Source organism: Struthio camelus, chromosome 22 (assembly GCF_040807025.1).
Source record: "Struthio camelus isolate bStrCam1 chromosome 22, bStrCam1.hap1, whole genome shotgun sequence".
In the NCBI taxonomy this organism is placed as follows: domain Eukaryota; kingdom Metazoa; phylum Chordata; class Aves; order Struthioniformes; family Struthionidae; genus Struthio; species Struthio camelus.
This window is the reverse complement of record NC_090963.1, coordinates 4,452,872-4,597,050: the sequence shown is the minus strand read 5'-3', so window position 1 is coordinate 4,597,050 and position 144,179 is coordinate 4,452,872. Positions and strand designations below refer to the sequence as shown.

General features: G+C 43.0%; 1 protein-coding gene across 1 annotated transcript; it reads left to right on the top strand.

Annotated features, from left to right (window-relative positions):
• The first annotated feature begins 45,923 nt into the window (after positions 1-45,923).
• LOC104143511 (uncharacterized) lies at positions 45,924-126,273 on the top strand. Its single transcript, XM_009674052.2, has 9 exons — positions 45,924-46,005; positions 48,159-48,203; positions 53,772-53,905; positions 54,792-54,943; positions 55,132-55,293; positions 78,051-78,114; positions 94,153-94,232; positions 122,048-122,125; positions 122,882-126,273. The coding sequence occupies exons 5-9, from the start codon at positions 55,151-55,153 to the stop codon at positions 123,147-123,149; spliced, it is 633 nt and encodes a 210-aa protein (XP_009672347.2). The 5' UTR covers positions 45,924-46,005; positions 48,159-48,203; positions 53,772-53,905; positions 54,792-54,943; positions 55,132-55,150; the 3' UTR covers positions 123,150-126,273.
• Positions 126,274-144,179: the final 17,906 nt, after the last annotated feature.

Sequence of the window (144,179 nt, the reverse complement as noted above, 5' to 3'; positions counted from 1 at the left end):
TCATTGTCAGAAGTTTCCACTTCTGAGATATGGGAATAATGCACGAGTGAGATAAGCTTGTCTATCCAAAAGTCATGGTGGACAGTTCGGATAACGGTCATGGACTTTGTGATACATTATTTTCAAATGATTTAGGATTGTCAAGAGTTTTATCAATTTTAGACTGCTACATCTTTGTTGGAAATCCCAGCCTTAGATACACAAGAGGTAGACAATTTGAAGGGAATTAATCTTGTTTAACTTTTAGATATTTAAAGTTAGTGGTTTAAGACTACACTAGTCATTCAGGCTCTGTTTCTAGCCAGTGGAGAGAAGGAGACAGATCCAGAAAGTGAATGATAGCTGTTTTAGATTTAGAACTGCCTATTGGAGGCATTGCTCTTTCTATTCTTTGTAGAGAGAGCCTGGATGAGTAGTCTAGGCAACAGATTTTTTGATGTGTAAAGTTACATGAGTATAGTGTCAACTCTAAATGCCTAAAGCTGACATTTTAAAAATTTGATTTTTGAAAGTTGCAGATAAAGGCCTGGTGGTTTTTTTTTTTTTTTTTTTTCCTTAATGGAGCCCATTTATTGGATGTTTCTGAAAATCCTTACATCTATAGCATCTGTAGGCATCTACACAATTTTTTTTTTAAGGGGGTGGTGGTGATGATGTCCTTTAAAAAACATTACTGAACATCTTGATTTGGCCCTACTGAAATACTGGTGTTAAGTAAATGACTGACAAAGCAGAATAAGAGCTAATTGCCTCTGTCTGGGTGATGGTGGACTATGGTCTGTTCCTTTCTGAGCTGGATGGGACTGAAGCGTGCGTAGGGTGGTTCTTGTTGTTTCTGCTGTGGAGCAGCCTCAAATTTTCGCTGCCTTCAGGAGCAGCCTGGAGTCCTGATGTGGTTTAGTCTTGCACAGCTTCCCTTCTTGCAGCTTCTCCATTATATGTCCAGTGTTATACCTCCAGGAGGTGCAGTGGAAAAAATCATGAGTTGGAGCTGTTCCTGCCAGGCCTGATGGCTTTGAGTCGAGATCCCAGCAGGGAGATCGAGAGGCCAATTAATAAACTCCTTTCTGTGCCTGCTCCCTCTGTGTGTGGTGGTCTCCTGTTTCAGCTGGGCCTGAGGACTGGAGCTTGTCCTTAGAACATCATGCATACTAGAAGCTGCATTTTTGTATAAATTGGGAACAGACCTGGCCACCAGAGATTGAAAATCTGGCAGGCAGAGCTGATTAGACATGCTCAGAAGAGCTTGCAGTCTCACTACTGCGTGCCCTTTGGGCTTTCTGTGAAAAATAAGGCTGAGCACTGCCAGTATTTGTATATGTGATTCTATTGTTTTTTTCTGAAAATGGGATCAGTTAGGGAGGAGAGCCCAGGACAAAACTGAAGTGCTCTTTTTTTTATTCCGTGGCATCATTAGCAAGGTGAAGTTGTGATTGCCTCCCCCCGTCCCACACCACAGTGATCTTCATGACTTATAAGCCGATGCTCCTCAACCTTTTCTATGCCAGCAACAACATGCTCCTCTTTCAAAAGGACCCTGCGCCTCTCTGGCTCGTTTAGACATTCAGGAAAGGAAGAATGATGGCAATATCCCAATGCGCATCTCTGCCTGTTTTGGAAATCCCTACCTTTACTTGAGAACTCTGGTCAAGTCTGATCTCCTCCAGCCTTTTAACCCCGTACACATCCTCGTAATAGTTCAGCACCTTCCAGGCTTATGGGAATGTGGGTTCTTTTTCTGCTCCTTTCCGAGGAGGTAGGAGCGCAGGGAGCAGATGTAGCTTGCAGCGGTGCAACTTGGTTGTCCTGGCCGCTGGAGCAAGGAAGGAAGCAAGTTCCCCGGCCAGCTCCCTGCTGGCACTTACCTTGCTTTCTCTCAGCCTTACAGTAGTTTGCTGCCCAGGCTTCTCCTGTGGATACCTTTGAGGGCAGTTACTTTATGTCCCTGCTGGTGTTGCATGCGTGCAACCTTTATGTATAAAAAGATGCTCAGCAATAGGGTGAGTGTTAGGGTAGCTGCCTGACTTAGTCTGCACCGTATATCTCGAGGAGCTTTGCCAAAGCTAGGCTGATGGGAGCACAGTTTGTGTTAGGACTGCGTGAGATCCTGATTAGAGACGTCTTATGTCTGCCTGCTCTCGTTTGCTTGATCTTGCTGTTTACCTTAATCCAACTCTCCCTGCAGCCAGACAATCCTTGGAGCTAATTTTAAATGGTGAGGGAGAGAGCTGGCTTTTCTGGCAGCTTCTGCTTGTCCTAATGAGCCTCGCTCAGGTTGTAATGAGCTGCGGTCCTCCTTTGCCCCTGGCAGTTCCTGTGTGTTACAGGTGGGGAAGGGAAGGATGGATGCCCTGTGGTATCCTGGATCAATACTTCCTGAAAGGAAAGCAGGAAACTGGGAATCAGTTCTGGCTCTATTCCAGATCTGATGGATGACTCACCTGGACACGAGATCGAACTGCTCTGCTCTGCTCTTTTTCCCAAGAGTATAACAAAGAAAAATGCATCTGTAAAGGAGTGAGAAGGGCTGGGAGGTGCCATGTCAGGTATCCAAGAAGGTGAATAGGGAAAAGGTTATCTGGGGTTTAGGAGAGAGATGACTTTGATATTGCTAAACAGAGCTGTTGGACATCAGCTGTGATTTGAGCATAGTTTGAATAATATTTTCTTATTCTGTGCACCTGGATATATCCCAGAACCTGATCTTATTATATTGCAGCATTGCCTAAAAATAATATTTCTGTTACTGGCACTAGCATTCCTTATACTTACACATTCATCCTGACAGACTGGTGGTTGGATACAGCAATAACAGGACTGGCATAGTAACAGATGACTACACTGATGTTTGCATTATTCTTGTACTGTAATATACAATCAGGCTGTGGATTTGGGACAAACTTGCCATTTCAGCATGGCTTCTCTTTCCAAAAAAGTTGTTTGAGTCCCCAGAAAACACTGGGGATCCTTTATATTACTCATATTTTCCAGTAAAATATCAACCCATGCACATGTGCTGCTTAGTCCCAGTTCCTTTTGACTACTGCTCTCCGAGCGTCAGTTCCTCCAATAACGGTTTTTCCTGGACGGTGTGGTTGGCTTTATAATGAGAATAAGAATGATGTTTTAGCAGAGTAGTCATTGGTATCATTCGAAGGCTAGTTATGTGTATTAAAAGTGAATCTATTTAAGTAGGTATTGTACCTATCATTGAACTTTCTTTGTTTTATCATGTACAGCTATTATTTGTCAGTTGGTAGAAGGAGCTGGTCTGGGATTTTAAGGCTTGAGGGGGAATTTCAGCGAGGCTTCATACGTGTGCGACCATAATGCTGCTTAGGAAATGGCGATGTTCTGCATCTTACAGAGGTAAGGCTCTTAGCATCTCTTGCAATTAATTTGGTCTCTGTTAGCTACTAAGGCCACCTAAAACTCCCAAAATAAAACAACGCTTTCCCTCCTTTGACAGAGGTGACCGAGGGTGAAGTAAGCCTCAGGGTCAGCAACCTTGCAAAGTTTGGTATTTTTCTCTTCGCAATGAAAGTTAAAGCGTGCTGGGAGAAGTCTTCTCAGGTGCTGCCTTGCATGGCTAGTTGGTCACAAGCCTGAGACCTTGCATTTGTGCAAAGGATGAAATCCTCCTGAGTTTGGGGATTCCTGTTCTCTTGCAGGCGCCTTTCTCCAGATGATGCAGCTCTTGGCCCTGTGCCACCATGCATGGGTGGATGTTCCTGGCTCTACGCTTTGCCCTGCTTTTGAAAAGAAGGGCAGTCCAATATTTACTGTTGACCCGGAGAGATGGAGAGCCCTAGATTTGCCCTGGACGTGGGTTTTGGTTTGTAATGCTGTGCCAGTGGACAGGGTTGGAACCCTTTTTTCTTGTCCCTGGCACTGACCATGAGTATTTTGATCTTACTGAGGACGCCTTTTTTCCCCTCTATAGTGGAAGAAGCCATGATGCTTCCTTTCATTGCTTGTAAATGCAGGGGTTTTCAAATGTTGACTGGTTTGTTTCTGCTTAGTTCTCATGCAAGGGCAGCCATCAGAGTACTTTCCAGGAATCAAGGTGTGACTAACAAAGGGTATCTCAAGCCTAACATACATGCACACTTTTTCTTCCTATGTTTTAGTGGAGAGCTCTGCTGAAATAAAGTGGTGGTTTACAGATCTATCTTTGACTTTGAGTCAAAGAATAATAGAGTTCTAGTACTGAAGAGCTAATATCTAATTTGTTTCTACTAGATACTTGGAAATTGCTGGTCTTTATCAGCCCTCTCTGTTTGGCCTGGTAGCTGACTCTGAACAAAGAACATTAGTCTCAAAAGTGGATTTAGATCTCCCAAGTGGACAACTATAGGAAAGCCAGAAAGCTTGTTCCTTTCTCTTTGCAAGCTGCTGTTTGCTGAAGTCCAAAAACCTGAAGTTTCTTACAAAGACTGCTGCTTATTCTTTTGATGTCAGATTCTTATTTGTGTTTTACTGTCTTAAGATTGTTCTTTGAATTTATTTTTGCACCCTTTAATAATACAGTGTTGCCCAGGTAATTGTGAAATGCAGTTACTAAAGCATACTTGCCTTTATTTCCGCTGCAAGGAGCAATGGCAGTGCTACAGTTTGGGGGATTTGGAGAAAACTAAGGATTCCTAGAGAAGGAGGAGACACAAGGGAGTTTTTATAGGTGGTGACTGACTAGCTGTGTCCTTGTTGAATTAATTGTTTTAATGCTGAAATTTAATTGTAGTATTAATCATGTACTGGAGTACCAGGAGCATTGTGAAGGTGTCTTTTTAGTTACCATTTGAACAGAAAGAAGGAAATTGAATAATGGCATTATTTAAATGTTGTGATCAGTAGGGATTGCACCCAGGACCTTGCTAGCTGAAGCTCTGTTAGTCACTGAATTTCAAGAAACGCATCCCACCACATGGGGGAAAGTGGTCAGTCCGGGTGGATATTTCGTATACCTGTCTCCTACAACCAGACAGGTAACTGGCTTTTTCTATTGACAGGGGCTAACAAAGGCTCAACAGCTTTTGCAGACAGACGCGTTACCACAAGGCCAGATGCTGCCTTTGGCCCCAGCCGTAGAACAAGACAAACAATTATAGAAGCCTTCTCTTTATCAAATTCATTTGTAGTGGTAGCTCTCTAAGCTCCTTTGAGAGACATGAGGAAAAGAACCTGAAAAATCCTTACTGAGAGCTTGTCCAAACTCATTTGAAGAGGAGAAATAAAATATCAGTGTGGAAGTCTGTCTGCAGCTCCAGCAGAAGGAAGCAGATGTAAGCGAGCCTGTCCGTTCCTTCAGAAGCCCCGTGAGCTCCTGGAAGGGAGCCAGCGCTGAAATCATGGCTCGAGAGATCAAGGCCACCCCTTTCTCCCCTCTCCCTGATGTGCTAGCAGACCAGACGTTTGTCCATTATTAAGCTGTGGAAAACTTACTGTGCTTTGAAACTGGATGGTCCAGGATAGTGTACAGAGCTGTAAATCTCCAGTCCTGTATGTGCTGTGAGAAGCCTGTATAATGTCAGAAATATCCCCCCCCCCCAACCCCTCCTCATCCTGCCTGGACTTAGACATCTCCTTCTGTATAGGTTCTGATACACACTCACACACAAAAACTAGTTGGGGCTGTTGTCAATAGCAAGTGTCCTGTAAGTCAGTCAAAGTGATCGAGGCCGATTCTAGGCTGAGTGACTGGTTGTACCTTAGGGGTCATTGAGGTAGGTATACGTGCTGCCACTGCTTTGTGAAATCTGCTCTTCTGAAATGTGCCGAGGTCCTGAGACAGCTATAGTTGCGTACGTTGGCATGCTCTCTATAGAGAGAGGAGAAGGTATAATAGCATGCGATATAAATATTTTACAGTTGGCTTCTTATTCCAAGTTTCCTTTTAATTTCACAGGTTTCTCTTCCTAGATTTCTTTTTTCCTACCTCTTCAGCTGGCATTCGGCTCTCATGTTTTATTTGTAAATGAATTGTCTTTGCTTCTACATGATTTATTTATTTATTGTTCTCTTTGTCTGCCAGTGAACGGGCATCTCTCACTGTGCTTTAGCTGCAATTATTTTGCAAGTCAGCTCACGGGCGTTGTCCTATTTCACTTATTGCCATGGTGTTTTTAGTTTTCCTCTTGGGCCTGCTAGCTTACAGACTGTATCTAACCCCATGTGTAGCATGGATGGATACATTCAGATACAGCATTAAAAAGGCTTATTTTGGAGATGCTGCTGAAGTTTGAAATTTCTGGAAGTTGACCATAAAAACATGCTAAGAGGTAAAGCCAGAAAAAAAAGTGTGCTTTGATATTTGGAAAGACTGGTGAAATGAACCTTAAAATCCTCACTTGTTTTCTGTTGTTCCATTTGTTATTTTTCCACATAAAGGTTTCCTTTCCATTTCTTAAGACTTCCAAAATACAGACTCTCATTCAAAGTCTATTGCTCCCAAAAGAAGGTCTTTTTGTAGGCTTTGACCTGGGTCCATCTCCTGTCACAGCTGCAGCTTCTTTCCTTTGAGGTAAAGCCAAAGTCGTTGAAATAAACGTCAGCACTGGGGAGTGAAGGCTTCATCTTATCCACAGGAAGGGGTTAACACTGGCAGGGGCAGTTCACATCTAGCTTCCTGTCCAAGGCAAGACAACAGGGTGGTTTCGGCAGGCAAGATGCATCTCTCATCTCCTCCGACCGAGTCTGGCTTCTCTTTTGAGATTGCTAGGAAGCTGTGAAAGGGAGGATTGGCATAGTGGGCCGCTCGTCTCCGGGGAGATCCTCCAACTTGTTCCTTCCTTTTACGCTGCGCATCAGCCGCAAGATGTTACAGCCTTTTGGTTTGAACTCTTACTTCCCCGAATGACCCAGATAGGACAGACTAAGTAGCTTTTTAGGAAACAGCTGCGTAATATTCATGGAGAGGGTGTTTTTCAAGTCAGGCGTTTTAAGGCAGAAAAGCTACCTTTAAAAAAAAAAAAAAAAAAAAAGACAAATCCAAATTTAATTCCTTCAGTAAACACAGTGTTCTGATTAATTGCAATTTTCTCTCTCCTGTGGCGTTCAACTTCTCCAAACAACATCCACAACATTTGCTGTAAGGGCACTGAAACGTGTTTGGCAGTTCCGTTCTGCAAAGCCTTGATAATTTTTGTCACTGACCCAAAATCTTATGCCAGTTCCCTGACGTGAGGTCCCTCCAATTTCATTCCATGGTTGCTGGTAGACTTTTTTGTCCCGTCTGCCCTCACCCCCTGCCCAGCTCTCTCCCTCACCTCGTTTTGTTGGAGGTTAATCACTGCGTGAGGTAACTCCAACCTTGGCGTGTTCTGTGATCTGGAAATTTTGTCGCTAATTACTGCCTTCGCACCAGAGAAAGAGTCTGCAGCAGAGCCCTGCCCTGTAAGTGACTGCGCTCCTCCGTGGCTGGACTCGTGTGGAGGACGTTTCTGGCTAGCCATGAGTCTAATGGGGGTTGGCCAGTCTGAGGCTGGAAGAAAAATGGACTCCTCTTTATAATCTAGAGTGTCTACCTAGAAAACACTTAGTGCTCCATTGTGCTTAGCAGCAGAAGAGAAAATACCTGTCTGGAAGGGAGACTGTCCTGCTTTTAAGAAAAGGCCAGGCAATTTTTCGTTTGAGCGCTCAGGACTTGGGGGGAGACGGGAATGTCGAATTGAGACTTGCACAGAGTGGCTTAAACAGCCCCCAAAATCTTGCTGGGAGGATGAAATTTTCTTTTCTTTTCTCTTTCTGGTCACGTTTTACCACTGGAGTTACTCAGCGAATTAATAGGTATAGAAATGCAAAGCTCTTTTCTTATTACACGCCATCGATCTGATTGCAGTGTCATTAATTGAAAGACTCGGGAAATGTGATGGATGGTTCAGTTCAGGATTCCACATTCGTTTTGGCATAGCCCTGCAGGAGAAAAGCTGCATGAAGCTGATTGAAGGGCTCTTTTTGTCTGACATGAATTATTCTTTCATTGTCAAACCTTGTAACAGCATTCAGACATAGGGAGATTTACAATGTGAAATCCTAAATGGGGTCTATTCTTAAAATAAAATTAGAAAAAGAAGAGAGCTTTATCTTGCAATGTTGAAAATAGCCACTTTAAAAAAAAAAAAAAAAGACCAACAAACCCCCCCCCCCCATTTCTACAAATAAAATCTCTTCTGCAAAACCCAAGGGACTGGTGTTTCTCAAATAATTTTAAATTATTCCAATAGTAAGGCCTTAAATGAAAAAAACCAATTGCTTTAATCACATAACTGTTGTCAACATTTTTACTACATTCAAATATGTTTGTATGGGAAGGTAGGTTTGTTTTTTTCCAGCTGCTGTCGTTTGCCTAGCAGACTGATTTGTCTGTTAATCTATGAATCCCACTTGTCCTATAAAATTAGGTGAGAGATTCTTTTTGTTTAGGGAAGACCTAAGTGGATGTTATTAAATGCTTGGCTTCAAGGAAATGATTCTGCATTTTAGAAAATAGAAAAATACGTCGGTAGAGTTGCGTGCCGAAAAGATTTCATCTCTTTCCAATTTGTTTCTGAAGGCAAATCTTATTGAATAGCGTGGATTTCATCTTTCGTTGCTGATCTTGGACGGTTCTGTTGCTATATTCCTGTTGCTCTTTTGTCTGTTTAAAAATCTGTGCCGTGCGGCTGGGAATTGCCTACGATATTATGAAATGTAACAATTAAAACGTAGCACAAAGGTGCAGTTCAGCGTTGCTTTACACATGATATCGTTTACGAAGTCGATGAAGAGTTTTGAATGCAAAATAGCCACCCAACTTGTAGTCTCCTGTGAGAGTAAAATACTGAAATAATATTATACAAGATTTGAATCAGTGTCATGGCTATTACAAATGCTGGAGAGGGTGGAATAGCTAGGTTAGGCAGAGTAGACAGATCAGATGAAGAGCGGCATTCGATTACATTACGTATGATTAGTGGTGTCTGTTTATCTGTGGGTTTTTTTTGTTTTTGTTTGTTTATTTGTTTTTTTCAAGAGAGCTGCCTTATTTTATCGGTATGTGGTATGTTTGAAGGAGTGAAGGCGTTAGGAATCAGACTGGGAGCTTGGGAGCATTTGACATAAAATACAGTAATGAAAATACCTAGTTTCTCTGGTTTAACTACCTTACTGTCTTACTGATCTATCTACGTAAGTGTTGTTAGTAGATAGATGGCCACCGTAATGATTACAGTCTTTACTATTCTATTTAACTATTTTTTCAGCCACAGATAAGTATTGAGTGATTAGTTTGTGTTTGAACTCCTAAACAAACGCTCCTTTTCATCAGAGATGTACGTTTGCAGGCGACAGACTGGCCCGATAAGAGATGAGTAATTCACATTAAAGTGGGAAACAGCCTTTTCAGACGCTAAGAAATAAACCGCTTCGATGGGAAATGTTGTCCTCATCTCCCCCGCCCCTCCTCCTCCCTATTCTGCATGTAATACCCTCATGCACGTATATTTTAAGGTCTCATTGTTCGGTGAAGGGCGAGATTATTTTGTAGTTTTTGTTATGCTTTTGTCTGCCTGATAGGACCTTTGGCAAAGGGACCGGGAGCAGGGCTGCTTCTAGCGGAGTTGCAAACCCCGCCACTGCTCTCTCCCTGTTGTGTTAGCCCTATACGCGGTGTCTGTCTTTCAGCGAGCAAAGAGCCTACGATAAACTCTGCGCTCGGCATATTGGAAATCTTCTGTCTCCGTAGCGCCTGCAATTCCCAACAGCGAAGTTTTGAAATGAGCTACATGGCGGGTCAGCAGAACACCCATTTAGCACCATTTCTTTTAAAGCCCGTTGTTGCTTTATTTTGCGCTATACAGTCAGCTCTGGGATGCTTGCGCTCAGGGCTTCTCGGGGTAAAAGACATTGTTTTACTGCAGCTTCTTTTTAATCTTGCTTCATTGTGGCCACCTGCTCTGTGCTTAGCAGTGGCTAGCTGTAATCTTCTAGCCACTAGCCTGCTCTTAAACGGTGAGGGAGTTGAGGAGGTATTTCTTTAAAGATGTATTTCTGTTGTTTTATTTTCAAGGACTTTTTTTTTTTTTTTTCTTCTTTAAGCCATGTAAATCTAAATAAATAGACAGTTTTTCAGAGTCCAAAATTGGGAAGGATGTTTTTCCTTTGATATCATTAATTAGTCTCCCAAGGAATCTGATATAAGTAGAAAGAGAGCTAATGATAAAGGGTTAGGCAGCATATGTCCTTGCAGGACTTTGGGAATATTATGCATGAGGAAAAAATGCCTTCTTCTCAGCAACAAACTATTTATGTCAAACTGCTTAATTTTTAAACTTTTAGGCACTTCAAAATGTGGGGTATTATTTCTGCAAATTAAATTGCAGTTTGGATCTGTAGTCGCACTTATCAGATCGCTGTAAATAGCGTTCAGAGAATATGTTGTCACCTTTGAAATGTTCTCTGCTCATGGATAGTAACCTAGCTCTGTCTCATCTTCAGGTGGAGTCAGGGTGGAGGTGGATTTTGGAGCTTTATTTTATTGTTTTGTATTTCATTCAGGGCTTTTTAAAGTCCATTTTGACTCCGTCAGTTTTTTTAAAGGTAAAGCTCATTTGTTGAGGTTAAGAAGAAGGAGAGAGTAAAAGGTACTGTATCTTTCCTCTTAATTGTTTGGCTTAGGTCTGAAACATTTGAAAAATAAACCTTTAAAATGTTCTTAAAAATAACAGTGTCTTAATTAAAAAAAAGTAACAAATTTTTTCCCTTTTTATGGACTTCAGCTCAGCAGATGAGGCATCCTCTCTTAGTCTCTTCTGGAATAATCAGTTTCTTATCTAATATATATGATATGAGCAAATACATCTTCATTTGCATCTTTACGCAAGAACAATTGATCAAAAAATGGAAGCAGTGCTACAGATCAGAAAATCTTTTCATTTAAAGCCTTTAAGTCACCATTTATTTCCATCTAGTTAAGCTTAATTTCCTTTTATTGTGATGTTCAAATGAAAATATACAATGCCACGTCTAATTGTGTTAGCATTTACATTAATAACCTGTAACTTTACATAACAAAGAGCAAGAAGCATCAAAAAGGCAGAAACAGATGCAATTATTTGTTGCCAGCTAAGTTACTGTACGTGACCCAGGTGCTGTAGTACTATTTGCATGTGTTTCTCACCTTTGTTCACCCAGACACATGGGGATCTCAAGCTATTGCTGACTAATTGATAGTTGTAGTAACTGCTATAGGCTCCTTAGATTAGAAATGCATGCAGACGTGTGTCTTGATCCAAACATTAAGGAACACACACTCTCACTTACTTACATGGGCAGAAAGTCTTCATACTATTAGAGGTGTGTGATGGAGATAGCAGGACATAAAACAGAAGAGAGAGAGAGACGCACACACACACACAGACAGAGACAGAGAGATGGCATGCAGCATATATACCCCTACAAATAGTTCTAAAATGCGTTTGCAAATGCAGAAGTCTTCAGAACCATCCAACAGTTCAGCACACCCTTTTTATCTCTTCTCTGCGGGACGTCTCCATCCAGATTACTCGAAAAAAGCGGAAAAGGTGAGAGCTCTGCCATCTTAGCTCTGAATTCATCTGATTTCCTTTTTTTTTCCCCCCTCTCCCTTGTATTCCTCATGCCATTGTCCATTCTTATGATGGCAGCCGCCCTTGCTCTTGAATGCAAGTGTCACAGCGGGAGCAAAAAGGGTTCAGGGCTGCATTGTCAAAGCCATGGTTGCCTATTGTTTCTTAGCCTTTCACTGCTCTGCTTTTCCGAGCCTCTTTCCCTATCAGTGGCCCCTGTCAAGGGGAGGAGTAGGGAGAAAATTGCAAGAGTTAGTCGTCCTTTTTATTGCACACTGTTATGATAAACAGCCCAGCAATACATCCCACAAAATTAGGAATTATAACGACGGGACGGGGGAAAAATTCTTTGTAGGTTTGCGTTTGTCGCTGCCCTTATGTCAAAAGCTTGGTTTCTTAGGAAAGACTTTTGTATTGGTGTTTTACCCAGCAAAAAATAGAGGCAGCTGCAAAGTGAACAGTGAGCTATTTAGCCACAAGGTAAAAATTTCCTGTTGCTATTTGGATACTGATGCTTTTCAATTTTGGAGGTGGGGAGGGGGAGCATGACTGAAGGCATTTCTCTAGCTGTCCATCCATTCATCCATCCATCTATATTTTCTGTTTTAAAGGCACTGAAAATGATTTTTAGAAAGGCCAGAAAGACTCTGTTTGCAGCTTGGTATTTTTGGAAAATGTCTCAGTGTAGAGTGAAGTTTTACGTTTCAGGTGATTGAATCTTATGCTGGAAAACGAAGGGGAAATAACTGTCCTTCTCGTGCCAGAAAGTGCTGGTTTGTCAGGGCATGTAAAAGTAAAATCTTGTGACAATTTTTTCCTTTCACGGGGGGGAAAAATGTATACAGGACTTTACCTGACATTTATATATGTTTGATTGTCTTGCGTGAACAGGCCAGCTTTTCCGGTGTTCAGAACTTTAGGGAGGTTACAAAGTCATGGCCTCAGAAGTTTTTTGTTTTACTTTATCTGATATTAAGCTGTTTTTAAAAAAGAGATTAGTTCTAAAACATGCCTTCCAGGAGGAAGAGTACAAGTATATTTAAATAATCAGATTGTAAATAGTTTAGTAATTTTACTTTCGTTTTTTTTTTTTCGTCTTAAAAAAAAACAAAGTAGAAGAGAAGCCATTGGAATTTGGTTTATGCTTTTAAACTTTTTGTAAATATGACCATCTTTTCATCCCGTGTATTTATAGTTAACTAACTGTAGAGTAGATTCATCAGTCTTGGGATTTCATTTTTTGAGGTCTGTTATTACATTATTTTGCCAGAGCTATTACCAGAAATTATAGCAGAAAACACTTCAGAGCATTCAAGTATGTGTTTCTTGAGTCTGAATATCTGACGCGTTGCAAACGTCTAGTAGTATTTTACCATGCCTCATAATAACAGGCAGAGTGCCTACACTGATGTATATAAACTTTTAGCCTTAAAGAAGTTTGGAGAGACATAGTCTTTAAACTGAATAGCTAGGCTCCTGTTTTGTGCTTAAGAATATCTAGTTGTTTGAGTGTCCCAAATGATGAACGTTTTGTTGAGTTTTTACTTTGAAAGAAATGAACAAAGATATTTCGCCTGAATTCGCTTTTCAGTACAGACCTCTGGGATGTAAGTGATTTGATGAACTCTCGTAGTCCGCAGACAACTTGCCTTGCCCTTTATTCTCAATATGACTCTTTTTACACATTCATTTTCTCGCATTGCCAAGTTTTAGGTCAAGTACGTGTCTATTTGGAATATCTTTAGAATTGAAACTTTCTGAAGAAATGATGAAAGAACTCTGGCCTTGTTTTAAATCAAACTCTGAATGCAGCCGAGGCCACCCTGAGAGCACAATGTTTAATTTCCATTCGACATCTGCCTTATATTTAGCACTGCAGACCAGTGTCTGTGTGGAGGAAGCACTTATTGATAAAAGTTTGGTATCTCTATTGTCAGAGGTTGTCATTTCTGTTCTCTCAGTCTGGACTGTCATTTTGTAAAACCTTTTGTCGCTAGAGCTGAATGGAAAACCTGGAATGTGTAAGACATTAAAGAAATGGGGAAGAGGATTCCAATGTGTAGAGCAATTCTGGTCGCTTAACTCTTTGAGACAGATGGTGCCTAATCCTGATTTTCCTTACTGTAGTGTAAATAAGGAGCTGTCCCACTGAAACCGTTGCTGAATACTGATGCGGCATCAGGATCGGGCCTGATTCACTTCTTTGCTTTCTGAGACTGGACTTTTTCTTGCAGGGTTTATGCATGCAAAGCTCTCATTTTACACTTTTAATGGTAGATGCCGACTGTCTGACTTCGTTCTGATTCCAAATACAAGGGTGTAAATCTTGAACTTCAGTCATTACTCCAGACTCATGCTTGTTAAAGTGAGATCAGGGTCTGACCTTCTGAAATCTAGCAGCACATATTTGAATAAGTTGATGTACTTTCTTCACATAGGTCTAGGTAGGAAAATATTATCTTCTCCAAAGAACTGGGGTGGAATTCTGTGTGTGGACTTCTCCTCAACATCAGTGGGAACATTAATATTAATGATTTAGATGTTAGAGCTGCCTGGGAGAAAAAAGTTAATTTAGAGCAAAGGCAACAACATTTGGCCCCACAGAGGTATTTTGTTTCAGAAAACGGTGATTCAGGGGAGTGACTAGAGAACTGTTACAGCCTTGGGATTAAGACTGAGAACTGTTTTGGAGAGAAGAGGGAAAACTTTGTTCTGTGCTTAATTTTTTAAATGAATTTTATCTCCTTATTTGTCAAGGAGATACTAAAAGTAACACGAACAGAAGTCATGAGTAATTCTTTTTTTTCCAGACCCCTGTAATCTGAGGTTTATGCGCTCTGTACCCAGAGAAATAGCTCTAGACTTGGGCACCTCTAACTTTTCCCTGTGGGATTTCAGTGAAGCACAGCCCTTTATAGCCGTGCTCTACATAGGAATAAATTTCTCTCTCTATTTTTTTTTTTTTTCTTTTTCTCCCCGTAGGAGTAACTTGATGACTTCAGTGGTATAAATGCTCATAAACAAGAAGAAGAAAGGGTCATCTGCATTGTGTTCTTCTGGAGACAGGAGTCAGGGCCAGAAATCCTACTGAAAGACCTACCCACAACGCAGGAAGAATCTCGCCTAACTGCTTCTCTTCTCGAGACTTCATCCTGCATTGAGGCTGAGGTATGTTTTGTTTTTCCCTGACTGGAACTTCACTGGTGAGTCTTTAGAAGCCCTTGTTCTTCTCACTCATGTAAATTTTCAGTGAAGTTTGGTGGTGAGTCTGAAGACCAGTTCTTGTACTCCCTAATGTATGTACACTGCCACAGGCACACATGGCATTACATGCTCATAAAGTTTGTGGGTTTAGATAGTCCAGAATACAAGAAAAGCTACCGTTGGGATATTAACCTTTTACTAATTCCAAATCCATATCTCATTACCACTTGAACCACACATAGAACAGTATCACTGTAAGTCACTGGTTAGGCATCTCTGTCTGTCTGTCTGTCTCTCTCTCTCTCTCTCTATGTATATGTATATATGTGTGTGTGTGTATATATATATATATATAAAAATACTAGCGTTTTGGGTTTCAGCAGCCACCATAATTGAGCCATTGCAGTGAATTTTGTGTCCAGGTAGACTTTGTATGTCATGGGCAGCATCTTCCAGAAAGAGCCTCACTGGTTTCCATATGATCACTTGTAGAATTAGATGTTACTCAATAGGACCGAAGTGATTCTGGCTTTGTAGGTAGAAATAGGATGGCTACAGCCCTATTAAGAGGGGAAGCATGTGAAATAGGATATGGATGAACACACTATCTTCCACTGGGAAAAGACTGTTTGGAGGAACTCATTTAGCCATGGGAAGTTGGGAAAGAAACGTGGAGTGCAAGACTAGCTGTGCAATTGTTCTACTAATGGATAAGATTATGTTGATTTTTCAGTAAATCAGTGCAAATCTGTGCTTAACTAGGTCTGTTGATAAGGTTCTGAATACAGAGGGAGAAAGGGGACAGATGCTTATCTGATGAAAACTGCTACGATGTTCAACAGCAAATGGAGATCTGCTTCAAGTGCAGGTTTGAGGCAGATTGAAGCTTCTGTCTGACACTGTCAGGGACTTTGTATTGCTTGATTGAGTCTTCCCTGATTTTGGGAGCGTTTCGGGCTGGCAGATTTCACTCTTTATTCAAAGCATGTGACAGGGATTAACAAAAACAGAACTTGGAAAGCCATTAGTCTACATTCATCTTGTTTCTCTACATTGACTGTGATTATGATGACAAGATGTTGACAAACTTAACCTAGGTGTGAGCTTTTGGTTTGAAAATTGAGGTACATTGATTGTGTTTCTACTTGCCACTTGCTCTTTTGATTTTTTTTTCCAAGCTTTTTCCTCTTGATTTGAGAAGGAACTGAAGGCTAATGGAAGATGCTTGTCATCTGCTAGGACCTATATGTTTTTTCGGTTGCTGCAGAGTGTACAGTTATATCTGTAAGAATCAGAGGCCTGTTCACGCTTTTATTGCAGTGGAAGTCTACCTCTGCACTATTAAAAAGTTTGCTTGTCCTTCCCAGGTTTTCAGTGTCAAGTCCAACTTCATCCTACTGTATTACTTTGCCAAATGATAAGGGAATGGAATTAAGAGACTACGTAACGTGACAGGGAGAAGCTAGAAGCAGCCAGAAGGGCATTGAACACGCATTGAATCTGGCCCCAAGTGTCTAATGACTGTGTCAGTGTTAAATGTTGAGAGAGCAATAAACCAGCTGCAAGTCATGGTCTTAACTACAGAATTTGCCTCAGACTTTGTTAGGACATCATATCAAGTGATTTCATTTGCCCTCGTTATAAACACTTTGGATTCTGTATAAATGTTAAGTGGTTTAAAAAAAAATCAATTCAGGTAGAAACAGCAGCTCAGAAAAGTACCCAGTTGGCATTAAGATCAGGAACACGGTTTGCTAAGTATCCAAGCCATGGAAATCGAACAGTGATTGTGATGGCTGGTGGAAGATTATGTCTTCCTGAAAACAACGTGATGCATGAGAGACTGGATAAAGCTCTGAGTAGTTTGGTGTGACCTTAAAGCTGACCCTGTATTGAGTGCGAGGTTGGACTAGAGACTTCCTGAGATCCCTTCCAACCTGAATTATCCTTTGCTCCCGGTGGATCAAGGTGCCCTGATGATGGGAAATGATGAGCATCCAAAATGTAACTCAGACCAGTGGAAGCAGCAAGTCTTTGAAATGTGCCTTGTTAAAGAAGCTGATGCTTGTGAGCACTGAACTTGTATGTAATACCACCTCTTCTATCGGCAGCTTGTTATTGCAGTGCATGATATTGGGGGAAGTCATGAGAATCGGCTTCGTGTCTGGTATGAGAAAGCAGTCAGACTAATACAGCTGCCATTGCATGTTGGTGTTGGATCTGGATAGAAGGTGCTCTTCAGCTGTACCAGCTGAGGTGAGGTTTAAATTGGTGCGGAGGCCCATTGTCCGTCAGGCTGCAGGTTGGTGGACGAGGTAGGCAGGTGATAAGGTGATGCTATTGTGGGCTCTGCTGTGGGGGGCTGGCTGAGACAAGGCTGCTTCCTCTCCCCGATTGTCTGCAGTTCGGCGAGAACAGGGCCAAGGTAACTCTTTGATGCTGTGATGTCTGTGGCTTATCTTGCCTGGGAACTTGCAAACCTCATTGGCAGGTGTTAATGGAAGAATGTGAGGCTTTTAATTTCTTGTTGTATCTATGTATTTTACTACCTAGGATCTTATTAACAGAAGGAATTATAGGTACTATGTGACATGTGCGTGAAATTCAGACGACGTCACATTTCTACAAGCTGAATGTTGATACACCTGAGGTATCAGAGTAAACAGTACTTCAGTTCTTGAACAGTAAAGGTACCATGGAGGCATAGTTTGAGGCGAAGCCAGGAGAGGGTCAGAATGCTGGGAGGTGTAATCTGTCCGATGAATTTGATTTCTCTTTTCCTTTTGGACAATATTTTCATATCTATTAAGACTAAAGGTTGTGAAATCTGCCTTGCACATGTATGTCATATTTTCCCTATTTGCATATCTGATGAATATACAGTGTTCTCTTTGCATCTTTGTCTTTTTATTGGTTTTTTTCTTTGTAGTTTCTATACTGGTTTTCTCTTTAAATTATCAGGCAACAGATAGTATCTGATGAAATAAATAATTTAACAAACATTTAAATATCTCGCAGCACCCCTTTTACAGACGCTACAGGACAAGCTGGAGGTTCATGCCTTCTCCAGGAGACTTGCCCTTTTTTTCTCTGACATGATCTTATTTTAGCCATAGCTATTAAATTCCCAACAGCTGGAGCTGCAGAAGCTGCCTTTTGCCTGTACTCTTATTTCTGGTGGTGCTATTGATTCTTTTCCTCACAACATAGTGGCAGCCCCATGGTGACAGTCCCTGCGGTGCCTAAGCAGACTGGGAGGCACTTTGCCCACATGATTTTACAGACTTGGCACTTGAGCTTAGGCAGGAAGGCTGCATCTTTGGGATGGTGCTAAAGTAGGAGCTGAAACGCTTTACTAGGCAATGATTGAAGTTCCCTCAGCTCAGCTAGGTTGCTCCAGTTATGGACTGGAGCTTCATGCTTGTGAATGGAGCAATTCAGAGTGGAGCATAAGGGCTAGGAGTCTGTATGGGCGCACTCAAGTCTCACCAGTATCTCCTGTTCGCCTGAGAGACCCAAGACATGATGGGGGAGGAAGTTTCATGAAACTGCATGTGTCAAGTTGTCTTTTCTTGCGTTGCGACTGGTGGTGTAAGCCACTTGACTCGGTCTCTCTTTCGTGATTCGTCAGTGCTCAGGAAGCAAAGCTCGGGATTTGGCTTTGTGGGAGAATCCAGCTGGGTAAATCTGACATATCTGAAGTAAAGACTGGCTTTAGGTAATAGGTCTAGATCATGAAACGTGTCTTTGTTGTAGCAGCTGCCCTTATGACAATAGCATTATTGTAGCCAATTTTTCCTGAAAAAGCTATGCGAAAGGAGAAATGATTTTCTGGAATCTGGAAGTGGGTTCAGTACTTGATGAGCTGAACTTAACTATTTTAGGTAAAGTGGTTAAAGTTTTGTAAAAGGAAAACGTGAACAAGGAAGAAAGAATTGAAGAAATGCAAACATGAGTTGAAGGCAGTAATGAATTCAGTATATAGCTTAATTCAGTAGCTAATAATATCATGTTGTGAGTATTCAGCAATGGAATATACATAGAAAGATAGCACACCACATAGGATATACTTTCTGCCTTCAGTGTTGCACAAATGGGTGTTCTTCAGTGTTTACGTTCCATACATTGGCCTGATAGTTTCAGTCATACATCTGTTTCCAAGGACACAGATGCCTGTTTTGGAAGCTTCCTTCCAGAAGGTGATAGAGAAATCTAAACCCTGGTAAATGATCTTTTGGGCCATCTGGTTCTTACTGGTTTAAAAAGCTGCGTTTAGAAGAGTAGATTAGACAAGGGAGTCGGTGACAAACCTTCATTGTTCTGAGGTTTAAAATAAACTTGTTGCGGCTAAAGATGACAGTGTTAGTTTCCCAGAATGCATGTTGTCATTTCAGTGCAGTATGCTTTATCAACCAAGCTGTGATTAATTGCAGCAGGGCTGCTTACAATTTGAAACAGACTGAAATGTTAATCTTTCCCTTAATATACAGATCATATGGGGGCAGGCCATGCATACAGTTAGTCCATAATCCTGCAAAGACTTCTGCACACGTGTGACTGTGCTCATATGAACGGTCTAATTGAAGTCATTGAAACTACACATGTGAGTTAAGTTCTGTAAACACGTTTGTGTAACCCACTGGTAGGCGTGTAATACATGTCCCATTTGACTGGCAACTTAATAAGTGCTGCTGACCTGTGTCTGTGCCCTTTCATGCACTTAAATAGGCGCACAGAAATACCAGTTTGGTGGCCTGTTGCTCAGCCAGCATCCCTGGGGACCAGATTTTCTGCCTTGTGACCTGGATCTGGCCCCTGAACCTACCAGCTGGCTATTCCACTCGGGAGGTGTCTGTAATGTACAGAGAACAAACTGCAGACAGGTTAGTTCAGATGCTAGAGTCAGGACCAGCCCAGCCGATGCAGAAGCTGATTATACCAGGTTAATGTGGCCTTATATTTTGAGGACCTGAGCTGATCTCTTGCCCTGGAGCATTGTTGTGATCTAAAGGCGTAATAGGTCTTCTGGAGTTAGCTCAGGTAAGTGGCATGGCATTGCCTAATGGAGACTTACCCTAACTTCCCCATCTCTAGGTCAAGCTAATTACCTGTATGTTCTGGCCAGCATTATAGTCAGCATAATTACTGGAGGCTCAGCTGAGATGTGAAGTGCTGAGAGCATTGGATACTCTCGGCCAGCCTCCTCTGTTCAGAGAAGGGCACAGTCTGGTCAGTGTGCATTGTGCATCCTTTCAGTGACCAAATTTCAGAGGAACTTGAGTCTCTCTTGGCTCTTAGATGTTGACTCTGCAGCTCAGGCTGTAAAGAATTTTTGGTTTAGCTTTGGAGATCCTGTGTGCCATCCCAGGATAGCTGGACAAGGTAGCTGTGACGAACTAGCAAGCTAAAAGGCCTTAGACTGCACGTTTGTAGATAAAAGGCTTATGAGCTATTAATGTAACTTCACTTCTACAGAATTACAGGGTGACTATAAGAAGAGAAGAGGTGATTTTAGATGTCTTCCTGAACTAATCCACCAGAGATGGACGTTGACTATGATGCTAACTGATTTTATTACAAGGGAAATAAAGACAGTAAACCTAATTCTCATCTCCCACTGCTTTGTTTTCCATTGCAGCATAATTTCAATTCAGTGGGATTCTCCATTACAAACTATAAAACAAGAATATTAGAGTGGTTGCGAAGGTATGTGTGATAATATGAAAACTGATTCACAATGAAAGTTTTGAGAAAGTTGTAGGTAACTAGAGAATAAAAAGAAAATCAAAAACTGCCGGGATAATTGTTCAAACTGATACTTGGAGGTATCAGTAAGACAGGAGGTTTAAAATTTCTACTCTTTCAACAAGCAGAAGTTTTATAAATGCATTTTTCATTTTGCTATTACTGAATATCTCGGCTAAAATGCAGTTCAGATTTGCTAACCAAAATCACTTCGGGTTACATGGCTGTGCTTGCCCCATGAACAAAATATAAGATGCTCAAGTTAGGAAATTACTCCTAAGTTATGGTGTGTTCTTGATGTCTCCTGGATGAATTTCAGTGAAGTCCAAAGCTTAGTGTTTGTGGGAACTGATTTTGACTTTATTAGAAGATGGACTGACACTGGCAAGAAGTGCCAAATGCAAGAAATAGGGAATTTTTGCCATGACTTGCGTAAGATGCAGTTTATTAAGCCACAGCGTTTCAATAGGATTGCATAGTTCATAGCAAAAATTCAGTTACGCTGTAAGCATACTGGACTTGGATCCTCACCTGGCATTGTTTGATTGAAATAGTTGAAGAACAGTAACTGACGATGTGTCTTACAGGGTGATTGAAGGCAATGACCCCACTCAGCAAACGTGTCACTGCTGATAAACTGTTCTGGATAAAACAACAACTTAGGTGAGCTTTAACATGTTTTAAACTAGTCAAATCTTGGTCCAAATTCAGGTATGTTTAGTAAGAGTCAGTCTTTACTCCAAAAAAAAAAAAAAAAAAAAAGTCCCTCTGAAGCGTCTTAACTGAGATGGATTTAGCTTCATGGAAGCTGATTCAGCAACCAGGAAGCTGGTAGGAGCTTGCATCAAGCTCTTCCTTATGTGTGGGTTATCCCATATTATCTTATTTACAGTGAGATTTTGCCCCCTGAACCAGATCTTGCTGGACAAAATCAGATCAGCCACCAAATACCACAGCGATAGATAAAAGTGAACTCGCTACGACAATCTCATCATTTTAAGACCCACTGAACTCTATGGAAATTGATGCTGCATTTTGCATCGCTGCTATTCAGTGAGCCTATCCCAGCTATGTCAGGAAACTCATTGTCAGGTCAGCAGTGTTCATTTCCTATTGAATTTTCCTAGAGTGGTGAATGTCGAGCCACGTTTTGGTCTAGTCCCCATTACCGTTCACAGGAGGAAGCGTGGGAAAACCTGAGCATGTTCCCTGATTCGGTCTGGTCCAGACAGATGGTGGCTTAATTCACTTAGCGCTTAAATGATGAAGGACTTTATTATTATTTTATTTAGTTTCGAGAATAATCTCAGTTCAGATAATCCTCTGAGCTCAGGGAGGGTACTGATTTGAGCACAAGTCCTTGAGCGCCACAACTACCCTTCTTTCTCCTTTACAGTTTCTTTTAATGTTCTTCTGGTCCTCTTTGACTCCGTGGCTTCCATATGCTTCAGGATTTCTTCAGCCTCACTGCTTTATTTTCCCCATTTTAGTGGCACTGGAGCCAGAGCAACCTGTTTTAAAAATCAGAAAAGGAACCCAAAAGTAGAATTTGCGCTTTATCAACTTGCTTATCTATTCTTCTTTTCTTCTGATAAGCAGGACTTTAACTATAACCATAACAGAAGATATGGATGCAACATAATATTTGTAGTATAATTTATGTTCTCATTATTTTCCATATTAAAAAATGAAGACGGTGACAAAAGGCCTTAACCAATTGACGATTATGCTATTTTGCCATTATTTTATAATTTTAAATAGAATAAAAATATGCTCATTACATATTTTCCATCATGCCAGTCTTGGTGCAGGACCTCTGCTCTTGTTGCGAAGGCTTGGAATCGAAAGATGAGAGCTCGGTATGGTGGCGCTGCAGTGGCTTTCCTCTGTGACCGTAGGCACATCCCTGAAAGCAGCATTTTGCAAAAGAGACTCGGGAACCTACTCTGTTCTTCAAAATAGCTTAGGCTCCTGCTCATGAGATGATTTTAATTTGTGGCAATTAATTCCCATTACTTTTGAAGAGTTTTACTCTTTGTTGGTACTGAGCTAAGGAAATTAGCCCCTAGTCTTACTGGAATGAAAAAAATAGTAAAAATACATATATTTATGGAATAGGCCACAGGGACTGTGAGGGCCACACTGACTGTTTTGCAGGTCATCCTCATTGCCTGCATTGTATTTTGCTCAGGCAGAGACAGAAGATTACAGTCTTCTCTGCTGTCATTAGATCTTGTGTCTATGCTCCCTTTTCCTGCCCTGATCCACATGGTACCTGGACTCACCAGGCTACAACCCTTGCTGGCTTTTTCTTGTTTTTGTTGTTGTAGCTGCTGCTTCCAGGTGTTCAAAGTACATCAGGAAGTTACTTTTTTTGTTCTACCTGGCCTGTTTTCAAGCAGACACCAGCTTGGGCTTGGAAATGGTATTTCTATTTTAGTGCAGAGCTGTGTCTGATTTGTTAAACCTCTTTTCATGGCTTTTTAGTCTGGCTTGGAGCAACTCGTAGGCAGCTGTTCTCCTCCAGCATCCACAGTGGGCTGGGCAGGCAGATGGCTGAAATTTAGCCTGTCCTCAGCTGCTCGAGGTACGTGGGCTCAAAACCCTTGTGGACACTGGCCCAAAATGGCAGAACAAACTCCAGCTAGATGCAGTGACCGTTGCAGCGTGTCTCTTGGGATCGCTTCTTTGACTTCGTTCCAACAATAAAAATATCTGTGGAGACTGTAAAGGACAAAAGGTCGCACAGGAACTTCCTAGCCTAAGGCGTATGGGAGACGTGAAAGACCCGTGTATCGCTGGCACTGACGACGTCCCGTCGTACTGGGCAGTGCTCAGATACCCTAGCTGCAGAATGTGGAAGGAGCCAACGGAACAAAAGGACTGAACTAGTGTTTCTCTCTGTGGGCGGAGAGAGAGGTTATTCATTGTGATCTGCATCCAAGATGTCTCTCTTTGCACATATTAACTGACTGCATTTGCTATGGTTGTTATTTTAGGTTGGCGCTGCCTTATATATAAAATGGTAATTTATATATAAAGGGAAGGCATAACAGTAGGCTGTGGGAATGAGCAGATCCTGGTTCCTGCTGAGTGATAGCAGTCTAAGCATTTGTAACCCTGACTCCTGCCACATGAAGTGCTCTTACCAGCACTCCTGTGTGTCTCACTCTTATTATATGGTGTATTAGTGATGGGAGAATTGGGCCCACAATATTATGTCACGAAATAGAAGACACACGACCCTACACCAGCTATAATAGCATAATAGGATAAGTGCGAGAGAGAAACAGCAGGGTATAATAGGTACTCAGCTGCTTCAGATGGGGCCCATATATTTACCTGGATAGAAGAAAGCTGGAAAACTAGGGCAACATAAGAACAGAGTGACAGTGTAAGTGCTTCAGGAGGTGGTTGTGGGTGAATTGAAAATGCAGGAGTATGGGTTGTTATATAATAAATAATAACAATAATATCTGTGCTTAGTCCTGTTCATCTTGAAATACTTCACCCAGACTGCTTTGCAGAGCTCAAAGTAGTGGTGGGACCTCTTTGGTATTAGCTTGCCTAATTCCTTCCCTCCCCCTGCTATATAAAAGCTTCTGTGCAGGGTTTTGTGCTCTATATCTGGAGTGTAAAGAAGCATTCATCTGCCATTCATCATGCACGTCCAAGGCCTGAATTTCAGTTGCTCCTGGGATAGAGGAGTGTGTATGAATGACCAAGGCCAGCAAGGCTCTGTGATATTTGACAGTGGAACTGATGGGGGAGAAAAGATGAATGACGTTGCTGAGAAAGCTACAAAGGATACGATGCACGTACAGGGGAAGGTGTGTGCATTTTGTTCATACTGGCAGTAGCTGAGCCACTTGAAAAATGTCCCTCAGAATGGCACTGTCTGTGAGCAATGTGAAGGGTCCTTGGTCTGGCTCTTTTTCCCGGATCTATAGCCATGCTTACAGGGGAAACATCACACAGGAACTGATCTTTATGGGGCTGGGTTCCTGGCTGTGAAAGAAGGTGGAACTGGGGGTGGTGATACCATCCCCACAAAGCCACATTGGTGAGACCTTCTCTAAGCTTGGACGTGGAGCTGCTCCTCCACAGAGTCGGAAGAGAAGAGACAAAGGGTCAGGACTTTCTCTCCTGGGCTTTATGCTCAGGGGCCATATCTGTTCCACGGATTACTGCCGTCCCTGCCAAATGGACTATTCTGGAGGAAATGCCACAGGGAAATCTCAGCAGTTCCTGCCTTTTCCTCTTGACAGCAGTACTTCATCATATGCATGCTATCTCCTTCAGGAGGTTTTCTGCTGGAGGCTGCAGAAATCTGTTTCTATGTATTTGGCTGCTGTGATGGTAGCAGGCCTGTGCATTGAATTGTATACTGTTTCAGGCCAAGTCATGACTTTCTGGCAGCCGTTAATATATTTAAGATATATTTTCTATGCCACTCTTTGTGTAATCATCTTTGCTCATGGCTTTGCTGCTTATCTAAGTTAGCAGTTTTACTTTTAACTCGTTTGCTGACTCGGGTTGAGATCTTCCTGCTTAAGTAATGAGTCACGCCTTCATTTTCACTTGCTTGAAAACTTGCGTTTTGTTCCTCAGGGCTGCTTAGGAACAGGTTAAATGAACTATTTAGGTGACTGTGAGAGAAGCCAGTGAAAGTGGCAACATGTACTCTGATGCTATTTCATGACTGTTTGATTCACACTACTTCTGTTCAGTAACTTTCTTAGATGTGCATTACGGAGGGGTGCCACCCCCTATATTGCCTTCCTTTCCTGTATTTCTTGATTTGAATTGGTTAAATTTGTTCATGTGTGTTGGACTTCAGTTTTCCCTATCCTGTTTTTCCGTATAACCTCCTTCCCTCTTACTGTGCTGGAGCCCACGATGTTTCTCAGACTGGTACTTGACCCAAGTGCTCCTAATCATATTGTATTATCTAAATTTATGAAGAAAATAGATAATAAAATTGACATTATGGTTCCAGGAACTGCCAAGGTGAAGAGAACTGCTGAACATGTACAGAAGGATGCATGTTCTGGTCTTTAGTAATAGAAGAAGAGATTTAAAAAAAAGTAGAGACTGAGACTTGTGAAGAGTGTTGTTTGCAAACTTTCTCTAACTGGAGCAAGCGTGTTTAAAAAGGAAAAGCTAATTAAAAAGAAATCCTGAAGTATGAAGCGTAGCAAACTTCAGAACTTTTACAACGTTTCTAATGGGGAGACAGCCCTTCCCCAGCCTTACCACATTTTTTAGGGGAAAAATCAATGTTCATTTTCTTTCAATCTACAGAGATGGAATCATTGTGCTGAATTACAGGCGGTCAAAGAAGTTGCTAAGTGAGGAGCTGAGCTTGCTTCTCTGAGGAATATAATCCAAGTTTGAATCCAAAATAAGGAGGGGAAATTTCTTCTTCTTAGCTTTGAGGGCAGTGGTTAAGTTGTCTCTTGCCAATTCAGAATGAGAGGTAGAAATAAACGAGTCATCTTGCCTGATGGTATGGACTCGTTTGGGTGCCAACTCCTTGTCTCCCATGGAGACAGAGAAAAACCTGTTGAGATACTAGTGGTCTGATACTTTCTTGAGTTTTAGTTAACCTTGAGTAAATGATTTGTTAATAATTTGGTCAGACCGCATAATAATTCTGCTGACGTGAATGTGGGTTCTTGTTTGGCCTATGTTACTATAATACCTGGGTGTGTCCTTTTTCTTTGGCACTATTCTCCTAGCATCCCAAAGGCAGAGTACAGTGGTAGTGCCTTGTTTTACAAGTGAGAAACTGAGGTACAGAAGGACTAAGTGACCTGACCCGAAGTTAAATGGAGCATGATGGCATTTCAGGGACTTGAATGAAGGCCCTCCCAACTTTCAGGCTGAGTCCTCCTTCCTGGCAGTTATTTCTGTTTAGCATCTGTATCGTTGGCTAGTTATCGGCAGATGATTTGGCTAGGTGCATTTTTTTTTTTTTCTATGCGTGTATGTGAATATACACTTATGAACGCACCGACAGCATTTAGCAGCTGGAGTATGCTTTAATGGTGAGGGGGTGGTATTTGGAAGTGGGGCTTGTTATTAAACAGCCTCGTTGCGTGGGTAATATGTATGTGTTTCTAAACCTCCAGTGCCTCCCTGCTCTCCTCCTGTTTTAGGTCTCAAGGTCTCAATAAAAAAAAAAGAAAAAAAAGCAAACATCCATATTGAAACCTGCCTTGTGTATGTATCAAGCTTGAAAAGACGTTTCACCACAGCTGTGGGAACCTCGGCCTGCCCATGTCGATGTGTCACATGACGGACTTCAATCAGATTTCGGTCTGCAGCGTGCGGAGCGCAGAGCCTGTTTTAACTGCATTTGCACTGATTTGCTTCATCTAGAAGACACTGAGTTATTTAGCATTATTGATTCCTCTTGACTTATTGGGTGCATTAGTTGCCGTTGACCCTGGCATCTTGCTGGAGCAGACTGGCGCGTCATGTGATACTGTCTGGCTTTGTCCTTGTGCGGAGTCAATTCCTGTTTTACTCAGCAGATGTCTTTTGTTCCTGACAAAGATTGCTCATCCGATTGTCCAGGGGTTAGCGGGTGTGCCCTGTTCAGCCTGGTGTCCTGGGTCTCATCGCCTCCCTGGGTCTGACCTGCCTCCCTGCCCCCGTCTGTATCACGGTGGCTGTGAGCACCAGAAAGAGCCTGGCTTGCTTTTGCTTTTTTCCTCTTCTCCCTAGGAGTCTGGCTGGCTTATTTCTGAAACTGACTTCTGTCTTCTCTGAAAGTAAGCCTGTGAAAATAGATTTGTGGGTTTTTTTTTTTTTTTGGTTGATTTTTTTGGGAAGCACCTAGGCTTCACCTTGAATAAATCAGTGTTAATCCCTCCTTGGTTTTGATTTGAATCAATAGAAAATCTGGCCCGTGATGTCTAAAGAGAATTTTTTTTTTTTTCATTTGCTGCATGATAATGCATTGCACTGACCAGCTAGAAGAGATGGGGAAGGAGTTACAGGCTACGACAGGGATTTGCACAGCAGCCTACAGGGTTTGGGTGCCTGATTCAGTGGACGCTGGTGTAAGAGCGAAGTGAAGTAGGCATTTGTGCTCTGGGAGTTGGAATGGATATAGCCCTGTAAACCAAAGCGAGAGCCCTCTCTGTCAGTAGGACTGCAATTGCTGGGCTGTCTTTAGGACATTGCAGTACCTTGTGGGTTCCCTGCTGTAGCGAGCATTTTAGGATATTTTTGGAGAAGCAGAGATCTGCTTGCTGCACAGCTTCCTGTCTTGTCTAAGGTCGGAAAAGGAGAATACGGTCAGGTGGTAGACAGTAGAAAGGGAGGGAGAACTAATTTCAGCCTACCTAAAGAACACTACCTGTGGAGCAGCTCGCCAAACCTGGGGAGTGAAAAGCTGATAAATTCATCGTTGATTACTAATGGCTTTGCACATAAGAATTCAGCGTTTTTCCTTAGGTTGTAGGGTTTCTCTTCTGCTCCAAAAGCATAGTGCAAGAGTTGCGCTGCTTCTGGGGTACTTGAGGCCTGGGCCAATCCAGGAATATGATGCTCTCCCGCTTAAGGTAGTACTAGTAAAGATTTTGCTCAGTGTCTTTCATGTGCTTGATTTCTTTGCTCCTCAAAGCATGGAAAAAAGGAAGGAAAAGATCAGTTTGTCTGATTCTGCTCCAGATTATCCTAGCCAGACTCTGTCCTCATTATGCATACTACTTGCAGCCTTATGCGTGAAACCTGAATCGGGTCCATAAATGCTAGTCAAAGGCTCATTCCTTCTCGTTATTAATCCTTTTTGCTCCAATATTACTTTGTCTCAGGAATTAAATATTTTTAATTCAATTTTGTTTAGCGTGGTTTAATTGAAAACCACGCTATTCCTACTAAAACTAAATAAATTACTGCTATCACCTTACCCCACTGACTGCAACTTTGTTCATGTGGCACAGGAAGTCTTGGAAAAGAGAGTTTTTTTATTACCTTTTTTCTGTTGCCAGTGGGAATTGGAGGGGGGAAAGGGCAAAATTAATCTAATAACAAAATCTGTTCAAGGAAAACTGATTCTGGTGGTAAACTCACCTTTTGGTCAGTATTGTATGTGATCCCCCTCTTCTGGTAGTCTGTGGAATTGGCCACGGAGGAAAGCGTTGCAGACTAGCACAAACAATAGGACTTTGGCAAATCGGATTGCAATAGTATCGTTTTCATTTTCCTCGTGAAAGGCCTTTTTGGAATTACATAGCAGAGTGTAATTTTGCTCTATATCAAATTCACCCCAGTGTAACTCATTTGCCTGCAGTGAAGCTGGTGTTAATTTGCCCGCCGTGGAAAGGAGCAGAGTTGGATAGGCGTGCAGCTTAACGCAACTCGGCTATATTTGGTGTGGTTCTATTTTTAGCCTGTCTTGCAGCAGTGACAATGGGTGAGACTGGCTCTCCGCTGTCTGGCACCTGGCGTCGGCATTTATGCCTAGGAGAAGTCAAAGTGCAAAATGCTGCCATTGGTAATATTTTAAATTTTCTTTGTCTAGATAAAAATCATGATGGGTAGAAGGCAGTTTAGAGCCAGTCCCAGAGCATCCTCAGAAGGGGTCCTGTGAGGCATGGCTGGACCACAGGCAACACCGCAACAGACGTTTCCACCGGTTGCCTAATTCACTTGCCGTGTGCTGTCTTGTAAGTTAAGAGCAAATCTACCACAGTAGGTGGGAGTGAGGGGAAAAAAGGGGGAGATCAGGGTTGAAACCTCTGCATTGGGAGAATTGCTGTGTTTTTCTGGGTCTGGGCACCAAGATTTTGTTTGGCTCGAAACAGAGGTAGGGGCCAGCAGCCAATTTTATATTCAAATCCAAACTTCATCTTCCAGAAATTGAATCTAATCATAAAGGTCATTGAGCTAAAGACATGTTCCTGACTAATTGTCTAACATCTGCTATGTTGCTCCATCATATTCTTCTTTCTTGTGCAGCCGTAATCACATTGAAGTTCATAACCTCTACCCAGACATTTTAAAGAACAATATTCTGGTGTAGGCATTGAATTGCAAAGCAGATTTAAATGGAAGGAGAACTAAAAGCAAAGAGAGAGCTCATAATGCCCCCGCCCAGCTTAAGGAAGTAGCATTCCCTTATTTGTGTCCATCCTTTTCGGGGTGAGTGATGGGATGAACCTGCCTCTCTCATTTCTTCCCTCTTGGGCTCAATTTACTTGAGTTTACTTTTTTTTAGTGGAGTGGGAGAGCATTTCTGGGAGATGTAAATGCCAAGGCACCTGGAGTGTGGCAAAGTACTTTGTCTCCTGAACCCAAGAAAACCGTCCTCCTGTCCTTGGGCAGGAGGAGGTGGTTATGGGCTACTGATTGATGAATGATTCAGGCTCACTGTCAGAGTTTTGCTGCTGCTGTTAGTGTGTTTTAAGTTACCTCATCTCAGCATTTCTCCGTTTCCCTTCTTTCTTGCTTTGTCTTGCCATCTGAATAGTTAAGTTCTGTAACCCAGGGCTCGCTCCTGGTACGTGTGGCATAACGGGGCCTCCGTGCCATTTAGTGCCCCAGGGAAATACCGTAAGGCCAGCAGGGGGGCCCTTACTGTTTTGCCTGTTGGTCTTGTATCAGGTGCCCTCTTACCTTGGGGGAAGCATGATGGAAAGGGACAACAGGCTAAAAATGTGGGGGGACTACAGGAGATGGCTGACTGAAACCCAGGGCTTTGTCCTAATGGATCCATCTCCCTTTCCGCCAGAAAGTTTCTGAAGAGTAATAAATTCACTCTAGGTCTGCGCGGAACGCAGAATTGATCAGACTGCAGGAGCCACAGGGAATCAATGTGGCGCGTGTGCGTGCCTGCGCGTGCGCCGGCGCGTGCGCTGCATACACGTTTGTTCCCTTTCTCTGCTTCCTCTTGCGCTGGCCTGCGGATGCCACAGAAAATTGATTTTTTATGAAATCAAAAAGGTGAACCGTGGCATTAGGCAGTTCTGAGCCATCTGTCTTGTCGGGGCTCTTGGAGGGAAGTCACACACGGTGGTTGTTAAGAATCATTCATTAATAAGAGCCATGAATATTGCAGCCAAAGATCTACACTTCTCTGTGAGGGAGAAAAATTTGGCTTTTCCTACCAAGCCCATCAGTTAGCGCGGGTTCTCTCTCTTATACAGAAAAGTCAAGTCAGCGCCCCTAACGCAGCTGATAGCATGGGTGTTTTGTCGTCTTGTCACCAAAGAGCCTGATCCTGCCGAGGTGCTGAGTCACTCCTGAAGAAGCCGCGCACCTGCCGTGTCCCCCGAGTACAGGGAGAATTGCAGCTTCCCAGAACGGCTGAGATGAAATTAGATACCTCTTTTAAGGTTAACCAATACAATAATCTGCTGAAACAAAGCGGCAGATGCTGACTCATGAGCCGGCACCTTTGACCACTCACTTCCTCCGAAGAAGTTGCAAATCCGTCGGCTTTCCCTTGCTGGGGAAGGAAGAGAAGACAGGAGGTTACCCCAAAAAGCGGAGGGTAGAGCTGAGGTGCTTTTGGTAAACCTGGATGGTATTTGTATGTTCTTCAGCACCTTGGCCTTCCTTTAAGCATTGATTTCCTCTTGTCTTTTTCTTTTTGATTTTAAACTCACTCTGGTTTTGTTTCTCTTTTTACATTATACTGCAGTCTACAGCCAGGTTCTCAGCTGCCACTGAGGTATAGCACATGTCAGGATCATACCTTGCAAATAATTTGTTTTAAAGGTAAAAGAAAGAGATTGCATTCTACTCCTCTTTTGTTTCATTAATATTCACTATACTTTGACATCGCAAGGTTTTTGGAAGGAGTTTGACTTCTAGCCTGTTAACTGTGCTGTTTGGCTTTTCAAAGGGCAAGCTGCATCTTCCTTTTATTATTTCGATATTGTATCATGTTGAGGAGCCTCTGTTTTGAGATCATGTCAGAGGTTGCAAAGCCCCAGAGCCCTCCTTTCCCTGAAGAATCAATCACCCTAAATTAATACTTTAACGACTCCTTTTCCTACCAAGGAAACACGTTTCAGGCACATACACATGCATACACGCACACACACGCACACGAACAAAAAAAAAATTTTTTTTAAAGAAGCCAGGGGCTGAGGAGGACCTCGTCTGGTCAATGAAAGAAAGAGACGGATGTCTGGTGCCATGGCAATGGAGCAGGGATTACTTTGCACTGGAAAATAGGTTCCTTTTTTTTTTCTTTTTTCTTTTTTTTCTTTTCTTTTTTTTTTTTTATTCCAGTGTTTTTTCTCAGGCAGCTAAGAGTTGTCACTGAGTCTGAGAGGCCCATTTAGAGGAAAACGAGCCTCTGAGTGGGACTGAATGCTTGCTTTCACTGACTGCTGCTTGAACAGTCTGCTTTGCTTTTCGGCAAGCCAGGATGCAAACACCCATATTTGTTTAGAGCACTTTCACAACCACAGTGTGTGTGCCTATCTGTGTGTACTTATCTGTATAAAATATGAGGGACTCGATACAGGCTTCAGCTATGAGAAACAGACTATTAAGCTGTTTTAACATTTGAGTCTTACAAATATTTATTGTGGCCAGGTATATTATGTATAATTTGGTGAGTATCTAGCATTATACCACCATTAGACTAGATTAATTAATTCACTTTAATGCTGGTCAAGACTCTTCCTGACCAAAGGTGTTTTGGTACAAAATGCTGGTTTATGAAGACTTTTCCTAAAAAGCAGTTGGTTCTTTGCTGCTGCCTCCTTACCTCCCCCCATTCTAAACCTTTTTTTTTTTTTTTTTTTTTTAAGAACGAAGTTAAAACAAAAATATTCTGAAGCATTTCAGACTGAAAAAAAGTAATGGTCAAGACTGCAATTTTGAAAATTTATCTTACTACTGTAAACATTTTACAAAGAAACGGGCCAGGGGAAACATAACTGAAGTGACACCATTTCCAAGATATATTTGTTTTAATTGCATTTTGAATACTTGAACTTTTTGAGGTTTTGGCTTTTTTTGTCACTCCTTGGGGTCAAGGAAACACTGATTTACAGCTTTCTTTTTGTGTGTGTGTTGTTTTTGGTTTTGTTTTTGTTTGTTTATCAGTCAAGAAGGCGATGGTTTTCTGAGCTGACTGTTCTGGTGAATCCCCCTACCGGCCTCTAGACAGGGAGGTGCTGTGAGGCCGCTTCCCGAAGGTAAGATGAAATACAAGGGCTTAAAGTGCCTTTTCTCGGCCAGATGAGGAATTCCCGCATGGTATGGGCTTATTACTCTGGGGCACCTGAGCTCCCTTTGGTGGCTCTCACCTCTCCTCTGCTGAGTTTCTTTACTCCTCACCCCAGAGGACAAGAGTGTTTCTTCCCGTAACACATGGCAGATAGAGACCAAGAGTTAATTCCACTTGCGATGACTGGCATTGGCTCTCGCTGCCTTGGGCCTTCTGTAGCCGTGGATTTTAGCGAAGGGCCTTAATGCTCTGACTTTCAGGAAACTGGTTTGGTGTCTGCCGTTTGGGGAAAATACAGCGGTGTGTTATTAGTGCGGTCTTGATTCCTGGCTCCTTTATGCACACATTTCACTAGTGTGAATAACAGTATGAGTTGCAAAATATTTGCTTCCTGTTTATGTTCTGAGATGTTGTTGCTTTTTACCTAAGTAAAATTGCCCTCTTACAGGAGCCAAAATATGGTTTTAAATTATGTTAATCTTACTCTATACATCCCCTGCATTTAGCATAACAGGGCCACATTAAAGCCTTTGATTGCTACAGGAAAATTTCACGTCCTCTGTCCTTTCTGGGCTGAGTAGATGTTACAAGCTATGTTGTAAATGGTGTGTGTATGTAGTCTCTCCTGTCTGGAATGAAAAATAGCTCCTCTCTTTGATCTTCCTGCATTTGCTAAAAAGTAACCAAAAATAATCTCTTTTATTATGTTGGGGGTGGGTGGTGAGATGTGCCAGAATTAAAAAAAAAAAAAAAAAAAAAAAAAAAAAAGACCCTCCTTTTCAGTGATTACTAACTGTGAAACATAAAATCTCTGTCCAGGTAAAAAATTTGAGTTGTCATAGCAACAGCAGGATGGCTATTTATTTTTGGATTTCCATTTTCACTGATTTATTTAACACATTGACAATCCATTTATAATGAAGAAGAATTCAAGAGGGTTTTTGTTTCTGGCTTAGTTTATGCTAAATGAAGGTTGGATTACTTTTCTTTGTAGAAAATAAGGAAAGATAAAAGAGGGAAATAAATAAATACAAACCCCCCCCCACCACCACCACCCTTTTGGCTTTCAGGGGTTTTTCCTGTGGACAAATATATGCAGCGAGTGGAGCAGGGGAGAGGGAAAGCATGACTGATTTGTGTATTCTATGTCATCTAGAAGAACCTTAGTATCATAAAATGGAGCTGAGGCTTAAGTCCCGTGGAGTTGTGAGCTGCAAGAGCCATAGATGCTCCTGCCGCCTGCCTCTGGTCATATGCACACACCTGCTGCAAGCAGAGGCCCACGGAGCCCTGGCTGCTACATCTCTTCTGTTGGAGTGGAGGAATGCCCCGAGGCCACAAGCAAAAGCTGTCATTCTCTTTTTGGTTGTGACCTCTGCAGCTATGTCAGCCCTGCCGATTCAGCGTGCTCCCAGGCTCAGCTTCTCAGGATCAAACTTGCCAACTCACCGCAGTGCTTATGTGCAAGCAGGCACTCGGTCTTGGGCTTGGAAGGAGCTGCAGGGCTGACTGGAGCTTGTGGAGCCCAAACGCACTCTGTGCTTCAGCATGAGTTAGGTCCAAAAATGGTAAAAGGGCCATGTCTCCTTTTGGGGTGTTTATGTTAAAACAGGCTGGGCTCTGTTTTCCAAAGACCTAAGCGTTTGCGAGTCCTGGGCAAGTTAGTAGCCCTTTGGATACAAAACATGTTTGAAAGGCTTCATGTCTGGTGACTTGAGCCATCCATGCACAGAGTCAGCTTTGGATCCAAGCAGAGACGCACCACAAAATCAGTGGTACCTGGCAATTTTCATGACCTTTCATTAGAGTTAGTCCAAGCATGTTGACAACAGTGAAATGTAACAAAAAGCCCAAGAAATTCCTGTCAAATCTATCTGCTTCCCTGCAGATTTCATTTCAGTGCATGCCTTTGAATACTGTCAATTTTAACTGCCACACAAGCCAAATCAAGCTTTAATGTTGGGTAGCTTTTGAAAGCATTGGAAAGTTGGGAAGCCTGAGGCAGGCCTTGCAGAAGCGAGCAGTGAAATCGGGGTGGAATATCAGAGCAAAAGCAGACCCAGCCGTTACCTACCTGCAGACTGTGTCTGCGAGTGCATAGACTAAGCGCATTTCTGCATGGGTTTTCCTACAGCTTGTCTTTCTGCAATTGCCCTGCAGATTGGTTCCTCTCTGGGGTTTGTTCCTGTGATGGATTTGGGTGACTAAGGTGGGCAATAAAAGAACTAGTATTGATGACACATTTGTAAGGCTCAATAAAAATTGTGAGCCTGGCAGGTGCTGGGGGAAGTCTTCAGTCATTTTTTTATTATTGCTATTTGTGTCCTGGGCCTGGACTGCTTTCAAGAGAAGTGCAACAGGAGGCCAGCAGCTGACTGGAATAAGTGTTTCCTTTTGGGTCCAGACTTGTTTGTTTGTGAAGCATGGGCTTGTTTTGGACCAGTCGCTTCAGGGAAAGGTGAGCTTTGACCTGTGTGACAAAGAAAATCAGACGTGTTTCTGGGTCTAATCCTGAGTTTATATATAGAGAGCAGATTTCTGTCCATCCCACTAGAGCTTTCCCAATGTATCCTGGTTGAAGATTCAGCTTGCAAATTATCTTTGGGGCTGGGGACGGGGGAAGGGTGGGAAAACCTAAGAAAAATCAACTTCCAGACATAAATACAATATGGACAAGTCATAAACATTATTAAAGCAGGTCTATCCCTGCAGGGCAGGTTTTTCTTCATAATGCTTTCCTGATTATGCTTCCGCAAAACTGAGGAAGTGAATAGTGGGCTGATTATCCATGGACCATGATCTACATCAGCGTAAAACTGTTTCCATTGTATTTGAGAAGAGAACTTTGCATATTTACTGGAAGGGAATAGCCGTGCTACTACTTTATTCTGTTTTCATATTCACAGTGGGCCTGATCCAAAACAGAGCTGTGTCAATGGTATTCTTTGTTTGAGCTCTTATGTTCCTCATTACCATTGTAAAACCTGCCCTGTTGATCGTCTTAAATATACATGCCATAAATAGATTCCCCTAGTACGCGATCAAACCCCAAACTGATTCATCCACTACGTTGGGAAATAACCAGATCAATGGATAGGCAACTAGAAACTATTTCCATGAAAAGGTCCAGTATAAGAGAGGAGAAGGAGGGGGAGGGGAATCTATGACAATATTTACAGAATTATCACTAACTGTTTTAACAACAACAACAACAAAAAAAATACCTTGAGAGAAATCCAAGTCCTTTTACATAATGCTGTCTTGGAGCCAGACTCCAGTTGTCTCACTCATATTAAGTTCCATTGACTTTATTAAGATTTCATATACGGTAGGGCACTGCTTGCTGTGAGAACCCGCGTCTGGTCCTTGGTTGACAGTCAGAAAGAATCAGACTTTGAATGAAGATTTGTGTTGGCAAGTGTATCGCCTAAAAGGCCATTTATACTTGATATAGTCAGAGCAGCAAATACTTTTTCAACAAAAGCACAAGGTGCATTAGTTTCATTATTCAATTATGCTAGAATTTTTCCCAGTGTCTTAATTAGCATTCATTTACTAAGTATTAAACTGTTTTTTCTATTAAACATAAAGATCAGTGCTAGGAGCTATATACGTTCTGAAAGGTAATTGCACTGTGTAATTCTGGTGCTTCAGTTTATACTGAAATATTGATGAATATGTTCCACCATTCTTTTTTTTTTCTCCAGCATGTTTCATAATCTTTTAACTATCTCTCTCCCATAAACTTCAGTAGAAAGTACAAATCTTATGCAATAGAAGTTTAATGCATCTGGATACTGCTCATCAAACAAAAGCATTTCGGACAGACTTCTGCTTTCAGAAATGAGAGAAGTTAACGTAAAGTAGTGTAAATGTGAATTTCAGGAATATGCAGTAGCATGAGGACATGACTAAGGAATCTCGAAAAGTTAAGGGCTACACTTTAATTTTAGAAATCCAGAGTATCTTTCCTGATTTTCATTAGCATAACTAAGAATAAAAACTTCCGTTTTCAAATAGAAATTTAATGCTAAGTGACATTTTGCATAATCTCCTCAAGAGAGTCACTCCTCAGTCTGACTGCCTGTGCTGTGGTTCAGTCATTGGCCAAAGAATTATAAGAGAGAGAGAAATACAGTTAAGTTATTTAGAATAAGGAAGGCGCGTCCCAGAGAAGGACGCCTCATCTCAAAACAGTGGTTGGAAAAAATAGTTAGATTAATTGTTTTCTGTGTTTGTCGTAGAAAGAAAGCTTTGATAAAGCCAATAATAGTCAGAAGTAAGTGGTGAAGATAAAACATTTGTGAATTTGTACAAACTACATAGAAAGGTCTTAGGTTTAGTAGAGGAGGAAGCTGTGTTGGAAGACTCCAAACTCTTGAGGGCTTAGCCTCTGACTGTTAACTGACACAGAAAGGCTGGTGGTTTACCTGTGACGCTGCTATTGGTTCCTAGTGTATGAACAAAATGTGAACTACAGAGAAAGACCAGTGAAATCTAGTAAACATTCATTTAATTTGGTAGTGCCCTGTTCAGTTATATATTTGCAATGCTATTTCTGTTTCTGATGACCTGGGTATTATTCCATGCTCCATTTAGCATGCCATTGCATGACATTTTTCTCCTTCTCTGCAGAGTTATCTTTCCTCTCTTTGTCAGACAGCCGCCTCCTCTTGCCTACATTCTCTCTCCCCTTTTTACACTCTGTCCCATCTGCTAAAAAATTAGAAAGGGCTTATAAAAGCAGCAATTCTGAACCCTACTAGTTCACCCCAGCTCTGTCCTGGAAAGTCCCCTCAGCTGACAATGAGACACAGATCAGCCCTTCTTCCCATGCAATCCTTGGCTGCTTTGGTAAGGCCACTAAGATGGATGCTTTCTGTGATAATGGTGCTGACATTTGCTCGCTAGGAATTGGAGTGAGACCATCATTTCATGTCTTATAGGTCTCCAGTAACAATCAAATGATAATGACTGCCAGGCCATTAGAGGCCTGGCTTGCATTCAAGCTGGTGTCCTAAACTGAGCGTCCTTATCCCATTTTCCATTGTGCGTGCTAGGTATTGCTACAGTTTGCCCCATCAGCAAAGATGTTGCACAACCGGCTAGTGACCACCCAGGGCTGTTCTGTTTAGGCTGGTTGCCATCTTTTCTGGGCAAGTGTACAGATCATGTCTTGAACGGTGCCAGATGCACTGTCTGTGGTTCATTTTCTGCTTATGAGTGTGGCTGAACAAAAAAGGCTATATATATATATGTGTATATATATGTACTAGTAGTGTTCATGTTACATACAATCTGACACCCGGTAGATGGTCTTTGGGGATAAATGAGGCACCCACTGCTCTACAGCATGTTTTGGCAGCCAGGAGGGCTGGCAAATCCCATGCCTGTCTTTCGTTTGCAAGTCTTTGAGTTTCTTTTTGGCGTGTGCATGCAGTGAAGCACAAGATGCAAATGCTGCCAAAGCTTCTTGTAGAATAGATGACATTTATATTGTTATGTATTTTGCTGATCTAAACATACCATTGCCTTGCCTTGATAGCCCAGGGCAAGTGCTAATCAGCTTGTTTTGCGGGCACCATGCCATCTGAAAGGGTGAACACAAATAGAGACAGTATGTGCATCATCTAGGAGTGCTGCAAGAACATGATTCCCAGCTGAGAGCATCCAAATGTGTCTGTCTCCTGAGCTTGCATGTTGGCATGTAAAAGATAAGTGACAGTGTTAAGTATCATTTGTTTGGAATAAATCAGGGTTATATTCCTTAGCTGCTTCAAGCTCATTTTCGTAATATAGGTCACATCATCAACTGATGTACACTGGCATGGTACTTTGTTGAAGGCAGTGGATTTTCACTGATGCTGATCTGCTGAGCATCTGGCCCTGTGTGGTTGGAATTCATTCCCAGTGGAGCTCTGCATATATATAGAAAGAAGCAGCCTAAATAGGGTCATCCATCTCATTTTCCTCTCTGGGGCATCTTCAGAGACTGGTTAGTCTAAAAGTTAACACAGAAGATCAGGAGGTACCGAGGTACCAATTACCTTAATACTAAGGGCTTTAAACAGGCTTTGCTGGAGTTAGACATGATGGGGCAGACTGTGTGTAGCCTCTTGTTCTAGCTTTCAGGCACACTGAAAATACTGTCATCTGCTGCCTTCACTGGACTGTCTCAGGTACTGTCCCTTCTCTGTTTTCATGCTTTTCTCTGCACCTATTTCCTATTTGCTTGTTCGTGTCTTCCTCAGATTGAATTTTTCTAGCCGTGTTTTCAAGAAGATAGTCTGTGGGCACCACATGTAAACAATTACATCTACAACCCCCTGCCATTGCACTGAAAGCGGATAACACGTGCACGAATTAACTGGGGTCTTTGGATGTACGAGTAGAACTCTAATAGCCGTCTTAATTTCATCTTAATAATTTGGCCCTTATCGCAACTTTTTTGAAAGATAATCATTGTTCAAAGGTTTTCATTCACTGTAGAATGCACTTTACATTTCAGTATCTGATGTAACCTTCCACACATGCAAGGAAAACAATTTACACAGCTAATTGCTGGACTCTGCAGCTGTAATACTTTAAATGGGGTGAGCTAGATAAGAGTTTTTGTTACACAAAGAAGAAATGTTCTACAGGCGAATTATTGTTTAGGGAATATTGATTTGCATGAATTAATGTTTTCACTTCAGTTGATAGCTAAAAACTGATACTTAAGCTAAGCCATGTTTTTAAGGGTAACGTGTTTCATTAGCTATGATCCTGGGGTGGTAGCTGAAGTCCATGGATGACTCCCCCCCCGCTCGGTTGGCTTTGGGTCAAACTATGCCAACAGCTTTTTAAAACTGAAAATAAACCCAATATGGACTAAGGGATGGGAGGATGCTTTGGAATTCTCACTGTTGCTTACTCATTCTTTCTGGACGGTTCTCTCCGCCCTTCTGCCTCAGCCTACTTATCTGTAAAATTAGGGGTGGTTAGTGATCCACATACCTGACACAGTTATTGTAGAAATTGAGTGATGAATATTTGTACAGTATTTTGTGCAGTATTTATACAAAGGTGCTATAAGATACTTGTACTGCAGGAGTTGTCACATGCTGGCAGTTTGTCACGCATTGGCAATTCTCTCTCTCTCTTTCGCAACAAATATTTTTGATTCGGGCAGTTAAGTAACTTTTGCAGAATTCTGATGTTTTCTTTGTTGCTATTTTATTACTTACTTATTTTACTATAATTCCAAATATATATGCTAGCTCTGTAACCGGTGTCAGTTGCTGCAGCTCTACTGACCATACCTGATTTTGACGCTTATGCCCTAGTTGGAGTTATAGCACCAAGTATCTATATAGGAGTTTCAGCACTGATTAGGAGGAGCTAGGCATAATGTTTGAGTTTAAGTTTTATTAATTTTCTTCCATGTAGCTGAATGTTCCATGACAGAGAGCGGGAGAAGTGTTGAAATGGAGCATTGTGTTTTAAAGCAGTCCAGTGGAATAAAGTGTAAGTATTTTTATTTTCCATAACTTTATTCAATTATCTTGTACTTTCTATTATGCTCACCCTAATCATGTTTGCAGATTCATGTTTCTAGAATATAACAGACAGGAAGATATTCATGTGGGTCTGATCTTAGGCAATGAAAGTAGAAGTATAAATGTGGTGCTATCCTTAGCGGAGCCTGAAGAGAAGGAATCAGTGCTGAAGGTAGGAGTCTGGCTCCCTGGAGATTCAAGCGGAGGATATAGGTGATGGCTCGCAGCTGCTGCATTAGAAACCTCTGTTTTCTCTACACTGGCTACTAAAGGAACTAAGGCTTCCAGCTTATGCACTGAAGGTAAATGCCTAAAGCAGGACACACACCTTCAGCTACCTACCTTCTGATGTAACTTTAGAGACTTCAGTAGGCAAACACTGGAGAAGAAGGCCCAGTCTCCTGTGACCTCAGGCTGTTAATTCAGCAAGATACTCTAGCTCGTGATTAACTTCATACTAACAAGCACGATGACTGCTCTTATCTGGACTTGCGTGCTCTTGCCATGAATTATCCATGCCTGGACTCAGTGGTCTATTAAAGCATATGGCAAACTTTCAGCTTGTGAACAGTCCAGTGACTAGAATGGAAGTATACATGGGTTTAAAATTAACCACATGCCCAAATTTTTCACTGCAGTGGAGACCTTGAATGAGAATGTACTGACAACTGACAAGAAATTGCCAAGGACCTGCAACCTTCATTGATACCAGAAGCTTTATAGGAAAAGTTAACATGAGCTATCCCCCCCATCAGAAACCAATTACAAAGAAGAGATTTTGTTCCCTCCCCCCGCTCTTGCCCAACAGATTGTTTAGTGTAAAGAAATTATTTAAAAAAAAAAAAAGCAAAATTTAAGCCACATGTAAGTATATAATATGTTGGTTATTCCAGATAACTGACTCATCGTTCAACAGTAGAGCAAGGTGAATGTGGTGTGTCAAGGTTTGATATCGCCACTTTGATAGTTTTCCCCTTCATTCTCCTGGAACTCTTTCACCAGAACAGGAACTGATTCCCAGATGATGTTTGCATACTGTAAAAGAGGTCTCTAGAAGAAAAATCTCTCTAGAAGAAAAATCTAAAAAACCAGATATAGAAAGTTCAGTTACCTAGAAAATAGGTATTTGGCACATTTTTTCGTTATACAGGGACATCTGGGAAAGCAAAACCTGAGTCACGTTTTGACAGCATTCTCAGTTTTGGCTCTCCAGCGGTTGATAGCTCAGTAAAATGTGGAGTTTACATCTAGTTGCAGTACTGAGTTTGAGTTCCCTTCTCTTTCAGGATCTACCAGTGCTGGTGAAGTCCCTTCTCTGAGCTACAGACAGCAGAAGCCGTTGTCCCACTTCATGGTTGCTCTTTCCCACTGGCATGCAGCCTAAGAGGGGATTGTTTTTAGGTGGGTTGTTCAGCTTTCAGTCAACTGAATTGTTTGGCTTTTTGTTTCTTTCTGTTAAAGAGTCCTTTCCAATTGTGCATTGAATTGATAATTGAGAGCTTAGAAGCTCTGTAGCCTGTTGCTAGGCTCACAAGTCCATTGCTTCTGTGTAGTTGTCTCTTTTCTGTTTCTCTTTGTATTCTTTCAATTAGATTTATCTTCTGCTACATATTGTGGTTTGTTGCAGCTAAAATTGATCTCACCTGTGAATTTCACACTCATGTTAAAGGCCCTCCTGTGTCTCTAAGTGAGCACAGAGTACAAGCACTTGTGGGGGTCATGTAAAGAGAGCGAGGAGCGGCAAGGTGGACTCAGTATTGAATAATCACATAACGTGGAGGTAAATAAAGAACTAAACAGAAGCATAAAAAGAAGTTATCTTCTGAAATGGAGAAAGTCAGGTAGAATTAAAGACAACCCTGAAAACAGTGAGTCTGTTTTAAATCAATGAAGGTAGAGGAGTCCCTCCTGGGATTTGTTCGGCCATCATCAGTGCTTGGTGCTGCAGGCGACAACAGCTCCATAGCGACAAATTTTTAACTTGAAATTCCTGGGTGCAAGGGTACATATTAACTAGAAAATAGACTTATCTTTCACTGAAGTCATTAAAAACTAGCTTTATTTTATTTTACACCCACTGTCCTGCTCAAAAAATGGACTTGTTTCTGCAGTTCTTAATTAAGGGTGAAAATTTAGTGTTAGGCAGGTGCTGTCATTTTCTTCATACCCTTTCAGTAAAAACCCACATGTGACATGCTGCATTGGGCTCTGAGGTTGCAGGATGGATGCTCAGTGATGAGCATCTGCAAACTCTGTAGCACATGCCCAGGGACTTGTAGTGAGATGAGTCATGTGTTGCACAGGCCAAGTTTAATCCCAAAGAGAATGTTACAACACAGGAAGAAACCCCTGAAAATAACAGGAATTGGTACAGTATTTGGACTGTAAACAGAGGTTAGAACAGTCTGAGTATTTGCTTTAATCCTCTCTGATTCTATTTTGATTTGAAATGTTCTTACTGGCTAAACCACTTTCCATTTTTGCTCTCTTTTACCGTGACATAAGGAGGAGGGATATTTTGGAAACTGGAAAGCTGCCATTTGCACCAGAATGGCATGTCACTAATTTTTGCAGTTTTTTTGAACTGAGAGCTCTGAAAAGCTTGAAAAGTCTTTCTGAAAGCTCTGTCAGCCTCTTCTTCTAGGATTCCCCACAGAGATCCCTACCCTCCTACCAGACAGGACAAGCCCCAGGTTGCAGGAGTTTTGCCTCTTTCCCTGCAGGCTGAGCTGTGTCTCCTGCCTCAAAATCAGGCACTTTGGAGTGGTACTCATTCAGTATTGGAGAGGATGAGGCATTTCAGATTTATGGGCTGCTCTTCCCTTAACCTCAACAACCCAAGTGGTTTGACTCACTTTCAATGGTCCTAAGCGTCAGTGAAAGAGCGGGACTGCATCCCTAGCGTAGACAGGATCAAGAGTTCCTTGATATGAAATATGTACTGATGTAGTTTAGCAGCATTTCAAGGAAAGGTCAAGCGAACCAAGTCCAATTTGCCACAAGGCTAGCCTCCGTGAAGGGTTTGCGTTTGTGGCTGTGAAGTGGCTATGGACCATCTCTGTAGCCTGTGGGGGGGCTGGGAGAGAGGTGGTTGTAACAGTTCCTGCCAGGAAATGCCTGATGAGGGACGTTTCAATGGCTGATGTTGCACAGTAGCTCATGGTGAAGCAATCTGAATGGTATGTAAGAGCTGGAGATGAGGCTTGATATTTTTTTTCCACAGTACAATGAAATATTACAGGGGTCTTGCTATGTATCTCTGCTTGCTTGCGCTCTGCCATATGTTTGGATGTGGTTTAGTGGGCATGACACGTAGCCAGGTTGAGGGAGATTCTCAAAATATGTGCAGTGACATAGTGAAGGCTCTTTTATAGAGGGGTAAACAAATCTCACTTCTACTTCTTTTTTTTCCTTTTCCCTTGAGCAGAAATTTTGGAAAGCTATTTAATGTCAGCTAGTGAGTTTTAACGGAGGCCTGGAAGAAGAAGAAGGAAAAAAACCTCCTGTGTCCGCTTGTTTCTTAGGTACACCACATTACCCGCAGCTAGTCTCACCACTCCCAGAGAAAGTTTGTGTAAGTCCTAAAATAATTTCATTCCACTGGCCCACAAATATGCCCATTTGGTAAGCCTTATATAGAGTAATTATTGTTTAACATGGCACTGCAGCTGGGTCGGGGCTTATTTTGGGTTGTGAGTTATAAAAAGCTGTTTGTGGAGAAAAAAAAAATCACTGAGTTTGTTGATCTGTCGCTCTAAACAAATGAGTCTAGAAACTTGTTAGTCTACTTACTTTTTTGTTTGTTTTGCTTTAAGAGTCAGCATTCATAAGAGGACTGGCATTGGTACCAAAGGCATCCGGCCGTTGCATCCTGGCTTATTTATAATTGAATCTAAAAATGTAATTGTTAGGTAGCCATGTGTTGTGGTGGTTCTGAGTTAATATTGTGGGGTGGCACGTGCTCAGCCAAAGGGGTTGAGCTTGAACTAGCGGAGGTGTAGGAAGCTCCGCTTTGTCGGCAGGTGATAGATGTGATCGCTGAGGAGGAAGTATCTTGAGGGAGGTGTCTTGGCTTTGTGTCCTCATCCAAATAGGTCTTTGCACTTCACGTGCCTGCAGTGCTGTACGCAAAATAGGCAGCTGATTCTCACAGCTGCTCTGTGGTGTAAATAGCTCCATTGTCCAGATGGGGAAACCAAGGCAGCGAGAAGCACTGAGTTGTTCCTGACGACCTGGTGAGTCATGTCTTGGGTTAGAACTGAAGATTGTCTGGCTCTTGTCCTTATGTGCATTTCTTTTTTTCAGACCATGCTGAGTCAGACATCAAAGTTTAGTCTAATTTTAATAACTGTTTTATATGATATATACATATGTATGCATGTATTTTGTGTGCGCGTCTATATGCATATGTGTGTGTACAGTTAGAAATGAAAATATAACTGTATATATATGTGTCACATCTTACCTGTTACTAAAATACAGGTGTCTTTGGGAAACAAGTTGTTTAGCTGTTTATTGTACAGTGCTCCAGGAAGCTGAGGATGATATGTTCAATTATATAATTTCCCATGCTTGGCTGGTCGTTTCACCACCAGAATTGGCAGCCTGCTCTCTTTTTGCAGAGGACCCCAATATTTTCAGTAAAGGTGGAAAAAAAATGTTGTCCACGGGGACAGAGCAAGAGGCTGTGGGTCAGCACTCAGGAGTTGATTCTCCTTTTCTACTTATTTTATAGTTTGGGACAATTAATCACTCTTCTGTGCCTCTATTTAATAGTAAAATCGAACTGGTAACATGCAGTTACCTTGCGTGGAAGCATTTCAATACAAAATTAAAGTTTGGAGACCTTTTAGTAGTGTTTAGCATCAGAGAAATACACCAATTCTAAGAAGTATTCCTGCAGCCTGGCTTTATTAATGCTATGAAGTCCTTGAGAAGTTGTACTAATGAAATGAAGCTGAGAAACAAACCAGAAGCAGATAAAGACAGAGCTCAGCTCCCTTCACGGACAGTTATGCAATGCCCTAAGAAAGGGTGGTTGTATTATTGGATTAGTTTTTTTCATGAAAATTCTGAAATGCATAGGGAAAATAGTTTCCTCTCTGTAACAAGAGCAACAACAAGACTGACGTTTCTGTAATTCTTCAGGTGAGAGCAATCTGAAAATAAATGCTTTGGGAATTATGAAATTCCCCCAAAATTGGAAATTTGAAAGCAAAATCTGGGAGCACAGGCTCTTGACTCAGAAATGGCTCTCCAATTTTTTGCCTCTGTGTTCTCTGTCAGCTGCGCCAGACTGGTGGGGAATGGCAGCCTGAGGTCAAAGTCTTGAGCTGGGGGTGGATGCATCACAATAACAGAGTCACGGGGTGGAAGATACAGCCATGACCATAAGCTTGACTTCCAGCTTTGTTTCTTTGGTCAGCGCCACTGTGTACAGCCCATAGGGCCATCTAGTGGGTCAGCGAGGCCCCGGGATAAGCAGGTAGCAGAAACTGCCTGAGCACACTGATTCCCGGGAAAAGGCACTGAGATTTTATTTCTTCCCCTGTGTTTCCTGTCAGATCATCCAGCATATTATTCCTCACATTCTTACATTTCTCATTCCTTTTCCCCTAGATGGTTTCTGCTGAGAGCTGGAGGTGAAGTGGTGCATGCCTGTCCTCTTTCCATTTATTGCTGAGGAAAGGTACAACGTGGTCATTTAGGACTGGTAGTCGAAACGTATTTCCAGGTAAGGAAGCCAACGTTCCTGCCTGGGTGGTGAAGCAAGAAGTTGAAAGTTAACTGTCCCTCATGATAGTCAGAGTAGCATAAGCTATAACGCACCATCTCCACTGTTGTTTTTGTTATGCGCTTCTGGTAAGAATCTAATTGTTTTTCCATCTACAGCAAATCTAATAGGTCCAGATAAGTGGTGGTGTGTAGGCACTAGCAGCAAGTAGAAAACAAGTTTGATCCCAGGCTGTCAAAGACAATCTCTTCCACTGCAGTTTGCTTCTTGAATTAGTCTAAAAAAGGTTTCATTTTATTTAAAAGGCTTTTATTGATCTACAAAGCATCGTGCCTAGGCTCTACAACCTGAGTCGCTGGAGTAGGCTTAGCTCTTGGTAGGAGTTCTTATTTGAGCTAATTTTTATCAGTTTTGTTGTTGCTAAATTGCATGCTTTTCGTTTCCGTAAAGGTAACTGGAAAGGAGGCTCGTGCTTTAGATCTATCTATCTATCTATCTGTCTACATAAAATTAAAAAAAAAAAGTTCAGGTTTCCTTTCAGGCCATTAATTTTCCTTCCTGGAGTTCTATACCAGTTTCAGGACACAGTTGGGAGAAAACAAAACACAAACTTCTAGACTATTACATAAGATCAAAAGGGGAACGCACTTCTTTTTAAAGCTGGGTGTAATGTATTTGTCTGAAGTCATGAACATTTCTGAGAGCTCAGAACGTTCTTCCTCTTCGGCCTCGGAATGAAACTTAATCATTGAAAGTGGAGAGAGATCCCAAAATACTTTAAGCCAATTAAGCAACAGCAGACCAAACTCAAGGCCCTTGTCTAGGCGGATGAAGCAGGGATTTGAACCTGAACTTTATGCACCTCTTTTCCTCTTTGTCCTTCTAACTTGAAGTTGCATCTTACACTGAAGAAACTCCTCTTGGATGTCATTAGAAAATGATGTATTCAGGTCAGACACCTAGGATTTTTTTTGACTGACCCAGTGTTTTGTGTCCAACCGCTTTTTCCCCCCTCTTCTCCCCCCCCCCCCCCCCAAATAAATAGATTGGCTGTGGAAATTTCCATAAAAAATTTTCCTATCGTAATTGCATTATTTTACAACAGTCTAAATTGTTAACTCGTCCTAACCAAACCTCTGTATAATGTAAAGGATGGAGAGCAAGTAGTCTATCTAGGGTAGGAAGAGCTAGTATTAGGGGGTCAGAAGAGAACTCAGTATCCATATACATCCAGCTGCAGGTTTTTTTTTTTACTAGGTTCATTGACCTTTTTTCGCCTGTATACGTGTCAGCTAGGAACAGGCTGCAAACTGGACAGAGCTGCTTCTGCTGCTAGTCACTTGCAGTTCTGAACAGAAAAGGAAACATCAGGTTTTTTTTCCGTCACCCGGATACTGACTCACCTGTGTGGTAAAAGAAAATAGCCAAAGGGTTGCTATTTCACCAGTGTCCCAGCATGCCTAGGGCTATCATCAGCTTCTTTACTTGGAGAAATTAAAGCAAAACTTTAAGGTCTGAGGCCAGTTCAGTAGTTATACACGTTTAAACTGGTAGTGCACTTGATCCCCTAGTGTCTGAGGTCCTCATCTCTCATAACTAAGTTTTATTTCACAGTTGGTCTTAAAGCCATGTGCAACATGTAATTGTTTTGCATTGGTGTTTTGTACAGCTTTTATAGCTAGACCACACGTGCTGTCAGTTCAAGCCAGTTCTGCTTATAGTTGGAAACCTGTTCCAGCTCATCTCCATCTCCTCTGTCTTGTTCCTGGTCTTGACCTAGTCTGCAGTGGGACCAGGGAGCCATCCCATCATCGCTGTGTTTCTCTGCCCGATAAGTCTTTTGGTGGGTTAGGGAGAACCAACCTGGCAGAAACGCTGCAAAACAAAGGAACCGCAGTTCCCAAATCTCTGAAGGATAGTAGTGATGAAGCAGCACCATTGTTGGTAGCTGACTAGTCAGCAGTCATCTCAGTTGAAGCTGCGGAAGTTTTCACGGGCCTTGCAGAGAGTTTTCAAGCTGTCTGCCTGTCCTAGAAGGCCTCCAGAAGCCTTCATACTGAGCAACTTGCTGAAAGCTTTCTGCATAGGGCATCTCTTATGCCACTGAAGGAAAGAAAATTCTCCCCTGTCAGATAACTTTTCCTTATTTTCAGAGCCTGCTTGCCTGTGGAATACGAAAGTTGAGGACACGAATAAAGGTGGGCTATCAGAAGTTTGTTCTGTGCAGCTGGATTGGTGCTCAGTCAGTATGCTGACGGTCCTTGATTTCTGTCGGCCTGTCTGTAACGGAGGGATCTAAGCACCTTAATCGAGTAGAGCCTGGCTTGAAGTTCAGGGCTAGAGTGCGCAGCGGCTGCCTTTCACTGACAGCTTACTGCAGTGCTGCCTTTCTATCAGTCTGCCATCTATGCTCACCTCACCTCTGCGAGCATGGCCAATACGGCTAATCTGTGCTTATCTGAATGCAGAGGCATAGGCGGCGAGAGATTTAATGCAAATGTAGCGTCTCACAGCCCTGTTCCTTCTTGCAAGCTATTGATTAGGTGTCTGATTTGCTCTCCCCTGATAATAGGCCATAGACAAAAGCCAATAGGGCAAGGAAGAAGAAAACCTGTCATGATCGTTCGATGCAGCTGGCGAGCCAATGAAATGAGAAAGCCTGTGGATTGGGCTGGGGAAAGCAAGGGTGGTGGAACTGTCTTAGCAACAGCAGCAAACAACTCTTCCCCCTCCCACTGTGCAACCACCCTGGAACTGGAAAGTTCCTGATGATGTTCCTTAATGTATTTGTCTCTCACGCCAAGCGTGTATATGATTTGTTTGACTTTGTGATGTGTGCCAGTTTGCCTCTTTTCTCCATAATCGGTTAGAAAGGGCAGAAAGGCCTCTTTTCTTCATCTATCTTATTAAAACCAGCTAGCGAGCTCCAGGTAAAATGATCTATTGCTTGATTCGTTGCCTGTGTGAGCACTGAGAACGAAAGTGAGTTTTGTATGGTCTTTTTGTGGTTGGTATCTTCCTCTTGACATCTTTCCAAGACAGATGAAGCATTGCAAAACTGATACCTCCAGCCTAGCTCAAGCATTCAGGCAGGCAGTTTGTTCTAACAGTAGGCGCTGGGCATCTTGACTGTATTCTCCACTTTGCTAAAGATTCCTTGTAGAAACCTAGGTGAATCCCTAGCCTACAAAATCCAGATCACCCCTGCACCTCATTAAGCAGTTAAAAGTGCTGGTTTTGAAGTCTAGTGGTAGTAAAAGTTTCAGGATAAAAGATGCACCCCCTCTAGGCAAAATCCACTGAATTGGATGAAGGCCACTCCTATGCACAGTGGATGAAACCATGCGTTGGGCCAGCTGGTCAGCTTGTCAGGCTCTCTGACCTGGGAATTAGGAAAAAAGCGTTCTAAGCCAAGGCATCTCTGTGACCTTTGGGCTGGGATAAGTCAATCCAAGGCCCCGTGCCACTTTACCTCTTATCTTTTATCCGCCTTACCATAGGAACTGTTCTTTCTGTCTTTCTGCCTCTCTCATGGTGAATCTCTCGTTGGTTTAACCAACTGAAAGTGAAAGTGGCAGTTAAATTTGTCCAAACCTTTTGAATGTTTATCGGAAGCCAAACATTGGCACTTTCAGTAGTCCCTGGAAAATGACCTTCGTTGTCTTCCTCTCACCTGCTGCCTCTCTCCAGCTCATAAGCATTCACACGTTTATCTCACTATTTGCATGCTGATAATAGACATAGATTTTGTTAGTCCTGCATCTGTCGAGACGGCGGGGACAATAATAGAAGCACCGTCGGGACCAATATATATTGGTCTTAGGAGTGTGTCCAATCATGTCTGGGTCAGGGAGCCTTTAACTGCAGTGTCAGGGAATTTAGTCAGCTGTCATCGCTTCTTAATTAAAAATAGCTGAGACTCACTTGCATTCCGTTGCTATGTGTTAGCTCATTTGTCATCTTGTCCTCTGCTCTCCAGCAACCCCCCTGAACACCCTCAAAAAGGGGCAGCGGATGGAAATGCAGCAGGTAAGGAGGCAAGGGAGCAGGGTTAAAAGATGGCTGCCTCCCTCTCTCTCCCTCCCCACCGAAAAAAAAAAAGAAAAAGCTCCGAGGTAGAGATAGATAACCTGTGCCATGAGCTGCTATTTCAGTAAAGAGCTGGCGAGAGTTTAGCAGGATTCAAAGGGGACTGGGATACATAATACGATAGTATGAAATGTAGCGTATGTGTTTTATATACATAAAATTAGCCCCTGTACATGCATGTCTCAGGGAATAAATCAAACGCTAACTGTCCTGGGATTACAAAGAAACTTTCCTTGTGGACAAACCAACTCGTAATTTTTCATCTTGAGCTTCCAGCACCTTCCTCTGGTCCAGTGCTCGCAGGGACAGAATGTGTTTTCAATATGATCCAGTCAGACCTTTCCTATGTACTTTAGTGGTTGGATTCCTAGTTCCTTGCTAAATGGAATTTGGCAGTATCTGTGATTGTTATCACCTTCTAGTGGGTTTCACTAATTTATCGGTGATATTCCTAAGGGGGCAGGGAGAGGGGAGTTTACACAGAGGTTCGGAAGTTGCAGAGGGAGAAAATAGCATGCTGTAATATCATTACTGAAAGAAAATGTAACCCCCTCCCCCTGCCAAAAAAGAATGTATTGTGATTCTAGTTAATGCTTGGAGCCAAGGGATAATTTTGGCATAGGGAGAACTTTTTTGGCTTTCTTTTGCAAGTAAATCAGAGGTGGAAGGGCATTAGACTGACTAACTTCCTGAACTGGAAGTTGCATCCGGACTGCCATACTTAATTGTCTGTGATTGACCTATCTTCCATGAATTTCACTGATCCATGTTTGAACCTGTTTATATTTTTTGGCCTCCACAGCACTGGGTGGTGATGAATCCCACCATTAAATCATGTATTGTTTGAAAAAGTTCATCCAGGATGTCCTGTACAATGCTGTCAATCTGTCTGATGAGTAAATGGATGGCTGCTGCCAGGGATCCAGATTCCCTCAGCCCGTGTCTGTGGTAACTGCCCTCGAGGCCACACCGAGCAGTCGGGAGGGGAAGCGGCACCAGATCTCCTGTGCTTCACCTTCCATTTTGAGCTGCAAGGGATCAACGTTAGCTCTGACATGGGGCACGTTCTGTGGTTTGACTACTACATGGTGATTTTGCTGGCTGTGCGTAGTTAATGCTACGTGAAGGCTTCTTTAGAACTGGGTTCCTGCTGACTTTACTGATGCAGAGCCAATGAAACCTGATGGTGTTCTTGCTAAGAATGGTATATTTCACACACAGGTTAGGGACAAACCTGGATTGATATGACAGGTTCTTTTCAATCTAAGCAGGTTTTTCTGAGTCCAGAACAAGAAAGCTGTAGAACAGTTTATAGGAGATTGCATGTAACATCTTGCACCATGAGAGACGGTGAGCAGCGGTTGCCACCTTGAAGTGCGACAGCATGTCAGGGTATAGCTTGAGGCTTGTGAAATACTTCACGGAAGTTAAGCCTTCCAAACAGTGGGTGGAGTCAATCTATTTTACTGAGGTAGAAATTGAAGCATAGAGCATTTCAGGCCAATGTTTCTTTTTTCTGGTTTACTCTTCTTTTGGAAATCTCTGACCCCATTTTCCATTGAATAAGACTGCAACTAGGCATTCTTAGCCCTTTGGATAATCCCTTTTTGCTTGCCAGAGGCCGTATAGCAAACGAGTGGCAGAGGCAGGAAGAAGAATTCTGTCTCCTAAGTGGCAGTTGTACATGTTTTTCGGTCAGTGATCCATTTTAAGACAAAAAAGAGCCAGTCTGGAACTCTGTTGCTCCATTCATTGTTGGTCTTCCTCAAACTAGACAGCAATGTTCCTGCCACCCTTGAATGAATCTGAGTCCCCATCTTTCTCTTCTTCCAGAAACCCTGGAGGCTCTTTACCTTCCTGTTAGCAGAGACATTTTCAGACTGAAGAAATTTTTTTTTTTAACAAAACTAATTAAGCTCTGATGACTTCAGCTGTATTTTCAGCCTCTGATTAAGGCCATGATACTAATTAAACTCTTGAATTATTAAAAATGCAAATAGCCAGACCTGTTTGCAGCAACAGACTTGCATTTCCATGCTCCAGGACAGCAGTGGGAATATTTGGCAGAGTCCCTCGTGGTGGAAAGTTGTGCGTGTGTTCTTTTTCTCTCTTTTTTTGTTTTGTTTTTAGTTTCTGCGTTCCATTGGATGCAGAAATGGAAACGTTGGCTGCTGGGGTAAATGTCTCAACTGCCTTGCAGCTAGACAAGGAAGTGTGATTAAAACAGAGCAAAATTGTGGAAGGAACCCTGGGTCTCTTGACATCCCCGCTATGGCATTTTCACTGAATGGGCTGTTGGGATTGAAATACTATCTTGTCCTTGGAGAGAGAATCTACTTTCAGTAACAGAGCTCCTGGAGCTGCGTTTCAGCTGCCTACTGTGTTCTCCGAGTTCAAGATCATGATCTGCTAGCTGTCCTGCCAGACCCTAACTCTCTGGCATCCCATAGGAAGAGGCATGCACCTTTACTTAGGCATCTATACCAGGAGGTCTGATTGTGGCCTTTCCTTCACTCCGGGTATATCTATGGTATGACACTGCTAAATAATAGAGTGTCCGAAGGACGTGTTGATCTCTTTACTGTCAACACCTCAGCAGGCACCAACTGCCTTAACTGAATAACAGTCATCCTTATATACCAATACAATGATGAAGGAGGAGTGAGGTAGTATTCTGTAATCATAAATAGGGTTTGTTCTTCCTCTGGATGGATAGTCCTGCAGAAATACAATTAACTGGCCTTTGGGGTAAGAAGGAGTGCTGTAGATAGGGAGATGTGGGAGCGAATCCTGCCTCTCACTGATGAATAGTTAGAAGGATTTGCTTATGATCGTCTTCATGTACCTAGATCACGGAAACTTTTGTATTTACTGTAAAAGGTTATACATAGCCCTAGAGTCAAGAGCTCCGATGATATTCCGCATACCACTTCTGCATCCCTACCCCTATGCCCCAGTCACTGTTTTGGATCTGTAGCCTTTCTTCTGGTTGATGCCAGTGGGACTTGGACGTGTCTGTCCTGTAGTGTGCCCCTTTTGCCCTGCCACTTTGGAGGCTCTGTTGAGTCTGGCAGCACTTACAGCCAGTAGCAGCTGGGATGTTAGAGGGATACGCCAGTAGGCAGCCTAGTTATAACCTGCTGAGAGGCAAGTTTCTTCCTAATCCCCGTTTAGTTCATACTAAAGGCATAAATCAGAAAAAAGGTGTGCAAGACGCTATTCAAATGTAGCAAGTGCTTATCATATTGAATGAACTGGAACCTTGGCTGGCGTCAAGTGACAACTATTTGTTGGAGTCACTTATCAGATAAAGATCTGACTCAGTGTCTCCAGCTGATTCCAGTCAAGGGCAGATATGATGGTAAAACTGGCATTCCCCCTCCCCCCATTCTTTTTCCTTCCAGATTGTCCTTTTAATATGTTAAAACAAAGAAATAAGTGGTCATTACTTTACCTATGACAGTCTGTTTTTTCATCCTCCTGCCTATAATGGGCTGCAGGTGTTTCACAGCCAGCACAAGCTAATAAGGACAGACATGCTGGCCACACGCCAAAATTATAAAATTGTCCGGGGAGAGAATAAAAGAAAAGACAAGGTGAGGGGGAGGGGAAGAAAAGAAAAAGAAAGAACGCGTATCACTGCATGCTGAGATTTTGTACTTTTGTGTCTCTTGAAGTGAATGCATCAGTCAGGAATCAAAGGTTTGAAAAGTCATTCAGCCCCTCCAAATTAGAACACAAACCATCTGCACAACAGGACGGAGCTCTCCTTAAAGGCTGCAGGCCAGGATCTGATCTCAGGGACACCAGGGTAAGCCTGGAGCATCTCCACAATAGTTACAACCAGCTCACCCGGGATCTCACATTCTGGCCTTGTGCATGCATCTTTCTGCCAGAATAACATTTTGAGCCCAGCCCTTTAATGTTATATCACCATAGTGATGGGCTTCTCTACTGCAGAACTGATGAGGAATAGCTGTGGGGTTGTCCAATGTTAATTAATCCCTTTTAGGCAAAATTTGAGCTCGGTGGAAACTACAAAGACAAGGCAGCCCATTTGGAGTTCGGCAGCCTCTCACCCTCTTCCATTTTGGCAATACGTCTTGCCGAAGTCCCTCATGCCACAGTAAATCCCTTGCGTTTCCTCGAAGTTTGAAGTGCGGTGGAAAATCTACGGGAAGGAAAGACATGCTGTATGGGAACTGAAGTAACGCACGTGTCCTTACGGCTCTGTGTATAATGTCTGGAAAGCCTGGGTTGTGATGCAGACTCTCCAAGGCGTTGCATTTCTGGGTGTGAATGAAGCAGCAGCCAGCATAACCACGCTCAGAGGACAAGCTACATCTGAGGCGCTGACTTCAGGCACTGCCTGGCTTAGACCGTTCAGCTCTAATTGCCCTAAGGTATTGTAGCTAATGGTGAGAGATAAGCGTCTCCAAAGGTACCTCTCTCTCCGTTGACTGTGCGAGTGCCTTGGGGATGTCTCTCAGTTGAGGTACCTCAGGCAGGTCCCTAAAGTTAGGCGAGATGTGTCCGGGCTTGAAGGCATGTCCACGGGGAAAAACAGATCCCCAAGGCAGTGCTGACTTCAGTTATGCGTGGCACAGTGTCACGCAGACACTCCGATCCTGAAAGCTGGCTTGCTCACGTAAAACCAACTCAAGTGCATCTTACTCTGTGCTGCTCCGTGTTTCTAGGTCTGGATTAGCACGTGCAGACACATTTTGGGTGTCCCTGCCTCCACCGTTCAGACACACCCTCAAGCTGCATCCAGAATCACGTCTAAATACATTACCCAACCCACTGTACTGTCTGCAGTCCGGCCATCACGGCAGCGGACACATCTGAGGTAGATTTACTTTACTCGATTGAGTGTGACAGATCATCCCAGCCACAAATTTTTTACCCAGATTTGTTTGGAGCCAAGATTTGATTCAGGCCAAGTGTTTTGCTTTGTTTGTTTATCTAAGATATGTTTTTGGATGCTTAGAAGGAAAAAAAGCCATAACTGATGGATGTTTATTATATTCCTTTTAGATCTCCTTTTGGCAGCTGGATGAGAAGGGCATGCCACCATAAAGGAGGGATCACTGAAACGAGGTTAAAGTTGTATTCAAAAGCAACACCAGTGCTGTACGTTGCACGTATCACCACTATTGAGGGTCAATACCTCTTCCCTGGAGTCACTGTCAGAGTTCTGTGAGTAATATCTGTGATAACTGAATCAGGCCCTGCATATAGATTTAAAAGTAATTAACCCCGCCCCCCCCCCCAATTAAAATTCACTTATATCAGAAAGGAATTAAACAGCTATAAGGCTTGAGTAGTATTACAAATTGTATTAAATCAGATGTTTTCTAGTAAGGAAAGGGTAGATGAAAAGAAGGTGTCCCAGAAAGTGCTTTCTAGTGAGGCCGACTGAGTCAAATTTGGATTTTCTGCTCTTTTGGATAGCCTTTGGGTTTTTGCATGAGCCTGAAAGGGTAGGGTGCATGGAAAAAGCTGTGATTCTGATTTCCTTGGTAATTGGAAAGTGCTGAGAACACTTGGAGATCTCAGAAAATACAAATACTACTGATAATAGGTGTAATAAACAGCAGCTATTCCAAACCTTTTGTGATGGCTTAGAAATCCTGGAATTTTTTGCTCTCTGATTTACCCTGTGAAGTATCCTGTGCTTTGATTTCTGTCTTTGGATGCCAGTAACGTGCAGTTAACTATCTGGGGCTTTTCCTAAGAAATTTGATGCAATTTACTTTCTTTGAAAGAGTTTCAGATTGGGCCGGATCTGCAAGTGGTGCAAACCTATGTCTCTGGTGGCTTCAGGAGAAACTGTGCTTGTTTACAGAAGCCCTAATCCAGCAGTTGAGATTTGACCTTCCCAGTGAAAATCCAAAGCGAAGTAGGGAGGTTGCTAACCTCAAACAGAGCAAAACTGAAAGAAATTACTCAGCTCGCACTCCCGCTCAGATATTTAAGTTCCTTACAGTTCCCATAACCAGGACTCGATTTTTGTCATAGCCTTCTGGTGCTTTGCTCATTGCTTTAGTTGACTCCAATATGAATTATGCGTATTCAGCTGCTGGGAAGACCAGGTGTCAGTATAAACCATTCACATCTCATATTTGTGGCTTGCTTTGAGGCTGAAAACTTTATCGTATAAATGAACAATTCTCATTCTCTCTCTTTCTTGTACTGTATGTACAAGTCTAGTCGTAGTTTTGTTCTGTCTAACATGAAGCATGTGCCTGGCTCTCATAAGTTACAGTCCTAGGCTTGCTGGGATACCTTTGGGGTCAACGGAGAGAAATAAGCTGCTGCAGAAGGCAACTCAGACTTGGGAGAGGCCTAAAAAGGCACGGATTCAGGGCACTGCTGTGCAGGCTTTTGAACGTGGCTGTAGAGGAAGATGTGAGATCTGTATTTGAAGTGTTCTGATTTGGGAGCTGTTGTGGAGGTGGGAGACAGAACCATGTGTGTATTGGGTGGCAAGGACATTACTTCATTTTCTTTTCTTCTTCAGCTTATCTGAAGGGGAGGAAACTACATGTAGAGGCGCTCTTCTAAGTGGAAAAACTGATCTCAGATACACGTGTTTGAAGCTAGCCAGGTTAGCTGACTAAAAATGCATGTGCGGCCACAAAATCCGACCGAGCCTAATTAGAAACCAGGGTGCCTCCCAGCACTTAGGTTTTTTTAAGACTATGAGGAGCTGACAAGGCCTCTCAGCACTTAAAGGGTTTTTTTTTTTTTTTTTCAGATTATGAGGAGCTGACAAAACATCTTATGAGAGGGGGGGATTTGTGTGAACTGCGTTTGGTGTTTTAGCACTCTGGCAGCAATAAGAGGTGCTCTGTAGAGATCAGAACCATGTGTCACAAGCCTGGATGAGTCCCCCCCACCTAATTCTTGGTGTTTAACACCGCTACCTAAGTTGCTCAAGGATTTCCTAAGAGTCAGTGAGGTGGGATGAATCACTTCTAGAAATGCTGCTGATTTCATATTGAGCCCAAGAAGGCTAGGCTGTTAATAAGGGGCCTCAGTTAATTGCCTGCACCTTGTTTTGACGAATCTAAGCCAATATGCGGTACGCACACCTCATAGACAATCTATGGCCCAAGGAACTTTGAAATCTTTGTAATAAATAGAGAGGAAGAACAACAGGTCCTGATGAAATGATTTGTGAACAGGCATTACAGTACATCAGCTGGTTGAATGCTGTTGATTAGTTTGCAAGCAGGGATGAGGATTTGAAGAGAGAGTTGAAAGAGGGCACTGCAGTAGTCTTATATGTTTCTCTCCGAGGATTTACTTTGCTGTGAGGCAGTTCTCTCATTAATGCTAGCCTGGATTCCCCTGCTATCCATTCTGTACATCGCGCCAATACAGGCAGTGTGCTTGCCTCTGTTTGCGCGATCAAGCCACCGGTGCTGGAGCAGGGTCTTAACGTGGTTGTGCCTCAGCACAGGCTCACAGTGAGAAGCTGGGCTGATTTATGCTGGCTGAGGATGGGACCCATTGCCTGCTAGATGCAATCCTCTCTGTTCAGTGCCAGCAGGTGCTTTGCCTGTCTGGGCTCTGCCAGGCTTCCTCCCGCTCTTCTCCTGAGTTCGTGTTTCGTCTTTGCTAGTGTCGCTGTTTTTAATCTCCTTCTGCCTCATTCCCAGCTCTTGGTGTCTCTGCAGAGACTCAGTCTCATTCGCTGCTGTCCTGGTGCCAGAAATTTAAGTCAGAGGCGATGGAGCCGCCTCTGTGTCGGGAGGACTCATGCTCGCTGGCTCCACCGTCTGGACCTGGCCCAAAGCACTGAGCTCAGCCACCCCTAACAGGTCCCCTTGCTTTCTCTCCAAGAATATGGTTGGAGGTTTGAAACTGAGCAGGCAGCTGGTATACTCTCCCAGGGCAGCCGCTGTGTCTGGGCCTCCATTGTTTTTGTCCAAATCATATCTGGTTCCTTTCCAAAAGCGTTCCAGTCTGTAAAACCAGACCAGGTGCCTTTGGTTGTACCCATTCCTGAAATACCAGCTATGAACAAAAGCATTCTGGACTGGTCTTAGAGTGGGTACGAGTTTTATTGCAAATCTGGGATGGCAACAGTGTTGTCTTCCCTTATGCTTTCCAGATATGAAACTTACCTGGCTCAGATCAGTCCTTGACCTTATACCTGGCTTGTTTTATCCTCAGTCGCTAGATTGTCAAAACTGCTTCGGGCCACGCTGCAGTCTCTGGAATCTGACCTCTGTATCAATTCTTTGCACCTTCACCTTCTTGGGTTTTTTACCCTAGAGTAAAACTAGTAGCAAGTGGGAAGGCTTTTGCTGTCACGTGCTTTCCCGTTCTGCTCAGTAATTTCCAGAAAGGAGGAAAAAGAAGAGGAAAACCTGACCTTAACAGCCAAAATTGGTGGCAGGGTTTACAAACTTGAGTGGCTCCTGGGCCTTGGTTCAGTTCTCCATCCTTGATAATTGCCAAGCTCAGCGCTCTGTCCTCTGCGCTGCCCTTCATCTAAACAGCGTGAGCAGTTTAGATGCAGCCACTGGCACCAGGGCTGTGGAAGGGTTCCTGGTGCTGCCAAGAAGATGGGCCTTAGTTACAGAGTGGAGATGTGCCAACCTTCTGTGCTGGGGAGTTTGCAAACTTCCACAACGCATCTGTTTTATTTCAGGCCATGGATTGCACTGAATAGTCCTTTTGTGTGCTCTGTCTCCAACTACTAAAACTGGCTCTGAAGAAGTCAGAGATAAATATGACAGCTACTGTTATAGAGTATCCCCTGGATACTGTGCCCTGACCTGTGCCCACTGTCTATCTTAACGTTGTCAGTAATAATGTTTATATTGCTGTGTCAACTTCGTTTCTTATCGTGTAACCAGAGATGGGCCAAATGAATGTGGAAAGCTTTTCTGTACCTCCGCATTCAGGGTCATTTGGAGGTCCACAGATGGGACAGGCGCTTTGTCACTGAATTGTTTACCCCTGACGAATGCCATGATGTCCTATATATCATTCACGGGGAAAACGATACTGCGCAAAATGACAGGAGAGCATTGCAAGGGTAGACTGAATGGCATGACTGCAGACGTGCAAGTCTGCCTACCCGCGGTGCGTGGTGTTGCTAAGTAGGTCTTACAGAGGTAGGCTCTTCCCGTGTTTTGGGTGGGACGTTACCTTCCCAACTGCCGCCGATTCTCTGTGCGGGTTCGAATAGCTACAGTAACATTTACTTCCTGTCCCAGGTGCTTTTGTATAGTGTTGACACGCACTGTTAAACAGTCCTCATTTTGCACTGTTAAAATTCTTACATTTCAGTGGCAGGTAAAATGGTTTTCTGTATTTACCACTATACAAATGTGTGCGCGCGTGTAACTATATCAACAGCAAGGGAATACGAAGTTCCTGTCGTGATTGCAGCTGGCATACTGTTTGTCAATGTCTGAACGGGAGTGTTAGGTCCCAGTAAAGGAGTGTAAAGAGGAGGGCCGTGTCATTGCTCCTCTGAGCAGCAGGTCTTGGAAGTCTGAACCTCGGTAACGCCGAGGTTACCTCCCAAGAGCAGTTATTCTGGAAACTTTGAGTTTTCTTTTGTATTTAAATATAGGCACCAGAAGAAGTGCTTATGCCTTTCGTGCTCATGCCCCTAGCACTTGCAGTTCAGTTGCTGGAATATCACCAGTTCGACGCACCACCCGTTCAGAGCCACTGGAAGCCCAGCTTTCCCTGCGCTGTCTCTGGACAGTGTTTGACTAGACTGCTTTTATCTCCCTAGCCTGTCTGTGGGAGTTGAATCTTTGTACAGAGCCTGCATTGCTTGGCATCTAATCTGCACTGGTTGACTCAGTCAGCCTCAGAAGGCAAGGCGGGGAGGGAGATAAGTGGGAAGAAAAAAGGTGGGAGTGGAAAATAACATATTTGAGGGGACAGCAGGAAGCCTAGGCTCATTCGCACCTTGGGAATTGCTCAGGACACAACGATGTGAGTGTTTCCTGATTCCCCCCCTCTCGTGTGTGTGTGTGTGGTTGTTTGTGTGTTCCCCTGGGGGCCAGGAAGAAAAGATGCCTGGTAGGGCATGACTGGGAGAACCCCAACATGGCTGAGGCCCTTAGCAAATGACCCTGAAAAACGAAGTGTCCCAGGCGGGTGGTAGTCTTGATCCATCGGAACAGCTCAGTCCCAGTAATAATCGGTGGTACCTGAATTGACCTTGAAGATCACCCGTCCAGTCCAGATCCAGTCTTGATTATGCATTGAGAGGAGTTCTCTGCACAGAAGATAGGTTAATATACATCTACTTGTCATTGTTTGCTTTTTTGTGGGGAGAGGGGTCAAAGTGGAGAGCAAGCGAGGCTCGTTGTTAAGAGAAAGAAAATAGGACTAAGATTTCTGAAGAATAAAAAGCATTACTGTTAGTGGATAAGAGGGATGGGGATCGCTGCAGGCCTGCAGGAAATCCGAGCAGAGGTGCCATCCTGGAGGAGGAGCTGCCACAGGAAGGAGCGCTGTGTAGCTGTATGTCTTTTCAAGTACTTGAGGATACTTCAACATAAAAGTTGCCTTGTGAATGTAAGATACTGTTATCTATTGTTGTAATTATTGAAGTTGAGGATCAGCTCCAACCTTTTAAAATCAATAATCCACGTTCTCTGAGCAGGCAGAGCTTGGGTCACAGGATGCTCGTTGTCTGTTCCATGTAGTTTAGGGATTGATTAGGTCTTTTCTTTGTCTGCCCTAATTAAATCAATATATGGTCTCTGTAGTCACCTGTGTTGCAGGTGACAAGTTGAGCTGCTGGAGGTCGCTGAAGAGGGCATCCCATCAGCCTTTGAAAAAGGAGAAGGTTTTGATCCAGAATAGTCGTGATGTCCTAGTTTCCTAGTCCCTTGGGCCAGCAGCTCTTTCCTAGAACAGGGCTCTGAAAGCAAATGGAAAAGAACAGAAGAGAATTGTCTCCTGTCGAGGATGATCTAAGAAATCTGGTATTTCTGTTGTCTCAAATCTTTCATTGTTTACTCCAGCTGTCACCTGTTATATTTCTCTTATACTTCTCTTATTAACATATTAGTAACGCTGTGGTGATTAGGTGAGCAGATTATATGTCAATCCTGCATTACGATTCAGTTGCTAGTCGTACTGTAGCAGCTCCTGGGCGCTCAGGCGTTGATGTGAACTACATTGTGGCAGGGGCTGTGCAAACTCAGTGCTTATTTATCAAGGTGAGATCATGTGCAGTAGAACTGGGCAGAAAGAAATTTTAATTCAAATTTCTCTGGATTTTGTGGTTCTTTGAATCCCGGATCTACTCCAAATGGATCCAAATTTTACATGCAATACATGTTTCAAATCAATTCAGCCAGAGTCTAAGACTGACACAGCCTCATTCTGGGAGATGAAAACAAATGCAAATCCATACGCTGTGGTTTGTTCTGCTGGATTAGCTCCCCCACCCCAGACTGTGCATTGATGCAAGGACGTTTGCAGGTGCTTTTCTCTGTCATAGTGGTCTTTGACATGGGGTCCTGGCATGCAGGTGTTGGGAAGAGCGCCCAACATGACTAGTACAGCTGGGCCACGGTAAGGCTGCTGTCACCAGTAGTTTTCGGCAGCCTCCAAGCATAAGGGTGCGTGTGGAGAAACTTGACTCCCTGGAGCGCGTGTCCTTTCCTGGGACTCTCTGAGATGGTTCCTCATTCCTATAACCTTGTGCCTTGCTAAGGCTTATAGAACCTTGTTAAGGATTATCAATATTAAAAAACAAAAACAAAAAAAACAGCCCTAGTAGGATGGGACTTTTTTGTCCTCAGGGGAAATAAAAATGGTGTCTTTTAACTTGTCAGTGTGCATTTACAGTGCATCTGAGGTTTGAAAGAGGCTGTCCAAAAAGAAAACCAGGGTAATAGGAGTGTGTTAGCAGAGCCAGTAGGCATTGAATAGTCTCTGTGGTGTTTTTTTTTTTAAAAAAAAAAAAAAAAAGCCTTAGGCTTCAACTGATTGCTAATTATGTGGTTCTATTCCTTTTTAAGAAAATACCATGCCAGCAGGTTTGTGAGGGAGGTAAAGTGTTTTAATCTGTGGCGAGTTACCAGTTTTGTTTTGTTTTTTTTCCCATGCCTCAACTTGGTATTGGAGACCAGGCTCTAGTTTTAAAATGAAGCCACATTCCCGAGTTCTGCCATCCATCTCTTGGAGCCTATGTGTAAAGGGCACAAGTTATTCCACCTTAAAAAGAAAAGAAAAGAAAAAAAAGAAAAAAGCAAAGCCCACACTGTGCAGAGAGGGAGAGAGTTACAGAAAGTGGGCCCCCTGCTTTTTTCAGAGGGGGAATGTAAGCAGATCCTTGCTGAAACTGCTTCACTCAGCAGTTTTCAGCTTGTTTTAATTGGCCTGGCCTGAAAGAATTCTGAATGCTGTACCTGTGCCAATGAAAATGCAAATGTTTCCCCGAGACGGAGGCACTTGGAGTGCCTGTGCCCCAGCTCTGATAGCAGCAGCAGGGGCATGGAGACATGTATGGGATGGGAAATGGGGAGGCCTTGATCTAATTCAGCTCACAAAACAAAGGGCCTTGGAAAATGAAGCTTGAACAAGGTGGAGTAGGGCAAAATGTAGTGGTACCTGCTGCAGTTGTTTCAAAACCAGGAGCTTTTTTGTAGTGAGATCCATTGTCCCCTCTCCTCGCACTGGGCTGTTGGATCCTTTTACTAATTTACACGGGATCTTGGTATTTCTTTTTCTCTCTTTTTGTTTAACTCTTTATTGTGGAAGGTTTTCTGTCAGAAAGAAGGCTATTTCTTCAAGTACAGAGATGCTGTCATCAAGTGCATCCTTGCAGCCACTGGATGTGGTGGTGTCAGGCAGCACGTTCTGGTGTTGGTGACTGTCCTGCTGCAGGGAAACCGAGGTTACAGGCAAATCCTAGGCTCCTGCTCCCACGTGAGGAGTGAGCAGGATGGGCTGGAAGATACTAGCTATGTCCACGTTCACTGGCTGCATTTGGAACCTGGTGGCAGAGCTGTTGTTGAAGCAGTAGAGGCTTGACCCAGCTTGACGTTTGGAGCTCTTCCTTGTCTATGCTGCTGTAGCCTAGGACCACTGATCTCGAGGGCTGTTCCACTTCACGCTGGAGCCAGGTTTGCTTTCCCTTTCCCCCTGCTGCTGAGAGACCTCAGTCTGTTCTGCCGTATGGAAAAGGATGTATTTGGAGAACTGAAAGCAGAGGATTGTAGCCTTTTTGGGTCCTGCGGAGCCTGACTCTATATGACCTCATGGGTGGATTTGAAGGGATAGGATCACGGCTGGTAGCTTAGGCACTGACTGTGTCTACTGAGGTGCTGGAGTTTGTCTTTAACTGGGAGTTTTGATGAGGGCATTGGGTTTCTCTTAACCAATAAGATCTTTTTCCTGTCTATTTGGCATAACCTAATGCTCCTTTGTACTGAAACTTATGTACTAGCCCTATTTAATACTGATTATCTGCATATCTACTCTTATTTCTGCTGCTGTCTTGGTTGGCTGCATCATTTCTGAATTAGTTCATGGTCCTGTAGACTATGTAAACTATAGGTCAGCTATCAGAAATAAGGTAAAACAGCAGCTTTTCTTCAAATAAGTTGGCCTTTCTCACCCAGAGTGTAATTAGACTTTGGAAGTGATTGCAACAGAACGTTGTGCCAAAAAGATACATACATCTCAGAAGCCACCTAGAAGTCATGGAAGTAAAAAAACCCAGAGTAGTGTAAAAGAGGAGGAAAAAACTCCCTGGCCTAAGAAGTCCCTAAATTGTCATGTGCTGGAAATCGGGAGGATATGCTGGAAGAATTTTAAATGCATGCTTGTCCCTTTCCTGCGCTCTCTCCTTAAGCATCAGCTCAACGTTAGAGTCAGAATTATGGGCTAGCTGGGTCTTTGGCATTGGCTGTCTTTATGTTCTAAGCTTGCTGCTATCTCAAAATTACTTTCTATGTGCGTGCACTTCTCCTTCCCACATAGCGATGTGCACTCAAAAAATCCCCTTGGACCAATAGAGTTGCATGTATTTCCTGTGTCTTCATGCTTGCCATGTGGGCCCATGTATGTATTTCCCATGTACTGAAATTTCCCTTATATCATGCATTGCTCAGTGTGCCCACTCGAAATGCAGATAAATGCAGATAACTTATCCACAATATAAGTGTTACAAGCTGTAGCCACACAAGTATGTTTTTATGCAGCCATAACACAGAGCTCTTCATGAAGGACACATACTAAAGTTCTGGAAGGAATGAACAAGAAAAAATTACTTTGCTCAGCTTGTTTTCCTGCCTCATGTCAAATTACAGCCCAGTTGTGAATTGGGAAAAGAATTCATTTTCAATAAATGGTTGATCAATTCTTTTCTGTCTTTGTAACTCCCAATACAGTAATGAAATATACATTCTTTGCATTTTCCAGATAAATACCCAACATCTTAGGATATTTAAAATTAGATCTGTATAGATTTACAGAGCAATGATTATTCTGAATTTCATCTGAGGCAATTAAAAAGCATCATGATGACATTTAAGGTGATATTTTTCTCCCCTATGTTAAATAATTATAAATAATAATAATGATTAAACAAATTATTCTGTTCCTCCCAGTCTGGATCAGCCTTTAGGTTAATAACCTAAATCATTAAAATTCATCTGTCTCTCAAAGGATTGAGCAGTTTAAAAAAATTGGAGGAACCTTTCTGCATAAGGGTGATTGATAATTACCAAAGCAAAGATGTTTTGTGGGTAAAAATTGTGAAGGCTCAGCAGATTGATTGGATTATATATTGGTCAGGTTGAGGTGATATTTTCAACAATTAAACTCAGCACAGATTTATCAACTGACATCCTCTTTGTAGGGGGGTGCAGAGGTCAGGTCCAAGCCTGCTTCTTAGTAGGCCGTTTCTCAGGAATTTGTGGTTCAGAGCTGCAAAAATCATTGTGTGAGCTTAGGACATGAGCAGCCACCTTGTGAGGTTTATTTAATTTCAGTAGGAGTTAGGCACTTGTGCATCCATAAAACATACCTCTTCATAAAGGGCATAGACTAAAAATACATATTTTTTTTCTTTTTCTTTAAACTGTCTCTGAGAGTGAGATTTCTCTTGACTAAGTTTAGCCCTCTGAAATCGGGTATCTGGACCGAGTTGTGTCTCTGTACTACTCAAGAGAGTAACCAATAGCGTCTGTCATTTTTCCCTCTGCTTTGGGATGGATTGATTTACCCCCTGAAGATTCCTGTATCTCTTTATTTGTGTTACAGAGCACCTAACCAATTGGATGAGAATTGAAATCCAACTTTTAGATGGTTAGAGTTAAAAGACGAATATGACCCAAGCTGTCTCTGCCTCTAACCACGAGCACTCTTTTCCCGTCAGCATTGCGAAGATAACGTGGTAGAAACTGTGAAATACTGTTTTGATTCTCTGTTGGCAAAAGCCAATCTAGGACGACTGCTTGAATGGTGGTATATGCACTCCTTTTGACCGTACACCTCTTTTGATAATTGGAGACTTGTCTGGCCACAAGCAGCCAAGGAAGAATGGATTTCCAATGCGGGAAGGAAAGAGAGGGCTTTCCCTGCGGGGCTTATTGGACTGTGAATTGCTCCACCTTTTTACAGAGTTCTCCGAAGGAGTCTGTGCTCGTCCATCTTTCCCCCCTCCCTCCCTCCCGGCTATTAAATCTGTTCCCACCCTGCTGAACCAAAACCATGTTGTCTTAACAAATTGCTTTTCTTGTTGAACGTGATTGCGCTTTGGAGGAAGAGACCCCGTTCAAACTAATTGGGACCATATAGGTATCGTACATACAGAACACAGGCTGAGGAGGCCCTTGTTTGAAACATGGAGGCTATGAAATTACACCTGATTTCACTGAACACAGCCTCTAACTCTGTTATTAACACTTTCCTCTCTCTCTTTTTTTTTAATGCTTTCATATTTCCACCTTCGTTACTTACATCTCCTCCCCCTTTGCCCCCCTCCCTCCCCTCTCGTGTTATCTCCCCAGGTGTCCCTTGCTAAATATGTTAATGCTGTAACGTTGGTGTTCAAGCTCAGATTTAAAATCCACTGAGACGAGTTTGTCCAGCCCTAACATCCAGTAGTTCCTTATTGCAGACAGGCTCAAGTTCCCTTGAGAACAGCCTTTCTCAGGAAATGTAGCTATTTCCGGTCTCAGCTGAAGCCAGGAAATGAGGAGGCAGCAGCGAAGATATTTTTTGAAATTCACTGGATTTTTTTCTTCCTTCATAACAGGGAATACTCAGGCCTCCTGGTCTTGCAGCGCGTGGTTTATTGAAACCTTTGGCCTGGGGAGGCAGTGTCTGAATTTGGGTTTGTGTTAGACCGAGACACCAGGTTGGGATTTGAAACAGAATCAGATCGAGGTCTGGGATTGGAAAGCAGCAAAATGTGAGTGAGCAATCCAAAGATCTGAAGCCCGAACAGTAAACATGACCTCATGAAGTGTTTTTGCTTTCTGCTGCTGATGTTCTCATTTGCTTGTTTGTTTTTTAATTTGCTTGTTTTTCTTGACACAGAATTAAATGATTTTAATTCCCTTCGGAATCCAGAGCAGTGCTGTTTGGGTGCTGCACATGTAGAAATTCCCATCTGCTTCCACTGAAATGAAAAGGGTTTCGGATTCCAGACTCTAATATTGGCCCAATTCTGTATTAATATTAAGTAGACTTTCTTAAAATTAATCTCATGAGGATTTAAAGCAGTCAAGGGTACTTTAATTTTAATGGAAGATGTATGGTTAATCCCCTAGATTGTTTTAAAAATCTCATTCTTATTAGTATGACTATCCTGTAAATTTCTGCTGCGAATAGTGGTTAAAACACTTAAAATAAGCACCAGTAATCTTTTAGTGAACTTCAATGACATTTTAAATGTATGTTATTATTAGAGCTACATGGAAGATGGTTCTTGCGGAGGATTTCAAACAGCTATTTTCAGAAACAGAGCCAATACTTTGACATTCTCTGGAGAAAGACTTTCCTCTACCTGTCCCCCCTCCTCCAAAAAAAAATTGCTTGACAAGAACTTACTGTTTTATCAAAATATTCTCTACTTTTAAAATGCAGCTTGTATTCAATATAGCAAGATTGAGAAGTTTCTATGTTGATATTGGATTTTTCCTTAATTTATGAAAATGCAGTAATCAAACTGGTAAAAGTCAAAGCAAAAAGCTATTTCTAAAGAAAAACAAAACACTTTGAAAAATTTCAGTGAGAGAGTTTTACAATACTGACAGCTTTTTCCTCGTTTTATTCCATGCAAAACAAAACTGTGGCAACGTTAGCCTGGTTTTGGCCGAGGCGTTTCCAGCGTGGTTCCACCGGAGCTCCCGTGATAGCGAGTAAGAGGTTAGCTGTGGTTGCCACCGAGCTCTTTCGTTAGTGCTTCGGCACCGGACTCGCAAACCACGGGCCAAAATCCTGCCATCCCCTTACCGACCCAAACAGGAAGCGGCCTCTGTCCCAAGCGTGCGTGCGGCAGGAGGGCCCACAGCGAACCTCTCCCGACGGAGGAACGCGTGACACGGCCACGTGGCCCCCAGCAGAGCCGAGCTGTGCCGCCCCAGCGCCAGCCTTCGTGGCTTGGGGACATGGCGCGGACTGTCGCAGGGTGGCGGCAGGGCTCGGGGTATGGCCCCATAGGGCTGAAACCCCAACTAAGGGGATCTGAGCCTGAATTAGTGCCTTTTTGTGATAAGGGTGGTACGAGTGCTTGATAATTTTTACGGCGTCCTGAGGAGCTTGCTCTAACTCCTTGACTTGGTGAGATGCTCTGGCATTGCTGGCTGTCTTGTGCTTTGCTTTCTGCAGGTACGTGTTTGTTTAGGTTGGCAGAGAGGGTTGGGCGTGCTCTTGGTGCTGCAGCACTGTTGCTCGCAGAGCAGCGAAGCCTGTAGGTCTAAACAGACAAAAGGGAGGGAGAAAAGGGGGGAGTGACTTGCTTATAGTCATCCAGAAGGAAAACATAAATCCTCTGACCTGCAGTGCAGTGCTTGCTCCCATAGCACCCACTGCCTCACAAGCGATGTCCCAGACCTTTACGTATGTGATAGTCCCATTGAGTTCAATTGTGGCTAAGGAAACGCAAATATTGTTACTCGCACGTGGAGAGTTGCTCATGTATTAATCAGATAAAGAACAGAGATATCCATCTCAGCCCTCTCAACTTCATCACACAATTCATCACTGAACCGGCTAACTGAAGGCTCAATTAGGCACTTGTGATTTTGGCTAGTGCCTGCAGGATAGTATGCCGTTGTATAATTTTGTTTGGTTTTGGTTTTATATAGTAAAGCACAAATAACATTTACTCATGAGACAGCCTAGGGACGCGCTGCCAGAAATAGAGGCTCCCGACAATTATACAGGATGTTGCTGTGGTGTTATCATATGATTCATCCACTATGAGCATGAACAATTGTTAACCTCAAGGCACTCTCACTTTCACGCCCTCTGACACACATACCACTGAGGACAAATATCCTCAAGATGAGTAAAACATTAGGATTGGGGTTTTAACTCGTAAAGGTCAGTTCATTTCAGGTTCATAAGTTAATCCTTAACTTTGCTGTCCGGTCCTTGAGTATGGGGATTATAAGGGGGATTTTCTGGAAGCGTATGACGTGGTGCTTAGTAAATCCTTTTTTGAATACTGGTTGACCATAGTCATGGTTGTGGATGGAGACTGTCAGAGAGGTCTGTGGTGGAAACCACTGAAATCAATTACAAAGAGAACAAATTTGGCCCCGATGGTCTGGTACAGCTGAGCTGAGTCGGGCTGAGTGCAAGGGGGTGAAGAACTTCTCCAGGAGAGCTGGAACAAACATGGCCAAAGTAATTTAATTTATGCTCTTGAAGACGGGTAACTCTTGTGAGAATCTTCTGTGCAGGCTTTGCTTGAACTTAAGCTCAGCAGTTAGTTATAAATCAGTACAGCAGTGCCAGCTCCTATCAGCTGAGTGTCTGGACTTTGAGACCTGTATTTGCAAAACTTGTATGCCCTAAATGTCTCCAGCCATGGATAACAGCTAGCTAATGGATGAGCTTCTTTGAAACCATTTCTCTTGCATACCTTTTGTTATCTTATGCGCCATAATACCTGTCTTTCCCATAAGTGGTTGAGGGCCATCACTGGGCATGCCTTTTGCAATTCATTTTGTTTAATTTAATTTAATTTTATTTTGGAGCTTTCCTTTACCCCTTTGCCTAAGGCACTTGCTTTTGGTCAGCCATCTTTAGCCAGCTCCTTTGCCTTGCAGGCTCGCATCACTAGATGGCAGTGTAATGGCACACACGTGCCCTGCCTGTATTGCCAGGGAGAAAAGTCAAATTTCACCTAAAAAGTGGATGAAATTTAAAATTTGAATGCAAAACAACTTCCAGCCCTTCAAAAAGAAAGCAAGTCTTCAGCCTACTTGATTTCCCTGAACACTCTCTGCAAAGACTTAGGACTAGGTCCTCACTTATGACCTAATGGCATAGGAGCTACCTTAATTTACACCATTCACATATTTGGCCCAAAGAGCTCACATGAACACCACAGCCATACTTGCAATTTGCATATGCATGATATTAGATTAGGAAGTTTGGATAAGTTTTAAACCCAAAACTAAAACGGTAAGGCATACACGCTTGGTATTTTTCTTCAAAATGAAGCTGCGCTCTTCAGCTTTTGCTCACGCTTCCCCAAGGGATAATGTTCTGAGTTGCTCTGCAGTCCCAGATTTTGTGATGCAATTTAAAGCCCACAATTAAAGCAGTAGCACATCCTATTTCACTTCTGTTCAAACGCAAAGGCTCTGCAGTGCTCAGTCCCATTTTGTGCCCTGAAGGGGAATTTATGTGGTCCACAGGTATTGGTTTGGTTTTCTGTGGGATAAATTACAACCTGTAAGCCTTGTGTTTTTGAAACATACAGAATGTGTGTGTGTTTTTGTATGTTTTCTCAGGTCTGGATTAGTGTCCTCATTTATGATCAAGATTTTAACAAGGAGGGAAAATGTCACAGTACAGGAAAAATAAACAGAGTAAAAGTAAGTGGCAGAAAGACAGCCTTCACCGCAAGAAAATTCATCCTTTTTGGATGTCATGAAGACAGCTGTTGGCCAAGAGTGAGATCTGAAGGTCTTTGTTAGGAAACGTTATTGCTGAGATTTTCAGTGTTTGGATTTCCTGTTTTCCTCACTTCTGAACCCTTTGGCTTTTGTAATCTAAGCAGGGTCAGGCCTGGTCATGTGTGGGGAAACAGTAACTATGAACAACAAGGCTATGTACTATAAGAACGGTGCTGGGGAATCAGTAGGTGAGTGGATAGATATGTTACAGAGGCAGCCAGGATCCTTGTCAGAATCTGGTCTGACCTGTGCAACGCTGGAGATGAGACTTCCCCATTTGAACTGCATCAGTTCTTTCAGGAAAAGAAGTCTACCCTTCCTTTAAAAATGCTGAGTGATGGAGAACCACCCACAGTCCTTCAGAAGCTTTTCTGGGGTTAATTGCCTTTGACTGTTAAAAATGAGTATCTTATTTGTGGTTTAAATCTATTTGGCTTCAATTTCCGTGCCATCGCATCTGGTTATACCTCTATCTGTAGGCTGAAGAGTTCTTTTTATGAAATTTTGGTAGATGTAGGTCTTTGCCCAAATGTGATATGCTTGAAAAGATGCTCCAAGAGCTGTCATCTTCCAGATAAAGATGTGAAGGTCAGATTAGAACCATTTGATCGCTCTCAAAACCCTCACATTTTTCTTTAAGAATGTACTGAAATCTGTTCTAGTTTGATCATTTATCTTCTGGCTAGCCACATACTCCTCTTCCAATATCAGTGACATAAAATACTGTTATTAGTTCCAGTCTCAAGTGGTGATCATCCCGCATGCATGCGTCTTTGTGGCTATGTTGGCTGAACACTGTAATATTTTTCCTTACAACAGCTAAAGCAATGTTATCCCTGGAATGGATGAAATTATACTAATGTAAACATGCCTGATTAAAAATATATACAGATAGGCTGAAAAATCCCATGTACTGTGTCCATGCTTTTTGACAAGTCATGTAACTGCGCCAGGATATTTGAAGGGATATAATCCTGTTGTGGTGGACACCATTAATGTTGTTGTATAATATTATTTATCATTCTGTGGTACTAAACAGTTACTCTAAGTAGAGTGATTAAACAGCGTTCAGCATGGCCTTGTGCTAGGTGAACTTGTGAAGCATAAACCAGAATTGTGTGTCAGTGCGGTTCTGTGTTTGTAGAATCCAAAGGAACGATGGTCTCCCATGGTTTAGTGAGCTCGTTTTTTTTTTTTCCCTCTTGCACATGTATTCTGTGCAAGCTAAACTTGGTCCTGTCTCACCATCCCTGGGATCTGAGCAGGAATTCTGCACAGAATCTCTGCCAGCAGCTGTCGTCCTTTCTGTCGTTCAGCTTCTTACTCCGAGGACTGGTCTTGCCTTTCACCAGCCAGTAGATCAGGAGGTCTTCACCAAGCTTTCCCCCTCTTCATGGCCTGTGTGCTCACAGAAATACATTGACTCATCTCAGGGTTATCCCAGCACAACTCATCCATGTTGTTGGGTTATTTTGTGATAACAAAATCCTTCCAGCCAGAGTTGCAGTCAAGTTGAACTTTGAAGGACAACTGGGAAAACTTTTACAGGATGAAATTTAGGGATTGGATTTGTCCCAGAACCCCCCCCTCCCCCCCCAAAAAGGCGTAGGGTTTGCCGTTCAGACATTCAGGACCAGATTCATTTCTCGCTTATGCTGTTGTCCTGAAGAAGAAAGGCAGTGAAGTTAACAGGATTGTACCAGGGTATTTCAGGTGTTTGTAAGAAGAGAATTGGGTTCCTGGATTGGTGGTATGCAGTTATAGGCTAATTGTTGCCTATCTAAAGAGGTCAGAGCTGTTCCGTGTATTGGACCATCAACGTGGAACAGAGGGGACCCAGGAACCTGCCGCTGTATCTGTGCAGTCTTCCCTGTGTGGGTGCCGAAGGTGGGCTTGTGGCTCGCCTCTCCTTCGCCAGAGCAGGTGGACTGGGAATCGGCTCCAGTTCTCCCACTCACTGTCCCTCCTAGCAGCGTTGCTGCAACAGGACGTTGTGATTTACAAGGATAGGCCAGCAGGAAATTCCTACCTCCGCCCCCCGGAGAAAGGAGGAAGCAGGAGCAGTGCTGTGACTCAGAGTCATGCCTGAGTCACCGTGTTACACGGTTCCTGGGGTGGTGGTCAGCTCACACCAGCCCTTACCCTGACCCTGCCTGCAGCCCGGGTCACCAGCCCCTAAAGCGCAGCTGGACTGCACATTGAGGAGCTGCATATAAAACAAACAAAAACCCGCAAATTCAGTTAATGCTGTTTTCTAGTGTATGCATAAACAACTTCCAGCAGGTGCCTAGTAGCTTATGCTAATCAACAGGGTGTTTACGGGGGATCAGAAAATATACTGAGTTAAATAACTCCCTCTTCTGTCTTTGGCTTACCGCAGACTCACCGAAATAGGATGGGGTCATCTGCTGCCTAGTCTCAGATAATAAATCAAAGGGCTGAAGAAACTGCCGGAGAAAGGGCATGAACTGACCAAACATTTAGCTTATTGTAGTGAGCTTCAGCCCAGCCAAAGTGAAACTTTCCCAGCAGATTTTCACTTATCTCAAATCCAGTTATTCCCTGTAGGCAGCTGGGTTGTCTGAGTAAATAGAGGTCACTTTACCTTGACTAAACAATGACTTTGCTATTGTCGGTGCCAGCTATGTAGCAGTTACAAAATGTGCTTTAAAGTCCTATGGGTAGCAGGCTGCCAGCGTGAATGAACCAGTCAGTCTGGTCTGCTTTGGGCAGGATTTAGGATGCTTAGCTAGATGAAGCTGTGGTCGGATCAGCTGATCCCATTCTCTGAGTAGGGTTATAGTACGCAAACGAACAGATGTGTATAGGGAGGAAGCGGAGGGGAGCTGGGGGAGTGGAGAAAGGATGACTTTCCTCTGATGTCAAAAATCCCATCATTCAGTGCTCGCAGGGAAAAAGACAAGAGGAGAAGAATGTGGAGAGCGAGAGAGAGAAGAAATGAAGGGAAGGGACACTTTCCTTTTTCTCCCTAATTCTGTAGGCTAATGTTGTCCACCCTAATAGGATGCAGAAATGGGCCTGATCCCGAGTGCCAAGTTCTGAGCAGCCTTCCAAACCCGGGGGATTGTTCACATTCACATCCTGCTCTGGACTTGGTTAGTACTGTCTTGATATGAATAATCAGGTAGATGAAAATTGACAAGAAACTTACTGCAGTTTCCTCCAGGTTCTCTTTGCGTTATCTTTTATTTCTGGCAATTTTAATTTTCTGGTCGTTGTCTGTGTTTGTCAGAGGCATTAGATATCCAGCCCTCCTAGGGCTTCGGCAGCGTTGTGAGAAAGGACCAGAGCTAGCTGTAAACGAATTAGATTGAGTACCAGACGGAGGAGAGCTGTAGTTGCCTGGAGCTCTGTCCAGGTTACTAATTCTTGCTTCCGAGGGGCTGATTTCAAAAGGTGTGCTGGATTTGTCCTTCGTGCATTTCTCTGCGTGCTGTTGCCTGTAATTAGTTTTTGAACTGAAAAAGCTTTCTCAACTAGGAGGAAAAAAAAAACCAAAAAACAACCCCACACATTTTTGGCAATGGGTTGTTTTTCTAAGCAACTAATTAAGTGCTGATTTTAAAAGAATTTGAATCCTTCTTCCACTCTGTGTCAAACATGGATTTTGTATTAATCACTTCACTACTCTCTGACTGAATAAGGACTGAAAAAGATGCATAGAGTAAAAATTTCCTCAGGAAATGAATCAGACAAGGAGCCTATGCCTCATCTCGCCTCCTACAAATGAAGAAAGAGAGGATTTTGTCAATGGTGGGTCAGTTTACAAATGTGTCCTTTTCAGTGTGAGTCATAAGCAGTGATACATTTCACAGCAATGCAACCACAGATGCGGTTTAAATCCAGGACCGAATGCCAGCTAAAGATAAATAGAGAAATGAATCCTCATGCCTGTAATAGTAATGAGAATTAAAATGCTACCTGTCAGACCAGCTTGTATGTCAGCCAGCTCTTGCTGCTCTTTAAAGCAGTGTCAGAATTCTTGTTCACTTAAACGGGAGCAGAATAATCCCTCAGGAGCTGGTCTTGTGATTTCCTAGTGCTGATAAGCAAGGAAAGGATGTGGATTTTGACAAGATGGAGCCCGTAGAGTACCTGCCCTGCCTTGAGTATGTTCAGCTTACTTCACTGGAGTCTTAAGGAGAGGGGAACGTGTTTCTGCCGAGTCCGGTCTTCAGTCAAGTTTGACTGCTCTTGGGTGGGCCCTGGTGGAGGGGAGGCGATAAAGGAGTTGGGGGCAGGTGGGAAGCAGTGCTGTCTCTGGTGCTGCCTGAAAATGTTACCGCTTCTGAGATTTCCAAAATGCTGGCCAATTATATATTTTTTTCAAAAGTGCCAGCCTTTGTTAGCATTGCAGCTGTTAAGAGCCGTTTAAAACTTGTTATTTTGAAACTACCATCAAGACCTGTTGTTCTTTTGGTTGTGGCTGAGACAATGAAATTTAGCAGAAAAAGTGAGCTGCGGTATAGAAATTTTAATAGTTTTCACTGGTGCTGCTTTCCCCAGTGTTTCTTGAGACTAACCCTTCTAAACGTGTTAGTGTTCATATTTTTGGTTTTCTTTACTGAGTTTCCTGTAGTCATCTCTAGATTGCCAAACTTTTAAAAATGTTAGGCAAGAGATCAGACATGGATCAGATATTCAGTTGGTCCACTAAAGTCTAAAGTTAATGACGCTATCGCAGTTTGTTTCAGGCCAAGATCCATCCATTGGTGTCCTGAAATGTGGTAAGATAAGAGCTGCTGTATCTCAGCTGTTGTTTGCTAAGGGTAACAGCCATCCTAGGAAGGATCTTTATATTAAACGAGTTCATAGGCACAGATTGTCATATGTTTGTTTATTGTTATGTGCACAGCCTTTCAGTCTACAAGCTCACAGATGAATTTAGTTTGCCAATAGCAGCATGTTCCTTTGTGAAATGGCAATTGTGGGGCAGCACCGAAAGGTTTGGAACGGGAAGGAAAATGGCAGACCTGGGGTCAAATTCAGATGTTCTAAGTCACTGGCCATCACTTTCAACTATGAGAGCAGTCGTCTTCTCTTTAGGGTTAAAGATTTCCTCTTGCAAAAAGAGCCAGAGGCTCTTGATTATCCATGCAAAACAGGCTAGGGCTTTGATTTGTAAGGTTTTGTCTGACACACTTTTAACTGGATGAAGCTCAATTGAGATTCCAAAAGAAAATCTAAATTTGATGGTTGAGACATATACCCACTTTTCTCTCTTATCCTGAGGCACCATTCTCCACCCTTCCCCTTTTCTCCTCAAAAAATGATACCGCCTAATGCTTTGAACCAAGAAAGCATATTTCAAGATCATTGTGGAACAATTAAACCAATGATCTGTACGCTTCAAGGAGAAAACTGAGCTGCAGTAGCTCTGCTTTGACAGGTCTTTGGAGGATTTCAAGGAAGTTACACCCACTTCATTCATGATAATCGGCTGTTTAATGCAGAGCAGCTCAGTGTTATGAATGAAAGAGAGCATGTTTTGGCTTGCAGAACAACTCACAAATCTAATGCTTCACTCGTCAAATAACCAGCCACATCAAAAAAAAAAAAAAAATCTGACTTCATTCTTGAAATGAAATTAATGAATGCAGGATTCCTTGAAAAAAATAAAAATAAAACTGTTTCTTTAGAGATCCAGAAATGTTTTCCCCCTCCTTACTGTTCTTTGTGAGTCACTGTGGCTGGACAAGTTGGAGGAAAAACCACAGCCTCTGAAATGGCTTTGGTGCAGCTAAAATCAGGTCTTGGTGGGTTTTGTGCATTAGATCACAACATGCGGAACTGCTGGATTTCGTAGCCTGGTGGCAACGCAGAAAGAAAGAAAATGTTAGGGATAGTATATAGATCTAGCAAAATACCAGATTTTCCTTTGATGTAGGGGCTCTCTGAGAAACCATGGGTTGCATGCTATACCTAAGTAGTCTGCTTACCCTGCTGATTAGAAATATACTGTTTTTTTATTTTTATTTATTTATTTGGTAATTGATCCTGGCTTTGGGGAATACCGCAGTTTTCCCAGCTATCAAGTGGCTGCTGGAACTGCCCTGTACCAGGTGCTTTCATGCCTTCCGGCAATGCCAGGTTTGTAGAGACTCTAGAGAGCCTTGAATGCTAGTAGGACTCCTGGGAGGTCGTTGTAGACAAAGGTAGTTTTGGGTATCTCAAATTAAAGGGAGAAGTGAAGATAGTTTAAGGCTCTCTTTTTACCCACCCCTTATTCCCAGTTCATTTGGTAATAATAAAATGGCTTTCAGAAGGTGCAGAGAGCACAGTCTTCCTTCTGTCTCTTTTACCAGGCAGTTCTTTGCCTGTGCCTGGGCAGGAAGGAGCACAAATGCTTTGATCAAATGATACCCACAAGTGAATGCAAAAAGTTTGAGTTGAAACTGAATTGAATGTTTATTAATTGTACTTTTGGAAGAAATGTGTATAATCATTTCCTTTTTTTTTTTTTTTTGGTTGGTTCTCATCTGGGTTTGGGATAAAACTGCCAAAAATAACGTTTATCTTTTTTTAACAGTATTTTGCAAGGCATTAATTGTTTGCACTATTTTTCTTCTGAAGGGGACATGCCATCACGTTTATCTGAGAAAAACGTGCTGAAATAGGTTGATTTAGTGATTTTACCAAGAATGAGTAAAAACTGGGATTAAGTATCTCATCCAAAAACCATTATAGGAGATCTGTCTTGTGATTCAAAGATCATCAAAACATCTCTCTCCATCTTACTGCTTAGATAGTTTCCAGGTCCATAATATTCAATCAACCCACAGTGCAGCATCCCCATGAGCTAGAGCAGTATTTTCTGTCTTGTCGTAACAGATGGGAAACTGATCCACTGGAAGAATATATGGCTTGCCCAAAATCTCACAGAAAGTCTGTAGCAGAGGTCGTTTGACCTGGATAGTCTTTGGATCCGTTTAACTTCAAGCTTCCAGTTTATGGTCCTGTGTCGTAGTAATAATCCGTAACGCTATCAAAAATCAACAGCAGTAGAAAACAACAGCCAAGTGTGGAGTAGCCTATAAATTAAGGCCTAGGTTACTCGCACTTCAATGTTAATTGGGAGAATAAATCATGATTTTCCAAGGAGAGCAAGTCTGGCAGAGTGTAAGGTCCCTTTGGATGTCTTCTGTGCTGTTATTGCTGTATCATATGGACAGAGATGTTGAGAGACCCCCTTTGCTTCTGCAAAAATCCCAGAAAATGATGAGAGAACAAGCAGGAATCGAACTGACTTTTAACTATCTGTGCAGAGCGAGAGGCGGTGAAGGTGCGATTCAGCTCTATGTCACGGAATCATGGGAGAACTGTGCATCCCTTAGTACTCATATTGATGCTTAAATTGAGCCTTATGCATGTGTTTCTGGAACTTACCTCTCTGAAAGAGCGCGTTTTACTGAAAGGAAGCTAACCAAAGTCAATTGGAGAAAAGCCAATCCCACGTGAAGTTCTTCAGTCTTTGTTCAGCAGTTTGAGACCCTCTGATGGAAGGTGGGAAGACAATTTTTCTGATCCTTCCTGCACCAAAATAATTCCTAGAACTCTATTTGCTAAAGCCAGGATCTGGCTTGAGCACTTTCCACTCAGCAGTGTAGAGAATGGCAGGTTGGCCATCATCCCCTGCCCTGTGCCCTCCAGGGGGGAGAAGGCCGCAGGCAGAGAGCGAGGCAAAGGTGGGTTGGATGGTGTCTGGAAAGAAAGTGAAAGGGTGGGGAATCACTCTGACTGCTATGTGCAATAAACTAATGTCCTTCTTTCTTCTTCCTTTTCCTGCTCTAGAGAACTGCATTTGGGGAAATCAAGAACTGAATACGTTCCTTTTTTATTTCTGCTCATTTTCAGGGTGAGTAAATTCTCTTGTCTTTACTACTGCTGTGATAGCCTGAGCAGCTAAGAAGCGTAACTTAAGGTTCAGAGGAAAATCTTTTTTTTTTTTTTTTTTTTTAATCTTTGCACTGATAACTGTGCTTAATTTAGCGGCAGTGAGGCAGAACATTTGGATTTTGTCATCCATTTCCAAAACTATTGTTGGCTTCTTATTTCTTTGTTCCCCTTACTGCTCATTTTAGATTTACATTTTATGGTAGGTGCCAAAAGATAAGTTAATGCCAACTTGATGATTAATTAGCTAATACTTGCCTCTGCCCAAAGATGGAAAGCCTTTATCTAAGTAACCTATTAACTATTACTTTATTTATTACTGCATGGGTACATTTTAATGGATTTGAATTCTGCCTTCCTGAGAAATTTGGGCAAGAATTTATCGTAACACAAAGAAATAGAGCCAAAGGAAACTTACACTGGGTATCAGGAAGTAAGTCTTAATATTGGGATCAGGGTACCTACTTATCTATATTTTGCAAGCCCGAGGCAAAATCACAGTCTCGTTATCAGAAGTGACTGGGAATATGCAGTTCTTAGGCTTTTTGACATACTCAGAAATGCAAAAGTCAGTAATGGCTTGATTTTCAGGAAGCTCTGAGAACTGATTCTATTTAAAAAGCAATCAAACCAGGCCTTCTCTAAGGTATCTCAACCTAGCTGCCCAAGCTGAGAAGGACTTTGTGAAAAAGCAAGTCTGGGAGACTTTCTGCCTTCCTGGCCCATGTCGCTAAGGTGCGTGATGCATCTCTGCAAAAGCTACCAAGAGCCTTTGCACTGGTGGTGCTAGTACACATCCTTTCTTCCATGAGCGGGAACTGGCTGCAGGCATCTAATCTCCCGTTAGTGTCTTTCCAGCAGGAGCTTTGGAGTTCCAGAGGGCGTGCAGAGTGGCCTCCTATTGAGGTAACCATAATTCAAGGTGCCAGAAATACACGGCATTAATACACGGCCATAGATGTGAATAGGTTTAATTGAATGAATGAAGGGAAAGGAAGAAAACTGGATTGAACAATGATAATAAATGTATCGGTGGTGAGAATGGTTACCTCATTCTCTTGAAATTATGATTAGGCACTAGGAGTGAGGTAACTGTGTACTTTATGGCACTTCGGAGAATCTCACCTACAGGCTAAAATTAATGCTATGGATATGAGAGTAGAGCTGGTGCCTTATTATACGCACCAGGTAAAATTCCCGCCATGAGGAAATGGTAGGGCACCATTTAATAGCTAGTGCTTAAGACATATATGAGCACTGTTCATTAAAGTGAATTGATCCAGTCAGCCCATTTGTAAAGGCCTTGGCCACTGGAAATTCACCTCTTTGTACTGAGATTCATCTCCTTCTACTTCTCTACTAATGGATGTTCTAAAAGATGTAACACATGTCTAACTGATGTCCCCAAGTGCTATTGCAGATTAAATATTGAATGCACATATGCCTACTGAATAACACATATGGATGTAGATAGCATGATAGTATGGCTTGTGAACTGATGAATAATGTGCGTGTGCATGTGTATATAACGAGCATACCAGCTTTGTTCTGCTGCTGTTGAATTCTGGGGCCGAATGCCTTTTGGTTTTTGTAAGCTCCATGCAAGAACATTTTGACACTTGTTGATCTGTTGAATTTGTTGGCACCTAGATTAAAAGTGTACCCATTTTTCAGAAGTTTTATAACTACCCTTGACTTCAATGGGATTAATATGTTCCTGGATTTTGTGAATAATGGGCTATTCTTAACGGGGAGGGAGGAGGGGAGGTCAGTGGTAAAGTCAGAAGGTTAAGGAAGAAAAATCCTTTTATTTTTTTCCTCAAAAGGGAACTTCTTACCACAACACCATTTTTTCCTCATGTTTAACATAACAAGTTCCAGTTTAGCCTGAGCTTTTGCAAGTCAAATTGCACAACTTGAAAGACTGGGTTTAATAAGCTGAAGGAGGAGTAGGCCGCAGCAAGCAGTCACAAGTATCATCTTTTCATCAAGCGGCTCAGGCGTTAGTGCAGTCACCTCAGATATGGGACACCCAGGTTCGATTACCTCCTCTCCCTTTAGGAAATTTGAACCTGCATCCACCTTTCAGGAATGCGTGCTGAACTCCAGCCTATGAGACATTCTCTTAGCGCTGTTCCACTTTGCATGAATAAATAAATACTGACTGAAGCAAGGTCGCCAAGCAGGTAGTCACCTAGCTACTTCTTGAACTGGCTATTTGAACTAGCTATTTCATGAGAGAATCACTTTATTTCAGTGACTATTTATATTGCGATCACTGCTTTGAGGCGTTTGAGGCTGAAGCTGAAGGGAAGCCATGATGTTTTGTAGGAGCCTGTTTCTTGCAGACCAGTCTCTGCTTATGAACGTTGAGATAACTGCAGAAAGAAGTTTAAAAAAAAAAAAAAAAAAGGTTACTCTCCAGGATAGAGCGGAAATAGGAAGAAGGTGTTCAAAAAAACAATCTGGTTTAGGAAGATGAATTAGCTGTATCTTGCATTAACATAGCTGCTTTGTATTAAGTGCTTTCACTCATAAAATACCGTAACTGTGCTTTCTCTGTTTAAAGTTGAACAATTTAAATACTGTATATGAAAATATTGGGGAGTTGGCTGAAACTTGTAAGCCTTTTCCTGTGCCAGTAGCGGGTGAGTGGGGCAGCAGTGCCTGGGAGAGATTTTCCACTGAGATTGCCCAAGAAAGTTACTGCGCTGCTTTGCAGGAAGAAACATCTCTGTTAGCGTGCATTAGTCCTCTTGCATGAAATGCCGGTGCCTCTCTGGTGATATTATTTGGCCATGTTTGTAATTCACAGTGGATTGAACCATGCTGTTGCGGGGAAAGGAAGGGGGTTAATCAAAGAAAGCAAGCCCTGAGGGACAATTGCTAAGGTCTCTGCTTCCTCAGAGCATCACGATAACCTGAGCCTTGCTAAAAGGTGAGGGCTAAGGCAGCCTGTCTGCCCCTCTCTTAAGGGGAACCCCTGGGCCACAGGTGAGGCTTAGTCAATATATTGCACCCCAAGGAGGCTTTTCTGTTTTTGGAAGGATCTTTGAACAGAGGGAGGAGGTGGTGATAGTAGCTTTGGGTCCTACTGAATTCATTTCTAGGCCCATACGCTTTCCTAGGGAACTGCTCTTTTGTGGGGACCTATGCTCTTTCCTAAGGTCTATGATTTTTCCTAGAGATGCATGCTTTTTCCCTAGGTCCATGCTCTTCCCTAGGGACATACACTTTTTCTCTAGGTCTACATCCTTTCCTAGAGATGTATGCTTTTTCCCTAGGCCTGTGCTCTTTTCTAGGGGACCTATGGTTTTTCTCTAGGTCTATGTGCTTTCCTAGAGATCTGTGCTCTTTAGATCTGTGCCCTTTTGCTAGGGATCGACTGAGCAGGCTACGCTATTACTGAGGCTCGTTATTATTAGCATATTTACAACAGCAGGGAGAGGAAAGTTCTACGCTGCAGTAGCTTTTGAGGCATGCAATTATTAGCCCATTTGCAGTCTCAGAGAGAAGAGAGTGGTGGTGGCTGCAGTAGCTGGTCGAGGCTCTTGATTAGTAGCATATTTACAGTATCAGAGAGGAGGGTTCTAGGCTGCAATGTGTATTGAGACTCACGATGGCTAGCATGTTTGCAGTGAGAGAGGGGCACGGCTTGTGATTATTATCATTCTGTGTCCAGAGACTGTTCAGTCATGCGTGCTGGGAACAACTTATCCATAGTGCTCAGAGAACGGTACGCCAAAATCCTCTTGTAGGCCATCAGCAAGGCTGTCAGAAGACCTCACAAGACTATAAAAGGAATGAAACAGTATCAGTATCTGTCTTTCCTTTTCCTTTCCAAGAAGCAGGGGTATTCACCATGATTAAATTGTTGGGGCTTTGTAGGAGGTTAAGAACTTAACAAAGGGACTTATCTTTGTCACACAAGACAGGCTGTCAGGAAAGATTCCCCAGAGAAGCTCTTCTGCTAAGATGTTCACCCACCTGTATTCTGGGTGTTACAAGCCAAATGCAGCACAGTGCTGTCCAAGAGAGCAAGGAATAGGGCTTTAATATTTTCAGCTAGAGGCACTTGTTTCTGGGATATCTCATCCCTTGTATGTGGTTGTGGCAGAGGAAATAGGATGGGAGTGCCACATATGAATTCCCTGCTGCTTGGCCCTGCTCCAGATTGCGAGTGAAATATTGTTTCCTAGCCGTGGCTATGGACAGTCTGTTTGCAATGGGTGGCACGTTTGTGCCTTCCCTCTCCTGTTTGTCAGCGAGTTTTCCAGTGCCCTTAAACTGAGATGGGTATTGAGAGGATAAGCGCGTTTAGTATCCAAGGGGTCGGGTAGGGATGTGGGACAGCAGATAACCTTCACTGATAAAGAGCCTCATATTCAGCTGTCTATAAAATTGAACACAGATGTCCTGAGTTCCAGGCTGTGCCTGAACCGCAAGACTAAAGGGAGGAGAGAGTATATGTTTATTTGAGCCCCTTGTTACGTTGCTGGCAACGTATTGCTAGTTTCCATTCCTATTTTTTGTTCTCTTAGCAATCCATTTGCTATTGCCCTTTTCTTCCTCACTCAGCCAGTAATCAACACACTCCAAAACACAATGGAATCCTTTTTGTGGTGAATCCCCTACTTGATGCAAACATTTGCTGGCCTCGTTTTTTTGGGATACGTTTCAATGGGAAGAAGAGGGGAAAGTATTCCTTGTTCCTAGTGAAAAATTGCACTGGCAGCCTGGGTTATTTTGTCGGACGTGTGGCTTTAAGTGACGCCTTTGCCATCTGTTCTGTCTGCTAATTACGAATGCAAAACAAACGTAGCCCACAATTGCTTCATTTAGAATAAGGGAGATGGCAGTGACCAAAATAGTTTTATTTTGTTGTCAGATGCTCTTTTTATTTCTCCTGTCTCTTCCGAATCTAAAGCAGGTCTGAAGCACTTCTCGCTCTTCCAGTTTCTAGCAAGAGACGTTGCCGTATCAGATGAGACCTTCTTTTAAGTGTTCATCCCTAAGGCCTTATTTTGAGGGACGATCCCACACGGGCAAGGAAAGGGGGAACATGACAATACTCGAACTGCAAGGGCTGGCTAGTTTTGGACTTACTTTCACTAGTCTTAGATCTGTAAGTGACTCTGAAGAAAGACATAGAGATATTTCCAGAAAGTTTGACAATGGTATATGAACCACTCTGTTCTATCTCTGTTTCCTGTTACCAGGGGCAAGTTTTGCAGCTGTACTGAAATAGCATGTTAGCAGCCGTAGCGGATGATGCATTCTCCTGTTGGTGTGGCCAGCAGCAGCAGAAGTGAATTTTCTGGACTTTTGCTTGTGGTTCCAAAGGCTTTTCTCTAGGTGACCGTTCACCCAAAGGTGGGTGATCCCTTTCCTTCAGTGCCTCTGCAGGGACCAGGTTACAAGGAGCACAGACAATTTACTCTCCCCCCTTCCGCCCCCCCCCCCATTTACTAATAAGACACTGCCAGCCTTTCAGCGTTTCCCGAGTTGCTGCTGACGTACTTCAAGCTGGGGCTGGGTGACGTGGCAAATCATAGAGGTATCACTAGCAGCACAGCCACGGATTGAGGTGACCTAGATTTAGAAAATGGAGATCAGATAAAATGCTCACTGTGCTCTGTTCTAAGGAGACACGCAGCCAAGAAGCTGAAGTGGAGGAACAATTTCTCTCTTGAGTTGTTTGAAACAGAAAGAGGCTCAGTCCTTTTCTCCCCGACCTTAAGTGGCTCCGTGACATGTGCTAGGCTGTGACCTCATTTGTTTCACCTGTCCTTTCTCTCCCTGTAGTCTCAGGCCCACGGAGAGATGGACAAGGGGCCATGAGGGCTTCCCCCCCTCTCCCAAATAAGAGAGGCAGCTTTCAGATGAAAAATCAGTCTGCTTCATATTAACCCTCCTTGCTTTGGTTCTGAACGTGAAGAGACATGTTTCTTACCCCTCCTCCCTTCCCTCCCAAGCCGTCAATCTTGCTGGGAGAATCAACCCATCTCACCTCATTGTCTGGTTAGTTCTGTGTTGAAGGGGAATGGGACTGCAGCATTTGTACGCATTCTAAAAAGAAATCTTCTGGACTGTAGAAATTCTCCCTTTTTCCTCCCCGCAAGTCTTCTCCAAGAACACTTGTTGGTTTGTGGTTAAAGAGTCTCTTTCCAAATTATTTTGAAATTCTACTCACTATTTTACAGGGTTTTCCTGAAGAATTTAAGTAGAAGTCTTGATTACCTCTTTTTGCCCCGTGAGGTTGTGCAGGGAAGACTCGTGAGGAAGTAGCTGTTCTCAGTAAGATACTGTATCTGAAAAATCTCTTTCACCATTTTCAGGTCCCAGTACATAGGCATAGAACAGCTAAAGCAGAACTATGTGGAGCGCTACGTTGTGTCCGGGGTATGGGGCATCCAGATCAGCTACTAACAACTGTATGGGCTATCATTCCAAAAGACAGGTCCCAAAACTCTGTCTCTGCCTTTCTCTTGAATCTTGGGCAATCAGACCAGGATCCTGTCCTAGGCTGTGTAGTTGGAGGCTGCCTCTGGTACGAAACAATTAAGAAAAAAGCCCCAGGTTCTTACAATATGAGAATTAAAGCTTTTTGTTGGTGTCCTAGGCCTGAAGGATGATCTTGTGGTTTAAGCATTTGGACTAGAATCAAGAGATGTGAGATAAATTCCAGGCTCTGTTATATGCTTCCTCTGTCATCTTCTGAAAATTGCTCATTCTCTCTGTGCTTCCTTTCTCTGTGTGTAAAACATTGTGCTCTACTCTCCTGACTTCAGTAGCGAACTTGAAATAGTGAGAGCTCCTGATCCATGATTCATGTTATTATTTGAAAACCTTAATTTTCAAGTTAAAACAGTGTCCTAGTAGATACATTTACAGGGGAGAAACAGTTTAAAAATCTGAAAATAAAGGCATAAAAGCTCAGACAAGTTTGACGGGCACAATGATGATTGTTATTTGTTCAGCCTGATGACAGCGAGAGATGGATGGTGTGGTTCAGAATGGTTGATGTTAGCATTATCGGGAAACGAAGGTAGAATTCATTTTTCTCTGGGTTCAGTTGGATGCCCAGGGAATGTCTGTGAACAATGTTCAAAGGACGGCCAAGAAGAGGCAATTTTGTATACTTATGTCATAGTATTTTAATAATTTTAAATGCAGAAGTTCTGATTATTGGGATCTGTTTCTCTGGAGAAGGACTTAGCGAATGACAGTCACGATCTGGCTGAGAGGACTTGATTGGGACCTCTGTGGAACTCCCTGGTACCTGATATGGACCTTTGCTAGCTTGGTGTGTGAGAAGGGAAGGCAAGAGGGGAAAGACAGTTGCTGTAGGCTTCCAGTCAAGTTCTCTGTCTTTGCAGCAGCTCTTGGAGGGCCTCTTTATTTGGAGCTCTGTGAATCGGTGGCCAAGGGAATGATCTTTCCTGGGATAATGCAGAAAGAATGTATAGGCGTGTGCATATGTTCTCCCCTGGGGGTGCATGGCAGGCAGTGGCAGCTCTGGGTGAGGCTCTGTAGCCTGGGTGAGCTGCACACGTGCTCGCTGTGGGCTGAGCGCCCTACACACCTCCTGATATTAGTCAGCACATCTTCCTGATGAGGATTATTGTCCAAAGTACCTCCCGCCCTTTTTTAGAAAAAGCTTTCGCTTGGCCTGGCACGGCGCCTTGATCCTGAAAGCAAAATTGCAAAGCATTGGGTGCGTTATACAGCCTAGGATTCTGGAGCTGATTTTTTCTTGCTGACCTTTCATGTACCAGCTGCTCTTTGAATAAGCAGCTGTGAACTGGGTTGAGGTAGTAAAAGTGACATGAAGAAAACATCCATTTTTCTCCCCTACAAACTGTGCAAAGTTGTTCCCCCTCTTAGTAAGACATTGCTGTTCTAAAATTTGCTCTTCCTTGTCTTGGTCTCTAGGATCTTTCATTGCTCCCCGTGTTGTGGTAGCATTATGCTGCTGAGGCTTCACAGTCTCTGGGAACCTGATGATCTACCTACTGGGTCATGTGACAAGAAGGGTGTGTTTTGCCTGCTATAACGTGAGATCTGAGTAGATCTCCTTTGCTTGCCTGTCACTTGGGCACAATGGTGATGAGGCCATAAAAAAATCCCCGTAGCCATTAGTAGTAGCAGTGTAGATCGGTTACAGCGAACAGGAAAACGAGACCTGCTGCATTAAATGACCTGAGTTGTATTCATGTCACATTATACCAACCCTTAAGCGGTCCAAAACTGCCACTCTGTCAGGCCTGTTGTAATTGTGACTCCATGTAACTCATTAAATGAGTCATACTGTCTTCTGTCTTACTGTCCAACCATGAAATAGTTTGATACATGCTTGTCTTTTACTCTTTAGGAAGAACAGAACTTGCTGCGGATGCAGTATTTCCACTGAGAGGCAAATAATATTTGTACTGATTTTTCTAGATGGTTGAGACTTGCCTAACACACTAGGAACAAGTGGGGTCTTTCTCTTCTCTGCTGGGGATTTAGCCTGCTCTGTGAATGCTTCCAAACAGTCTTCTATCTCTGGATGACTTTAAACCGTGACCTGTAAAAGGATTGCTTTTCCTTGCATGGGGAATGCGCTAGCTTGTACCAAATGGTAGGTATTATCCCAAAATATTCGCTCAAGGGGAGGTAACTCTTAGACCCCCTGCAAGGATTTTATCTTCAAGTTGCGCAGTTCAAACACATAGCTAATGACACATGTAATGATGATAAAATGCGAGTGTGACTGCAGAGAGTAACATTTAAAAATAATGATATACCTCTAACTGGGTCTTAAAAAAGGAAGTCTTAAATAGCTAGAGAGAAACAGATGCTTTGGGGGACTTGGGAATAAAAATAGTGTCTTCCAATTTGCGACCAAAACAAAAATGTGGCCCCGGTTAGTCAACCTCTGCACTAGAAATCCTTCTGAAAACCATAGGCCTCGGAACTAGGAAAGCCTGGGCTGCACTGGTTTAAGCATAGTTCTCTCTCCTACCTTGCCTCAGTTCTTCTCCGCTTTCAGTGCGTATTGCTGCCTTGCAAATACCCTGACTTCCTGGGCCTGATGGTTTATTTAAAGGCTGTTTAGTGTGCTGAGGCCTGTGGTTTCTGCATGCCTTGGAGTACATACTTTGCAGTTGTGTCTGGGCTAGATGTGCATGTTTGTCTCCTCTCGGCTCAGTACAGTTTTGATAGAGGCCTCGTAGGTGCGGCGTACTCAGGATCTGTGCCCGGTATTAAGTGTATTCTTCTAGGTGGAACTGCTTGGGGCTCCGTTTGTCTTCCTCAGTGATGAAAGACTCAGCCTCAGCAGAGCTGCACGTATCTGCTTCGTGGGATAAGGTTTTCAAAGGTGAACTATAGACAGCTCGCTAGAGGCAAAGGCAGATACCCTCTTCCTAGCTTAACTGGACTGGTCGAAGGCCTTGATGTCTGCACGCAGCTCTCCCTGCTGCAGCTCACCAAGGGAAAAGCAGTGTGTGAACACTGCCTCGTCCACCTCAGTGCAACGTCTAGTTAAGCTAATGCTATCTCCTTTGCTGGTTTTAAATTAAAATGGGCGATTTTTGGCATTGACACCTATGGGAAGTTCTGACACGATCCCTTCTCCCGGCTCTGCTCTAGCAGTGGTGATACCTCCTTCACAAGCCGTTAAAGGGTAATAACATATTAAAGCCCACTGCAGCCATTTGTAAACATGCGGCCCTAAACTCTGGTGTCCTCCAGGCGTGTGCTGGTGTGCATGGAGCATCTCTCTACACAAGGGAAATGAGTGACCTGGGGGAAAGGGAAATGTTTACTCTGTGTGTAACTGGGGAGAACACGAGGAGGTCAGAGAAGAAAGCTGGATGATATTTTTATAAATGTTCTTTTTTTTGGCCTAGATATTAGGGCAAAACAGCAAACTTTTCTCTTAAGTGAATAGTTTTAATTCATTTATTCGGTATTTTTGTTTCAGGTGGTTCTTCCCAAACAGAGTTGAGCAGCCAGGTGAGTCAAATAGTCCACCTTCCTGCAGATCTATTGATGAGAAATTAGCAATAAGGAGCGGGGGAATTCTAGACACCTCCGATTTCCAGGAAGTGTGGTTCGGTGTGATTGCATAGCCGCCTGAGCTAAACACTAACCCACACAGAGGCGTTTTTAAAATACATATTTCATTCTCGGACTTGTGTAGTGCCATAGGTTGATTTGCTTTGAAGCCCAGTTTTAGCGATTAGGACTTGATAATTTTCTCCTTTATTAGTAAAGCCCTCACACTGTCATGTGGAGCTCAAAGGGAAGTACGCTGCCAGACTTGGCCCCACCAGGTGCCACGATAATACTCTGACAACGGAGACTGTCATTAGGCTAGGTGGAAGATGCCGGCAGAGCTGTTCTTGATGGCCAGCCTCTCCTTTCTCCCCGTGATACTCTGAGTCCAGCTAGCCTTTTCCTTTCTGAATTCTGTGTCGTCCCTCCTTTTTGCCCCATCAAGAGCGTTAGTCACAGTTACCCGTTTGCGTTGTATGTTGTAGCTGAGGCAAAGCATATGGGCTGTACGGCTGGCGAGCACCTTGCCCGCTGCCGACGCGCAGGGCCCGAGTCTCTGCTGGGTAAGCAGCAAGCGCTTGGACAGGGAACAGCGTTGGACCCGCTGTGCGCGCGCCGCCTGACGGCACTTTTCCTGGGACGGGATGGCAGCGTCGAGCGATGCTGATTGTGCTGAAACGGAGGCGCGGGCCCGTGCCGAACTGCGGCGTGGAAGCCCTCTGCGGCTGAGCAACCGAACTCGCCTCCCTCTGGCTTTCACCGGCACAGGTACAAAGTGAAGCTCATGCTCGTTAGGGAAATTTGGGTCCCCCAGCTACGGTGCGCTGCCCTCACTGAAAGCCCTCCGTCTGGCCTGACAGCGGGCTAACGCTCTGCAAAGGGCAGCCGCTGACGTCGGGCTTCTCCGGCACGTGAGGCTGTTGAACTTGTGCAAGACTAGACCCCTCGCGCGGGGACTGAAATCCTCGTCTGGTGAAACGCGGTGAACAAAACAAGCGAAAGGCGGGTGCTGAACAGTTGTACTGAGCTGTCCCTCACAAGAGGAAGAGGATTGGAGAATGTCAAAGTTAAGCAGGGCAAGGGCTTAAAAAGTGGGCAAGCGGGACTTAAAAAAAAAAAAAGGGCTGTATCTACTGCACCCAAATAACAAGGAGCAGCAAAAAAGAAGTTTAACTGTGTCCCCGGCAAGGACTGGTGCGTTGTCGGTTGCTGAGGAGTGGGCTGTGCTTGTGCAGCGCCAGGCACCTTCTGTGAGCGCTTCCTGAACGGCTCAGGCTGTGATTTACTCTCTTCGCTTCCTAAAAGTAGAAGGCGAAAAAATTATCTCTGAATGTGTGGTTTCAGAACGTGCACGTGAGCGACTGGAAAAATGGTTGTTTAATATGTATATATGACCCCACTGTGCTGGGAGAATGAGCTACTTTGTGGTCCTGAACGTCTGGTGGCAGCGAGTGGGTCCGACATTGTTAGATCTGGCAGGGGTTCAGACATCTGCCAGGGGATGTGGGATTTTGTTGGAAGAAGTGGGAGAGAGAGGAGCGAGAGAGACGTTCGGAAAGCTTCGGGAGGCTTGCAGCTTTATATATGTGCCTGCATAACACTTCCTCTTTAAAATTCCCTTACTAAGCTCGGCTCCTATATTTTATATTCAGAACGAAGGTTCCCGCCCCCCCAGCCCTCCCCACCCACCGCCACCCTCTCTCCCTTTAACTTGTTAAGTTTGAAAGATGATATATACACACAGTTTGCTTTGCCAGTCAGCCCGTTTAAGGCCAAGATTAATGCAGTGCATTGGTGCAATCGTGCCGCAGTGGTGCGTGATCAGAATACGAGATGGAATATAGGGGGAAAGGCCAGAAATGTGCCTGGATGCGGAGTTTACACAAGTCTCCTTAGCAACTTGTCTGATTTTTTTTTTTTTTTTTTCCATGTGGGGTGTGTGTGCAGGAGCCTTGTCCCAAATCACCAGTGAATAAAACGTTCCCTGAGTTTTTTAAACAGCGTCGGTTGTTGGTCTTGTTGTTTTTTTCGTCTCCTTTTCCTTTTGTTGAATTGGTGGGTTAATTTTTTTTTGTTTTCCCCCCCCCTTGAGGGAGGAGGGTGCAGGGGAGACTCAGAAAGGGGTGGCAGTGGGGCTGGGGGTGGTGGCACCGCAATACTGTTCATTGTGACTTCTCGAGAGTTGGTTTCTTTCCAGTTGTTCACATCTCAGCATGTGGAATTATTGTGCTTTCTCCCGATTTGCCACAGGATTGGCAGCAGGCTGACATTGTTAGTCATTTGAATTGTATTTGGATCTGGGCTGATTCTCCCCCCCCATGTATTTATTAATTTCAAACAAATTCCTTTTATTTTGAAAATATGCACCATATATTTTATAGCCTCTAAAAATGAAAAAAAGGGAGGGGAGAGGACTGTGGCAAGCCTGTCCCCCGAACCGTCCCGTTATTCCCCTCCCCGTACAATCTTTTTCAGTTGTCTCCTGAAGACCCCCCTCCCTCCCATAGCAGGGAGTGGCCTTTTAGGGATCAAGGTACGTTGGATTTTTTTTTTTTTTTTTTTGGAGTTTGTATGTTACTTTATTAATAGCACGGGGCAGGAGAGAGGCAGTAGGGTGGGGAGAAGAGGGGAGGAGGTGGCGGCAGGTGGAGAGAGAGGAAAGAATTATCCTCGAAGTACTGTACCTTGAAATAACTCAAGGGAAAATAGTTGCTGCCTCACTTGAATCGCTTTCAAAAATCTTGCTGTGCGCTTTTACTTTTTCTTTTACTTCTGTTTTTTTTTTTTTTTTTAAAAAGCTTTCTGAGGGGAGGGGGCAGGGAAAAAAAAAAAAAGAAGAAAAAGAAACTAAGCCAAAAAAATTTTGAAGGCTTGATCTTGGCTTCTATACAAACAGATGTTGCCTGTCATTCCGTTGTTAAGCAGGCAGCAGATTGGAGCAAGCAGCAGCAGTTTAGGGGGAACTGCAGCAGCAGAACTGGAAAGTGGGAGATATAGATATATAGATATGTTTTTTTTTGTTTGTTCTGCTCATAAATATTTTTTCCCCGGAATTATCTTTAATTACGACATGTCTCTCTTCTTTTTTTTTTTTTTAATTTTTTTTTTTTTAGTGGGCAAAACAAATCCAAAACAAAATGGAAAAGCACTAGGAACTCTCACCCAAATTTTACCAAAGCAGCTTCTTTGGGTTTGCTTTTGAGAGCTTTTCAGTTTGCTTTTTTGTTCTTTTTCGTATAGGCGAACATGTATAGGAAAGGGGGTTCTATTGGAAATGTTTAAGGCATTCTCGGTAAGTGAATGTTTGCAATGAATTAGGTCAGGGATTCTGTTGGTTTTTCTTGCTGCTAGCCCTGTTTCGGTTGGGTTTGCCCCGGAGTTCTTGCTGTATGTAGAATTGTGAAGGTTGAAGGCCTTTCTGTCTCCTTTCCAAGTTTTAGCAACATCGTAAGAACAAGAATCACGTTGTTTATACAGTAGAAGTTCTAACGAAGCACCGATCCGCTCCATATCGTGACTCTTTTGTGTTCTGCATGTGCTTGTGGGTTTAATCCCGCTGGTGGTTTTTTTTTTTTTTTATGCTTTTGGGTTTTATTTCCCCCTTTGTTTTGATTTTATGCTTTCTAATTTAGTCGTAGGGTACTTGGGAGGGGAAAGAAAATAGCAAAACATGGGGAGTTTTGAGCCGAAAGAGTTAAAAGTTTCTTGGCACAAGAGCAGCAGTTTAGCACCAGATCAATTCATTTAAATGAAAGAAATCACAGACCAAGCCATCTGATTTTGAAATTTCACATCTTATGCTTCCACTTTAGAACAAAGCTTCTGTTTTTCTTTCCCCCTTATTAATTCATTCTGCTTTTGTTGAACACTGTTGGTTTGCACAGAAACTTTGAGTTGTCTGTAGTCTGTCTCTTTTTCTCTTAAAATACGAATATACGGGGGTGTATTCATCTTCCGCTAGTTGCAGTTAGTTCTGCTGTAAAGTCAGCCGTAAACCTCTGCACATACAACAGCTGGTGTCAGAGCTGTTTTCACCCTCGGTTGTTGTCTGTTTGAAACAGCTTCCATTTTCTGACTCGCAGACTGTATGACAGTCACCTATGTACTGTGAAAGATAGCCATCGCCGGCCGTGCTGCCTGTCCTGCGTGCGTTTTGTGTGCGGGTAGGTCTGGCTGCGTCGGTGACTCGGGGAGCAGCGTCCGAGGGTGAGGATTTTCTTTGCACAGATAGGTAGCGTATGTCCCTCCAACATCTGTGTCAAGCAGCGGTTGTGCAGGCGGACTGTGCCTGCGTCTGAATGTGCTCCCACAGATGGGAGGGTTATATCCTGCTCTGCTTTATCGCGTATATTCGGCATAATCCATCGTATCGCTTTTATGACTAGTTGAAGTCCGAAAAGGATCACAGACAACTTTTTGATGTTGTTGTTGTTTGTTCGTTTAAGCGCGTTTGAGCTTTGGTACTGGTCCCGGTATTTTTGTGGCTACATCAAGTAAAATAAAATAAATCAAAAAATATACGCAAGTGGTTTTTTTTTTTTAAATTTATTCCCATCTTCCTTTTTACACTATCTCCTTTTAAAAAAAAAAAAAAAAAAAAGAAGAAGAAAAGAAAAACAGACAAAAAAAATCCACTTGCTTGCAGTGAGCGAATGCTTTTGGCGAAAGACTTTGCAGCCCGGTGTTGCGTTTCGAAGGGAGCTTTTGCGCCGCGGTGCCGAGTGTCTTCGCGGTGGCGTTGCGTCGAGGCGAGGCCGGGGCGTGCGGGCGCCGGTGAGCTCCCACCCGCGGAAGGCAGCGCGAGGGTGGGCACGGCAGTCCGCGTGGGGGGCAAGCCTTTTGTTCGGCCGGCCCCAGCCTCTGCCTGCCCGCACCCCCCTCAGAGAAATCCTCAAGGAAAAAGGACAGTCTTAAGCAGCAGAAGGGGGATTTAAAAAATAGGAGCGGGGCGGGGGGAGAGAGAGAGAGGTATCACCACCCTCCACCTCTGCTGTGACTATGGCCGATCATAGATGTGGACGTTTTTATTATTTCCTGCTCTTTCACTGCATCCTGACTGCGTTGCAGGGAAATGCTGGGATTCGGAGCGCGAGTCCGTTCCCCCCCCCCAATATTGGAAATATTTCTGTGGGTGTCGTTGTGGTTACATCACAGCGCGCTCCTTCCTCATCTCCATTCTTGTGCAAAATTCAAATAATCCCCCCCCCCTCCTCGATAGCAGCTGTGCATGGTTTTTTAAGTCGGTCTTTAACGTTGCGAAAGGAACAATAAAATGAAAGGCAAAACCGGCATCTTAAAACTTGGCAAGCAGCTTGGACTGGCAGCCAAGAATCCTGCTGTGGTGCAAAAAGAATAGCATCCACGAAGGCACCGCAATCCGGGGTTTCTCCTCTCTTAACAATCGCATCGGCAGAGAGAAATAATTATTCCTTGTATCAGTGTTAAAAGAGTCAAAAAGCTTAAAATGCTTGCTTGGTGAACCTTCTCAGAAGCAGGTAACGATCCTCCTGTTTGATTCTGTTTTATCAAGCCTTAATTGGATAGGGATCTCTATATGATAACTAATCAGTTTAAGAAGTTGATGCGTGTAACTAACCGACCAGGAATGCGTTTGCTGTTTCAGCCTCCACGTCGCTTTATTTTTCTTAATCGCTTTGGTGGTAATAGAACTGGCAAACTTCTTAAATGGTTGCGTTACGAGAAATGTTTTATGTCCTGAGATTTAACTCGTCGTGTGGGGGAGGGCAGGAGTGGCTTGATCCAAGATGTGGCAAGGGAAATAATCCCCCTCCCCCCCAAAGTGGTGTATCGGGGGGGGGGGGGGCAATCTCTCTCTCAGGACCTCGTCTGTTCTTTTTGCTTCTTGTTCTGAAACTGTGGTCTCTGGGTATATAAAGGTAGAATCCATTTCTTGAAAATTTGCCATGAAAATATCCATAAATATTTTGTCTTCCAGGTTACGTTTCTTGAAGAGTTGGGCCTAGCAATATGGCAGCGCACGTTCGATAAGAAACCCTGTAAAGCGCTGCCCCTGAGGTAACTTGGTTTCTCTTAGATTCTCCATTTAGTGTTGTCTTTTTCCTTAACGTTTCTTTAAATTATGTGAAGTGCAGCACTCTATTGATAGAGGTTTTTAAACGTAAGACAGTGTGCGTGTATGTGTATATCAAAATGTATATGTATATAAATATATATATTTATATATTTAAAGGCCTAAGTCGGTGGGAACTAAAAGTGGGGGGAAGGGGTAGAGGAAGAGGCTAGGAATTATTTAGTGACTGTGTTTCTTATTTGTCTCATTTTCATGGCTGAAGTATGAAATGGCTGCAAACAGCCTTTTGCTCAGGCACACAATGCATTCCATAGTGATCGATTTTCCTGGACAGGGCATTTATGCTTTGTGGTTTGCAAGAATACCACCCGCAGACCAAAACCAATGTTATGCCTTTAGAGACTTTATTTCTACATGTTTCCTTCTGTATTATTCCATTGACTGTAAATCTGGAAAGTGCCCGCCTTATATTCGGTTAATACTAAAGAAAGGTGAGTTACTTCTTTTGGTGTCCCAGGTCCTGGAACCAAAACCTTGTTGATGTTATGATCACTGACCTATTACAAAATTAATAGTGAGGCAAAGTATCCTTAATATAAGGATAGCACATTGCTTAATATAAATAACACAATCCTTAAGGTACAGGTTGAAGCTTTTTATTTGTAACCTTAACATTCTAGGCAAATTCGGTGCGAAGACGATTGATTTGTTTGCCTATCATAGATTTTCTGCCACTGGGTGTATGTTCATCAGGATCTCAAAAGATGCAATAGCTGTATGATTAATCAATGTGGGGAAATGTTTCCAAACCCAGATCCTGTATAATCTACGGCTCTCTCTGTCTCCCTGAATATATTTCATATGTGAAAACTGTTTTTTAAAAAAAGCAATGTCTATTCCGAAAAACCCTCAAACCCATCTCTCCTCTCCCCCCCCCCAAACAAAATCCTGTTCACTTGCTGTTGCGTCTTTCAGTTTACTGTGTCAAAAATTGCCCGTGATGAGTTTGTTTGGCAAATTGTATGACTAGGAGTAGGTCGGTTCCTGGACGCTTGTCTTCTACAGCGTATAGGTGCCACTAAACGAAGTCTCTGTGCCACCAAACTGCCTTTCTCTGGAGCTCACAGGAGGGCAGAGGTCATCCATCAGATTTATTGTAGGGACTTGCCTGAGTGATAAACAGTGTTGCTTTGACATGCATGGTTGCTTTTCTAGATACAGTTATTACTGCTTTCTCTTTTTCTCTTTTTCCTTTTTTAACAACTGCAGTTGTGGCAGTGGAGGCTAACACTCATTACAACCTTTTTTTTTTTTAATTGAAAAAAATTTTTTTTGTAAAAGCCAATCAGGTAGCAGGAAGATAAGACATGGTAGGCCAAAATTATGGCAGAGTTTGGCCCTCATTTAGGGACCTAAGTAAAGGGTGTATTTTCCTTATGGGTCAACACCTATCATCTGCCTTTACAAGGATGTGATGGGCTCCTAGGAGATCTAGCTTAATACTGTGTTTGAAAAGAGCTAAGATAATTCAGTAATGAAGATGAGTTGCTTAAGTGTATTGGATGCCTGCAACTGGCATTCAAACCAGTACAAATTGAGGCCACGCGTCATACCACAAGGAGCTATGTACAAGCTACCCAAATGTTGCATCTCCGTTTCCTTCAAGGCCTTGAACTGTCCTAGCAATTAGAAAATGAGATTGTGAGCTATTAGGGGAAAATAAAGTTTTAGAATTAGGAAAACCTAGTAAAAATTTAACTTCCGTATAATGTGTGCACTTCTGTGAGGCCATTACTTTCCTATCTCGTGTGAAAAAATAAGATATTTCTCTGCCAGCAGAGATGGACATGCAATTAACGTACCTTCACATATGTACATTACTGTAAAGAATATTAAGGTCAAAATTAATATAATCATGAAGAAACCGTTCTCAGTTATGCAGTACTATATCACAATATAAGTGACGTGCAAAAATCTAATGGAAACATTCCTTGCCATTGCAAGAAATACTGCCACATGCAGCAGCAGCATTGCTAACTCCTAATGTTGTGCCTATTAGGCAAGAAGCCTAGAAGGGCCAAGAGATCATTTCAGTTTTCATCTTAGGTTCCCTGAAGTAAATCAGCTTTGTGACGGAGGGCCTGGGTTATTTCTGGTAGGGTAAGATTTGCTCTATTCTGTTTGCAGTTCAGTGCTGGAGAAGTGCATAGGACATGCACGTGTGCATGATATGCTCTGTTCTGCAGCCAGGACTCCCCACGGCTCTCCCACCCGTGTCCTTGACTGCTGTACACGCTTTGCAGGGCCAGAACTTTGTGAATTTTAGGTGCTCCTAAATTGTGTTTAGGCTCCTACATAAAAGTTGTCCTCATTTTTCAAAGATGCTGAACCCCTGCAGCTCCTCCTCTTGGTATGATTTGGATGGAAATTTTGGGTGCTGAAAACTTTGGAAAAGCTGGATACTTTTAAGGTAGGTATCTAAGTAAAAGCGTAGGAATCTAAATTTAGACAATTCATTTAGGTAATCTTTGGAAAGATGACCAGAGTTTAACATCTCTATTACTGAATGAAACAGGAGTTTCTAGCAATCAGACCCAAGCAGTAGTTCCAATAAAGGAAAATTGTAATTAATTTTAATTGTGTATTTACTAGTTAAGGAAAGTTAAGGAAATTCTTAAAAGCATCTATACAGCAAAACTATCTTCCAAGTGTTGGCCATTTCATCTTGTAAAGAATCGTATTAGCTTGCGTTAATTTAGTTTACCTTCTGAAGAAAGAAAAGAGGTAGAAAGTGGAGATTTTTTTTTGATGCTTTAGGGAACAATTCATCTCACTAATTTTGTTCACAGATTCTATTTGGAGCTTACAGCCGGACTACTGCTGGGCCTAAATTTTGCAGCAGTTGCCCACCCAAAAACATTCCATTAATGGGAAACGTTAGTTACACAGGAAGGAAAACTTGGAAGCTTCAGGGGAAGGAGGAGACAATTCTCACTTGCAGTGGCAAAAGGTTGCTCCAAAACTATTTCTGAAGACTTATTAGAAAAGCCTAAAGCAGTTTTGTGTTCATCTCTGTCATTTTAGGTAGAAAAGCAGTCAGCTGCAGCAGAGATTTGGAGTTTAGGAGCAGTTTCTAGGCTGGCTAGTAAAGTGAAAGGATTTTTACTCATGGTTGAATTTTCTTTTCTTTAAAAACAAGAATTAAAATAACACCCTAGACCAATAATGACTTCTCTGAACGTTAAAACAACTTTTACGTAGTTGTTTCCTCTGTCTCTTTTAACTGGGCTGCTAGAATGGAAACAAAACGACTCTTTGTGGGATGGGGGTCTGCCTATGTATTGCAACTGTGCATACAGAGAAGATCTTTCCTGTTTGATAATTTGTTACACTGTTACGGATATACTACTTTTTTTCCATTAGTTCTTGTGTAATTGTGTGATCACGAGTAATTCCATCCAGCTAAGTAGCTATGAGAAAGAAACAGAGATCTCTCACTTTGTTTTATTTATTTTATAATTTGTTTTATTTTGCTGATTTTTGGGAGTGAAAGAAACTGTAGTAACAGCTAATGTTATAGCATGGTCAATAAGCTACTCTTCCCCTCTGTCCTTCCCCCTGTCCCTGAAAAAGAGGGGGTTTTAACATGCTGAGGAGAATGACGGCTGCTACTTACTAACAGCTCTCTCATTTGCAGAAATGGTTTTTCTTTTAAAAAAATAATTTCTAAGATTAACAAATAACAGAAGAGATCAATGCCTGTTGCCACAAACCCGTAGATCCGAACTTGTGGTCATATTCCACACAAGCTTGTATCTATAGGTATGTGTCTGTCTGGCAAGTGCACAAAGCGTTGTGTTTATGCATTTAAACTGACCACGTTCGACTTGCCTATTTGTGTCTTTCTCCAGTGCCTCCTTCCCTTCCCTCCTCCCTTCTTTAAAGGAATATAAAATAGTAGCTGCAAATCTTCTTCTGCAGTTATCATATCAGTTTTCAGCTTTGGTTAGTATTAAAATACACTCATACAAACCAGCAACTTGTTTGTGCCTGAAAGAAATGGGCCGGGAGAGTTATTGGACATCAGCCTGAAGAAATTAAATCTCAGATACGTTATGCGTAGGTCTGGGTATGGGGGGGGGTCTTCAGTTGTTTGTTTCTGAGGTTATTGGGGAGCAGATAACAAATTTGTTTCATTTATAAAGTAACGCGGCTCCTTTCTTTGTTTGCTTAGTGACGACGATTTGTCTGTGAGAGCAATAGACACTTCTGTCCCCCTTTGTATCAAGGAACTTTGAATCATTGGATATACTGCAGGCTTATGTGACTCTGTGACAGAGCAGGGTATTGGCCCTCCAACTCCTATTCTCAGTCTAAGATTAATTTATTATAGAATCCTGTTCCTTCTAATTTTATGGTATTTATTTCTTTTTAAATAATTTTTAAGGGGAAAAATCATGCTATAAACTACAAAGGATCAGTACAGCAGGAAAAAAAAAATACATGTAAGGAGGCAGCATAAAACCTGCTGTGTAAAGCTGTAACATCTTTATGTTGCCAAAGTGGAACAATTATTTTTGAAGCAGAAATTGAAGAAAAAAAAAAAAAAGCAGAGTCTATATGAAAATAATTACACTGTAGACTCAAAATCAAGGCTGACAGTTGCTTTGCAGCAGCTTTCAGTGTTAATTCTACTGGAGATTTGGTCTGCGTTTCCACTTTTAAATTTCTCTGTTTTTGATTTGGCTGGTTTTATACATACTGCTGCAGTCCAAAAATGTTTTTTTTCTTCTTTGCTGAATTTCCAGGGTTTTTCTGTGTGTTTCTATTTACTGTAGAAGCATAAAGTTATGTCAAAGAAGGCCTCTGCTAATAAAATTAGTCTAACTGTTTTTCTTTCTTCTCGTGAAACGGAACTAGCTTTTCGTTTAAAATGCACAAATTGGCAAGATATAAATGCGTACGGTAACTGTGCACTGGAGTACGGGAGCCAGTGGTGAGTACCCTCCTCCCTCGCTTCTAGAAGGTGCAGGTGTAAAAGCTGTGACGGCGATAGGTGCGTGCTTTCCAGCAGACCTTTTGCCTGCCGGCGTGTCCGTGTTGTGTAGGGCAGCTTTTTCCAGGTGTGCGGTTCTTTCTGTCCGCAGCACGGAGTGCAAGCGGCGAGCCACTGTTCTGGTCTGGTGGTCTCAGAGGTGCAGAGACCTTTGACACATGTCTGCAAGTGATGCTTTGGCTCTTCAAAAAACAGACAAAGAAGGGGTGACCGAGGAGAAGGGAGGATAAATGGCTTTCAGGCAGGCTGTGATGCTGCAAGGCCACGTTGAGGCGTGGCTGGGGGATAGTCCCCAGCATGCGCACCTGGAGCAAAGATCTGCCCTACAAACTTTTGCTGTCACCTGTGAAATGGCTGGAGGCTCCCACTGTTGTAAAACTCCCTGGCCGCCGCCTCTGGCCTCCTTCTCTTGCCTCCTTGTCCCGCTGTGCCAGTGGGCGTTCTGTCAGCCACCGTGGCATAAGCGGGGTTTCATCACGGGCCGTGATGGAAGCAGGATGAGATGGCGTCTCATTGTGACAGTGGGATTTGTTTCACCTAGAGAGGCTGGGTTTTTCTCAAATGCCGTGAAGATGCAGCGCATTCGATTCCTACGTTTTTATGGCTGTAAAGGAATTAATAGCTCATTTAGTCCAGCCTTCAAGGAGATGTGATCTGGCCAAACCCAGTCCCCAACGTAGTACATATTTCTGTATTTTGGTCTCTTCCCTGTAAGCTGCTGCGTGGAGAGATCAGGTTGCTGGCAGAGTTGGCTGAGAAGAGCCTGGAATTTGTCACTGCCGTGTCTGGAGGCTGGCGCTTCAGGTGACGTTACTTTGGGAGCGCCAATAGCCTGCGACAGGGAGTTGTGCGGATGCGTAGCAAAATGAGATGCCACGGTTGGATCTGGGGGGGAGGGGCAGTTGGAAAGCATACGTGTGGATTAGGAAATCATATTTGAAGCAAGGCAGAGGAAAGAACTCTTGTATAAAATATTTTAGTGCAGTTTCTCATTGACTATGCTGGGATCTGCTAATGAATATCCTCTTTTTTTCTTTTTTCTTTTCTTTTTTTTTCTTTTAGTGGGAGACATGCTCTAAACCTGGCCAGGTGCTTAGAAAGCAAATGTTAGAAATGTGCCGTCACTAGTGGGGCTGAGATACAGGCCCGGTGCTGCTCCCTGAGGAGAGCTGTGGCGTTACATGCTGAGGTTACGCATGCTTGCAGGGAAGGACTAAGATCCAGGAGGCCTTGGCTCTGTCACCGATCTTTCTTTGCAACTTTTTTGACTTTTTTCCTCCCTGCCCAAGCTGGGAGGTTGGGCTGGTTGCGTGGAAATGTCTCCCCAGGCCCAGGAAGCTCTGAGGAGAGCAGAGCAGAGACACCTGAGCCAGCTGGGTTGGTGCCGTACGTGCTGGTGTGTGATACAGAAAAAGGGTGGCAGTACCTCTGTGCGGGGGTGCATTGGCTCAGGTCAACGTGAGCTTGGAGATCCCTGGCTCTGCTTTGCGGGACAGGCCAAACGTGCCCAAGAAGTGTATTTGATACTGTTACTTTCTACAGCAGGAGGTGCAGCAGCATGGCTGCCGCGAAAGATGCTGATATTGGCAAGGGTAGAGTCAGCGCTGCTGCCACCAGCACTGGGATAGCTTCCTCTGAGCATGTGGCGTGATGCTGGGTGTAGTTTGGGTCTTGGGATTGAGCTGCTCCCATTATACCTGTTTGCTTGACGTTGCTAAGGTCTGGGCTCTCTGAGCCAAAGTTAGTACTAGGGATGGCCCAGCCCCAACTTCTGCCTTCTTGTCTCTAGCTCGTGTGCCTTGCCCCTCCTTTACATTTTACAAAATAATTTTTTTTAACTTTAGCTTGTGTCTTGTTAAACTCCTTCTCCTGCCCTCCACTTTTAACTGTGGCCTCTGATGTTCTCCCCCAAACCTTTGTTTTTCAGCTCAGCCTCGTGAACAGAAACGGCATTGTGTTTTCAATACTAATTTGTATTTCTTTTCTGTTGGTTGTGTTTCACTGCACTTCATCAAGTTTTAGAGTGAAACTTGAGCCGGACAAAATGATGTGAAGAACCTTGAAATGCATCTTCCCTTTAGGATGGAAAAAAACTAATTGGAGTCTGTGGAGTTTCTATCTGTACGTTTCTTATGAATTTTTTTTCCCTACTATTGTTAAGGAGCTTACATTTATGCAGCAGCTTTGATATAAGTACCATACAGAGTGCACAGAGATCTCTTCATCTGTCACTGAGGCACAGCAACTGCATAACAGTGCTCAGACGCACTGCAAAATCGCTCAGGGCGGGAAGTACAGAGTGCTTCACCCAGTTTGATGTTGCAAGGGAACTGGAGGAAATGGAAGGCAGTTACTGTAGCTAGAGAGCAACCAGGGCACCTGCACACCAAATGTACTGGGGAAGGCCTTGAGGACATGATCACAAGTCACAATATCCTCTCCAAAAATTGGTACCTTAATAGATGCAGTCCTTTTCTCTAGCAGTAGGCAGGGTCATTGCTTTTGCGTACTGCCCAAGAGGAAAAAAATGCCTCCCTTAGCGCTACATGGCTGTATCTGCATCTGCAAAGGTTTTAGCGCCGTTGCATTTCATTCTGCCATGATTGCCGTTTAATCCAAGAGTAGTAGTTCTTGTCTGAAGATGCAACGCAAACCTTTTCCAAACAGATCTCCTCTTTGTTCAGATTAGGTAAAATATGTCTTTATTTATATCTCAAAAATAACAAGACCGCTTCTCCTTCCTTTTAATGACCTCTTTCATTGAAAGCACTTGAAATCCCCTTGCATGTTATGCAGTATCCACACAGGCGCAACAACTATTTCACTGGCCTGCACCCCTTTTCCCCCAGTCTTGTCTGATGTGGAGCACAGTGGGCACTTGTCAGCAGAGATAAACACACAATAGCGTTCAGATAATGAGAATAACCATATGCAGCGGCAAATGGGAATCATGATAAGCAGAATGCAATTGTGTACCCTGTGGAATTTGAAACTTATCCAAATACTCTTATTCAGATAATCAAATCTGGATGAACTCTTTAAAGGCAAATAAATAACTATTTCAGTAATCTGTTTTTTTTGTTTGTTTATTTATTTGCCCTTAATCAGTAAGGGAGAACATAGAGGATGATCTTAAGGGGAGGAATGCAGGACTGACTCATGTCCTTAAGCCAGGAAGTCTCCATAACTTGTGAAGAAGTTGTCTCCAAGAAGAGGTTGCATTAGCCACAGTAATCTGAAGGCAGAGATGCTCTCCAGCTGATCATAGAGTCTTTGTTTGTAAAACTTATTCTGGATGTTGTGCAGTACCATGACAGAATGCAGCCTCACAGGTTTCAATACAGCTTCTTCGCAATCAGCTGTAACATCCTTTTCTTCCTGGCGTGCATGCAAAGCCAGCATTGGCTCTGGGTCCTCTCACCATGCAGAATCAAGAACAAGAACATTCAGCCTGGGCTCACTGAGCTTCGTGCTAAAGTCATCTTGGCAGCCGTGCAGCGCATACCCTAAGCGGAAGCTCTGGCACTGGTTCTCAGTTGGGTATGACAGTGGCATTGCTCATCAAAGAACAGGCCTGGCTAGGCGAAAAACTGGGCTTTGGAGTCATCTAGTGTCATGAGCCTTGCAGCCATTGCTGGCTTGTGCCTCCTTCCCCACCAGGATTCCTGAGCTATCCCTGGGCCCAGCACAGAGCTTCTGTGTCGCATGTCATCTAACCCAGAGCAGATGCAGCACTCAAACCACTGACAAAAGTTATAAATGGTTCAAGAGTGACAGCGTGGCTACCCTTCCCCTAGAAAGTACCAGATACTGAAATGTAATATTGAGTAAATCTTCGGATTGCTGTAACTCTTGCTAAAAATTCAAGCAGAAACCATTTTTGTAATGTGTTGAAAATTTTGGATAGCTTTCAAGATTTTACTTGTGCTTGGATTTCAGCTGAGCCCAGATGAGACTTCTTTCCTTATTTTGCAGCCTCTTGAAGTTGCAGCCCTGTTTAGCCTATCTGCCAGACTTCTGGAGAGCTCTCTGAGCTGGAAGCAAGCCTTTGAACCTCTTGAGGTTCCTCATCACAACAACTAAGTCCTAATAGCAAAATTTCATCAAATGAAGCTGAATGGGTGAGCCGACCAGCAGGAATCACGTTAGCATTTCCATTGTAAAATCTCGTGTCTGAGGTTTTCAGAAGTTAGCTGTAGAAAAGATCACTCCAGGCTGAAATTTAGCAAACAAGATTTCAGACCTCAAACTGGAACACTATCATTTGCGGGTTACGATATTTTTCCTCAATGACTTAAGCAAATATATTTTTCATGAGTATTTTCTGCTTTCCACCCCCTCCTTGGCTAGCCCTGCGATAGCCTGCCTAGGATCTAAAAGTGAAGGTGGGCTTTTCCTCCTACATCATTCACAGCCATAAGATTCAGAGCCAAATCTCAGTTGACGATTTTGCTGATGATAAGGACAAAATAATGACAAAAGAGATTTCAGCTTTCTTTAGTTCATCTGCACTGAATTTCCATTGCTGGTATTGTTACTATCTTGTTTATATCTGTAAAGTCAACAGAAATGGTCTGTAGACGCACAGAAAGTGCATTGTAGCTGGAGGGGATTAATTCTTGAGGCACTGATTTTCTGTTGTTACTGTATGGGGATATTCTGCTCTCTGAAACCCTGCTTTTCTGTGAATCCTGACTAACTTGCTGTTTTGCTTTGAAGCATGTTTTTAAAAGAATGGAATTTTCCAGCCATTCAGTCGTCAGCAGTCAGTTCTGGATTTGAATTCTCTCACTGTTCTTGGGAAATGAAATTGAAAGTCTGGGTTCATGAAGTGTGCAGTAGGGAAGCAGGTGTCTGAGTTCTGCTCTCACCTGAAGTCCAGGAAGGGAACATGCAGTGCAGTGGGTGACACTTCATTACTTTCTAGGCCAGACTGAAACTTGCACCTTGCTCCAGCGTCTTCTCACGTAGGTGGCATGGGCTGTTGTTACCCTTAGAGCTAGAAACCCTGGACCTGGCTGGGAAGAGACACTATGGTAAAGAGTCCTCTCCATATGAAAATGAGTATTCATTGAAAATGAATCTTGTCTCTTCCCTGTGATAAGAGAGCAGTCTTTTCACATGTTTACTTCAGCTGCTGTGTATGTCAGTGATCAGAGTTACACTGAGCAAAAAGACACCATTTTCAGGTTACACTGTTGCTTTAAAATAGAATTAGCTGGGCTGGGACAGAGATTTCCTTTTGTCCATGAGAGTGTGAAATCATTTCTGTGGTTCTGAAAAAGCAACAGGCTTAAAAGGATGCATGAACAATAGGCAGTGGGGCACATGAACTTTTGTAGGAATGCATGGCTCCGCATGTAGTGCGCTTCTCCCTACCACTATATTTAATAGGAACTTTTATGACATCGATGTGTATCATAATTGAACATTGTCATCATGTTACATATTTACCCTAATTACATAATTAGGTATAATTGTGCTAATTGAGTAAAGACGTAATTGACTAAAATCACTATAAAACAAACATGGGGCTTCGTACCACCAAAAGAAAGTCTATTAAGACGCTAATGCTATGCATCTTTCTTGCTCTCCTCCTGAAAAAAGAACTTTTATAGCACACGGTTCATTACCAGACATCCAGGCATTGATAGATATAGTGAAGGTGCTGAGGTGGTTGTAATTAGATGACTTGTTTTAATATTTGATCTTGATTCCTAAACTTAATTTTAATGTCAGTAATAGCAGCAGATACCCTAATTGACAGTGACTAGAGGCATGACACCTTTTCTGCTCAAAATTACAGTTCCCCTGGGATGCAAATATACTTTCATCTCTCCAAGCTTCATCTGAGCTTAAAGTAGAGGAAACAAAATATCTGTAATTCTGATGCCAAGATCTCATAGGTGGGGAAAACTTACCCAGACAATCTGTGCAGGATCCGCGGCGGTGTGCGCAAATTGACGTGAGAGTGAGTTAAGTATCCAACCCTGAGACAGAAACTGTTCTAGTGTTTAGAAGATACTGCATCTTACAGTCTCTTTACATTGCTCACTGAAGGAGCTCTAAAGTGGGCATAGGTAACGTACGGGTCTGCATAAAGACCTGTTTAATACCATCACGCTTGTTAGAAGACCTTCGGCATATGTGGTAACTCAGATACTGCGGTGAGGGCTTTGTCCTGAGGACTTAGAGCAGGTCCAAGTCCTTCTGGGGGAAGCGTGTGTGTCAAGCGGGGCTCAGCTCCCCTACTTGATATAGTGCCGGGGGAGGGAGCGAGAATGCTCTTTGAATAACTGCCAGCACCGAGCTGACAGCTCAAGGGTTTGTAAATGTGGCAGTGAAGAGGAAGTTAAAGTTGTGATGGAAGAGTGGCAAGGAGAGGTGGAGAGTCAGGAACAAAACATTCATGGTGACATTTACCAACCTGAGAAAAATGTAGGTTATTTAGGCCCCAGTTCAGAATATTAATCATCAGCAATTTTCTATCATGATATGTCTGTGAAAGAACTTTTACGGAGTTAAGGGTACAAATGAAACAAAACACTTTTTCTCCCTCTTCTATTTGAGAGCAAATTCTTGGAGTGTTATTTACTCAGTTCTGCTTATAACGACCTGGTCTGCAAGGCATGAATGTGTTAGTGCAGTGGTGATGTTAACAGTACTTTACTTAATTAGACTGAACGGATACAGAAACTCATTTTTAATTCTTTTGAATTATGATATCTAGGTGAAAATTCAGATACAGAAAAGTATCTGCAAAGATAAATTGCAGAAAAAATGAGTAGCCCAGCTATGTGAAATTGAAATGGCTTCATTTATAAATATGCTGTTTTAGCTGCAGAGTATGAAATAGGGAGGAGGTTTTTGAAAGTCTACAGGGTTGTTATGTCTCCAAAGTCACAGAATTTAGTGGGATTTGAGATCTCCAGCCACACGAAATCAGCACAGGTGTATTGAATTCCATAGAGCTACGTTGGTTACATCACTGGATGTCTGGGAACAGATGCTCAGTACGATGATGGTGTTGCATCGGAGAACTGGGATGGTTTCAGGATGCTTTTAGACTGCAGAAAAGCCCCTGGTGAGAGTGCAGGGCCAGAGAGCATTGGTTTTCTGATCCAACTTTGTGATCGGGTCACTGTTCTAACTAATAAAATGGTTACCAGTGACTTTATTGTGATGGTACTGAACTGTGCTGTTAAATAAAATGTTGGATTTCCATAGCACCCATCGGGTCAAAGTAAGCTTTCCTGAATAAGGAATTGCTAGAAATTCTGCAGATACTATCAACATCATGTACATTTAAACCTTGTAGAAAGATTACTTTTTTTTTTCCCCTCTTCTCTCCAAATATTCTTCCACTGTTGCAAGTTGAATTCTCAAGAGCCGCATTATTTCTCACACTCCTCCTTTGTTTCTAAACAGGCTTTGAACGTAAAGGTAGGGCACTGGCTTTTTCGTGATCAGCAATGTCACTTTGTCCTAAGAAAATACGGGCAACCAAGATGCCAGCTATTCAGCACAGCTCAGCATTTGTAGGGTTTGATTCCCTTGTAATTCCCTTTCAGCACAGAGCTGCTATGCCAGAGGATGCGTTCACCTGAAAGGCAGGATCTCAGGACTGATTCAGTTCCACTGTCTGCACTAGCGTATTTTAAGATGCTAATCCCTGTTTGTAAGCTGTAATAAATAGGCAGCCTATTGCTTTAAGTAATACCTTGGTGGTAATAGGAATGAGTCACAATGATAATATCCTGGCTGTTTGACTGTGAACTAATACAAGTGAAAAATGTAATGGGTTCCCTGTTAAGGGGGCACCATTTTATTCTGACTGCTCATAGAGGCTCAGTATTCCATTTAAAAATCATAAATCTTAACAAGGGATTGGTGCAAGGGGCAAGTTTACTTAAAACTTTCTACCCTTTTTGCAGTTCTCCTAATCCCACTTCTCCAATCATCCTTTAAACATTCAAGAGCCAAGACGCATGTTCAGAGGTCAATGTTATAAGCATTCAAAAGGGAGAGATATGCTAGAACAGCTTTCATTCTAAACCTTCTTCAAGCGCTCTAAAAAATGTATGTGTGTGTTCTGTGCTGTCGTCCAGATGCATCTGCTGTGGATGGGAAAAATCATTTTTTTTGGCCAGGGACAAAATTCCTTCTTGTGTGAAAAGTGACCATTATCTTGTTTATACCCAGCAGTAATAACCATGGCTTATTGTGTTTCATCTGTTAACATATGTAGTGTGGGGAGCTGCGTTTGGTTTTGGTGTCTTTTCACCAGCAAAGCATTTATCACTTCTAAATTGGTGCTATGAGAATTTTGAGGACTTTTTTAAACTAGAAACCCTGACATTATGTCGGCTGTGAAATGGTGGGTAGCTTTCAGCATTTTTGACTGCATGCATCCAGGTTGAGGTAGTAGGTTGTATAGTTTAGAATTACACCAAGGGAGATAACTGTACAACCTCCTAGCTTTCCTTGGGTCTTGCACAAAACGGCGTGATGAGCGACCATAATTCCTCAGCAGTGTTTGCTCTGGACACATGGAACAGAAAGGAGCAGGTAAGATGCAGCTGGAAAACCTTTTCTTGTCTTGTGCCTCTCTAGAGCTTCAGAAATGTTCATTCTCTCAGCATTTTTTACTTATTGGTGCTATATCATTGAGTGTTTAGCAAATTCAGTGGACTAGTAATGCTTGTCTTCCTTTGTTAGCATTTGGGCAGCGCAATGTGTAACATTCCTAAAAAGCACCATGGCAACATGTCAGTGTTACTGCCTTCGCGGTCAGCAGTCAGAAGTCTCCAAAGGTAACATGAAAAACACCTGGTATTGTAACCATTATTGAGATATTTAAGTGGGTTTCCCTTTCCTCTAGTCTTTGACTGTGGTCTAGGGGTGGAACAGTGCTGTAGCCTACAGCAGCATGAGACCTGGTGTACTCACTGCCTCTCAGGAAGGGTAGAGGCTAGTACTGATGCTTCCAGCTAAAGCCTGTAAAGGTTCTTGTAGGAGTACCAAAATCTACACGGCCTTCGTGAAAGCTGTTCTTAAGGATTAGACATTAGTGATTATAGTTGGCTAAAATGGCCATTCCTAAGCTTTTCCTAGGCTTGTACAGTTCAGCCGGGGGTTTCAAGGGCTGATGCCTGTGGGCACTTCTAGTAGAGGTGATTTGCTTCTCCCTTGCAGCAATTTTGATTAAGGAGCTGTGCAGCTGCTTCTGAATTTGTTAGGGGGACTGTGTGGAGACTGGGCACGTGGTCATGACGGCAGTGAAAGGCAGGTCTTTGTCTTTACCTTTGGGCTGGCAGGCCTGCCAATCTGCAGTTCTTCTGGGCTAATGGGCTAAAGACCATGTTTCTAAGGTATCTTAGGTGCCTAAAATGTAAGGAAGATACCTAAATTTCTAGCTGCTAGTGAAATCTGCAGTTTTATTTGCCTAAATACACGAGGACTAAAAAAAAATTCTGAGCATTATCTAGTAGTATCTGAACACAGGAATCAAGCTCTGTATGTTGGCAGTGTTGAGGTCCCCTGATAGCCTGGATGAAGATGGTTGCCCTAAAGCTTAGAGCCCAGAATGCATGCTCTGCTGCATCTTCGGGCTGTGTGGCTGATTCTGGCACGAGTTGGGGAATTCCCATAAATAACATGGGGATTGCTTGCTAGTGGGCAAACTTTCTTAGTCAGTGAGTAAAAGCAACAAAATTCACTTTGTTAGGCTAATCTAAAAGCGTGGAAATGATAACAATATTTTAAGGTATCTAAATAACCTAGAAAAATATTTTTCTCTTAAAACGGCACTTGAAAGCTATAAAATTCGCGTACCCTTGTTTATTGAATACAGAGAGAAGCTGTTGAGTGTTATCCAGTGCTCAAGTATTAGCGATTCAAAGAGTGGATTAGTGGGGTTTTATTCCATTTTGTTTTCAAAGAGGTTACAGATATGACTACCGTGTTTTATAACTCTGCAGTTCCTTAGGACAAGGCAAGAATCAGGGCTAACACAGCATTGCTTCTGTGTTTCATGAAGGCGTATGCATTAAACATATGCAGCTAGTTAAGAAAGGAATATTTTTGGCACATTTTAGGCAGTACCTTAATTTTTTTTCCCCTGTAAATCTTTCTGAAGATGGAAGCGCAAATTTTTGAGCTGATGTAAATCCACAAGCTGCATTGACTCACATCCAGTGCAGGTCTATTCCATAAAGGTTTGTTCTTCACCTGTTTGGTGCCCGTGTAGCAACACCTTTGCAAATGGGAGATTATTACTCCCAAATAAGAACCTTCTATTTTTCTTCTTGGTGGTAACGTTTTAGACCTGCTTTGCACAGGTATAAAAGAACTTCATAAGGTTCAAAAATAATGCTTATTTGTACTAACACACACATCTGTTGCTATAAAGCTTAACTTTATGTGCCAGATGGATATGCAAATCAAATGATCTGTCTTTCTCCAGAGAACAAGGAGTAATAATTAAACAGGAGAATGGTCAGTGGTACATTGAGGTTGACAATAAGCGTAATTCAATGTGCATGTTTTTCTTCTGAACAAAATAGCATTCCAGCTCTCCCCCTGATGAGAGGAATGTATTGTCAATTAATTAGACTTCCATCATATGTCCTTGAATGCCCTTCTATCATATGCCTTCCATATGTCCTTATGTCATATGCCTCCCATATGCCCTCTATGTAATTAAGCTTCTATCATATGGCTTCTATCATATGCCATTTAAGTAAATTTCCAGGAGAATATGGCAGTGTTGCAATTGTGGACCTCTCGCAATGAGTAAAGGAACAACTCATGAGCTATAGATTAAACGAGGATGAGGCAAAAGGAAGGTGGCTAGCCCTAAGCAATTCTTTTACTTGCCAGTTTTGTTTTGTTTGGCCTGGGCAATGAACAAATAAGCATCTTATTTTTAGTTCTCTTCCATTACTCTTCCATTCCCAGTTTTTATTCAATAAACCTGTGAATAGTAGGATAGATAATAAGTGTGTGTTAGAGAACACTTGCATTGGAACGCAAAATGAAAAATTAACAACCCACCTTCAAGAAAATTGTTGGTCCTACAATAAAGAAATCTGAACTTTGATATTATTTTTGTCCCTTTAAGTCTATAGCATAAAGTGAAGTACCAGAAATGTCATGGTGAGAGAACTCAATGAGAATGAAAATGAGATGGTGTGCTTTATTTGAACAGAGGTCCCTGTTTTCTCTTACGGGCAGTGGGTGCAAATAGTATTGAGCTTTTCTTGGGGTGGTGATTGCTTGGTAGACAGTGTCCTAATGTACAAGAATGTATAGTGAAATAGATCCCAAATTTACTATGGCTTATTAAGGATAAAGACCAAAAATAGGCACTGATGCTTATATATGTAATAAAGAAAACTGCAAACATCCAAAGAATGATGAGATCATGAAATGGTTCCCAATGAAAAGACAGCTAATCTTCTCACTTGCTTTATATACGTTTGTGCGTCTGTACCCTCTCTCTTTCCGACAACTTCTGAGCCCATTTTCTAATCCCAGTCGAATTTGAGAGAGGAGCAGTGAGTTCCGAGGTTATCGTGCTCCGACGAGCTGTATAGAAATTGGCCGACAGGCAGAGGGAACAGTGATTTGAACGTTCACAAATTTCCCCTTAATCTTTTTTGATCTCACTGGCTAGCTTCTACTGTGAAGCGCAGCACCTTTTGTGATATGGCTAAAGTGCAGTCGGGAGGAGGGTTGAAAGGACCAAGAAAACATAAAATTAGTAATATATGCTGAGATGTCCAGACTGCAAAATGGAGAGCTGTTTGTAGCATATACCAGTTTACCTGGACTAACTGGATTGAATGAAGTAATGAGAACACTTCAGACAAATTTTCACTGGCTAATAACCAGCGTGTCCCTGAAGACTGTGTGCTCTGGTTGCTAGAACATGCTAAAACCCATACCATGACCCAACCCATGACTTCACTGCTATTTTTATATGCTCTGCCTAGATTAAGTTAGAATTTACCAGGCAATAGTCCTATATTTTGCGGTGTAGACATACTGCTAGTCACTATTTGTAGCATAGATACGTTTGTCAAAGATAGGTGACATGTCCTATTTTGGTCTAGTCTTTTTATTTTCAACTCGCTTCTCATTTGAAACCCCCCCCAAAAAGCCCAGTCCATGTGAAGGCTCTAGGCTATTACGGAATTTATTTTGAAGATTCATGTTGTGGTACTGCACCATCATTAGAGCGCTCTGGTGCCACAGTTGTAAAGTGCATAGCAATTGAAGTCTCTAAGCCTCTTGCAGTTTAGTAATTCTTCTTGACAAATGTGTTTTAGTGGTATTGGAAGAGATAGGGGTAAATTGTTGTACTCACTAGTTTTTTTTTTTGTTTGTTTGTTTGCTGGACAGCAAGAAAATACTTGAAATAGTGCACTGTTGCAAATTTTCTTCTGCTTCTGTGTTTTCACATGGCTGTGGTACTTGTGAAGGGTGCCATCTTAACAGTCCTGAAGGAGGAGGAACTCTGCTTATCCACAGAACTGGTACCTGATGGCTTGAAACCTGGTAAGCTGCTTTCCGACCGTTGTGTCCAGTTGCCTCACAGCTGTCGTTGGGAGCCCATCGGTGGTGGGGAGCATGCGCAGGCAAGGGCTAGTGTCTAGGACCTGAGTGCTGGTCCCTTAGAAAGTAGACTAAAGCTCAAAAAACTTTCACCGTTATAGGGATTTTTTTTTTTCCTTCTTTTTAAACAATGCCTTTCATCTGTTTCCACACCCAGCTGAAACTATGCTGCAACACTTCTGCTGCTAAATCAGTTGCATTAAGTACAGCCAAATTTGTACATAAAAGTTTTGTAAGAACTGGGATGAAATAGAATGGAATGCCAGAATGACTCATTGTTTAATGAATAAGGCCCTAAGTGTTCTATTGATGCCATTTATAAATCTGTATAAAATGTATAGAATTCATGTCATAACTGGAATTCCAAGCACAGCAACCTTGTGAGCTAAATTATGATGATGATAGGGTACTGCACAAATTAATATGAATTCTAACGCGCTTCTGCTTGAAAGCTGCTCAGACAGTTTAAAATAAGACAATTTCATTACACGGATTCAAAGCTAGGCCTCAGAAATGCTGCTACTCTCTCCTTTTGAAGTTGTGAATTACTGAAGAAGGAAGTTCTTTGTGTTGGAGTCAAAAGGTTTAACCTATAAGGGAGTAGTCTGCCCTTTCAAATAGATGTAGATATTGATCGCAATGTACAGTGTAATTGGAAAATAAAAGAATTAGCTGGAGTAGCCAGCTCAGTAGCCAGATGCTCAGCTATTTTGAAATGAACAATCTGAGGCCAGGGTAGAGATTTGGACCTGCGTCTTTCTTGCACCATTCATTTTTTTGTTCTTCCTTTTCCCCTTCTCATAGCTTGGTGGCTTAGATATGAAACCAGGTGAAGTTTAGTATTTCCAGTGTGAGTTTTTGTGATAAGTTGCTATAACCCATCCAGACTTCAGTGAGAGGCAAACTCTCACATGCATGGTGACGGGCCAGCAGGATTTAACCTTCTGATAGAAGCTTCCAGTCTAAACTGGAACAGAAAGGAAATCTGAGGTTTGGAAACTCCCCATAGCAGGGGAAGATCCAAAATGTTTTGTTTGGAAAAAAACACAGCTTCTTACATTTACCTTTTTATTAAACAGGCCAAAACTTCTAGTTGCCCTGACTCCACTGATGCTCCAGGCAGCCCCAGATGCATGTATTTGGATTTATATATGCAAAATATAAAATGTGTTCTCCCTGAGCAAATCTTCTTTTACATGCTATAGGGTGAAATTAGCCTCTTTGTGCAATGTCATGGCCCTGTTTCTTGGTTAAATAAGTTCAAGAATCAGGTTTCTGGGGCAGATAGGGAAAGAGACTGAAATTCAGTGCTCCGTGTTATATGCGGTGGCTCCTTCTTACTGCCCCCTTCTCTTGCTGCTTCCTTCCCAAGTCCATAGGAAAAAAAAAAAAAAAATGGAAAAATCCTCTCCAGTTAGATGCTCCAGGATTGTCTGAGGTGTACTGCCACTGGCTAGAAATGTTCCAAGAAGCTTTATTCTTCAAACCAGGAGGGTAGCTGCTGCTGAGGCTGAAGACACTTACCTGTGGGGAAGGAGCCATCAGCCTGCAGGTGAGGCCCTCATGGGTGATTGCGATGTAGATAAAAGTAGATAATAGCCAGTATTGGGTCCTTGATTTCCATCCTCCATCTTCATTCCTGGAGGTTCCTGCATTCAGGTAACCAGACTGCTGCATTGCTCCACCGAGGAGCAAATGCTGCGGGACAAGGTTTTCCCGTTGCCCCCTCAGACCATCAAGGATAAATCCAGTTCACGTGTGAGTCAACCGTTATTCTTTCCACCTTTTGCCAAGGTCTGATGACAAGACTGTGATTTCTCTAAAGCTTGTCTTTGTTACAGGTGTGACACATGCTGCTCATAGGGTTTCATTATGGCTTTCATAATGTATTAACGAAATGTCAGGATCGAGTCATTTATAATTAACAGTGACATGTAAATGTCATGTCTAACAGTTGTAGTATGAGAATATTTTTGTGAATGGGCCCTTTTTTACACATGCAACTGACAATGTCCAAAAAAGCCATAACCAGTCAGGCAAAGGGTGAAAGACAGCATTTCTTCTTCCATTTTTTTACTCACTGAGCCCTTGATAGGGAATTAAACCTTCTTGCTTGCTGTTGCTAGAGCCATTAAAGGCGGTTCATAGAAACAAAGCTCAAGCCATGAGCAGGGAGCTTTTATGAACATTTTAGGGTTTGATCCTGTAATAAGTGCTGAGTGGATAAACCCCTGCACTGTACTGATGGGAAGTTCGTGTGGGTTCAGTCTACGTTTTTGGGACCAAAGCCCGTCCTGCATGCAGAGTAGGGGCCGTACTACCAAAAAGTGCCTCAAAAAGGTACCTTCAAAATTGTCCCAAGCATGGAGATATCTGAAGCTGCTAGACTAGGAAGCATTTCCATTAGGAAGGAAAAAGAAATTCGGGATATGACTGAAAAAATAATGAGGAGGTAGAGTGAGAAATTCTCATGGTCTCACAAAGCAAATGCAAGGGGACATGCATTTGAAATGGTGACAAGTAGAACGTGTTTTAAAAGGCAGTTCTTTCTCGTCAGTATTTAATTAAAAAATGAAACTAATTGTCTTCAGAAATTAGTGGGACCAAGAATTTTGCAAGTGGAGAACAGCTTTGATACTTATATTTTTAATAGCCATACATAGAATTATGGTAATCCATGCTAATTACTTTAGAACAGAGTTTAGACTTCATATTTCAAGGTTTAGGATGCGGTGCAGCTATTCCAGACGAGGGAAGAACCAGTGGGAAGGACAAGTCAGCTGCCTGTGGTTGCATTCCTACAATACTGTGCAAAGCAGCTAACGCTTGCCGCTCTTGGAGAAGATGTATTAAAGTAGTGAGGTCTGGATTATGATCCAGTCTGTATCTGTGTCCTGCGAAAGATTAAGCACGTAGTTTCCCACTGACAAGTAAAAAGGAAGGGAAGGTAAAAGTTTTGCCTTCATTTGGGCTCACCTACTGAATAACTATGATGCAGCAGTATCACTAATAATTATGCAATGCCATGTCCCAGCTCCAGTCTGTTGCAGTTGCTGTGTGAGATGGGGAAGGATTGCACGACCACCGGTACAGAAAGGAAAGCGGAGGGCGGTGAAGTGATTTATCCAAGGTCAGGCAGCATATCGTTGGAGGGCCTGGGAGTAAAAGCCAGGCCAGTTGGATTGCAGGTCTGCATGTAAACATCAAACATACGTTCTGACCTTTTCTTTCTTTGCTAAATCGGTTACTTAGAAGCCTGGTATTATGAGAAGTAATAAAACCTCCAGAAACAGCGAGAAGGGTTACACCTGGATCTGCTTTCACATCCACTTTTCAGCCTGAGGTTAAAGCTGGTCTTCACCGTGCAAGAGAGTGTCGTACAGATATGCTCAAGCTATCGGTGGCTGCTCCAGGGCTTGTTGAGCTCAGGTGCAGCATGGCACTAGCGCAGCCCTGCTGCCCGCGGGCCTGAGCTGGCTCTTCCACATGGTACCAGTCAGGCTGGTGCTAGACTTGGGGCTGCTACAGTCAGTCCCATGAAGAGCATAGACAGACCCTCTGTATCCCTTGGCTTTAATGAGATTTAAGTAATTGTTGTAAACGGAAGGTCAAACCCATTCCCAGATCAATGCCACTGGTGTGGGCGTATTTTAAAGTTTGTTTTTCTTGTGTTTGAAGTGTCCATTCATCTCTCCTGACAAGGAATAGCCGTTGTGGCATCAGAGAGTGGTTTGCAGTAGTGGCGTTTGCACAGTCTGTCAATTGCCACAGCTTTCCCCTGGCTTTCCATTTCCTTTCATAAATGAGGTTGTTAGCTGAGAGGACAGGATTTTAAAAAAGAATGAGGAAAAGAAGGAAGGACAGCGAAGAATAGGGAAGGGAAGAAGTGAAGATACGATTGTTCTCTGTTACAGAAATCTTGCGGTTTGAGTTGATTTTGGAAATTGCCCTTCCAATAGCTGTTGCAATATGAAAAGAGTACTTATTTTATAAGGGCCTGAAGATATGTCAGTCGTATTTCCCTTTATTTGTGTATGAGAATAGCTATTGAATGAGAAATTAAACAATGACAGTCTTACTGGAAAGAAGTGAAATCAATGTATACTGCTTACTACGTTGGTAATGATGTCGTTAGACTGCTAAATCATTTCTGTTTCGAGGGTTCTAGGATATAAGTCATAAGTCAGGAAGCCATAACCATAGTGCTGTAATAAGTCCACGATGGCCCTATGTTAGTAGCTGCATTTCATAAAGTGACTACTCAGGATTTTGCATCAGAATTAGAGAACTGTGTTCTCTTCCTCCTTCACTAAAAGAGGCTGGAGAATATCCAAACTCTGCTGAGGGAATTGTTAGTGTGGCAGGTCCTATGACACTCTGTTTTGTTTATTATCCAATAGAGGGGCAATTTTTAATTGCAAAATATATATCCACGATCTCATTACAAGCTGCATGCAGCCCCTCAGGAGGTGGGCACACCAGCTCACTGCTGTGCATTTCAGAAGGAAAGAGGACCTCGTAAGACAGCGTGTCTTGGTGCTGGCTAGTATTTTATATATATGTTTGTATATATGTTTCATATTTCTGAATTCTCAATTATATTACATTAAGATATATAAATATATAATTGCATATAGATATTTTAGGAGATATGGCAAAGACATCTTTATGAATATATCTCTGATAATTGCGTTAAGTTGTACTTTAGCTGTGTTTTCTCAGACACTGTCATGGATTATTTTCCTAAGTACAGCAACCAACGCAAACGTTGTCCTTAGAGAACTTTTTCTTGAGCCCAGGGGACGTTTATGAATAGAAGAGAACGGAGGTAGTGAAATACTCGTAGTTTTCACTGTTTCTTCTAGATCTGCGCGTTCATGGGCGAAGCTGAGTGAAGAGCAATTAGTTTTTGAAGGCTTTGCATTTTGTATGTCATTTGGCCTCAGTTGTCTCATGCCTGTGAAGTACAGAATTGCAAACCTGTCATGACTAGTGAGCTGCAGAGCTGGAGAAGGTTGTCTGGAGTAAAGAGGAGTGCACGATAACTTCTGAGACTAGTGGGATGTAAGATCCCATTTCTCTGATAGCATTGAAGACAGTCTGTGTGCAGAGAGAGTTAGTCCTACACCAAAACTGTGTCAAGAGGGGCTGAAGAGCACCTAGAATTGGTGCAGTCGAGCGTGAACACAAAGATGCGGGGGTGCTTTGGGGACACTTCTGTCAGCTCGGAGTAACAAGCAACTTTCAGTCCGTTATTGAAGTCAAGGGTTAAACATCTAATCCATAAATTGGTGCTAGGAATTAAGGATGACTACTTGACATCTGAAATCACAGGGAGGCTTTTTCTGCGTAATAAAAAAGCCTCTTCAAATTATTTAAAGCATGCTTCTTTTGCATTTTAAAACCGGGAAGAAGCTGTGCAAGTCAGATGGGCCAATTTCTGCTCTTGGTTAGTAATAACTTAGTTCATGCAAATGACAGCAGGATTTTTCTCTTTTTCCTACCATGACTTTGAAAGGAGTTATATCCTGTTTTAGGTTGCAAAGAAAAAGCTTCCATTTGCCATTTACGTGGATCCTGCTCTTAATCCCCGTTGCAGAATCATGTCATTTGGTCATTTTGAAGCCTTGATTAAGTTAGCTTACAGACAAGCTCTAAGCAATAGGACTCAAGCATGTGCTTTAAAGCGTTGCTCAAGCACTGCCTCGAGACCCAAAGAGGTAGTGAATTCTGACGTAACTGTTGAAATTTTTGGTTGCTTCTACTTGTAGGACATAGGCCTGAAACCTAAATGGTAATTTGTTAGAACACCAGCGAGGAGGAAATGAATCTCTCCTTCATCTGGGTATCTGAAGGAGTTCTAAAAACTCCAGACAGGACAGAATTCCCATGGGAAAGTCCATGTTTGTAAAGCCGCCTCCTCTACTTGTGAAGCCCTTGGTCTGCCTGATGCCACATCATATTACTATGTAATGTAGGCTTTGCATTATATATTAATGCAGATTTGTCCTCAGATACCCTACTATGGAGAAGGCTGTTTTAAAATCTTTAATCGGGCATTAGAGCAATTTGCCTGTGATTTAGTTTTAAGTGGGCGAGGAGAGCGGTGACAAACGAAGCTGGGAGGCCCTAAAATTCTTTGAATATTCCATGTTTTCCTGGAACCGTTGGGAAAAGGCTGCCAGAAAGGTCTTGGCAGGTTTTCTAGGTGCCTGGCCAAGTCTGAAGCAAATGTGGATAGTTAATAGGCTAATGCAGTTCCTGTTCTAAGGCCGTACGTATATAACATACGTTTTTATTTAAGAAATCCTACCGCATGGAGGAGCAAATGTAGTGTTAATATTATCTTCCTGCAAGCAAATAGCAAGGGAAAAAACACTGTCAGCTTAGAAAGACAAAATAAGGGATCTTTTGCCCTTTACTTTTAGGGTCTTCAATTGTTATTTTAAGAAGAGAGGAGGTAGGAAATAAAATCAGTAGACGGGCAGTGGCTTTCCCGTAAGGGCCCCATATTCATCAGGAATGGCTTATGTAGCAATAGTTGGAGTCTAAGAAAAAGGCAGAAGTTGTTCAAAGGATGGATTTCCATTGCTAGATTGACTTTTTGTTGTTACCAGGCAAGTAATTAAAAATGGCAATTAAGCAGCAATGTGATCCAATAATGACCTGGGACCTGATGCTGCAGTTGGTTCCTTGTGGGCGGTCCCTTATAGCGGCTTGAAGCGTGAGGCCATTTATGTAGATGAGGGCGTAAGAATTAGGCATGGCTAATGACTCACGTCAGGTACAGGCGGGTTTGGGAGGATTTCTCTGTGGACCAGGGTCAGATTCATGGTTCTCCGCAGCCGCAGACAGCCAGGGAATAGGTGTTCAGTGGTGTGACTGGCGTGCGTTTGTCCTTGGAAACAGCCGTTGCAATTTCTCTCGTACGTCAGGTGACTTAGCTTTGTAATTTTAAAATCCTCTCCAGTGTTAGGGATTCTTGTTTGTATCAACTTGTGGGGCCTATCTTGTTTTGTTATTAGTGGGGAGAAGACGGTGCACAACCTCTACTGTTATAGCAGGACAGATTATTTTTTTGATTGAACCATTGGTGCAGACTCTGAAATTCTGCTGCAGACACACACCCCTGTGGGATGTCGGAGAAGTCGCTTGTTTTTCTTTGTTTTTATTCACTGCCTATGAAATAGAGGTCCTCTTTCCTCCGAAGGAGTATTTTGAAGACGGAAGTAATGATCATACAGATGCAGTCATGTTGCGTGGCATTTTGGAACTGCAAGTGAGCATGCTGTGTGTGAAGACTGTGTACATGAAGATATGTTTCCTCTGGACTAACTCTGTGCTGTCATACGCATTCATTACATGTAAAGAGTTAAAAGGATGGTATTTATAATCTAATAATACTTTTATAAGAACAAAATCAACGTGAAAAGGATATCGTTATACTTCAAAAATTCAATTTAAAGAATGAAATTTATTATGATAATAAATTAATTCAAGCGATCTGATATTCAGATTGCTCTGTTTGTTTTCTTCATTTTCTATCCCATGGAAATGTTATGTTGTCGCTTGGTATTTTAAAAACAACTAAATTTAGGCCTAGGGTGTAGCAGAGCCTGCACTGCAACGTGAAGTGATGCAGAAGTGCAGGCTGGCACCGGGAACGAGGAGACTGGCTGCTGCGCTCGCGTCCCACTGCTGTTCCTGGCACGCAGAGCCTGAGCAGTGTCTGATGGACCAAATGCAAGTCCTCAAAGGTTGCCATGTCTTTCTCGCACGCTGACTGTCATGCTCTCTGTCGTGCGCCTTTTGATATGTGACTTTCTAATTTTTAAAAGACTCTAGACACCAGTGAAGTAAGTGAAAACAACTTACTGGATATTAAGATCTCTGTGACCAGTTTCACAAGTTGTAAGGGCAACTAGACTTGCGTTCAGACTTTCCCTATGTTGAAGTTCCCAAGCCTGTTATTTCTTTCAGAGCGATACCTAAATGGCTTGGCATTTTGTTTCACCCTGTGAGAAGAGAGTCCTCGTCCCCAGGAGTTTGCAGTCTAAATAGATAAAGCAGGCAGAAAGGAAAGCACAAAGAGATGAAGAGACTTGCCCAAGCCACTTGGCACGTCACGTGGCAGAATGGGCAACAGCAACAGGTCCTTTGAATTTTAGCCACTGTCGTCCCCACCGATTTGGGATTCCTCTGGCCAGGTCTGTGCCAGCCTCTGCCTGTCGCTGGGCAGGGATCAGCAGTTTGGGCCCACCAGCCAGCATCAGACAATATTAGAGTGTTCTCTGTTTCAGTTTAATTCTTGGGCAATATTTGAGACAGGTATTTTTGTTGAGAGAAGTATATTCCCCTCTCCCCTCCCCTTCAGTTGGGGGCGGGAGGAGGGGGGCAACTGAAGGCTATATCCAGAGTACTAGAAAAACTGAAAAACTTTTTTTTTTGGTCTTTTATCTTTTAAATAATTTCATCTTTTCTTTAAAAAGAAAGCTGGTGCTGGTGAAAAGGGTTTGAGAATCGGACAGGAGGTCTGCAGGATGTTTAAGGAGGGTTGAGCTTTGAGCCTCTTCAGATCCCTGTAATCTCTCAAGGCTCCTTACAAGCATTAACTTAGGCTCACAGTCACAACTCCTTCCCCACGTGCAATAGGTGTGTTACCTATATGTGTTGTTTCTATGGAAGGGACAACTGGGGTGGAAGCAGGCTGCAGGACTGAGGGTCCGTAGTGAATTCATGGGAGAGCTGGAAACAGATCTGGGGACTGCAGGCATCAGGCTCTGCCCTGCGCTCGCTAGCTTGCAGTCTCTCTTTACAGAGAGACCCAAGCACTTCTTGCCTATTAAAATGTAATTCGTTCTAGCTTGTGCTCTTAGTCACGTGATTTTCCAATTGAATTTTCTACTTTTCCTGCTAGGGCAGATTCCCCAAATGTATCGAAACTTTCTGGATGTTTCTGAAGTTGAATCGGCATTCTGCAGTTTAGATTCTAATCCTATAGCCTCAGCGTATGTTACTTTTACTGACTTTGGGGTGGGGGGGGAAGATGAGTTGATTGAAGGGCACCATCTTTTTCGTGCAACGATTCTATTGAAATTTCAAATAAATGAAAAGAAAAAGCATTGAATGTTGACCAGACAACGTTTCTATTGACTTCTAATGTGTCGGCCTTGTAGATGAAAATATTAATGTAGTTCTATCACTTAGTGCCTGAAATATTTCAAAATTTGTCAAGACTTTCAGTATGAAACCTCAGATCATGAGAAACGATGTCACAAGCTCAAAACAGGTTAGATTTATTTAAAATTGTAGTGCGGTTCTTGCAGCTTTGGTCATGTTTTGAGTGAGTCGAGGTTGATTTGATATTTTTGCTGGACCTGAAATCATGTGAAATATGAGGGTTTTCAGGTGCTTGATGAGATGTGGAAATGGCAAATCATGCAGGAGTAGATATACTATATTTTTGCGTGACTTCATCCAGATGAATTTGAGTTTCACCTTGAGTTTCAGAGTTTGGTTAAATCCAGACAGTATGGGAGAACTCGCGGAGAAGGGCAGATTGTGAACTCCCCATAGACAGAATGCACATAACTCTAGGTACTGCATTCCTGCTTCTCGTACTCTCTCTTTGAAATTGGATGAATTCATCTCTGTAACCTTTCTTTTCAAATCCCTCTGCTACATCCACTGACCTTTGGTTGAACTCTTCCCATTTTCCCAACCTTGGTTTTGCATAAGGGCACTGGACTAGTGTGGAATCCCAAGCCCATTGCGGTATGAAGTGAGCAGAGCTGCCTCTTTTTGCTTTTTCGCTTGCTTTACTCACACCAGGATTGAATTGTTTTGTGGCTTTGTCACCCTGTTATGTTAAGTGTCTCCATTACCAGGGACTGATACAGCTCAACCTTAGCAGAACTGGAGGGAGGGAGAGGAAACACAACGATCTCTTTTGCATAGAAAAGCTGTCAGGATAGTGCTTGGGTTAGATGATTTGCCATCGTTAATGTGCGTTGTTGGGTTTGGAGGTGAGAGTTGGTGGGAAAGTAAGGTTAAAAGGAGCTGTCAGTGATGGAAAAGAACTTGCATGATCTTCAGCCACACTCCATCCTCTCTTTTGACTAACAGGGCATCAGAGGAGGATATTGAGAGTAATCTGGACATAGCAGCTTTCTTCCAAGGATCTCAAAACACTCTAAGGACATGGTAAGCATTGTTGTGACTGTTCTACGTGTGGGGACACAAGGTAGGAGGAGGTGACGGGATTTTATCACTGACTTGATGTGAAGTGAAATTGGACAATATGCAAGACGATGAGGTTCAAATTAGAAGCCTTTGGTTGTCAAACTACTCGTTTGCTGGATAGGGTTCAGTTCTGGTCGTGCCCAAATCACCACACACTTTCCCAACTTTCCTTTTCATAGATGTGCCACATGCTATGAATTGTGTACCTTTGTACCTTGCTCCTTTGTACATCATTGTTGAAGTTCTTCACTCATATTAGTAAACAGCTTTTTCTCCGCTACAGACGTTTTATTCATTTTTAAACTATTCTCATATATTTGCATATGCTCATATATGATGTCCCGGCAGCTCAGACAGGAGTACTGTTTTGAAGATCTCTCATAAATGATCTCTGTATGGTAAAATCACCACTTTTATTTTCTCTGCCACAGGAGGATGAAAGGCTTAAGTTGGTCCGTAGCGAGGTTACAGACTTGTCTCAAAAAGGCCTTGTGGTTTTATAGCTAATGCTTAAGTCCCTAAATCATCATCTCTGTCTGAGCATCCCTTCTCCTATGTTTCTTCTTCTTGGAACTGCTAATTCCAATTGGTCTCAGAAAAAGCAAGAATAGTTTGCCCTTACTCTGCTTTCTGCTATAACCATGCACCTACCAGGGTCTCTTTTTCCTTTGAACCTATGCCCCATGATTAAATTAATTCTTCCTTTCTGTTTTCCAGCTTTTCTCTGCAACCTTCCTCTCACTCCATTTCTATGAGAACTCTTCCTGCAAATTGGGTCCCTAAGAGGATTAGTGAAGGGGATACCAATTTATTTATACCCACCTCAGCGTGGCAGCAGACAGACATTGTAAGTTGCTGGATTATTAAATGGTTTGTAACATGTGAAAGAAGCTTCCTTCTTCTAGTGCAGTTCAGAGTGGACAGGTGTCTACATCACAGCCACTCTGAACTGACCCCCAGCTCCTGCATTTTTTTCTCTTCTTAACCTGTTCACGTTGGCAATACAAATGGACATGCTGAGGAGACTAAGTGGACTACAGAGATTCAGTCCCTTCAAGTGTGAGATAGACTGCTGTAGGGATACATTATTGCTATGTTGTAGATGCACATTATTGCTGTTCTCAGGGCAAAGATGCCTTTGGTCACCACGGAAAAGTTTTCAGGCATCTTTCCGTTGCACTTAGTACACTGGAAAAAAAAAAAAAATACAGAATGAGGGAGAGAGATAAGAAGCCAGGAGAAAACCCTCAAGCTTTCTCTGCTTACACTTCCGATTCTGGATAGCTACAGTGCCAAGCGATATTGCCATTTCAGTCGTCTTCTACTGTGCCTGGCTTGAATGATCCCAAAGGAGCAAGCGGAGGTAAATATACGGCTATGATCAAAAGAGAGTAAAGCCTCTATTATTTGTGCCAGCCTACAGGCGCTTAGGTTTTGGAATCTGAGTCTTTGAAAAACAAGGTTACTTGGAGCTCTAGTAAATAAAGTGTCTGGATGTTAGTGGTGATTCATAAAAGCAATTAAAAAAGGAAAGTGCTTTGCCACTGAACGTAATGTTTTTGGTTTGAAGACGTCCCTAAGTGTGTTTGTAATGCTGCAAGTAGTGGTCAGTGGATAGTGACCGCTGTGTTTAAGATTGCAGATCAATTTCTAGCATAACTCTTCTCTTCACATGGTTCTGACAATCTAAAGCATTCGTGTTTGTGTAGTTGAATCTTCCTTATTTAGTCTCAAAGTATTTCTCCTCCCTTCCCTCTTCTTACATTTGTGAAAAAAATCTACACAGGATCTAATCTTTTCCATGGGAGAAGTGTTGTGGTTTTTGAAACTTAAATATGGGAAATGGCAGATGCTTGAAATTGGTCAAATGGTTTGTTTTTTGCAGTGCTACCCTCTTGTATTATGGCCCTGACCTTCCACGAATAGAAAACATCTCATTTGTACAGCTTTCAAAGTGATTTGCAATAAGCAAGACTGAACTCTGTTAAAACATGATTAGAGTTATTGCTATACAAAGATCCCCAGCTTGGCCACGTTACCTAAGTGCAAAGTAGACTCCGAGGCACGTTCTGCAAGCTTCTCCCTACGTGGCTTTTCAAGTCGTCTCGACCAACCTGTTGGTTCATAGCGATGGCTATTAGGTTCTGCCACTGCTGTTCTAGAGCAGACGCTTCTTGTCTTACCGACTCATCCAAGTGGATGCCTCGGGTTTCTCTGGGGGCCTGCGCGTATTCCAAAGCTGGGTCTTCAATTTGCTTTGCCCCCACATCCTGCCCTTGATTAGACCAGACATATATGCTAAGGGAAGCAAAATAGTTTACTGATTTATCACGGATCATTAGATGGAGTAACTGTTCTTAAAACATCACCAGTATAGATACAATAATTAGAGATGTGCTTTTGTTAACATTGCCAGCCTCTACCCTCTTGTACAGTACCCTTGGGTACTAAATAATTACCCACTTTGTGTGGTTATCTAGCTCACTAATTACCCACAAAAATTGGGGTCAGGTGTTAACTGCTTGAAATAAGTATCCTCCAAAGACTTGGTTAAATTGTATGAAGAAATGATGTGTTTGCAGCAAAACTTTAAAAAATCAAACATTTTGGGGAAAGGAAGATAGGGGAACATGAAAAAAACAATGGATGTAAATCATTCTGTGTGGCGACAAAATCTTGCGCATCGCTGTGGTGCTGAGGGAATCTGTATGGGGAGTCAAAGGATGGATGGCAGATACAGACTCTAATCCAGTCTCCTTTTCCCAAAGATTAGATCCTTCAGTACATAGGGTTTGATTCTTCCCCTATCTAGGCTGATGCCAATCAGGATTATGCTGGTATAAATGAGAAAAATTGTATCCCTGGGTTCCTGGACTGACTTCATTGCATATTCCAACCTCCTCTGTTGCCCAGGAATTTCTGCATTGCACCCAGTAATTTAATTACGGATTGTGTATTTATTTCCATACGTTTATTTTTGTTATTTCAAACTCTGTATGCATGCAGCAGAATTTCGTTCTAAGGCTGCTGCTCATAAAAATGTAGCTTGCTTTGAGTAATAGTTTGATTCCTGTGTGCAGGGAGTTACCCCAGTGAGTCAAAGATTTCTAGATAGCCCCACCCTCCCCAACTTCCCGAACACTTACACTGCACTCGCTTTCTCTTTGCCAGACCCACACAAGACATCTAACTAGCCCAAATCCCAAGAGGCAGCTTCTGCTCCCTCCTGCATTTCAGCCCCAGAAAACTAGGAAATAAAGCCACAAAAGCCCTAAAACCAAAGCCCTTGAAACACCTGGCACGTGTAACAGAGGTATATTTAATAGACTGTCTTCCTAACCTGGTTTCTCGCATAGGTGCCATCTGTCTTCAATGCAAAGGAGAGTGATTTCAGTGAGAGCTAAGTAGGTGTTTTGAAAATCCCAGCACGCACCTATCAACATCTTTGGGTACCCAAATACCTTTAACACTGTAGTCCTAGAGCAGCTGTGCAATGTGCAGCCTAACAAAGAAACCACCTTATTTATTTATTTATTTGTGTTTGGTGTTAGGTGCTTTCTCTCCCGTGGAGTGAGTAGCACCTTCTGTTCCCCCAAGCGCCTTTTGCAGCCCCCGTAGAGCCAGGTCTCAGGCGTTACCGAGGAGCCCCCGCCCCATGGCTCCGACAAATGCGGAGTCTCAGGTAAGGCCCCACAGATGGCTCGGTGTGCAGTGTCTTCTGGGGCATACCTGTGCTCCGCATTGTGCAGTGCATCTCTGGAAAATGCAGGCATCAGCCTCTTAAAGCACAATGCAGATTTAGTCGTCATCTTTGTCCCCCCCCCCCCCCGCTGATGTTAACTGTCTGTATTATTATTTATTGTTATCAAGGGATTTGGTTTGATCAATGAAGTGTATATGCGTCTGACGGACATTCGGAGAGGAAATGCTTGGAGAATGAGTAACATGTCTGCAGCGGAGGGTGTGTGAGAGGCAGAGAGAGGCAGCATCGGTACTAGAAACATTGACCGATGAGTTCATTTTAAAATCCAAGGGCATATAGCTGGTAAATTAGCACATATTGCAAATATAGTCTGGTGTGAGAGGCAGCAGTGCTGCCATTGAAGAGAGGGGTGGGTGCGGAGGGGTGGGGGGGTCGCGGCGGAGAGGTTGTCAGCTCTAAAGTCATCACGGGCATGAGCGAGGCAGGCTGCCTGCCTCGGTGCAGACGCGGGGCGTGCGATTTCCACGGGCGGCTGCGGGCTGCCGGGTGGCGGAGGGGCGGGCGGGCGGGCGGGCGGGGGAGAGGCGAGATAGCAGCGGCGGATTTTATTGTTTTAAACCCCAGCTCCAGCCGGAGGGATGCTTAGGCGAAGGGCTGCAGCCCCCCCCCCCCCCCCAGAGGCCCCCCCCCCCCTCCGGGCGCCCGCCCCGAGGAAGGTGGCGGGGGACGAAGGGGCGCCCGGCTGCCCGGGGGGCTCCGGCGCTGCGTGCGGCGGGGGCTGCCCGGCGGCGCGGGGCCGGGGCCGGGGATGCGCTGGCGGCCGCCGCGGCGGGTTTCTCCCTGGAGCTTAAAAGATTATTGGGGAGGGGTGGCTGGGGCTGGTGTGTGTGCGAGGCTGGCGGCGGCGGCGGGGGGAGCCGAGTCCTTATTCTGTTAAAGATTTAAGTAGGCATGCAAGGAATCTCTAGGATAGTTGGCAAAGGGCGAGGGTGGGGAGGGGGGGAAGGATCCAAAAGAGTCTGTAACCAGACACTGAAGCTTTCCAGGAGTGAGAGTGTGTGAGAGAGACGGAGACAGAGCGAGAGGAAGAGAGGGGGCAGTGTGGTCTAGTACATTTTCATCTGGTCGTTGATTTGAGCCTGATGCTTGCTGTCCCTCAACAGCCTCCCTTGCCTGTATTTTTTCTTTCCCCCTCTCCTCTCCTTTCCCTTCTACTTCATCGAAGCCTAGGGGAGCCAGTAAAGATTAAATGTGCTTTCTAAAAGGCAGCCACTTCATGCAGCTATGTCTACTCCCTACCACCCCCCCCACTCCCCCTTTTTGAAATAAAAAAAAAGAGAGGGGGGGGAGACAGAGAGGGGGAGAAGGAAGGAGGAGGAAGAGGAGGACTATAGTTTAATGATGTCGGGACTGGCTGATCCAGAAGGAGGAAAAAAAAAAAAAAAAGGAAAAGATTTGAGATCCTGGACGAGGAAGGACTTTGGTGAATGGGCTCAGACTCCTGAGGTGAGAAAAGGACGGAGTGAATGATGATGATTTGGTAATGGTGCCTGTTACGGCTGCCCCCAGCCGTGCGGCGGCGGGGAGCGCCGGGAGCGCGGAGCCGGGCGGCCGCGCCGGGGCCGGGGCCGGCGCCGGGGGGGGACCTGCTTTCGGCAGCGCCGGGCGACGAGCAGCGGATATTTCGCATTTTTGAACTCGGGCCCTCCGGTACGTTTCGGCTTCTCCCCGCTTATGCCGCTGGGCCTAAAGCGGTTCCAGAGATGGGTGGAGGGTGCAGATCCATATTATTTATTTGGGGGGGGGGGGAAGAGGGAGGAAAGGGAGGGAGGGAAGGGGAGAAGAGCGGAGAAGGAGGTGGCAAGCTGGGGACGAAATCTTGCTCTCGGTTATGGCCGGCGTAAATTTCCATTGGCTGGGGTTGCACAAGGTGCTTGGAGAGGAGTCGGTGCAGGATGGAGTCCCTTTTGTGTGTGTGCGTGCGTGTGTGTGGGGCGTGCGTGTGCGGACCGTGCTCGGGGACCCTCCTCTCGCGGGGAAGCGGGTTTTTCTCCAGTTTTTCCTTTGCAACGCCGGCCCGCGGCGGGCAGGGGCGGGTGGCCGCGGCTGCAGCGGCGCTGCCCGCGCCCGCCCTCCCTCCCCGCTGACAGCGCCGGGCTTGCGCTGGCATCGGGCTGGCCTTGGCTCCAGCTGATGCAGGGGTTAGGAGCGGGCCGCAGCTCGCAAAACCCCCAGCCCCGTCTCTTAATAATAACAACAACAACAACAATAATAATAGCCGCATAGAGGGGAGCGCGGAGGGAGGAGGGCGGCAGGCGAGGAGCTGCGGTGGAATTCGGTTCCTTTTCCTTTTCCCCCTTTTCTTTTCCTTGATATATTCCCTTTTTAAAAAAAAAAAAAAAGATGTTTTAAAAATGCAAGCGGCTTGCCCAGCTGCACACACCCACCCTCGCCTCCCTCCCCCGGCTTGCGCACACCGCACGCTCGCACTCGCTCGCTCGCCCGCGCTCGCTCGGGTGTCAAAACCCGCCGGGCACCCAGCCTGGTCCGGGCACTGCCCCTGCCCTGCCCCGGCCCCGGCCCCTGCCCCAGCCCCAGCCCCGAGCCCGCCCGGGGGCCCGCCCGCTCGCCCCCGCCTCCCCGCCGCCGGGCTTTTCCCCCCAGCTCTTGGCGCTGAAGACTGGAGCCTCCCCCGCTTCCAAATGGTGAGTTTCTACCTGATTTTCTTGCAACTCGGGGTTTTTCTCCATCCCTGCCGGCCGCGGGGCTGGCGGAGGGGGCGGGGAGGCAGCGCCTTTATGCTGCTGCATGCTTTGTGCCAGGCGGCTGGAGGGAGAGCCTGCATATTCCTGCTCTTATTTCTGCATTCCTTTTCGTTGAAACAATGAAAATAATTCCGTCACTGCCCCAAACTTCCCTTTCTTTCTTCCTCCTCGTTATTTAAATGCGGAGACTTTTCATGTATTTGTCGCAAGCGACCTTGTTTGGAAGCTGTAAGGAACCTGCCGCGCCTTGTCATTTTTGTGTAAACGATTAAAAATGGAATGTATTCTCTCAACAGAGGGTCCTTAGAGAAGCTCTTTCCTTCCACCTGTGTGTCCTGTTTTATAATCTTGAGCCATGAATTGAACTTGCCTGCTATTCTTTTCCTCTTTCTCCTTGTTACCTTTTTTTTGATCCCTGTTTTTGCAAGAAATAGTGTGTTGCGCCCCTCTCAATCCCTGAGACCCTAACTTGTGATGTTTAGCTTTTAAATCCACGGGTTAGGCTCTTGGGAGCTGTGAGTTGTGCTTTGACATCTTTATTTTATTTTATAAATATATCCTATATGTGTATACGTGTGTGCGTGCATGTGTGTGTATATATATAGGCATATACACACACATACAATAGTGTTTAGTAGACCTTTTAAGGGAAAAAAAGTGTATCTCTCCTCCTTAGGGTTGATCAGCTAATAGCAGGGCGGTGGTTATGGCCATTTACCTTAAAAATCTCCTCTCAAATTAAAACTAGCGTTTGTATGACAGAGAGATTTTGTGTGTGTGTGTATATATTCAAGAGAGATAATTTTACAGCTGATGCAGATATGGGGGTGTATGTGTGTACACATATAGTGATTATTATATATATGCACGTGTAGATAAGATATACACGAACGATATGGATGCATGTAAATATAGCTATTGAGGTGTGTGTATAGATACACATATGGATGCTACGTGTGTATGAATATGTATGTAGGTAAATAAAACCCTAGATATGTATATATTTACATATGCAGGTATAATAATATACATGCCTGTGTTTCCATACTGAGAGAGAGAGATTTGCCTTGCTGCAGGCCAGTGCGTACAGCATCTCTCTCTCTCTCTTTTTCTTCTTGAGAGCAACACAGAGTACCCTGAGAGCGTAACAGTAACAGCTCGGTACATTGGTGCTTGACCTCAGCTGAAATCCCAGCATGCCTCATGCTTCCAAGTTTAAAACTGAACGATTAATCTTAGAAATGTGCTCTATGGACAAAAAAAAAAAAAAAAAAAAAGAGACTGAAAAAGCCAGGAGACGGGTTGGATCTTATTGTTAGATCAAAAATAAACTAAAGAATAAAATGGTTATGTGTACCAATGGTTCCCGAATTGCTAAAGAGAAATTATGAGCAAATGCTGAAGTTTTGTTTTAGTCCTTTTTTGGAGCTTAAAACTTTCCTGATTTTTTCAATCAAGACTACATATGTAAATGACAAATCAGAAATGTTAAAATGTTTCCTGCTGCTGTTTTTCTTTATTAGATTTTTTTTATACTGCTGTAAAATTAATTATGGTTGCAACTGTATTTCTTATCTCTGTTCTGCAAGGCAATTTATATTGAAGTTACTGTACCTTGTTATGGCACCGAATTACTGTCTGATATTTGAATGCAAATGCTTTAACTTAAGACACAATGCACCAAAAATTAATTTATGGTGTAACGTTTTGGTATTTAATAGCCCAGGCTACGTTTCACGGTTCTCGTTGTTTAATAGTCATTGAACTGGAAAAGGCTTTCTTTATTTCTTCTTACTGATACTGTAATTTCATTGACTATTTTACCTCCATGAAAAAAAAAAAATACCAGCAAAGCATTCTGCTTCTCCGTTTGTAAATTATCCTGCACGTCTTCTGCTTTCAAAGATAAAAGCTCCGCCCTGCCTTAAATTTATTTTCCATTACCTGTTTGGCCTTCTAAATCAAAATATAACATGCTGAAAGCACACCACCTCTGCGCTGTCCAGTGCGGCTGTTATCTTCACGTAAGAGAGAGACACTTTTTCTTTTTAAAAAAAAAAAAAAAAAAAAAGCTTTTCCTTCTCGAGCTGTTGGCGATGACGATTTTCTGAACGCCAAAGGGCAGGAAAGAGCGCTTTTGTGCGAGCGGCTTGCCCCGGCGCCGCAGGAGCTGCCTGCGCGCCCCTCTCCCCGAACGGGCGCCGGGGCCGCGGAGGGTGCGCGGCGGCGGCGGCGGCGGCGGCGGCAGGTCCCGCCGCAGGCGCATCCCTGAACTTCAGCGAAATGAAGAACATAATTGGTAGCTGGTTCAATCGCTACCAGTCTAGACTCGCCCAGACACATCAATTAGCGGGGCTGTCGTTTTAAAGGGGTAGCGCCGCCGAGACGAGGAAGGCCTTCTTGATACGGATCTCGGCGGGCGCAAAACCCGGCCGGCAGGAATTAAAACAGGGGAGGGAGGGAGGGAGGGAGACCAAAACTAGACGGGCCCCCTCCCCACCCCACCCCGCCTTTCCTGGTGGAAAAGGCAAGATTCTCGCAAGAAAAAGAAGGAAGAATAACTGCAATGCAAGGCGTGTTGTCCCCCTGCCTCCCCCCGGCAGCTGCCAGCACGAGCCGGGGGTCCCGTGCGCAGGGCAGACAGGTTCGGGGGCTGCTTCGCTCCGCTTGCCTCCGAGAGCTGAAGAATATTGAAACTTAATTACATTATAAATACCCAGTCAGGATAATTTCTTTGTAAGCAAACGGAAATCAATCCAAAACTTCTCCTGCGGTATTTTTACCTTCTGCAGACAAAAGAAAGGGTACGAGGTGTGGGGTGGTTTTTTTGCCCCCCCCTTTTTTTTTTCTTTTTTTAAAGTCTACGAGGCTTTCTTGCCTTAGCTTTATATGGTTCCTTCGATGATAATTTCATCAGTCTCTGTAGCTGTACGTTTTCACTGGAATAAAAGGAAACTGTGACAAAAACAATTTCATACGTTGGGAGGAAAATGGCAGAGAAAATGCATGTTGGGTGTTAATTGAGTTACAAAATAGAATAAGTAAGTCAGGCTTATTTTAGTGAGGGCTGAAGATCTTGTTCAGCACTAAAAAAAAAAAAAAGCCAGACTAGGACTAGTTTCAATTAAAAGTATATCTATTATAGTATCGTGGAATTTAATATAACACGCTCCCAAGTACTCTGTGCAATATGTGATGCAAATATTTTTAAAAGGGGAAAAATAAACTGAGGCTTTTTTTTTGAATATTGTATTTAAAAAAGATAATGCAAATTTTGAGAACTCTTGCATCTAGGAGTTTTGCCTGAGCAACAACTGTACCGCTTAGCTCTGTGACTTTGACCTCGCTGCAGCTTTGCTGGAACTTGCATACCCAAATTGAAAGGAGTGGGGTTTGGTGGCAGTAAAAGGTAGAAAGGTTCACAGGCATTCGTGCACTTTTCTATTGTTGCTCTTTTATTTCAAGGGTTTTAATAGTACCACAAGTTGTCTAGTGCTGTAGCTCTAAAATGGAGAATACTTTTACTGTCTCTCTCTCCTGAATCATTTCCAAAGTACTTAAGGATTTATTGGGCCAGATACAAAATTATAGTTGAGAATACTGTGTAGTGGCTAGTGCTGATTAGATGATTGATTAATTTCTAATTGATTTCTAATTCAAAACTTCATTCACGTTCTAAATCCTTGATGTTAAAATGCAACTGAAGTTGAAATCGAATTGCTTTGCAGCCTCTTCACAAAGTCAAAATGCCAGTGGAAAATGGCATAAGATCTCTTTTTTTGTTGATTTTGTTAACTCTTTCATTTCACTGCGGTGAAGTTCTGACTGTACCTCAGTACTCTGAAGTGATGAGATGTTTATTCATACTATGCTTGTGCCCAACCCCAATAATAATAGAAAGCGTTGCGCTGCACAGGGTATAAGGTAAATGTTAAACTGGAGATCGAACTTGTTAAACGATTTTGACTATTTTAATGGCCACTCTCCTTTTGTGCTGCCCTAATTTTGCTCGTATGCCCTTTTCTGCAAGTAAGGTGGAATGCAAACATAAACTGGGGAAGTTCTAAACGCGGGCTCACAACGAGCACAAGCTTCCCGGTGTTACTGTGGCGCTCTGCAGCAGCCCGGGGCTCGCAGGGCTTGGAAGAAGAGCCTCTCTGCCAACTGTACCGCATTCCTGCTGCCCTGCCTTTTTCCCAGGGCTCAGAAGGAAAGAGCATCCCAGTTCTTCTTCGCTCCTGGGAACACACACATTGTTTCAATAATCCAGGCAATAAATGCTAATTAGTAATGCTTAAGGACCCTACCAGTCAGAGTAATTATCATAATTTACCTCTTCCTTGTTAAAAAACATTCCTTGCTGATTTAAATTTTTTTTGCAGCAATAGTGTATCTCTTTCCTCTTCCTTTGGGAAGCACTTCTCATTGCATTAGCAAGAAGTATATGGGTCTGTTGTTGCACTGAAACACGTATTGCATAGGGAACAGGAGCTGGAGGTAAACACATGCAAAGATTTTCCCACACATGAAATTTTATTTTAAAACAGATATTTTTTCCTTTCCCGTCCCTCTCTGCTCCCCCTCTTTTTCAGCACCACCAAAAACCACTTACAGGGGGAGAACAAAGGAAATCGCTAACTATATATAAAGGCATCATTAAGTATGAACAGCGACAGCAAGATAGGGTGTGCGATATGACAACATATTTTATTGCACAAAAGTAGAGATAATTAAATAATTCAGTGGTATTCTTAGCTAATTAGCACAAAGATCTTTCAGAAGCCATCAAGAAAATGGATCTCATCAAATCTAATAATATGCTACATTTCCCAAAGATCCCATGTTTTCCAGTGTTGCTGCTGCTGCTCCACCTGATACAGTAACACAAAAGGTTACAAATGTGCGCACATTTAATTAGGCTGTTTTTCAGGATAATCTTTTCTGCATAAAGTGATTAGGTAGTTGGAGGAAGCGAATATATATAGCTGGAATTTTCAGTATTAGTAACAGAGGGGAAAAAATCACAGCTTCAGAAAAGCTAGATCTATTATAAATGATCCGTTAAAAAGACGAAATTATCAGGCTAGGATCCATTCCTGGGTTGATTGCGACAGGGCTAATTCATTTTGAATTGGACTTGATGAATGAGTGCTGGAGTCTGAGATCTTTTTATAACTGGGGACCTAGATTGCCTATTTTATGCTTTTCTCAACGTTGAGAAGCGTGTGGCAGAATCTAGGAGAGGTCTGGGACCTCTGCTTTAATGTGGACGCTAATTTCAAGGCCGGAGCCTGAACAGTATAAACTAGCCAGAGCAGCGTTCTTGTGAGTGGAGTTGTCTTAGGTCTTCAGCAGGACAGCTCTAACTAGAATGCCACCTAGGGTCACGGGCAAACACTTTTCCTCTAGATGCATGATTTTTTAGCAGGAATCAGAGATTACGTGTGATCACAAACACAATCCAGGCTGACGATCTACAGATGCTATACAGGGGAATAGGCTGCATGGACAAGTACCCGCAGGGCACTGATACTGCTGTTGGAAAAATCTGTTAGGCATGTTCTCAGTAATTTAGGTGCATCAAATATTATTCAGAATATCTCATTATATTATTCAGAATATCTCGTTATACGTCCTTGATCTGCATGTATGCACAAGTTCATGTGATACATTTACAAGCTCTAATTTACTGTCTCTGTATTTGATATATTCAAGGTTACTTTTCCCTCTGCTAAACAAAGGAATGTCTGAAGAATTGCCTTTCTCAGCCAGTTAAGCATCTACTGTTTTAAGTAAATGTCAGTATGCAGCTCACCCTTTAAATAGCGGAAGGGGAGGTGCATCAGTCTTTTAGATACAGCGCTAGTTCTTGCTCTTACTCTGGGCCCAAACTGAACTTTACTCCTGTGTTACAGTTATGGTGCATATTGACTCCATGGACTACCCAGACAAGTAATGCTGTGGGGTAAGACGCTATGGTTTGTAATTATTTATTATGCGTGTAAGGTGGAACTTACAGGGTCATCTTGAAATTTCACAGTGCTTAAAATAGTGCTGTTCCTAGTACATAAAAAGAGGCTTTCCCTGCTCGAAAGAGATGGAGAGACTGGTGGTATAAAGTAGACAGAGTATGAGAAGAAAAAGTAGTGATTTGCCCTAGGAAACACAGCACATCATTACCAAAGCAAGAATTTGTGCCTCCTGGTTTACAGGACTGCTGTACTTAACAGCATACACTCTTTATCTGTGGTACTCTGCAGGCTGTGAATAAGGTTGCTGACGTGCTAGGGGACCCTCTTATGTACCCTTAGACATAACTATGAAAGAATGGTACTTCTATGAGAAAGTCATGCATTTTTTTCTCTTTTGTTTTTGTGCTGTTTCCCCAATGCTCTGACAACTGTGTTTGATATATGAGGGCATTACAAGCAATAATAATTAAAAAAAATAGTGATTTTTTTCAAGATGAAAGATCAGTCTCTGATTTACCTGGTAGTCAAAGTGACTGTGGAGGGCTGGGCCCATGTACTGCAATTGTTTTTGTTTAACAACTCTTCCCATACTGCAGTCAATGAATCTCTGATCTCCTGCACTGAAATGTCTGACACTTGCAGAATTAACTTATTTGCTGTCTCTTGTATCCATGATCCGCTATGTTATGCTCACAGAGCTCCATCTACAGCAGTGTCCTAACAGAGTGGACCGATGGTGCATTGGATATAAATTGTATGTCCTTTAAAGGGAAGGGAGGTGGGAAGAGAGGGAAGACACACATGGGTAAACATAGACTGTGCTGTGCAATATGTGCTTCTCATGCTGCCCTTTGAGTAAGGGATAGTCTCTAGCCACAATTATTTTGATCAAGGATGGCTTGGACTTCTGAGAAACGAGGAGTAGATTAGCTCTGGCGGAATTTATTTCTTGCTGTTGAGTCTCAGACCATGGCTACTCATGTCAAACAGCCAATGTGCTGACCAAAACTTGGTGAACTTTGCTGTCGTATAACTTCGGAAGATGGGACAAAAGGGGCACCCTTTGGTGTCCTGCGTGCCAAAGAGGAGTCAGCTCCTGAGAGAAGTCTCCAAACAGCTCCCTCTGGCTACTACAAGAAGCTGAACTGGTGGCTTCTGTTCCCTGGAAGGCTATGTTTGATGATCACAGGCCATTATATACTTCTCACTTGACTGCCCTGCTGGTAACTTCACTGTTAAGATGAATTATGCAAGAAATGCTGTGAAGCATCAGACATTCAGGAGCTGAGGATCAGGGGAAGAGTCCTCTCAGTATATGAACTCGTTCAGTGTAAAGTCTGAGACTCACCTGGATTCCGGCTTCTGCAGAAAGGACAAGAGCTTTCAAAAAATGATTGGTGGACTTTATTTTCCTGTGCATGTGTGCCTGTATCATGTCTGAACTTGCAAAGAAGATAATTGGTTATTCCCAAGGAATCCAGTAAATGGTGAATCTGTAAATCAGTTACCTACTTGTGTTTGTCTCATTTGATCATCCCTTTCTCCTCCTTCCCCCAGGGTATCACCTTGCTTTTAGAGCATCCATTTTCCCCTGGGGCTGGGTTCTTCCCGGGGCTGAGCGCGGGGAGAAGACCAGGGAAAACAATACCATATCAGGAAGAAGATTGGTGGGCTAATGTTGGGAGCACCTCACACATAGATTGATCAAAATTTGCCTTCAAATCTTTCGTTCCGTTGTATTTTCGCTTCAGTGGTACCCTGCAGAGCAAGTTGATTTGAAGGGTGTGTTGCATCTCACTCTTGAAGGCCAAAGTACATTAAAAGCTCTTAAAAATCTCTATTTCTCTCTCCCCTGAATTTCATAGGTAATTCAGAAATAACAATATAGCTTAGGCATAATTCCTTTTATGCTGCACCCTCTTTTGATCTTTTTCATGACCTAGCATCCAAGTTGTAGTTTTGGGATATAATGTGGATTTTGAAAGATGCTTAAATGTAATTGGATAAAAGAGGGGAGCCATGACTGAATTACTGGTATTCTGCTTGCTGTCTTTATGTCAGTGTTCAGGTCTATTTGCACTATAGGAATAGGTGGGCTAAAAATAGTGATGAAAACCCAATAAAAACATGACATTTTGGTGCAACTTCCAAATGTTTTCAATAAGTATCTAAAGTCCTGGGGTTTTATTTTTTTTTTTAGGCAGCCAAATGTTTTTTTTTTCTTATTGTCATGGCACACAAACTAACATTGCATAGGCAAGTATACTTGCTCCAGGTTTTCCTCTCTGTCTGTTATAGGATGAATTTTTTTTCTCAAATTCCAGTCACAAAACAAAGCACAAACCTCTTCCCATTGTGCTCGCATGGAGGACTCGGATGATCTTGGAGCATATGCAATTGGTGCAAGTTCAGTGGGGGCTGTACATAGGTACAAGGAGACTCTGGTGGCAGAACTCAAGCTTAAGCTAACGTTTCTCATGAGGGCTTTCTTGCAACCCATACGTGAAACTGCAGTGGGACAGTGGGGGAGGTGTGTTTCCACATTTATCTTTTCAGTTGAGATATACAACCCAAGGTCTCCTCTGTTGTTCAGGGACAGATGTCCAAGGAGAAGTTACGTTCCTTTGGCACATGCTGTGTGAAACCTTTCTTCTTCTTTCCTTTTTTTTTTTTTTAAATTCCTATTTTGGTTTTAATACACGAAAGGAGGCAACACTGTTATTGGAAATACCGCCTCACTTCAGAAATAAAGGGACAAAATATTCTGGGATGTGTTCGATCTTCTCCAGGTTGGAACGTATCTATCTGTTGGAAAACAACACAGGGCTTAATGTTACAAAACATACGGAGCAATGTATGCGAGTGTTTTGTTCACATATGATTGTACCTCATTATTTAGTAATGCATCACGTCTGCAGCACGTTCCATCTGTGGATCTCAAGGCACTTTATGCACAAAACTGAATTAACGCTCACAGGTGCCTTTGTGAGGTGGGTATAGACACGTTCCTGTCTCTTATTTACAGGAGGGGAAATCACATGCAGAGAATTAAATCCCATATTTTCAGGATCTTTGTGTCCTCCTTTCCACAACTTAATTTTCCTGATAGCACAGAGGAAGACTTCTAATTTTCAACTCAACTATTCAAAAAAAAAAAAAAATCAAGGCTGGTAGAATCAAGTATCCTTTGATTTGGGTTGGTTGGTTTTTTTTTTTCTGGGGAAGGGGAGCAGGGTCTAGCTTTAAACACAGAGCGTTTGCTTTCCAGGCTGGGGAGCTGCTATGCTGTGCAGAGCTCCTGGGGTGGGGAGGTGCTTAGCACCTCTGAGAGTCAGACATAGCCTAAAAGCCCCAATGAGAAAGTTTGGCTCAAGCATTTTGCCTGAGATGGCAGAGTTGATAATTGGATTTCAGTTTTCTGAGCTCCAGTCCATTACTACAGCTATAAATCACAGTGCCTGCAATCACTTGTCTAATGCACCCTTCGTTTTAAAATGTTTGCCTTGCAGCCTTCTCCCTCCGAGCCTATGACGAAAGCTCGAGTACGGCTAATACAGCAGGGGAGGGCTAAGCAGCCCCTTCAGCGGCTCTTAGTGCCGCGCACTGTAACTTGTTGGCTCTACCCAGCATTACCTCACTCCATAAAGCAGTTTCTAAAGTTCAAAGCTGCGTGAGCTACATTTGACAACTTGAGTGGCTTTTACACCTATAAGGACTTTACATCGTAGTCAGGGAAGCTACTGTCTTACATCTAGGGGGTCACGCTAGGCTAGCTTTTCAACACAAACTCCCCTCTCGTGTGCCCTGTTTGCTTGTTCTTTAGCTTGAGTCTCGGGACAAAGAAATTCGCTCTCCAAACCTAGAAGTTCAGGCACGGGATGGGGACTCGCATCCTCTGCGACTCTACCTCTGCAGGAGGTGCGAGTGTATCGCTACCTTCAGCATCTCGAGCTTGGGATGAGGCTTGAGTGAGGCTCTGGGACCTGACCTGAAGCGTAACCCAGGCCCGATGCATTTACACTGCCAGTTAGCTCCTGTTATATGGTGGCTACCTGAGGTTATGATCCTGCCCCCCCCCAAAAAAAAAAAAAAACAGAAAAGGGTTCCTGTGTTAACGCACACTGGCCATTAATCAAAATGAGACAATTATGGATCACGATAAAACCCTCACTGACTCCACACGCATTCCCTCCGTCATTCACCTTTGCCTTGCAGGGCAGAATGACAGCCAGACCTCCCCTTAGAGGAACATAACAGCAGCGAGGGAAAGCTGGGAGAAGCACGCAGAATCGGGGAATACACTGGCTAGACGGTAGCTGAAAAGTAAGGCAAGGTTTTCTCAGGTGAGGTAGTAACCAATATCGGGTATTAGGCTCCCCTGCACTTCGCTGGCTCCAGTTCTGCTCTCCTGCGGTGCGTGGAGTGACTGCAGAGCTGCCTGAGCCTAGCTCCTACCCTGCATGGCCAAACTGTTCTGGCAGAGTAAAGCCTGGAGGCTTTGCTGGTGGGATTATGTGGGAGGTGTTCCCATTAGGGACCATACCGTCTGATTTTGGTAGCAGTCTGCCCCGACTTTTTACATCTCAAGGACCCAAAAATCTTTTCGTATGGAGTGAGCTAGCCCCTGCCTCCTGCTAAAAGAGAAGACAATGGTAGTAGGTCTTCTAGTGACACCCCCTCTCTCCCCCCAACTAACTAGGCAATTAATTCTTGAAATATTCAGCATTGTTGGTACATCTGTATTTCATCTATAAAACCAAACTCTATTTTCCTGATAAAACAAAAGCAAAAGAATAGATGGTTAAAAGAATGAGCAGTTAGATATGCCCATTTTTTCTTCTTATGTGTTCCTTATTTCTGAGTTTTGGCTTTTCCTCTATATCCACCACCTTCAGAGTCCTGCCTCTTTCCTAATAACTGGACGTTGGTTGATGTAAAAGCCACACATACGATGGGACAAATTCTTTCTTGATGTGATTCTGATTTTTACTGACAGAATTGCACCAGGAATAATTTTGATCCAGGGACAGTAAAAAAATCACATGTTAAAGCACTAAACCAAGAACTCATCAACAAGAGCCCTTGTTCCTGCTGGGATTAGTCAAGCCCATTCTACTAGGTATTTTTCAACCATATCAGGAGGAAGTTTGGAACCAAGTTTAATCTATTTCCCAGAAGTTGCTGACTCCTTCATGTAAAATAAGAAGTTTGTTGTCAAGACAAGAACAAAGTTTTGGAGTCTTCACCAGACTTGCTCTGTCTGGTGCATCTAAAAGATTAATTTGATGTATGATGACTTTTCGTAATAGTTGTCATTATCTCTCCCCACACATACACACGGCATTTGTTTTCTAGTTTGTGCTTTATATGACAGAGGCCACAGTTACCCCTAAGCAAAGCATAATGTTAAAAGAGGGCATGGACAGAACTGAAATGTTGCTTCATGAGGCTTTTGGCATAGGAATAAATTTTATCTCCCCCCCCCTTTAGCAATTCTAGTCTAAAGCAAAACCATTTTTAAAATCAGTCATTTTTCAAACTCCATTCTGCCACGCAGCATGTCTGGCTTTTGTCCCCAAAAGATCCATGTAGGACTGGAATGCTAAAAGAACAATAATAAGAATAAAGACTTAGAAGTAAAGGGTAGTTTACGCTTAGTCCTTCATTCTGCATCAGGAGCAGCACTGCAAGTACGAGATAGTTTGAATCACAGTACAAGCCTCGGTGAAAGCTTGACAAAGTGATAGTTGCCTCCATTTCACCCTTTTAGGTACTTTTCCTTCTCATGATCTGACTTTAGAAGGTCTCGAAACAATTTAGCAAGTGAAAGGTTTGCATATACGACAGTCCAGGGTCTGATTGAGAAAGCCGTGGGCCTGATCCTCAGTGACCACAACTGTCCTCTTCAGTGGAAGAGTCCTGGGAGGCACCTCTGAGGAGTCCCCTATTCTAGGCAGCACTGGGCATTTCTTATGCCCGTCTCCAGGACTTTGGGTTAATTCCGTACTTGCCTTGGTGTGATTAATATGTCAAACAATTCGAAAGAAATTCTTGTAAGGGCTAAAAGCTTATTTTTGTCCCCACTGTCTGTTACTTACATTAGCTGAAACTACTCTGAAAGCGTAATGGTAGATGTTCATGCCAGCTGAAGGATTTGTTAAATTCTCCACTTCAAATAACTGTTGGGTTTCCATTCTTTTTTTTAATGCCACATTCAGAGGCTTGCTGCATATGAAACAGATACCATTTGAAAGTTGAGCCAATCTTATCTAAATTATCTATTATCACAAAAGCAGATCTGCTTATTTAAAGTGGTATTTTCATCCATATTAGCTCTATGTCAGGTAACTGGTTACTACTTCTATTCAGCACTGATGCAAACCCATCTCTAAATTACTTGGGAAGCAGTAAAATATCCATTGTAACTGTCTATAACAATACACCCTGCTGTCTGTCCTATTTCTCAACGGACTTATAGGACAGATTTTGGATTAACACCTGAAAGATCATAAGCTAAAGCAGACGCTGAAAATAAGTGGGGCTCACTGGAAAGCTAAAGGGTAGGGTAATACCATTGATACAATCAGTTAGGGAGTTCTCAGAAAGGAAACTCTTAAAGCCCTTTAATGTGACATATGCAAAGTTAAGGAAAAAAAATAGAGGAAAAGTTTGTTTTTTTTTCTGCAGACTGTGTTCAAATGTGACTGCCAATGCAAGAAGAGCAAATGCTCTTCCACTGAGTGTAACACCATGGGGGTCCTACCAGAGGTCACATGTAGAGCAGCAGAGGGGAGAATTTGGCCAAAGAGGGTGGCAGGAGCAGGCAGAGGTAGCCTGCCTGGAGGAAGCCACGTTTCTACCCTCAGCTGCTAGCAGGAATAAACATCTCCCTGGGAATATCTGTCTTTCTAGCTACATTTCTCCGGTTGGTGTCAAACTGACATAAGAGCAATGAAGTCAGAGCATTTTGGGTCAAGGTTCTTAACTCTGGTTATTCTTTACGTCCTGTGTTCGAGAAAGGACTATCAGTAAAGATGGCTCTGAAATGTTTTAAATTCCTCCAAGATGCCAACAGACACCTGTAACACTGCAGAAATTGGGAAATCAGCAGTTGCTTTACAGCTACCTTCACACATCCCCCCCACCCCCCCAGCTTAGAACACAAAAAAATGGAGAATCAGGCCCCATCTCACCATTCAGTGTTTCTAAAGAGATCCAGCTGAATAAACCAAAACGATTGGAACCAGCCTTTCATCTACTAATGGTCTAATAGGATCCCTTTGTGTTGATTTTAGCACTTTCTCTTCTTGGCTGCACTAAAGAATCCACTGCAGTAATGCCCAACCTTTTATTGTTGTGCCATGTTATTCATGAATTATTCCAGTTTCATGGTTATTTTTGTTTTGGCGTGTGGCCTGTTTTAAAATATTTGTAAGACAAAAGAAAGGAACACACTTTTTCCACTTCCCGTCTGTCTGTCTAGAGGTCCAAACAACTTCCAGCTTTGGGAATCTAGCTAATAATTTATGAGCCTGAGTGCACAGGATGGTGTGAACTGAGAACTTGGCATCCACGGACTTTGGTGTATTCTAGGCAAATTCTAGTCCCAGTCGTACTCCACAGCGATCATCATCACCAACCCATCCCTTGAAGCTAAAACAAAACCAGAGCCCATCTCCTGGCTCTCTTAAAACTCTAGGCAAAATTTAGACTTGGACTCAATTTATCCTGCCAGTCAGTCTTTCCTTCAGATGTAAACGCAGAGAAGCGTGCTGAGAACTTGGTCCCACCTTTAATGAACAAAATCCCAGACAGACCTTTTAAAAAGCGTATTTAATGCAGTGCAAATGATGACCTGTTGATTTTATGGCTCTTCCAATGCAGATATGGGCACTTGGAGAAGTAGGCTAACTAGAAGACATTTATTCTTTTTCTAACCTTTTGTCCATCATTTGCTCAGTGGGGTTATGTGACCTTGGCTAATAGCTGTCACTGCTGCAAATGGTGTGAGGAATCTCTGGGTGAAAAGAGGTTACTGGTGGATAAAAGATGGCCCACCTGCAATGATGCTTTCTGGTATATTCTGGATGGTGAATGATTTCTACTGAGATCTATGACCAGTAAGAAGCTGCTCAGCTCAGCAACTACGTGATTATAGCCAGAGTTATGCAGGGATAATTCAGTCATAGGCTGTTCAGGACAGGGAGCAGAGCGAGTCTGCAGAGGGAAGACGTAGTATTAGTGTACCAGGAGCGTCCGAGTGGCTGTGCTTGTGCTTAACTCTCATAATAGGCCCAGAGCAATTTCCAAAATCCTGAGCAGACAGGCATATCTGAGTGCTCATTCAAGTGTTTCAAATGCTGAGGCGTTTCTCCCCACCAAACTGCATCCTGATTGCTTTCCAGCATTATGAGCCGGATGGACAGTGAGCTAATCAAAGCTGGGGCTCAGTAGAGCTATGACCACTCTGCACGTTGAGCCACCGAAGAGCAGACAACTTACAGTCATCTGAACTGATACTTGAGACAAAGAGTTTTTACTTAATTTCAGTGCCAGGCAGGATTTCCTGTGATGTCCGGGCCTACACAAACCGCTTAAAAAGGATGAAACTAGGAGATAATGGTAAGCAGTACTGCGTGATAAGGGACGCTCCCCTGCCCCTTCGGTAACAGTGGATCAGTCCAGCTGATATTCCATTGCACAAACTGACATCTCTTTTCTAAAAATAGATGTCTGAACATTCAGTCAATGGAGTAATCCAATTGCCTGAACATTCTTGGGTGCTTTATCATTTAAATTGTAATAAATCACAGTATGCCACAAGCTATATTGAGTTGCATCAAGTTACATTCCCACCAATAACATGCGGTAACCAGATGAAATCAGTCTGACGTGACGTAACTGAACTGAAAATTCAGTGCATGCATTGTTTTGTCTTAAAAAGTTGGCCTAAACGGGTCTCGCTCAAAAATTAGGGAGATTTTATTAAAATCACTGCCAGTGTCCCATTTTAACTCACCATTTCTCCTTTTTATTTATTTGAAATAATGAGGATATGGTACCTGCCCTAAAGTCCATTGAACTCCATTGAAAGACTACTACTGATTTCAGACTTTGGATCTGGCCTTCTGGGAATTTTTAAGTAAAATATTAAAGGATCACTGTAGTGCATTTTTTAGGACAGTTGGACTAACACAGTGATCCTCCCATGAGTTGCTCAGGGATTTGCGTCCACAAACTAATACCTATCATTAGTTGGAAAATTTTCCTTACATTTAGCTTATTTTTCCTTTTCTTACTAAAAGAAATGGGATAACATAGTTTTACATCTCCTAAGTAGGCCTTTATTACTTCAGAGCAAGATTCCCCTGGACCACCTTAATGAATTCCCTCCTCTCCTTGGTCTTATACATGTTTCAGATATTTATACAAGATGAATGAACATAAAAGGATTATTTATAACATTGTTGTTTCTGAAACAGGGGGCTAAAGCTAAACATAATCTGGTTCAATCCTCAGCTAATGTAAATCATTCTAGCTCTGCTGAAAGTTGCTGATGAAATCTTTCTGTGCAC

Excerpts from the sequence above, each read along its gene's own strand:
- LOC104143511 (XM_009674052.2), top strand. The coding sequence starts at position 55,151 with ATGAGAAGGGCATGCCACCATAAAGGAGGGATCACTGAAACGAGGTTA. Across the intron at positions 55,294-78,050 it reads GGAGTCACTGTCAGAGTTCT|AGAACTGCATTTGGGGAAAT; the intron begins GTGAGTAATATC and ends TTCCTGCTCTAG. Across the intron at positions 94,233-122,047 it reads TGTAAAGCGCTGCCCCTGAG|GGCATCAGAGGAGGATATTG; the intron begins GTAACTTGGTTT and ends TTTGACTAACAG.